Here is a 143392-nt window from a genome sequence, read left to right as displayed (position 1 = left end):
ATTGCCCTGCCTTTGTTCCACGGCACCTAATATAATAGGCATGCTCCTCTGATCCTGGAGAGAATAGATATGCATCATGACTAGCATCCATTTTTACTAATAGCCATGAATAGCCCTCTCCTCCATGAACATGTCCACTCCCCTCTTAAAGCCTTCCAAGTTGGCAGCCATCACCACATCCTGGGGCAGGGAGTTCCACAATTTATAACTGCTGTGCTTTTTAAAAATGCTAGTGTTCAGCTTTCATCTCGTAGTCCTTAGCTGCCAAAGCGTTTGGATTGGCATTGCTTTTGCGCATGTGCAGTTTTACAAAAACCTGATGCAACCCTGAACAACAGGCGTTTGAACTATTCAGTGGTGAATCAAAAAGACCCAGTAACGGCTTATGTCTGACTGAAACAGTTGAACAAGGTAAGTTTGAGTGCTGGAACATGTTCCCCATGAAAGTTGAAGCATCTTTATTTGCAATCCCAATAGTTTTTCTCCAGCATAGAAGTTATATTTGCTTTTAGTGCTTTCATTTCAGAAACTGTAGCCCACTATTTTTGACCCCTACTGTAGGACTCCCTGCCATTTGGGGGGGGGGCACATTGATTATTTTCCTGCGGAAAGTCCAGATAGAGAATAAAGATAGGCATAATAAAAAGACCAGGATGTTTGCTCCTACTGGGAAACCAGGAGGAGTCATTTTCAATCTGGGAAATGCACATGGGGGAAGAGTTCATTCCTTCCCTTCCCCAGTTCTACAACCTCAATCTGTATTTCCATCTTGGTGGCAATGTACTGCAGCTAAATGACATGTCAAGAAATGCACACTCATGGATCCCTAGGGTTGCCAGCTCCAGGTTAGGAAATACCTGGAGATTTTGGGGGTAGAGCCTGAGGAGGGCAGGGTTTGGGGAGGGGAGGGGCTTCAGTGCCATAGAGTCCAATTGCCAAAGCGGCCATTTCCTCCAGGGGAACTGATTTCTATCGCCTGGAGATCAGCTGTAATAGCAGGAAATTTCCAGCTCGTCCCTGGAGGTTTTCAACAAATTACAGTCGTGTGGCACTTGCTATATAAACTATAAAACAACTTTTGCATGAGCAAGGCTTATATCTTATAATGTATTTATTTACAATCACTTAAATTTAACTTATACAAGCCCATTTTTTGGCATATTCAATTTGGCATGCAAACTCAATTTAACAACACAAAAATATATTATTTTGCAACTCATACATTGATAGTTGAAATCTCATTTGAGGGTCTCCCGTCAGGCAGAACAAAGTTCCGGTAAGAATGTCTTTGTTTCACTTTTTTTCTTCAGGTGCCCAAAATCACGTGGAGATTTTGATATAATTTGAGAGCTGCAATTCTTTATGACGCTTGCATTTGCAACTTACGCTGTTGGTTTCACTAAAATTATATAACATTCAATAATAACAAATTCAACAACATCTTGCCTAAATATTATCAGCATATTTAAATGCCTTGCAATCTATTCACATACCTATTTTGTAAGGATCCTTCTTTCTGTGTGGTATCCTTCAAGCGTCATAAAGAATTGCAGAGCTCAAATTATATCAAAATCTCCACGTGTTGGTATCACATACGGTAGGTAAATCTTTCAAAATTCTATCTCTTTCTGCTACACTAAATGAAAAGGTTTCTGTTAATTTGTCCATAGTGCCACAACAATAGTTACAATCCAAAATAGGGGGCACCTCCGTGCCTGTACTGATATGGTTCGGAAAACAGCACTGGAGATCAAATGTACAAAGGTAACAAAGTTCTTATATTGATTTGCAGAAGTGATGGCTTATTATGGGGGGTGGGGGCACGACCTGCATAGTATGGTTGAGCAACTGCAGTGTACTAGTAGACCATATGAGCCTGGTGGTATAGTGGTTAAGAGTGGTGGTTTGGAGCAGTGGACTCTAATCTGGAGAACCAGGTTTGATTCCCCACTCTTCTACATGAGTGGCGGAGACTAATCTGGTGAACTGGGTTGGTTTCCCCACTCCTCCACACGAAGCCAGCTGGGTGACCTTGGGCAAGTTACAGCTCTGTTAGAGCTCTCTCAGCCCCACCTACCTCACAGGGTGTCTGTTGTGGGGAGAGGAAGGTGAGGTGATTGTAAGCCGGTCTGATTCTCCCTTAAGTGGTAGAGAAAGTCGGCATATAAAAACCAACTCTTTTTCTTCTTTTTCTTCTTAGAATTGCACAGAGCTTCCTTATCAGTGCCTCTGGCTATTGCTATAGCACAATACCCAACAACATATGGATGCCCAGAAACACTCATAGAAAAGAAGAGATCCACATTAACGGCACAAATATCCTGGCCGCCAGGTAAGAGGCAAGTCCCAGTAACCACAGGATTTGTCAGCAGGGATTCTCAGTCCACGGTCCAGAGCCCGATAACATAATCCAAAGGCAAAGTCAGAAGGCAGTCCAAGGTCTCAGTCCAGGGTCAAGTCGCATATTCCAAAGGCACAGTCCAAAAGCAGTCCAAGGGTCAGGTAACAAGAATGGATACAGATCAGGTAAATGGTGAGGTGTTCACTGGCTGTAGCCTCTCTGCAGCCTTATATAGGGAGTTTTCCTATAGGTGCCGCTGAGTCCCACATAATCCTCTCCCCCACAAGCTGAGTCAGCACCACTATTCATGAGGGGCACTGGGGCCCAGATCCTTGAATGTAAAGGGTTATTGTCTTATAGGCTCAAATTGTTTCTTCTGTTTGATCTGTTTGGCTGCAGAACCCCCCCTCCCACCCCGGTTTTCAAGGCAAGAGATGTTCAGGGGTAGTTTGCCATTCCCTGCCTCTGCGTCGCGATCCAGGTCTTTCTTGGTGGTCTCCAATCCAAATACTAACCAGGGCCAACCCTGCTTAGCTTCTGAGATCTGACGAGATTGGGCCAGCCCAGGCTACCTATCTTCACCTCTGCAGCGAAGTTTCTGGGAGGGAGGAGTTGTATGTGAGGATCAGGATTGAGTTACAATGATGCTTTGTCATGATTGTGCCACTAGGTGACAGTAGTATACCATCCAAGTATATTGGTCCTTGCTGTAGCCTATATTTTTCCTACAAGACCATTCTGCGTAGGCTTACCATGTCTCTGGTTAGAGATCCCAAGGATATACTGAATATAAACACCCCAAGCATATAAATCTATTAACCACAGGAAATGACAGCAGCAGCTTGAACTACATTGTGCTGGTGGTGGGCTACAGGTATGGTTGCCAACTCCGGGTTGGGGAATACCTGCAGATTTTTGGGGCGGAGCATGAGGAGGGCAGGGAGGGGAGAGACTTCAATGCCATAGAGTCCAATTGCCAAAGCAGCCATTTTCTCCAGGTGAACTGATCTCTATCAGCTGTAGATCAGTTGTAATAGCGGGAGATCTCCAGCTAGTACTTGGAGGTTGCTGGAAATCAAACAAAATCACTAGGGCCTTACAAGGAAGTTAAGCAAAGCAAGAGTAGGCACTTATGGCACAAAAAGCACTACAAAAGAATGCTAAACAACATGTTTGTAATGACAAAGTAAACACACAATACAACCAAGAACAGAAGGAAATTCCTGTTACATGTGTAGAAAACTCACCACGTTCCTGCATTGTAGACAGGTAAGTGAAGTGACTAAATATTAAAGTCCGGAATGCCATGAGTAGAGAGAAAATAGGCTTCTGGTAATGAGTCCTATTTCGCTGGTGCTTTGTCAATTCAGGCAATCCTGTGACGTTCCGTCAAGGTTCCACGGAACATATGTTCCAGACAAGAAGGCATATAGCCTGACAGTACTAACAGATGGCGAATCTGCGGTTTGTAACCCTAGCTACAGGGTCCTGCAAGAGGAGACCTACCGGCTGATCTAAAACTCCTGGGCCTTTTATGCAGGGATCTTTCACCACGATCACCCCTGCTGGCTGTTTTGGTGCTTCCTTTTGATTATGCATGCCTTTTCTAACAGTCAGAGGTCGGCTCGCTCTCCCTGCGCGTTTTGCCTGTGTTTCCAGATGCTGTTTTAGCCAGAATCTGGAAAATGCAGGCAGAACGGAAAAGGCCTGCCTAAGAAAAAGGAAGCCCAGAAGTAGTCAGGTGGGGGTGACCGCAGGGAAATATACCTGCTTAAAGGTAGGGTTGCCAATTGACTAAGGAAAAAAATCCTGGCCTGCTCTTGTACCTCTAACTTAGAAGAAGAAAAAGAAGAAGAGTTGGTTTTTATAAGCCAACTTTCTCTACCACTTAAGGAAGAATCAAACTGGCTTACAATCACCTTCCCTTCCCCTCCCCACAACAGACACCTTGTGAGGTAGGTGAGGCTCAGAGAGCTCTAAGAGAATTGTGACTAGCCCAAGGTCACCCAGCTGGCTTCATGTGTAGGAGTGGGGAAACCAACCCGGTTCACCAGATTAGCGTCTGCCACTCATGTGTAGGAGTGGGGAACCGGTTCTCCAGATTAGAGTCCACTGCTTCAAACCATTCTTAACCACTACACCACACTGGCTCACTTATATACTTAATGTATAGAAATCAGCAAGGGAAGCTTTTCATGACATGGAGTTAAAACATGGTCATCCGCTGATGTCTGCTATTACAACTGATCTCCAGCCAATAGAGATCAGTTCACCTAGAGAAAATGGCTGCTTTGGCAATTGGACTCTATGACATTGAAATCCCTCCCCTCCCCAAACCCCGCCCTCCTCAGGCTCCTCCCAAAAAAACCTCCCACTGGTGGTGAAGAGGGACCTGGCAACCCTACCCTGGCTTGGTTTAAGACAGGCGTGGGGAACCTTTTTTCTGCCAAGGGCCATTTGGATATTTATAACATCATTTGCGGGCCATACAAAATTATCAACTTAAAAATTAGCCGACCAAGCCCCAAGCAGGCAGCTGCCCCAGATGACACCTCCATGCGGGCAAGCAGTTGGCATCCAACTGAGGGCACACTCGCCCACCTGGTGGCACAGGATGGTCTGTTGCACCAGCAAGGCGTAGCCGTCCAGCCACATGCCAGAGTTGCTCCTGCTCTGCATGGTTGGGGCCAAATTCTACAGCCGGCTCCTGCTACCTCCGCCGGCAGGGGTGAAATGAGGATACACTGGCTAAGAACTCGCCCCCCACACATTCTGGCCCTGCCCCCTTTAACCCCTTCATTGTTGCCACTTCAGCCCCCAGCCCTCTTGTAGTACAGAGGGAATACGTTTCTCCATTGCCTGGGTGGGAAAGGGTTAACTCAGTTTCTTGGGTGGTCCTAGCAGCTCCATAGCTAACGATTCTTCTGCAAGGGGGGAAAAGGTTCCATTTCTCATCAAAACAAACTCACATCCGCCTTGAACAGAGGCTATTCCTGTCCCCAGGAGGTGGTGGATCGCCAGTCTTAGATCCTTCTGAGCTAGAGATCTGCCAGGACCCACGAAGGGTCAGACCAAATGATTTTGCAGGTCTTTAACGGCCCCCGGGCCTGACATTCCCCACCCCTGGTTTAAGAGAAGGCCAAGGGTTTTTCATCCTCCTCTGACCCTAAGGGGCAGAGTACACCTTTGATATCTTCTCCATCATAAATGCTGCAATTCACTGACTCAGAACAAGGCCATAGGGCCATCCCTGAGGAACCAAACTGGGACGACATGTTTCTCGAATTTCTAGCACCCACTTAAAAAAAAATTCCTGCTTGTTCATGCAGCCCAGTGACACAGTAGCATTGCGAGAACTCCTTCCCCAATCTTCCGGGATGAGCAGTATCTTCAAGGTTGCAGAGAGGGAGCCAAGTTGTCTTCTGCAGGAATTCATTCCTTGGCCAAGACTCAACGTTTCTGTTTGCCAGTGCTGGCAAGATTAATAGGGAAAGGATGTCACCTCCCACTTCAGTGCTTCCAAAGCAGCATGCAAGCATCCCTCCCTAGCCTCCAGGGCAGATTCCCACGCAGAGGCAGAAAGAAGGAAAAGCTGGTTACCTGCATACAAATAGCCACGATGTCAAGTTTCAGACTTCTCTGCTGTGGGAGTTTCTTACATAACTAAATGCGGGCATGATGACCATATGGGTGGGTGGAACGGCTGGCAGGAATGCCTCTGACACACAGGTTAGCAAACTGGGGAATAAATGTTGACCGATCCCTTTTTTTCACAATAACATATTCCTTTTGCAACACCGTAGGAGGGGACGGTAGTATAGGAAGAACAAGAAATGTGCAGCTTACCTTATTCTAATATGCAGCTAGATAACAGTTTGTGCAGTGTGGGGGGAAAACAACCTGTGAGCTGTGAAATAAAGAAATAAAGGCTCATGGGATTTGAATACAAGAAACAAATGAGAAAAAAAGAAATAGAAAATTATTAACTCCCCATGCCCTTTCGACCCTGGCCGCCCCGTTTTAAAGGCTTTTTTCGTCCTGGCGGCGTGAGGGGAAATGGCTTAGGAGGAGGTGCGGCTGAGCCTCTTCCCCGCCGTCCCTGCACGCCGGCATCTCAGGAATGCACCGTTAGTAGGGTTGCGAGGTCCCTCTTGGCAACCGGTGGGAGGTTTTAGGGGTGGAGCCTGAGGAGGGTGGGGTTTGGGGAGGGGAGGGACTTCAATGCCATAGAGTCCAATTGCCCAAGCAGCCACTTTCTCCAGGTGAACTGATCTCTATCGGCTGGAGATCAGTTATAATAGCAGGTGATCTCCTGCTACTACCTGGCAGTTGGCAACCCTAACGGTTAGATTTGAGTGCAGTAGCAGTACAAATCTAACCGTTTTACTTCAGACCAACAAGGCTATGCTCTGAAACTGGTAGCAAGAGTCCAGTTTTGGAGCAGCCATTTTGTAAAGAGCTTCTATCAATCCCAATATAAACAGAACCTTCCACTGACTTTACAGGAAGAAATTATCCTTTTGTCACAGAGGGCAAAATTTAGTACCAGCATTATTAAGGGGGACAGTGCCTCATTGATGCTTTTCCTGAAAGAGAAGAGAGTCTCATGGTGTCATGTCAATGCTCTAGAAATTTTGCAAATCTCTATGGTTTTTACCCAAGAGATTCCGGAAATTCCTATAGCATCAATGCCACGATGTCACTTCTAGGTATGTATTTGGAAGTGACATTGTGCATTGTGGAATAAAAATTCCCCACACCCAAGAGGCTCCTGAAGGTTGCTGGCAGATGGCTGCCAATTTATATCAATATATCTAATTCTCAGTGTGGCCCCATCTGTGGATACTTAAGTCCAGAGGCTGGAGCCATGAACAGCAAGATAGATTTTTCTACAAATCTAAAAAATGCCTGAGGTTTGCAGAAAAATCTGAAATCTAACCCCCCCAAAAAATACACCGGGGGTTAAACCCCTCCAAAATAATAGAAGCTGTGTTTGTGGCTTTTAGAAATGAATTCTATTGCTAGGCAACCATAATAATATTGCCAGACTTCAAGTCTTGGTTTTGGTCAGTAAAAGGCAGGAGGAAGAGGCCAGGACCATTTCCAGGACTGCTTTGGCCTTTGAGACAGAGCCCATCATGGCCAGGTCTGGCAGAAACTACCAGGTGACTTGCTAACACCTGATTTCCATGACTCACCAAGGCCTGGATGCTTGCTACTGTTAGAAAACAGCAGCCACCCCACAAAAGCCTATGTTGTGTAGTTAGGGTTGCCAACCTCCAGGTACTAACTGGAGATCGCCTGTTATTACAACTGATCTCCAGCTGATAGAGATCAATTCACCTGGAGAAAATGGCAGCTTTGGCAATTGGCCTCTATGGCAGTGAAGTCCCCCCCTCCCCAAACCCCGCTCCTCAGGCTCCGCCCTAAAAACCTCCCACTGGAGGCAAAGAGGAACCTGGCAACCCTAGGTGTACTGGTTAGAGTTTCAAATTAGGATCTGAGAGACTCAGGTTTGAAGCCCACTTTGCCATGGATGTTCACTGAGTGACCTTGGGCCAGTTACACATTCTCAACCTAACTAATCTCACAGGTTTGTTGTGAGAATAAAATGCAAGCGAGGAGAATGATGTAAGCTGCTCTGAGTACCCATTGTGTAGAAAGACAAGGTATAAATTAAATAAATAATAAATATAGCTGAAGAGGGGGGGGCTGATAAAACATAAATTGGTTGGTGGGTGGGAAGGAGAGAAGGGATACCCACGGCTCTTCAGCTTCAACCCACCCAAGAACCGCCGAAAGCTACCGGCTCATCGGAGCCGCGGATTACAAACCAAGACTCCTCTTCCTCCAGTGAGGGGGATGAGTGGAGCCCGCTGGCAAAAAACGCCACTGGTCTGCTGTAAAGGGAGCTCCACAGCAGGCCGCTCCGGACCTTGAGCAGGGAGCTCCGGTGATGGTAAGCGATCATGAAGACAATGTGTTCATTAAGGTCGCCCTTGCGTTACCCAGGGGGGGACCCGGCTTACGAGTATCAGCGCTAGGTAGCTTGCCTGCTTTGTACATGCATAGGAACAGAAGCTGTGCCTTCCCCGATAAGTAGGCAGTGGTAGCCCACCCACACACCCTGCAGGTTACTGAAATGTTTTGCTTGTAGTAGGTAGCCAGCAGCCATAGTTATGTGGATTGGAGGTAAGACACAATGAGGAGGCTAGGCTTGGTTAATAGGGTTGCCAACTTCCAGGTTATAGCAGAAGATCTCCAGCTATTACAACTGATCTCCAGCCAATAGAGATCAGCTCACCTGGAGAAAATGGCCGCTTTGGCCATTGGACTCTATGGCATAAGTCCCTCCCCTCCTCAAACCCCACCCTCCTCAGGCTCTGCCCCCAAAATCTTCCGCCGATGGTGAAGAAGAGGGATCTGGCAACCCTAAGAATTTTAACCCAGTTGGGGGTGAATGTGTTGTGGGGGTTTGCAGCTGGATACGTGTTGGCCACTGAACCCAACAGAAAGGGCCATCTGATTTCTTTTATAAAACGACTAACTTTACTTCCGACGAAGAAGAGGAAGAGGAGGAGTTGGAGGAGTTGGGAGGGAGACTCAAACCGGCTTACAATCACCTTCCCCTCCCCACAACAGACACCCTGTGAAGTAGGTGGGGCTGAGAGAGCTCTAACAGAGCTGTAACTTGCCCAAGGTCACCCAGCTGGCTTCGTGTGGAGGAGTGGGGAAACAAATCCAGTTCACCAGATTAGCCTCCGCCACTCATGTGGAGGAGAGGGGAATCAAACCCGGTTCTCCAGGTCAGAGTCCACCGCTCCAAACCACCGCTTTTAACCACTACACCACACTGGCTCTCCAATTCAGGTTATTAAAACAGATGACTCGACTCCATTTCTCTTACTTTCTGTGTTTTGCCCCTGCCCCGGCCACTGAAACCACTCCAGGCAGGCCCACAGATGATGATCTCTAGCTGGCTGAGTCACCGTTTTATCACAAGAGTTTGATCACAGCCCTGATCTCTCAGCAGATATTTACAAAGCTAATAACTGCTGTAGTGAAAGGCTGGCTAAATGCTTATGGCTAGAGTAATACCAGAAGCACGGCAATCCTTTTAGTAAGTAGGAGTGCAAATATCACAGAGGGTAGTAGAAGATACCTGTAGGTGTACTGTCATGGTTATTGTCTCTCTCATACACAGTTGGGCATTTCTTTCTTTTTCCTCTCCCACTAGGATTACCATACCGCCAAGGACAAGCATGTTTACAGCATTCCCATAATGTTTCATAATTAGGGGTGTCATTATTCTGTTGATTGATGGGGCAGTTTCCTTGGTTACAGATACAGGTGGGTTATTGAGCCCCCCCCCCCATTATTGTCGACGTATTCAGTTTTTGGCCTATTCTTCAGCCCTTTGGGCGCCAGAGGCTGCCCTTTCATTCTTTCAGCTTCTCTCTGTCAGTGGAGATTAGCTCCTGCACCGCAGACATATTGGGAGGGGGGACAGGATAGGGAAAAGGGCCTCAAAAATAAGGCAGAGAAGACGGAAAAAGCCCAGAGAGGACCACAAAAACCCAATCTTCTGCTGAGCTGTTTCATTGGTCTGTATAAATTTAGACTGGAGTGACTTTATAGGGGTACACTGTAAACAGATGCTGAAAACGGGGAAAGCTGTTGCATGTGTAAGAAACATACATTTATGCAAAAAGCTGAAAAATGTATACAATTGAATAGGCAACATTGTAAACAATATTGCCAAGTTGAACTTTTTCAAGTTCATCTTGATATCTAAAGTTTCTCAGATTCCAGTCTGAGAACAGCTTCTGTGTGATTTTGCAATATTTTTACACACCCTTATGTTTATATAAACATTTTGTGTTTATGCTCTTGTATTAATGCCTACATTTTTGCACCTGCAATAAGCATCAGCTTCTACTTTTCTTAATGATGAGAAGTTAAACATAGATGAAATTTTCAAACTGCAAGCTGACTTCTGCTCAAATCCTTGCTCAGCAATGACATTTGCTGGGTTGCTGTGGGCAAACTACACCCTCACCCAACCCACCACACAGGATTATGGGAAAACTAAACCACCACGCTATACACCTGGAAGGAAAGGTGGGATACAGAGTTAACTCACCTTTCTAATAAAGAAGCCAGGCAGCATTGCCTGATTGCATAATTTGCATCATTAACTTGGTATAAAATCGTCATCTTATATTCTAATAGCGAAGTCGGCTAAATATGAAGATACTTAAATCTAGAGACTGGAGCTGTGAAAGGGCAAGACTGATCTTTCTACAAACCTGAAAAAAGCTCCAGTTGTTTTTTTAAAGTGAAATCTAAAACAAAACAAAACAATGGGTTTAAAAACCTCAAAAATGATAAAAGGAGCTCCTGTAGCTTTAAGGAATAGATTCCCTCATTGGCGGTTGCTAGGCAACCACAGTGTTCCAAGGGTTCGTTCTGTCAGTAAAAGGCAAGGGGAGGGGCCAGTGCCCTTTCCAGGCCTATTTTGACCTTTGAAAAAGGGCACTTTGGGGCCAGCCCAGGTTGGGAAATTTCTGGAGATTTTGTGGTGAAGTCTGAGGAGAGCAGGGTTTAGGGAGAGGCCTCAGCCATAGGGCCATATAATGCCATAGGGTTCACCCTCCCAAGCAGTAATTCTGGGAGATCTCCAGGTGGAACTTACAGGGCTGTTGCGAGGATAACATGGAGGAATGAATGATGTAAGCTGTTTTGGGTCCCTGTTGTGGGAAAAGATGAGGTATTAATTGAATAAATGAATAATGCTGTCTGCTGCTCAGTTTTTAATCAAACATTGCCCCCTACCATCCAGATGAGAAGGCAGTTCTTGTGAAATAAAGTTGCCCCTCTTGTTAAAAGGGGATCTAGACTATAGATGTGTAGTGCAGTGGTTAGAATGCCTGGTTATGACTGGCCAGAAGATCTAGGTTCATCTTCCCTACTCAGCCTTGAATTTGGCAAAGTGACCTTGGGGCAGCCTCTTTCTCTCAGCCTAACCCAGCGGTTTCCAAACTGTGCTCCAGGGAGCACTTGGTGCTCCGCGAAACATCTAGTGCTCCATGAAGAGATTGGAAAGGAAAATAAATAAAATAAATGTGACAAGATCTCAAAATTCTGAATTTTTGCGGCCATGAACTGTGTGTAGGTAAGTATAGTGTAGAAATTATTTAGCTCCTGCAGTGAGCTGTGAAGGAGTAACTATGAAGGGCTAGTCAGCGTTCATTGTGCCAAACCCAAAGTTTGCTGTCTGTCGCCCATCATATCAGCCCTTTACAATACTTGCTTTGAATTTGTTCTCAAATGTGTTGCCTTACTTTGTTTTTTGTTGTTTTTTGTGTATGGAGAGAAATTTAAATAAAAATTCTGAATGAAATAAAACTTGATGTTTAATATGCCTAAACGCTTAAACTACCTTCCGTCGTCAATACTACGATCATTCGGTTTAGTATGTAGGTGCTAGGTGAAAATTAGTGCTCCATGACGAATTTCTCTCCTGAAAAGTGCTCCATGGAACCGCTGGCCTAACCTCTCTCACAGGTTTGGTTGGGGGAGAGAATCGTGTGTGCAATATCTCACAGTGCAAGGGACATTAGAGCTCATTGCAGGAGGGGAAACAGGTTTGGATTTTTTGAATCCCAATTGCAGCTGGCCATTCCGACTAGGTAATAAGAGTCAAGACAAGCACGGTATAATATTTTTAATCGGCCCAGACGCAAAAATGAACAGCAGCTGCTCCTAAGTCAAGATGACAGAGAATGCAGCCTAACTCTGAATTGACCATATACCTGCATGCAGTTGTGTGTTTTTTTACATTAGCCTTTTCCAAACCCACCCCCGGACTACAGTAGCAGCTTCCCAACAGCCTTCCCCTGGTGAGTGCAAGGAGAGAGCAGCATGGGTGAGGCACTAAACCTGGAAAAGAAATAACAAGTTTCTTAGCTGTGCCACAGATTGGCTTTGTGGCCTTGGAGAAGCCCCACGACATTCCTGGGCCTCGTTCCAAAAGGACACACCTTGCACTGCTTCACAGAGATTTTTGTTTTTTTGCAAAGATGCAAAGGGTTTGTGCTGATGGAATAGGAAAAGATTGTAATCAGACAACAGCTGGATCAGTTCCTATTAATGAGGTTTAAGGAACTGGAGTGATGAAGGGCTTGTCTTGAAAAAGAAGAAAAGAAGTCCCATGAGGTTAGGGATTCCATATGAGATGTTGAAAGGAAGAGCTGACGTTAATCCAAAAATGGTGTTGCCTGCAAGGAACCAGCTCCATTGCTAGGAGGCTGCATCAAGGGAAGGCCTTGGCTTCTCTGTCCTCTTTGTTGACCCTCCATGGCAACTGTTGGCCGCTGTGTACGTCAGGAAACTGGACTAGATGGACCACTGGTCTGATCCAGCAGGGCTCTTTGTATGTTCTCACGAGGCCAGACTTGGTGGCTTCCCGAGTCTCTGCTAGTCCTGTGGCTAAGATTCCAGTGCATTGATGAATATGCTAGAGAAATTCAGGAGATGGAGGAAGCCCGTTTGGAGCAGGAAGTGGCGTGGATCATCTTTCGGAGCTTGCCATGGTGTGTTCATGCCACAACTGGGTATGTGGCATCAGTAGCTACCCCACAGTTGTTATCTTTCATGGACATGAGGATGTAGCCATCGTTACCCCAGTATGTAGACCAGGAATTCTTGATGAGCCAGTAAAGCTCTCCTTGGAGGACTCCATAACCAACGGCAAGGACCGCGTGGTCCAGCTCACCTTTCTTGTTTCCTGAAAGGGAAAGTTAAAAAAAAAAAAATGAAGCTTCAACAAACGAGATTATGCACAGCAATGAACATGCAAGGTGGCCAGATGGCAAGAACACTGAAGCCTCATGTGAGGTGACTCCCCTTCAGAAGTACCTCCTTGGTACTAGAATTCATCCACATTTAATTAAATGGATGGGGCCTCGTCTTTCTAGAGCTTTTTGTTTAGCTAGATTGAATGCTAACCCCTCTATGGTTATGCAGGGCAGAATTTCGAATATACCATATTCAGACAGGACCTGTCCTTGCTCTTCTGGCTCTATCGATTCACTAGCTCATGCCCTTTTGGAATGCCGCTTTTACGAGGAACTTCGATCACATTATATTTCCCCCCTTTTAACATACAAATCTAATGCCTCTGTGTCTGACATAATGCCTTTTCTACTAAGCGGTAGGGATGCCAAGGCTACATTGTCAGTGGCAAGATTTGTTTCAGTCCTTATATCCCTCAAACACTAGATATATGCTGCTCAAGATCAATGGATCAAGGAGCTTCTAAGGGATAAAAGGAAATGGATGGAGCAGGTGAGCTGAAGACTGACTAAAGTACTCCTGCGGGCAATGCATAATTTATCTGTATCGAACTCACTACAACAGAACACAATGGCTCTACCGGTAGCTATCAGCCAGTATCACGAAATGGATACTCCACATTAAGTGGAGGTTAGATGACCATCTGTCAGCAATGCTGATTCTGTGACCTTAGGCAGATGATGAGAGGGAGGGCATCTTGGCCATCTTCTGGTCACTAGGGGTGTGGAGGGGGGAGGTAGTTGTGAATTTCCTGCATTGTGCAGGGGGTTGGACTTGATGGCCCTGGTGGCCCCTTCCAACTCTATGATTCTAAGTAGGAGAATCCGCAGATTTAGCTCATCAGTGGCCATGACCCTTCTTGGGATGGATCCCAGGATATGAACTTGTGTTTACAGTTTTTCAACAGCAGAGCTACCAGCCAGGACTCACCACACTTAGGCTCATAGTAGACCCCATTGGAGTAGAAAGAGAAAGTCCTGTGGGCGGCATCAATGCTGACAGCCACGGGGCCGTGCTTGTAGATGGCAGCCTTCAGAGCGGTGATGTTCCCGGAGGTGACGTTGACATAATGTGAAAGTTTGGCCACAATCTCTGATGCGTTGCTATGACAGTAACCATTCTGACCGGGGGGGGGGGGAAGAGAGAGAGAATGGTTAGCAATAACAGCCGCATGTACAACAGAAAATCAAACAAACCCACCCGCCAACAAACCACCCATCCTAACCATTCTTTGGAAACATTTTGATCCTTTCATACCACCATCCAGCCATAACTGCAGGGGAAGCTTTCTGCCCAGACAAAGGATGATTAAGAGGGACAAGACAGAGGTGCGTTCAATTTTGCATGCGTCGGAGAAAGGGTAGAAAATGTCTTCTTTTCCCATAACGCTAGCTAGAATGTGTGAGCACCCAAAGAAGTTGATGAACAGGTCCAGGTCCAACAAAAGGAAACACTTCTTCACTCAACGAGTAATTAAATTGAAGGATTTGCTGCCAGTGGATGTAGTGATGGACACAAGCATCGATGGTGTCAAAAGGGGATCAGACAGATTCATGGTGGAGAAGTCCTTCAATGGTTATTAGCCATTAGTAGTAGTAGTAGTAGTAGTAGTAGTAGTAGTAGTAGTAGCAGTAGCCCTCTGAATACTGTTCAGTGGGCCTTTGTTTCCATGTCTTGATCAGTAGGAATTCCAAGGACATCTGATTGGTCCCTGTGGGAAACTGGACTAGGTCTAATGGTCTGATTCACAGCTGCTCTTGACATTTTTCTTGTGTTGTGTTAATTTGATCTACTCCACATTACTTTCTTCAGTGGTGCATTGTAATAATGTTAAATCAAAATGTTCTGCCAGAGGTAACCATGCTATAGTCAAGTGTGCGCGGATACTTCATGTCAATCCTTCAACTTGCTAGGCGGCTTTCTAAATGGATTTCAGCGCAACTGCTGATATCTGAATAGCACCTGTTCATGAAGGCCTTTGAAAATAAAACACCTTCAAGGACTTTCAATCTGGAATTCTAAACTGGACTGCATTTAATCTATTTTATTGACATTCGTAACCATTGTGTTTTTACTGGAAGTTGTTTTACGCCTTCACTGAATGCAAAAGCAGGATGTATACTTCATGAAGTAAAATAAAAACCTTATATAATCACATTTATCCCTGTTCCCACCAGGGATTTCTGGATTTTCTGACCCACAACAATCTAATCATTCAAAATAGGCACTGAGGATGTGTTCTGCTCATCAAGAACTTTAAGCGCATGCCACAAATCTCCCATTTTTATCTTGTCCTTTTGCCAAGAGGTTCAAGGGCAATGTACATGGTTTGTCCCTTTCTTTAAATTTATCACTGCAACAGCTCTGTGAGGTAGGTGAGGCAGAGAGAGAGGGACTGGTCCAAGGTCACCCACTGAATCTGATGGCAGAGAGGGGCTTTGCAGTCAGGTTGCAGTCCTAGTCCAACACTCTGGCCAAATCTCATTGCCAGCATTAACCCAACCTTTGTCCACTGACACTCCAAATCCTATTTCTAGGATGTTTACCAAAGGCCATCACTTTTGTTTTCTCATAGTTGAGTGTTAATCGTTTGTTTTCACAGAACACCGCCACTCTTGCAAGCGCTCTCCTTAATCCCACTGGTGTCCTGGATAAGATCATGGCATCATCCGCATAAAGCAAAACAGAGATGTGCCTATTCACCAGTTTAGGTGGATGAAGTTCTGGTGCATTAAGAGAACTAACCAAGGTGAAAAGCATAGGAGCAAGAAGACAGCCCTGTCTAACTCCTCTATAGGTGTTTATAGGATCAGTGAGATGACCAGCATTAACCCAAGTATCAACAGAAACTAGCCTCTGATGTGCAGAGAGTGGCTCACCCAGTCACCCTTGTAGAGCAGACGCTGACCCACCTCAGCCCTGGAAAAAAACAACTCTCACCTGGCCTTTGTATGGCCCATAGGACTCCGTGGTGGCAATGCCTCCATGCTTTAGGACCCATTCGTATGCCTGCCATTCCTCGCCGCCGTCACAGGCGTAGTTCCCAAAGCCCCAAGAGCAGTCGATGAGGACTTGTTGAGAGAGTGGGATGAGCTGGCCAGTCTGGGGAGCAGGAGAAGCAGCGTCAGTCTCTGCGGCAACCCCCAGGCAGCACCGTTCTGCCCTTGGCAGCGGAGACACAGACCAAGTAAAGGGTACGAATTTGGAGTCATGTCAAGCCCCCCAACCCAGTGCTGTTTTCCTGCCCCAAAGCAATCATGTTGGGCTTCAGTTTGCCCCAGTGGACAAAAAGAAACCCAAATATAAAACTCATGCATTTATGCACCACTGGAGCATGTAGTATCCCTAGAGAAGGCTCCCTTGTCCAGAAAAATGATGCAAGGGAAAGGCTTAATGCCTTAGTCTGGATTAGGATTAAAGAGAAAAACGGTTGGGAGTTTAATATACTCTGAATTCGCAGCATCCTGGCCAGTTTAAGCCTACAACAGAACACAGAACTCCCAGCATCTTATCTGCTTTGGATCCCAGGTGCGTAGAGCATCCATGCAGGCAGCTTCTGCCCACAACACTCTCCAAGACAGACAAAAAAGAAGTCTCCCCCCTGAAGAGACAGACAGGCTCACCTTGAGGAAGAGAGATCCTTCCAAAGCTCCTGTGCTCGCAAAGCTCCAGCAAGAGCCACACACCGCCTGATCTTTGACTGGAGTCACGGCACCTGAATGCAACAAAATTAGAGTCCTAAGAGTCCCTGCATTATCCCCAAGCTCTTGTCCAGCAGGTCTCTGGACAGGCAGCATATGAATTCGCTAAAGGAATACTTATTAAGGATGCAGATATGGGGACCTGCACTGAATCAGGGGCATAGCTAGGATTCCCATTTGCCCGCTTATGGCAGGAGACCGCCATGTAATTTCGACCCTTTCCTGCTGATGCTCACCTGATCAGTGGATGGAAACTGGGGGTCAAAATGGGGTGGGGGGCACTCATCCTGGAAAGAAAAATTAAAAAGAAAAATAAGGCCTTATCTACTTACAGGAAGTTCTGACCATAAAGTTCCTGGTGATTCCTAGAGATACCTGGAAATTACAAGGGTAGCTCTAGTAATCACCAGAAACTCTATGGTCAGAACTAACAGTAAGCAGACAAGGCCTTATTTCTTTTTAATTTTTCTCCTGGGATGCACTGCCTAGAAACCATAGCCATGGCTCAAGGGAAGAGGCTAACCCTTTGCATCAATGGGATCTCTCTGCCTCCCAGCTGTTATCATAATACAACTAATAAATACATGAGGGAAGGAAGAGACGGGTGCCTGTCTTTTTGGCCTCTGTTACATCCGGAGTCATTTTGGTGTGTGTGATTTCAATCAAGGTGCAAGGGAAAGGGTTAACCCCCTCCCAACAACCTTGCCCGACCCAACATACCCCGCACCCCATCCCATAGCTACTTTCAACTATTGAAAAGGCACTGGAAGATCCAGTTATGGACCTCCAAAATAAGTGTTCAGTTTTGGGCCTCCTAGCAAGGAAAACTGGCCCAAGATATACAGTGAGGGAAAAAAGTATTTGATCCCCTGCTAAATTTGCCCGTTTGCTCTCTGACGAAGAAATGACCAGTCCATAATTTTAATGGTAGGTTTATTGTAGCTGTGAGAGAAAAAACTGTGTGGGAAAACCCCCAGAAACCCAGAAGACAAAAGTCAGAGATTGATGTGCATTATAATGAGTGAAATAAGTATTTGATCCCCTATCAACCAGCCAGATTTGGGTTAGAGTTAGGATTCTGCTGTCGACAGAAGCAATCAATCCATCAGATTCCAAACTAGCCACCATGACCAAGACCAAAGAGCTGTCCAAGAATGTCAGGACAAGATTGTAGACCTGCACAAGGCTGGACTGGGCTACAAGACTATTGCCAAGCAGCTTGGTGAGAAGGTGACATCCCTAACCCTAACCCTGTCAACCTCCCTCGGTCTGGGGCTCCATGCAAGATCTCATCTCGTGGAGTTGCAATGATCATGAGAACAGTGATGAAGCAGCCCAGAACTACACGGGGGGAACTTGTCAATGATCTCAGGGCAGCTGGTACCATAGTCACCATGAAAACAGTTGGTAACACACTACGCCGTGAAGGACTGAGATCTTGCAGAGCCCGCAAGGCCCCCTTGCTCAAGACAGCACATGTACAGGCCCGTCTGCAGTTTGCCAATGCACATTTGAATGACCCAGAGGGGAACTGGGTGAAAGTGTTGTGGTCAAATGAGACTAAAATCGAGCTCTTTGGTATCAACTCAACTCACCGTGTTTGGAGGAGAAGGAATGCTGCCTACGACCCCAAGAACACCATCCCCACCGTCAAACATGGAGGGGGACATATTATGCTTTGGGGGTGTTTTTCTGCTAAGGGGACAGGACACCTTCACCGCATCGAAGGGACGATGGACGGGACCATGTATCGTCAAATCTTGGGTGAGCACCTCCTTCCCTCAGCCAGGGCATTGAAAATGGGTTGAGGATGGGTATTCCAGCATGACAATGACCCAAAACACACGGCCAAGGCAACAAAGGAATGGCTCAAGAAGAAGCACATTAAGGTCCTGGAGTGGCCTAGCCTTAATCTCCAGACCTTAATCCCATCGAAAACCTGTGGAGGGAGCTGAAGGTTCGAGTAGCTACACATCAGCCTCGAAATCTTACTGACTTGGAGAGGATCTGCAAAGAGGAGTGGGACCAAATACCTCCTGAGATGTGTGCAAACCTGGTGGCCACCTACAAGAAACGTCTGACCTCTGTAATTGTCAACAAGGGTTTTGCCATCAAGTACTAAGTCATCTTTTGCAAAGGGATCAAATACTTATTTCATTCATTATAATGCACATCAATCTCTGGCTTTTGTCTTCTGGGTTTCTGGGGGTTTTCCTGTTGTTATTCTGTCTCTCACAGCTACAATAAATCTACCATTAAAATTATGGACTGGTCATTTCTTCGTCAGAGGGCAAACGGGCAAATTCAGCAGGGGATCAAATACTTTTTCCCCTCACTGTAGGAATGATCACCAGTGGTCTGAAAAATGGGGCACAGGAGAGATTTCCTTCTGCTCTAAGCTGCAGTCCCAGCTCTACCTAAAAGGCCGCCTCTTAACCTCAACTCACCATAGAGCCTCCAGTCCATGCTCTCTGGCAGGATGAGGCCAATGTACTGCTCATGAGGGAAAGGACGCCCATTGTTGGGTGTTGTGCTTTTGAGTTTCCCCCTCATTGCAGCCATCTCATCCAGGGTGAGGTCTGCCAAGTGGTTCAGAGCCAGCTTGAAGGAGAGGTTAGCACGGTTCTTGGAGTGGACAAACCTGGAAAGGGAAGGTGCCAGCAAAGGTCAGCTTCTGCTGATGGGCCTTCACGGTCAACATTATAACCAAAGCACACATGGAACCAGACAGAAAAAAGCAAATACACCCAGTCCCAATATGGATAGGGACCACAGTGCTGTGGAAGGGAGGCTTCACTCTTTCCTCTGCACTACGGCCCCAATCATAAACACCCCTCTTGGTTTAAGCCCTGGGAGGTTAAAAAAACAAGGCAGCCATTTTTTCCAGGAGAACTTATCTCTATAGCCTGAAGATCAGTTTGAATTCCAGGAGATCTCCAAGCCCCACCTGGAGGGTGGCCGTCCTACCCAAAAGAAATCCATCCCTCTCGAGGAAGGCAACAAGAGCAGGGCTGCTATGACATACAGAACCAAAGTTTAACCAAAGGTGTGAAGAAGCAACCTAGCTGAATCATTACAACTCAATTGCAGATAGGGTAGCCAGCTCCAGGTTGGGAAATACCTGGAGATTTTGGGGGCAGAGCCTGAGGAGGGCGGGATTTGGAGAGGGGAGGGGACTTCAATGCCATAGAGTCCAATTGCCAAAGCAGCGAGGGACTTCCATGGGGTATAATGCCACAAATGTGGCCATTTTCTCCAGGGTTGCTGATCTCTGTTGCCTGGAGCTCAGTTGTAATAGCAGGAGATCTCCAGCCACCAACTGGAGGTTGGCAACCCTACCTGGTCATCATGATGCCTCTTTCTCCTCCTGCCTTCCCTTTCTCTGCTTACACACCTCATGTTGTGGGTGAAGGTATGTTTCCTGTGTTCCATCTCCGTCTCATTGTCGTACGTTTTTCCAAATCGTTTCCGGTAGTGGTGGAACAGCTGGTGGGCCCGGTCCTCTTCCCCCCCAACAAAGTCCGCCATGGGGTTTGCCAGGATGCGGTGTTCCATTGACTCACCAGGCAATTGACTGCATAGCTTTGTTTCTAAGGTAAAAGAATCAGCAAATCACAAAGAGGCAGAGAAGAACTTAGCCTCCCCGAAAAAAAGCATAATGGACGGCCTCATCCCATGCATACCTTTGGGATGTTGTGCCCCGTGTCTCCCAGTGCCTCGATTCAGATGGAAGGCAAAACCCTGGTTTATTTTAATTACGGTTAATTTGCAGGGTTGCTGTGCAGAGGAAGGCACTGGCAAACCACCTCTGTTAGTCTCTTGCCATGAAAACCCCAAAAGGGGTAGCCATAAGTCAGCTGCGACTTGAAGGCACTTTACACACACAATTTGTAAAACAAGGATTCAGCCCAATGTGCCTCCACAAACAGTGGCTTCATTACTATTCCTGTGGTCAGGGGGACCAAGCCAGAATTTCCATGTTTGTACATCATGCGAACGAAACTCAAATTTAGTTAGCAAACAAGCTTCACAGCAAGGTACCCGATCCTGATTTGATGGATTCTAACTAACCATAGTCAACAGGACACCAGGGGCCTGCGTTCAGCTTAACTAAACTATGATTCCATGCGGCACCAGAATTAAGCCAGAAAGATCCCTCTGTCTCCAGGGAAAGACCAGCCTGGCCCCAACCAGAGGCTGAGCAGCCACAAGGCATTTGAATCACCTTCGCTAGGAGAAAGAACTCTGCTCATCCAGCAGTGCTCCATCACCAGCTAGGAGACTAGTAAAGCCTCCCCACCACCTCCACCCCGGCAAAGGAAGATCAGTCTCTCTCTAGCTGGATAGAAATCCCTGTTAGGAAATCATCACTTCCACCATTGGTCTCCTTCCTCGCCCCTTTCCACTCCTCTGCCCTGTCTTTTTAGCTTGCAAGCCTGCGGGCAGGGCCTGCATCTTGAATTAACTTAGAGACAAAGAACTTGCTCTGAGGCACTCAGAGAGTCTTTTTTTTCTTTTGTCTTTTTGCCGAACAGCAGAACAATTAAGAAGATCCCACTGAATTCAGTGGGACTTCCTCCCAAATAAGCATGAAATAGCGTTGAAGCCTTGACAGTGCTGTCCCATGACACGCTAGCACACACCTTTGACTCTTACATGTAAAAGGGAGTAATATGAACACAAGAGCCTTATGAGAGTGAATTACAGGCAAACTGCACTAAAAAGATTTAAAGTTCTGCCCCAGGCAATCCAATTTCTGTGCTTTGCATACATTACCCATCTTCCTGTTGTTTTTGCATTATTTATTTTAAATTCAGTATTTTGCAGAGCTTTGCTAGTTGTGAAGAGGCACCAGAAGTTTGTCTTTTTTGTTTAAATTAGAGTGAACAAGCTGGGAGCCCACAAGGAATATGGGGGAAGGGAAACAAATATAGAGATTTTCTGTTCTCCCCATCTACAATCTGTCATGTATTTCAGCAGGCAAAAAGCCCCCAGTCTCCATTTCCTTGGCTCCTGGAGCATGCTCAGTCCACACTGGACCATTTTTTAAATATGTATTTTTCTGTATACCTGGGGAGTCCCCAGAGCTTGAAGAAACCCCTGTGTTGTCATAAGAACATAAGAAAGGCCCTACTGGATCAGCAGTCTGTTCACACAGCGGCCAACCAGGTGCCTCCAGGAAGCCCACAAACAAGACGGCTGCAGCAGCACCATCCTGCCCGTGTTCCACAGCACCTAATGCAGCACTCTAACCACAATACCAGACACACACACACACACCCCGAGACATTTTGGAACTCAAGGCAGTACTACCTTGACCCACAGAGTTAGGAGCATATCTCCTGTGCAAACTTCATTGCAATTAATACACACTAACGGGATTTGCCCCGAGGGCAAGATCCATCACCCTTCCATTCCAACACCCCCACAACCATTTCTAAATCTCCTCTTGCCAGCAATAACCACCTGCCTTGGTTTCTTGGGAGACTGCCAACCCCCCCCCCCCAATCCTTCTGCTAGTGATGGGAGGAGAGGCGAAAGACCCCTTCCCATGCTGGAAACTCTGCCTCCCCTCTGGCCTGGTGGTGGTGGAAAGTGCCGTCAAGTCACGGCTGATTTATGTCAAACCCCCCCCCCCTGGGTTTTCAAGGCAAGAATGTATGTATGTGTGTGGGAGTGTATCTGATAAAGCCACTTTACCCTTAAGATATGGTAATCAGGACAATAATTATTACCAAGATGCCACATCTTTTCCTCTGTGTTCTCTAAAGAAAGCAAAACTCCACCATACTGTCGTCAGGAAATTCTCAAGGTTTGGGGAAATGCATAACGTGCTTAGGGGTTGGGTTACTACAACGTTAATCAGCAAAACAATCATACTGGTTGTTTTAAATGCGAAGGTGGCATCATCCCTTCTGATCCTGAAGTTGCTGAGGTCATAACTTGCCAGAAGATGCACTGATTTTCCCTGGTGCCTACTTTCCTTTCTTTTAAGTTACCAAAAAGTTTCTCTTCACCAAGGCGCTTAATTAAGGTGTTGATTTTTTTAACACTGTTTTAGTCTGGAAACTTATTTTAAGCTGTCAGTGGTCTGTCTCTATGCTTGGGTTTTTAATGACTATCTTTTCAAGTTTTGTTTTTATTATTTTGTAAAATGCCTTGGGGCAGGTTCCTGAAGCGGTAAACTTTCTAAACAAACATTTCTGGTAACAGCTTCATCCAGATAGCTCATCAAATGCAGCAGTATGTGAAGTATAAAGTGTGATTGGTTACAAATATCACAGCCACCTATTGGCTAGTGCCTGTAACATCATCAGGAATGTACCACACTTTCCTCCCTCCCGCTCTGAAAACATTGCCGCTGTGTGTTTCATAAAGCCAAACAAGATGTTAGAAGTGATACAAGCTATGACACGGGTGCCATAACCAACTTGCTGTTGCACGTAACAACTCATATAAAGTGGGTGTTCTCACCTAAAAAGTGCTCCATTGGAGGTTTGCGAAAGAGGAGGAGGAGGAGTGTCCAGCTTCCCTACTGTGCCTTTATTGCCAGTGGAAATGGCCAAGGTGGGAGGGGGACGGTTTGTGCTTTTCCTGGCCTTTTATGCAAGGATGTTTCCCCCGCTGACTGCTTCGGGGCTTCGTTTTGATTATGCATGCCTTATCCACCCATCAGAGGTCGCCTCACTCTCCCCGTGTGTTTTGCCTGTGTTTTCCAGATGCTGTTTTAGCCAGAATCTGGAAAATGTGGGTAAAACACGTGGGGAGAGTGAGGCAACCTCTGACAGGCGGACAAGGCATGCATAATCAAAATGAAGCCCCAAGGCAGTCGGCGGGGGGGACCGCGGGGAAACGTCTCTGCACAAAAGGCCTAGATGAGTAAAACCCCCTTATACCATTCATTATGTGCGACAATGAGGGCTTGGGTATCTGCGTCCTGACTCGTGTCACACATAATGTCTAGTTTGGCTCTGCTTTCCCTGAAGCTTAAGTGAGTGGATGAGCTAAACATAAGAATGGAGTGGGCCAGTTTATCTCCTTCCCCCCTCTTTGTTCACACACTGATTTTCCAGGAGAATCATGAGGACTACTTGCACAGGAAAACCAACTATAAGACTGAAGTACTGATTCAATGCAACTGAGCTCCTGCCAGAAACCCCATTTGGATGTGGCCTTAGGCAGAGTTGGTCCCTCCTGAATGTGGATGTAACATTCTTAGCTTACACAATGCAAGCTGCAAAAGAACGATGTGAGGTAGGCAAAGGCTAGGTACAGTAAAGCTAGCATTTCCCTGAAGGGCAATGAGGTTCACCTGGTACAACATGCGGCTGTATACAGAGTCAGCACAATCCGTGAAAGGAAGCACTGCCCAGTCACAACGGAGCCTCAATGCAATATCTCTGCAAGTTGGCTTGTCCCTATTCCATCAGCATGCAACAGCTAACCGAAGGTGGCAGAGAGAGAGGAAGAGAGACCCTTTCTACTGGAGACCACAACAATTATTTTAGAGGAAAGCTGGGACTTGCACTGAGAGGGCCAGCTTCCACAGTCCCAAGAAGTTGGGAAAAGGCAGCCAGAACCCATTTGCATGGAAACAAGCAACATAAAAAGCATAGAGGTTAGCTATATTAATCCATTAGAAGTCCAGTAGAACTCTAAACCTAACAAAATTTGTTCTACCTTTAAATTTCTGTGAGTCAAATATCACATACAGTATATTCTCCATGCATCTGATGAGGCGAGCTCTGACCCATGAAAGCTTACTTTGGAATAAGTTTCTGGAGCCTTTAAGGTGCCTTTTATAAAAAAGGTAAGGGCTTAAAGCAGAGTCAGATCCAGGTTTTGGAATGCCCTGGGCAAGCTGTTTTCTGGTGGCCCCTTCTCCAAAGTGGCTATCTTCACATCAATTTCCCTTATTTAATTGGTTCCCTCCTCACAGAGGCCGTTGCCGCACTAATTATTTGTAACAATTAAAGAATCGTTCTATCTTTTTGTGTCCACACTATTTTCCCTCCGTTTGGGATTGGAAACGGTTTCCAAATGTTTTACCTTCACGTCTTGTGCAACCGCTTGTATGATGATGTATTCCTTTTCTCCGTTTCCAAAAAGACTTCTCTTGAGGTGTGGACATGCGGAAGACACTATTCATGTCTCACCCACTGTGCAGCCCATCTCCCTCCCCTCTCATCCCAGCAGCCATTTCCCAGTGTCATTTTTAAAAAAAAATATGCAATGGGACTAACAACGTAGGAGCTTGAATAAGCCTCCACATTGACTTGTGTGGGGCAGTTCTCAGCTCATGGAGGAGGAACGCAGCCAGCAGGAGGAGGTTGCCAAAGCCCCGGAGAGCCAGTCCGAGCCCTGACTGGGCTTGCGGAGTTGAGCGGGCAGGCACCCTCCGAGGTGGAGGCATTCACAAGAGGGCAGGCAGGCATTCCACTGCAGAGGAAAAGCTATTTGTGAACATTTAAAATGGTGTGTGTGCCACAAATCACCCTACGCGCCCCAGGAAAACAAATAGAGGGAAGTGCGGACAGAGCGAAACGTTCTGGAAGAGGAGATGTGGGGACAAAAAAAAGAGAGAATGTGTTTCCACGCCTCATTGAATGACCAAGAGGTTACTCTAGAGTAAGTTATTGGTGAGGAAACTGCCAGAGACAGAAAGCAGGGGCTGTTGATACACAGCCCTGCCATCGGCCCATCCTTCTTCACTAAGCAAACAGAACAGCTGCAAGGAGAAGCAGCAGGATTCCCGTCCCAGAGAAAGAATACCACCTCCATCAATTGTTCACCCAGGCAAGTTAAGAGCCCCCTCCCCACTTCCTTACCACTAACCACAAGAAGCTGTGACTGCTGAGTCAAACAATAACAATATTTTGCTAACAGAAACCAATAAGGTTAAATATATATCTTTAGGTTATATGATTCTCTTGTGACTATTGACTTTTAAAAATATATCTCCATTTTTAAATGCAAGAATAAAACTGTTATATGTTTTATATCTAATCTATTCAAATAGTAGATCAGCCACAGCCAGTTGATGTTTCTGATCAATTAAGTGCCCTGGCTAGGCTGCTGCTTCTTTTTTAAAGCAGCCACTAATGCAGATACCTACAAACCCATGGGTGGCAGGCGCATTCAGAGAGACATTCCTCCCCCTCCTTCGCAAAGGAGGGAATGTGCCTCTTTGGAGATGTTGTCTGTTTGTAGAGAAATGTGCCATCATTGGAAAACGAAGCAAGAACAATTCCTCCCTTTTGAATTGTTTTCATCGAAGTCACACAACTTAACAAGTGTAAGATTTAAGAAAGATGGACTCCCCTCCCCACATTATAAGCCCATGGAGCCATTATGTTGGTACAGCAGCATCTTTTGCCTGTGGCCCCCACCCACTCCACTAATAAGGGATCAGCCATCCTTGGCTTTCAGTGGCTGCCCCACTGTGTGAAGTGGCCTCCCAAATAGGGTTGCCAGCTCTGGTTTGGGAAATACCTGGAGATTTTGGGGTGAAGCCTGAGATGGGTTTCTGACCGTCAGGGGTTGCCTCGCTCTCCCCCTATGTTTCTGCACGTTTTGCCTGTGTTTTCAGGGACCTGTTTTATCTTGAATTTGAAAACATTGGAAAATGTAGGGGGAGAGCAAGGTGACCTCTGACGGTGGGAAACGGCATGCATAATCAAAACAAAGACCTGAAGTCATCAAAGGGGTGACTGCGAGGGAAATAGCCATGCATAAAAGGCCTTAGTTGTTTGGAGCGAGGTCAGAGTATAATAATTCTTTCTTTACCGTTAGGTTTCAGCACAAAAACAGAAGTTGGGAAACTGTTAGAGTAGTCAGTGTAATCGATTTCATATTTGTCATAGTGGGATCCCAGCAAACTGTTGTAGCCCTTCATCTCGTAATGCACAGGTGATACACCACAGCTGGAGTTGGTGACCCACATGGTGTAGATGTTTTTCTTCTTGCCCCAGTAAGATACGTTCTGCCACACGGTGCAGTATATTCCTTTGAAGTACTCTTCCCTTATTGGCTAGGGAGAGAGGGCACAAAGAGTGGACAATCATGTAAAGTAACTGGCCCTCCACAATAACAGAAAATCAGCAAAAATCAGGCCAGCGCCACAGACAAGGGAGAGGTCTCTCTCTCTATTTTTTTTTGGGGGGGGGATTTATCAGCAATGATGAAAAGTATGACTTTGTAATTCAATGGGGGAGGGGGAGACAAAAACATTCCCAAAGACAGTGTGATAAGGACTAAATATGTTGTATCAGTCAGGGAATGTTGAGGGTATGGAATGCTGAGTCAGTTGACCACAGTCTTTCCAGTAAAGTTATGCCATGGTTTAGGAAAGTTTGCAGCAGGGTGGGGGGAAGCTGGAAGGTGGACAGATATACCATGCACATAGTGTGCAATAAGATTGCTGCATTTTAAGATCCAAGCCAGACTAAGATATTTGCTTGGAAGCTACCAAATTCCAATGGGGACCGTCTGGCCTGTTTCTTTGCTGTGCAGCAGCCAAGCAACAGTCGCTTACCTTGTAGCCCTTCATCTTGGGAAAGACAGTTTGTGGCTGTACACGGCCTTCTTTGGTGCCATTCAGTTGAAAGCACTTCTTTGTGTTCACTTCCTTCTCAGTGGTTTCTGGCGTCAACTTGAACAGGGTGCCATACGGCTCCATACATCCGAACTGCAAAGTCACAACTTGGCCTACAGAATGGCAAGGGAAAGGAAGTGAGGCGGTGGCATGTGAGCGCACAGCTGCTCTGGAACACTTCTCCCTGGTCATCCCAAAGCCATCAGCTACAGGATAGTGCAGCAGGCAGACATTTAGAAAAGCAAAGAGGCAAGCCGGGACAGGCACATAAACATTCCAGGCAGTAGCCTCCTGTAATAGCTTATTAGGCTCTTCCATTAGAGACGTTTACAACTGATCTCCAGCCGATAGAGATCAGTTCACCTGGAGAAAATGGCCGCTTTGGCAATTGGATTCTATGGCATTGAAGTCCCTCCACTCCCTAAACCCCGCCCTCCTCAGGCTCCACCCCAAAAACCTCCTGTCGGTGGGGAAGAGTGACCTGGCAACCCTAGTACCTGGTGATCTCCCACTATTACAATTGATCTCCAGACAACCCAGTTCAGTTACCCTGGAGAAAAGGGCTGCTTTGGAGAGTGGACCCTGCCATTCCCAGGCTCCATCTCCCAAATCTCCAGGTATTTCCCAACCCAGAGCTGGCAACTCTACCAAGTACGCACAGCCTTGTCAAGAGGACCCAAGCATTCTCCTTTTGCACAAGCACACGGTCATGCTCGCTCATCCACACTGCGGCCTTGCCTGCGCCTTCTCTAGCACATTGGATTTCTTACCGTCATAATACTCAATGCGACTCTTGTTTCCAGTAAGGTTGTACCAGGCCTCAAAGGGCTCCTCAATTTCAGCGTAAGGCAGGCTGATGACTCCTGCAAGACAGCAGAGAAGGTTTTAAGTTGGTCGGCAGGTTTGACATAGGAGAGACCAATCAAGGTTACGATGTGAAAACCACTCCAGGCTTGTTGCCCCTTGAGTGCTAGCTTTCCAACCGACATCAGCATCCAAGGCAACTAATTTTTAATGCGAGCAGCAATGCAAAAAGTAAACTAATAAGAGCCACATCACCAGACATAGAGTCAGTGGCCACTTTGGGCCAGTTGTGCAAGACAGAGGAAGGAACAAAACACAATACAAACAGAGGCTGACGGAAGAACTGCTCAGTTTCGGCAGTACCTTCTTTTTCCTCCTCAGAGCAATTTCACTCTCACCAGATCCCTATGAGGTAAGTTAGGCCAAGTGGCAAGGCATGCCCGAGGCCTGCCAATGAGCTATAGAACTAGGGTTGCCAACCTCCAGGTTTACAGCTGACTGCAGCTGATCTCCAGCCGATAGAGATCAGTTCACCTGGAGAAAATGGCTGCTTTGGCAATTGGACTCTATGGCATTGAAGTCCCTCCCCTCCCCAAACCCCACCTTCCTCAGGCTCCGCCCCAAAAACCTCCTGCCGGTGGCAAAGAGGGACCTGGCAACCTTATGTAGAACACAGCCCTAACCATTTCAGGCCAAAAATAGGGACCCCATTGCAACATCCCTGTTTTCTTGTCAAGGATTACTGCCCCAGCTCCCCCACTGCTGACAGCTCTACTGAAGGCAGCCTTTAGAACACAGTAAGTAGAGAGGGGCATATGCCCCCCCATCTACAGTTGCCAACCTCCAGGTATGAGATGGAGAACTCCTGGGATTACATCTGGTCTCCAGGTGATAGCTGCTTTGGAAGGTGGACTCTATGACATTATACCCTGCTGAAGTCCCTCCCCATACCCTGCCCTCCTCAGGCTCCACCCTGAAAACCTCCAGGTATTTCCCAACCCGGAGCTGGCAACCATACCCCTATAGCACCCCCCCAACTTAAAAATGACAAAAACCAATCAGTTACTATTTTTATTCTAGTACAAAATCAGCTGCCAGAGTTGCTTATACCTCTGGTTCAGCGCAGTGGATTGGTTTTCAGGGTCGAACAGTAAGCCTTATACCAGCAATTTATTGTTCAGGCTGACAACCACCAGCCTTCCTCGGAGGGCCAGTAATTTGCTTCTGTGTGCTGTGCAAGCAAGAACTTTAGTTGTCCATAAACTTGGGACTCTCTCTTATCTGCTTGAAATCTGGTAGCAAATATCCCTTGGGTGAGAGCTGGAGCCCTGGAGAATTCAATCCCAGCCAGAAGTATATTTCTCATTGAAGCCAGTGGAAAAATAATACAAACAGCAAAACGAAAGAGACAGTTTTTAAAATGGCACACTCCTGCTTGGTGTGCAAGCAATACCATTTCTTTATGGTAAGGCGCCCTAGGAATTTAGCGATTCCTCCTATCTCTAGATGTTGCCCTTAATCAGATTTGTTCTATGGCACATAATGATCCACCACAATAAAGCATCAGGTCTGGGTTCAAAATTGCACTGCTACAGATAGGCCATTGCTGTCTTGGCTCCCTTTTGCAAAATGGGACTGCCAGCTCATGCACACAGGGTTGAGCAAAACGAGAATGCTGGCCAAGATGTAGGGCAAGCTTCCTAGTGATATAACAAAGCACAGCAACATCATCCTGTGAATTTCCATGTTAGGTCAATAATGCTCTGCGATATTCTTTTTCTTCCAACAACCACTCAGGAGAATGCCATAATGGGAAGTTCTGTAACAAGAGTAACCCATTCACCCATCGCTAATTCCTAGCAACTGATATACTAGCACTGAACATGGAAGTTCTAGCATGGTGCAGTGTTTAGAGTGTTGGACTAGGATCCGGGAGACCCAGGTTCGAATCCCTACTCCACCATAGAAGCTCACGGAGTGCTCTCGGGGCAGTCATTCTGTCACAGCCTAACCTACCACACACAGTTGTGGTTGAAAGGACAAAATGAAGGGGAGAACGACAGAAGTCACTTTGGGTTCCACTGGGGAGAAAAATAAGAGATAACATATCAATAAATGTTGATGTGGCGTTTTGGAATTCACTGTAATATCCTGCCAGTATGCAGTGCTTTCAGAGTGCTCAAGCATTTCACAAGTTGTAGTCACCAAAATAACTCTATGAGGAAGGCCAGTGTTATTCTAGTATTGGAGATTCTGGGGCATAGGCTGACAGAGAGAGTCTGGGCCCACTGAGATTTCAGAACATCATGGGAAACTTGAAGAGACATTGCAAAAGTCCAAAATGCTGATGGAAATCTACCGTTTCAGCTGTCAGCAGTTGCACGCATACTCGTGTCTGCCTGTATGAAATGCTGACTGTAAAGGAATTTCTTCCAAAAGTGAAATTGGTTTCTCTCTCAGCCTGAGGAACAGAGTTTCCATCCAGAATGTTGCGAGAGTCATTCAGCATAACACAAAGGGTTGAAATATGAATTCCGGTACCTAGTGTTCAGGCTACAACCAGTCAGATGGAATTATACTGGTTCCACAGGTACAGGCAGGATTAAAATTTGCTGCCATTCAGTTTTGTTAAGGGGAAAAAAACCTTACAGAACCCCTTTGGAGATTGGCTTCTGCGCTGGGAATGGGCCAAACAAAACTGGTGTTCAGCATTTTCCTTAGTAACACCGAGGGCCAAGCTATGATCTACTTGGATGTCTCTGCCCTGGTATATGAAATGGGGTGGTGATATGGATCACAAATTACTGGATTTAATGGCACCTAACAATGGGGGAGGGACTGTGGTTTAGTGGCAGGGTGTCTACTTTGTGTGTCAAATGTACCAGGTTCAACCCCTATAATTAAGGTTGCCCGCCTCCAGGTGGTGGCTTGCTATTACAACTGATCTCCAGGCAACAGAGGTCAGTTCACCTGGAGAAAATGGCCTCTTTGGAAGGTGGGCTCTATGGCATTATACTCCACTGAAGTCCCTCCGCTCCCCAAACCCCACCCTCCCTCAGGCTCCACCCCCAAAACCTCCAGGAATTTCCCCACCATGAACTGGCAACCCTACCTGGAATATCCCGTTAGACAGATCAGGTGATGTGAACGACCTCTACCCGAGACCCTGGAGAGCTACTGCCAGTAGAAGTAGACAATAATGACCTTGCAGGACCAATGGACTTGTTGGGCGAAAACGCATGGTCGCTTTAGCCTCCTTTATTCCCTTTCAGCCAGGATTGAACGCATGTGTTTCGCCGAACATGCGTTCGATCCTGGCTGAATCCTGGCTGAAACAAGGAATAAAGGAGGCTAAAGCGACCATGCGTTTTCGCCTGTTAAGAACATGCCATGCTAGATCAGACCAAGTCCAGCAGTCTGTTCACACAGTGGCCAACCAGATGCCTCTAGGAAGCCCACAAACAAGACGACTGCAGCAGCATTGTCCTGCCTGCGTTCCAAAGCACCTGATATAATAGGTATGCATCCTGACTAGTATCCATTTTTACTAGTAGCCATGGATAGCTCTCTCCTCCATAAACAGTACTTTATCCCACTCATGGGGGAAATATTACTCTAGAACAGGCACATTGAAACTAAAGAATTTTGTTTGATTGTTCCAAACAATGCATTAACCACTAAATCACAAGGCTATATTGAGATGATTATTCTATCTAATAATCAATCTCTGACAGGTTATTAGCCCTCAGATTGAAGAGAAGTCAGAAGTTTATTTATTTTAAGTGTCAAGTGGTAACCTTATATCCTAGCCAAAAAAACTTTGAGAACTTTATTGAAAATCAGTCTAATCACTCTTGAAATAAATAAAAAGAACCACAGTGATAAAAAGCTAACATATATCAATGAAATTAGAAATAAAAATGCATACATGTCATTCCTTAGCCTAGCTATCTTAAAGTACAATTCCAAAAATTTTCATCAAAGCATTTCATGAAAGATAAAAACTGAGCATGTGTGAAAGCACCTAGACTGATCCTATATAATCTGAAGAGCAGCAGAAATCCACCCTAGCCCTTCTGCTAAAATCTTCTAAACTGAAGATTCCTAGGGTTGCCAACCTCCAGGTACTAGCTGGAGATCTCCCGCTATTACAACTGATCTCCAGCCGACAGCGATCAGTTCACCTGGAGAAAATGGCAGCTTTGGCAATTGGGCTCTATGGCATTGAAGTTTAGGGTTGCCAGGTCCCTCTTCACAACCAGTGGGAGGTTTTTGGAGCAGAGCCTGAGGAGGGCAGGGTTTGGGGAGGGCAGGGACTTCAATGCCATAGAGTCCAATTGCCAAAGTGGTCATTTTCTCCAGGCAAGCTGACAGCTGGAGATCAGTTTAATAGCAAAAGATCTCCAGCTAGTACCCGGAGGTTGGCAACACTATTGAAGTCCCTCCCCTCCCTCCTCAGGCTCTGCCCAAAAAACCTCCCACCACTGGTGAAGAGGGACCTGGCAACCCTAAAGATGCCAGGGACTGAACCTGGGACTTTCTGTGAACAAATTCACCACCCTGTTGTGATCCATCTCAGCCTACAGAGGGAATAATTTTAGTACTCCCACTCATAAGTTGTTATCGGCTCCCAATCAGGAAGCAAGAAAGCAGGGTTAGCTCTGTGTCACAGGTCAGCTGCAAGTGACTCACGCTCTGGTAAAGAGAGTAGGTGGCCCATCGGAGCAAGAGGGGTCCTCCCACTCACCACCACCAGCAGTCTCATTCCACACCCTTGTTTTCTTGGGGTGAACTCAAAACAGCAATTACAACCCCAAGCAGAAGCACCTGCCTAAGGTTTCAGCTGAAGGGCAAATTCTAATGTGTTTCAAAAGACTTAAGCCACGTTGCTCTCTCTCTTTCTCTCTCTGGAGGATAAATCAAAAGGAAGTTGAGACATCATGGCTGAGCACTGTGGAACTGGCGTATCTGCAGGCAACAGCTGAGCAACTAGTTTGTCAATTGTGTGTGTGTGAAGTGCCGTCAAGTCGCAGCCGACTTATGGCGAGCCCTCAATTAGGAAGCCTTTATTGAACTCTTGAGGCCTTGAGATCATGTCTTCCCAGATCATTACCTTAAATGCATGGCCTCGCTGATCAGCATCTCCTTCTCTGGCCTCCTAGGGCTTTCCTGCATCAAGTTTTTGCAGCAGCTTGGCTTTTTAACTGCATCAGTTTCCCCCTTTCCTGGGGGGAAGAGCAATGACTGTCGACCAGTGAACAATACCGTGTGTAACTATACAGGTAAGAAGCCAAAATGCAGAAAAAAACCCAGTGAGGAAAAGCCCCCTTTTAAGACAACACAGAGCACTGATATCATTTGCTGCATGGGTGGGGAAAGTGCTATGAGATTCCATATGCTTGGATTAAAGGCTACCAGAGACACAGGTCAGCGGAGCCAGGCATTTAAGGCAACACGCTATTTGGCCTTCACACCTAAAAAGATCAGCATTCTCTTTCAAATAGTGGCCAGCCCAAGGGTGAATAAGCCCTGGCATGCGTGCCAACAATGGAACACTAGACCATTTTACTCAGCATGTGGGGCTGATCCTCCACCCAAGCGACTGAGTGCCACAGAGATCAGCAGCACAGACAAAGGCAATGGGCACAGCTTTATCTTAGGACGAGAAGCAGAGCTCCCACTAGCAGCCTTGGTCTCTCAGTGCCACTTGGGAGGGGAAAATGTGTGTCGCTTTGATGTGTGACATCACTTCCAGTTTCACCATAGAGTTTTGGTGTGATCCTAGGAGTGCCATCCCAACAGGGTTGTCACTTCCAGTTTTGCACCGGAAGTGATGTCGCACACCAGAATGAGGTACATTTGAATGTCCCTCCCCAGAAATCTCCTGCAGGTTGCCAGTGCTGACCTGGCGAACCCAGCTGCAATACAGCTGTGGGGTAACTAGATTTTAAAAAAACCACAGGGGCCTGACTAGTATCAGGACTGTGGCATGGAGAGGGTAGAAGGGGCTTTCAGCTTCCCCACTGCATGTTTTTCCTGACTCGAACAACCTTGAGGGGCATTATGCGCAGCTCCAAAGTGCTTATAGATGCTTAGAAGTGAATTGAAGACAATTTCTTTCTTCTGTATACCCCCAGCATCCAGTAAGCAAAAAGAAGTCTCAAAGACTTTTTAAAAAAAAATGCAACCTGATGTCAAGTAGTAATTGTTTAATCACTGTCATATCTGCAGTTCTTTTTTGCAAAATCCACTGACTGAAAAACAAGTTCCTCCCCCAACATCACCAAGGAATTAAGCCTCCTACTGATATGCTTTGAAGACAATGCATTTACAGCACATATGCACACAGTCACAAATCCCTCTCCCTCCACCCCCCGTCTTTCCCTTGTATACACTTATCAAGCATTATCTTGAATGCAGTCCCTACAATTATGGACACATGTGGAAAATCTCCATTATACTCATTGAAAAAGAAAGGAAAGCAATAGGCTCTATCCAGAAGACCTTGTGGAATATGCATCTTCTTTACAGTTCCTCATAAGTAACTCATGGATATCTAGTGCACTTAAATTTTGCCTTTCTTCCAAGGAGATCTGGTTTGTCCTCATAGCAAACCTGCAAGGTCGGTTATGCTGAAAGCATTTGACCGGCCCAAGGTCACAGCCAGGTTCCATGGAAGCAGGGATTTCGATCCCAGGTTTCCCAGGTACTGGACTGATACTCTAACCCCTAGACCACACTAGGTCTCTAGTATACCCCAGAGCTTTCTCTGACCTACAGAGCTAAGTTCCCATTCTTCAAGTCTGGTTTTCATGCTGGATCTGTTGAATACCAGAGAGGTTTGCATCTTAAGTACCAGCAAGTTTTAGGATTCCGTTTTGTGTGTGCAGAGAAAATTGGAAGGAGCTACCCCAATTTTAATGAACTCTCTCTTAATGCCCAAACAGAGCAAGCACAAAACCTGAAAGTTGCGAGACAAAGGGGTGGCAGTAAATGTGGCTAGGGTTGCCAGGTCCTTCTTTGCCACCGGTGGGAGGTTTTTGGGGCGGAGCCTGAGGAGGGCGGGGTTTGGGGAGGGACTTCGATGCCGTAGAGTCCAATTGCCAAAGCAGCCATTTTCTCCAGGTGAACTGATCTCTATCGGCTGGAGATCAGTTGTAATAGCAGGAGATCTTCAGCTAGTACCTGGAGGTTGGCAACCCTACATGTGGTATAATGATCGGCCAAGGTCAGGGAAGACCTAGATGCCCTGATATACCTTCCGCATCCTCCTGATGCTCAGCAAGGGCCAAACCAGAGGAGATACCAACAAGACAAACTGTGCCTCTCTGGGACAGTTTCAGACTGACAAAATGGAGGAAGGCTTCAACACCCCCACCTTGCGTTACAGCCCCACTCCGAAAGTAGTCACCACACTCCCAAAAATTGAATTTAAAATTATCACTTGAAGCACCAATCACGGAATTCAAAGGTCTGATTTAATTTGGCCTTCAGTGACCTTCGGGCCAGTCATTTTCTTTCAACCAAACTTACCTCACAGGGACATTTTAAGGATAAAGTGGGGAAAGGAAGGGGGAGAAATCATGTGCAAAGCCCTGAGCTCCTTGGGGAAAAGATGGGACAGTCCAAACAGTCACCTTACTAGCTTTCATCATCAGATACCTGCCCTTCCAGGAACAGATTAAGGATGAAAACTCCCTTTGCATCCCTGTGGTTGTGGAAGATTTATGTAACTGGCTGACGTTAAGAAAGGAGAGACTGAGCTGATTCGTTCACCCAAGACACTTCCAAGAATACAGGCAGGAGAAAGAAAACCAGTCAGATTTCACACAGCTCTCCACCCTGTTTTGGCTAAGGGGAAAGAGACCAGTTACAGTCTCGATTTGCATTTCCTTTGAACAAGTTTGCATCCATAACACCATGAGACCTTCAAGGTGACCTCAAGGGAGGCGTTGGTGAAAAAAGTGCACTCTTAAGTCACAAGAAGAGGCGTGCATTAAAGTACCAGGCCTAAGCATCCTCCTTCCCACTACACCACCATCATTTCCCAGTGGCAATTACATCTCCACTGAGGCCTGGATAATACTGGAATTTCCAACACAGCTACCCCTACTTCTGATTTGGATAGCAGGACTGTGGACCACAAATAACTGGCTTAGTTTGCGGTCCAGCATCCTCCCCTCCTTTGACTCTGTATCTCTTACAAACAAAGGATTATGAGTGATTCTTGGACCCTTTCCTTTGTACAGAGAAATATGAGCAGAACAGGACATCTGCAGTAGTCTGCTTACTGTTTAACTAGGCTTGCCAGCTCCAGGGTGGGAAATACCTGGGGAATTGGGGGTGCAGCCATGAGGAGGGCAGGCTTTGAGGAGGGGAGGGACTTCAATGGGGTATAATGCCATAGAGTCCACCTTTCCAAGAGGCCATTTTCTCCAGGTGAACTGGTTTCTGTCACCTGGAGATCAGTTGTAATAGCGGGAGAGCTCCAGCCACCACCTGGAGGTTGGCAGTCCTAAATTTAACTGTTTTGCAGTGGCCTGTTAATTCACATATTTTGATTAACTCTGATAGAAGTGTTTTAATTTATGAGACCCAGTGGGGCATCAAACAAAATTAAAGTCCAGTAGCACCTTCAAGACCAACAAATTTTTTCAGGGTACAAGCTTTCCTAAGTCAAAGCTCACTTTGTCAAATACTAAGTTGGGTGCACCGGGTACAGTGTCAGAATAGGATCTGGGAGACCGAGCTTCGAATCCCCATCTTGCCACTAAAGCTTTCTGAGTGGGGAGGGGCCGTGGCTCAGTGGTAGAGCCTCTGCTTGGCATGCAGAAGGTCCCAGGTTCAATCCCCGGCATCTCCAGTTAAAGGGACTAGGCAAGTAGGTGATGTGAAAGACCCCTGCCTGAGACCCTGGAGAGCAGCTGCCGGTCTGAGTAGACAATATGGACTTTGATGGACCAGGGGTCTGATTCAGTACAAGGCAGCTTCATGTGTTCATGTGACATCGGGCCAGTCATACACTGACAGCCTAACCCACCTCACAGGGCTATTGCAAGGATAAAGATATGCTAGGAGTCCCCATTGGGAAGAAAGGCAGGGCATATGTGAAGAGAAATAAACAAACTTAGGTATCCCTGATGCAGCTCAGAAATTTAAAAGATGCCATTTGTGATTCATCTTTAAATAAGAAAGCCCACTGAAGGTGAAAGGGAAGATTTTGGGTAGGTGTTTTGGTCGTTTAATAACTTTTTAAAGTAATGTGACATCAATTCTGGTTGTTCACATTGATTCAGATAATGCAATGAAGGGTCAAGTCAAACGTCATAAAATCCACATGTCTCCACCAGAACTCTCATTGTACTTCTGATAAAAAGTCCACATCACATCCACAAGGACTTTTTAACATGTGAACTGGCTCATTGAGATACTGTAGTTAGTTTCTGTACTTGTTGGATCTGTACTTGATGGATCTTGTTAAAGCATCCCATCCTCCCACAAGCGACAGTCAATGTCCAATTTCCAGATTTTGTTCAACTTTTTAAAGAGTGGGTTATATTACACACGAAGGGGCCTTCTACTGAGTCAGACCCTTGGTTTGTCACGGGCAGTCAGTTTTGACTTTAGGGGAGGGGCTGTGGCTCAGTGGTAGAACCTCTGCTTTGCATGCAGAAGGTCCCAGGTTCAATCCCCAGCATCTCCAGTTAAAGGGACTAGGCAAGCAGGTGATGTGAAAGACCTCAGCCTGAGACCCTGGAGAGCTGCTGCCGGTCTGAACATAAGAAAAGCCCTGCTGGATCAGACCAAGGCCCATCAAGTCCAGCAGTCTGTTCACACAGTGGCCAACCAGGTGCCTCTAGGAAGCCGCTAACAAGATGAGTGCAGCAGCACCATCCTGCCTGTGTTCCACCGCAGCCCTTGATGCTGGGCACTACAATAGCATTTCATATGACACCCAGTTCCTGGACTTCACAATTCAGGAAACATGTTTCTATACTCTTTAAATTGGAATTAATCCACAATAAAAACATAGCATAATCAAGGAGTAAGAATGTTTTTAGATAACCATGAAGGGGAATGTGCAAATTCAAATCAGTATTTAATGGAGCACTGAAGTCACCCCATTATTAGTGACGAGTTGCCCTCGTAATCTGATTCTAGCATCTTGGCACTTTACAACCAGCAATTTTCCTACCTTTGCTCACACTTTAATAGTGTGGTATATGTTACGTCTCATCCACATCTTCCCGATAAGAGTTAGGCAGTTTTACTGGTCTTACCACTTCCACCTAGTTAGTACATTTTATCCCACCCATTCTCCAAGGAGCTCAGGGAAGTTTTGCAAAGATAAAGGATAAAGGCTCTCCCTCCATTTTATCAATCCCAACAACTCTGTGAGGTAGGCTAAGCTGACAGGTCTCCCAGCAATTTTCCTGGCCAAGAACTGATTTAAAGCCAGATCTCCCAGGTTGTATACAGATATTCAAAGCACACTGGCTTTCTTCATGACTACTCAGGGGACCAGAAATAGGAAATGTGACCTCTGATTGAGTATATAGCATTTTATGCATGGCCATTTCCCTTGCGGTCACCCCTCTGATGACTTCAGGTCTTTGTTGTGATTATGCATGCCATTTCCAACCATCAGAGGTCGCCTCGCTCTCCCTATGCATTTCCCCAGGTTTTGCCCGCATTATCAAGTTCAAGATAAAACAGGTCTCTGAAAACATGGGCGAAATGCTGGGAAATGCAGAGGGAGAGCGAGGCAACCTCTGATGGTCGGAAATAGCATGCATAATCAAAACAAAGACCCGAAGTCCTCAGAGGGGTGACTGCGAAGGAAACAGCCATGCATAAAAGGCTTATGTCATTGTTCCAAAGGCCCTAAGATTCCATACACACACAAATGTGGTTCATATCACAAGTGAAAAGCTAACAGCGCATTCCTGACTGGAATGCCTGTGCCGGGCTTAGGAGGCAACGCAGTGGCGTTGCCTCCTAAGGAGGTTTCAGCCCAGCCAAAACCTCCGCCCTGGGCATAAAACCGTGCAAGCCAAAAGGTGGCGTATCTCGGGGGGGGGGAAGGGGGCGTTCCCGAGCCGAAACGGCCTAGCAGCAGCCCCGCCTCCTGGCCAGCGCCATAATGCCTCGGGAGCGCCTCCCAGGTCGCCTCCGCCGGCAGGCTCTGCCAGTGTTCGGGCCTGGCGCTACTGCGCCAGTGGCCGGAGACCGAAGCTTGGCCCGGCAAGCTGGGGCTGGGGTCACAAACGCCGGCGTGCACATCCCGGATGCCAGTGCAGTGGGCCCTTGTGCCGGTGTGGGCCTTTGCTGGCCTCCTGAAGACTTTGGTGCGGGCCGCCAGCGCGGCTCAGGAATGGGCTTTAACAATTATTCTTTTGAGGGGGGTACAAACTCATTGTTTAATCATATGAAAAATTCAAATTGAAAACACCACCCGAATCCAAAAGGGGGGGGTTATGACAAGCATACAATTATAAACAATATTCAAGGAGGCAGAAAAGGGGGTCTCTTGCCCCGTTCTCTGTATGTCATCCTGGTGTGACTTTGCATCTTACATAGCACAGATGAGAGGCCCTTTTTGGGCTCCTTGTTATTGAACTGGTAGCTGTCTTTAAAATTACCAGTGGTCTGAATAAACAGGTCAATACTGAACCATTACGATGATTCACCTAAAACAGCGTTTGGCTGGCAGTCCGTCTGATGGTCCTTTTGCCCACTTTTTTTGATGCATTACACTTTTGTGTTGTCAACCTACAGCAGTTTAAAGACACAGGAGTGTGCCCCAAGATCCAGTTTCAGCACCACTAGTCCGGATAAAGACCAGTTTTGACTGGATGGAGGCCATAAAGTATAATTACAGAACCGTTTTGCCTATGGCTGTCACAGAGCTATCTATACCTAGTAGCTCGACTGAAGTTAATGGAGACATCAAGTCTCCAAAAAGGCACATCAAGAAGAAGCTTACCTTTGACATGGTAGATGGCTCCAAAATCAGGAATTTTATTTGAACTTGAAACATTGCACTCTTTTCCTGAAATAAGAAAAAAAGGTATTGTTAGTACATTCACATGTATTCATGCTGGAGAGCCAGCGTGGTGTAGTATTTAAAGTGTTGGACTAGGAACTGGGAGACCCAGGTCCTAATTCCCACTCCGCCATGGAAGCTTGCTGAGTGACCTTGGGACCAGTCTCACATTCTCAGCCTAATCCAACTCACAGGGTTGTTGTGAGGATAAAATAGAGGTGAGGAGAGAAATGTAAGCCTCTTTTGGACCCAAAAATCTCCCACTGGTGGCGAAGAGGGACCTGGCAGCCCTACCAACACCAGTTCCGTACAAGGAACGCTCTCGTAGGATAATGATTTGCAGGTAATATAAAACCAGCCAGAATTGTAAATGCAGAGGGCAAGTGTTGAAAGAGGACCTTGACAAACAGAAAAACTAAATCAACCCATGAAAAGAACATGGCACCTCTTTGGAGTCACTCTTCAGAAAGGCACTCAGTCAATGCTAGGTGGCAGAACATATCAGATATGGACAGTCAAAAGCCCTAGTGAAGTGCTTCATGACTGTGGACTTCTGAATGATGTAATAATAAAACAAGCCCTGACCTGGATAGCCCAGGCTAGTTGAATCTCGTCAGATCTCAGAAGCTAAGCAGGGTCAGCCCTGGCAAGCATTTGGATGGGAGACCTCCAAGGAATATCAGGGTTGTGATGTGGAGGAAGGCAATGGCAAACCACCTCTGTTAGTCTCTTGCCTTGAAACCTTACAGGGTCGCCATAAGTCAGCTGTCACTTGAAGGCATAAACAAACAAGGATTACTTAGTTTTGTTTTTTTATAACTATGAGCCCAACTTGTCAAAATTAAATACACAAAGGTTGGTTAACTTCTCACTGCTTTATCCCACTTGGTTCCACAAGACAACATCCCTTTCTATTGTTAGCCACGATATCAAAATGAAACCCCTCCCTCCAAAGGCAAGGAGCTACAGGGCAAACAGGGTAGGCTGTTGCCTTGATGCCCTGCTGGTGTGCCCCTGGTTGGCCCTTTTCTTGGGTTGCTAGCTCTGGGTTGGGAAAGATCTGGAGATTTGAGGGGGTGGAGCCTGAGAAAAGTGGGGTTTGGGGAGGGGAGAGACTTCAATGGGGTATAATGCCATACAGTCCACCTTTCAAAGCAGCCATTTTCTCCAGGTGAACTGATCTGTGACTCCTGGAGATCAGCTGTAATAGTGGGAGATCTCCAACCATCACCTGGAGGTTGGCAACCCTAGCCACTTCTGAAAATTAGCAACTGGCCCCTGCCTTGTGATCCAACGAGGCTCTTGTTAGGCCTCCTTTCCAGCTGGGACTGGGCAACTAGGGACTCCGAGGCAGGGCTGCCAATGCCAGGTTGGGAAACTCCTAGAGATTTACGGGGGGGGGGGTCTTGGGAGGGTAGAGTCTCAGCAGGGTATGATGCCACAGAGCCCACCATCCAAAACTGCCCACGTCCTCCAGGACAACTGATCTCTGTGGCCTGAAGATCAACTGTAATTCTGGGAGGTTGGTCACCCTACTCCCAGAAATGGTTCGTGTATTGAAAATGTATTGAAAATGCTGGAACTCGACTGCCTTACTCTCTTGTCACTTCCTCCCCTTCACGCAGAATTTCTACAGATCCTCTTACGCATACTTTTACCACCAGTTCCACATTTGCCTAGCATCAACCCAAGCGCTAAGATGTACCATCAGTACCCTGAAACAATTGGCTACTCAGAATGAATCCGAAACTGCATCTTCGGTTGGTTCTCTTCTCACCACTTTGCCCAGTGACTCAGTTTTTCAAAGTCATTTTTGAAACTTCTCTCTTCAATCTTCTCAGTTCTCACTAGCTTTTTAATCACATTCATGACAGATGGTGTGATCCAGTGGGCAGACGTGCTTCAAAGACAACCTGAACGACCCCCTAATCCAGTTCTTCCACAGCTAACTTAAAAGGGTCTTGTGATAACTTTGCAGGATTTGCGCCCAGAGATCAGAAGGTGCCCCCAAGGTAGAAAAAGAAACTGGCACGAGAATTACAGCCCCGAAACAACCTGTCTATACAAGAAGAGCAGCTGTTGACGAGCCATCCCAAGCCCCCCACCCCACCATTTATAGAGCTTTCCGTCTCATTAAGCAGCTCGGTTATATTTAAAATCACTCTGGGACGACAGAGAAGCCAACACACCCTTCAAAACGGACTCGTTGCTTCCTCAATGTCAGCATTTCCTGCGCAGGGGGCAGGCCCCTAATTTGCAGGTGGAACAAAACCGCCTGGCATGAAAGGAAACACGCTGCCACTCTGAAATAGAGTTTCCATTCCCTCGGCTCCTGTGCCACCCCCTTGCAAAGCAAAGCTGCTGGGCAGAGTGAGGGAGAGGAGTGGATCCAGAACAAGCAGACCGGAACGCTACTGGCTCCCGGCTAGGGCTGAAGCCCGAGACAACCTCTAATTTAAAAGCTGGAGGACCTGGGAGGGAATAGGCCCTTTCCCCTCCATGTCAGCATTTCCCCTGCAGACACCAGGGCTGCGTCTCCCTAGCCCACTGGCGCTGTCTGCCCCAGGTGTCCTCTACACAGTAACAAGTCTGAGAAATGTACCACACAGGTCTGCAGTCTTGGGCAAGCACCAGCCAGCCATCTTGCACAGCAAAACACAGCACAGTAATTATAATTCTCAGCCGTTCTATTTTTAATTTTCTGGCCATGTAGCCACAACATCACAGATCTGGCACTACTTAGACAAGGATCCCATATGCACCCGACATCCTCATTTTCCAGAGGAGCCCTTATTTCCCTATCTCTGGTAAGTACAACGTAGCCTACTGGTAGGGTTGCCAGTAGGGTTGCCAACTGCCAGGTAGTAGCAGGAGATCTCCTGCTAATTCAACTGTTCTCCAGCCAATAGAGATCAGTTCACCAGGAGAAAATGGCCGCTTTGGCAATTGGATTCTATGGCATTGAAGTCCCTCCCCACCCCAAACCCCGCCCTCCTCAGGCTCTTCTCCAAAAACCTCCCACCGATGGCGAAGAGGGACCTGACAACCCTAGTTGCCAGGTCCCTCTTCACCACCAGCGGGAGGTTTTGGAGAAGAACCTGAGGAGGGCAGGGTTTGGGGAGGGGAGAGACTTCAATGCCATAGAGTCCAATTGCCAAAGCGGCCATTTTCTCCAGGTGAACTGATCTCTTTTGGCTGGAGAACAGTTGAATTAGCAGGAGATCTCCAACTAGTACCTGGAGGTTGGCAACCCTACCTTCTAGAAATGTCTTACTAAAATTGTATTAACGTGAGGTGCTAGAGTTGCCATTCTTCAGGACTTTATTCTTTTGCTAGGGCCTCTGGAAATTAAATCTCTCTGCATCCTATCTCAAATGCACACACATGTAAACATACACTAATGGGATATGAATAATACCATCTACTTCTGATATGATTGGCTCATTTTAAACAGAAAACAGCAGGTTGGTTTTTATTATTTCATTTATACGCCACTTTTCTCTCTAGTGGAGACCCAAAGCAGCTTACAGCATTCTCTGCTTCTCCATTTTATCCTCACAACAACCCTGTGAGGTAGGTTAGGTCGAGTGTGTAACTGGTCCAATATCATCTGAAAGCTTCCTTAGTAGAGTAGGGATTCAAACTGGGTCTCCCAGATCTGAGTCCAACACTCTTAACTTTATGCCATGAGAGACAATTGAATTTTTAAGGGAACTGTTAACCAAAAAGTGAACACCTTTTTTGGCTTTTTAACAATTCAGGGTCAGCTACTATGGGATAAACAAATACAAGCAATAGAAAGAGTGACTTTAGAGATCTTCAATGAAGGGGGTCAACATGCATGCCCATTTTCATCTGACAGGTGCTAGAGGCTACATGCTCACGAGCACAACCACTCTCCAGTCCTCTCTCACCTTGGACTCCATCCTGGCAGGTATATGACAAAGACACATTTTGTTTGCTGCATCAGTCCATAAGTAGGATGCACTGCGCTCAAAAGCACAAACCCACCATTACAGGCTTCCTACTCCATTAAGGCAAGTCTGTACAGTGGGAAACCCATGCAACTGAACACAGGCTGTTTCCACATGGGGATTCCTCCCCCACACACACTCAGTGTAAACAGGACCATCCACATGACACCATACTCCTTCTGAGAATTACTCATGGGGCCACCTGGGCTTTCCCCTTAAAATAGAAAAACACGAGGCTGAGCCCGTCACCCAGCCCTTCCTATGTCTCCAACTGTGGCATCCTACAAAGCAGCTGGAAAAGAAAACCATCATGGACTTTATAAGATACCATGACATGATTACTAAGCAAGGACAAATCAAAACATGGGAGAAGGAACGAGAAAAAGAGAATAGGTTGGTTAACATATAACCAACTGATTGGGAGACTCAGACAAGATTGTTTTGAACAAGGCAAAATCAGGGACAGCACAGATTTCGAGCGTTTGATAAGTAAAAAAAGGGACCACCTTCTAGGCAAAATATACAAAGTATCTGCGGATTCTTATCAGAGAAGGAGCTTTACATATCTCTTTCGGCAGCCCAGCCCAGATGAGAGCCGCCACCACGGCACGCTCACACAGACACACAAAACAGTTTCTCTCACCAAGACAAAAAAACAACCTCCCAGAAGGAAGGAAACTCCAAATATCCTCCAAAGAATTACTGGACCGAGTAGAGTTGGCAGGCAGGCCTACATGGGGAGAGCCAGTCTTTCAAGTATTTTAAAACCCTCGCTTCCTCTGCATGAGCCAGCCAATGTGAACATTCAACCTTGGAAGCAGACCTAGCAGCAGCTCCAACAGTGCACACCATCTCTCCCCCGACAGGTTTGCAAAACTGGAAAATCCACCAGGCGTTATTACTCTTACATCAAAAGTAAGTGCGTAAAGCCACAAAAAAGGGAGACCGAAGCCCTCGGGTGTACTGCTAGCCTTTTCTATGGCCCAAACACAATTGCGTGTGTGAGTACAAGCTGTTAATACTACCCCACCTGCAAGAATCCCTGTAGGAAAAAAAAAACTGCTTAGTGGTGCACCCCTGCTTAAGATCCTACATGCACTTGCTTGAGGTTTAAATGAGTGAACCTTGAGCAGAGTGAAGCAAATCTGGGAAGCGCCCAATACATTTTTTAAAATGCTGCCGCAGTAAAAAAAACCAGGCTAGCTATTGTATGCAACTGTCATGCAATTGTTGAAGCACATTTTCCAGTTGTTCCCATCAAGGAATTACTGCAGTGATTGCACATGGGAAATCACTAACAAGCAGCTCACTGCTAGCGAGCCTAACTACATGCCCATGAGCGATTATGACTAGGCAGGAGTCAAGCATTTCATGTAGCAGGGGTAAACTGTTATATATATCTTGCAGGACATGTATTTAGTCCCTATAAAGCTGTAAGAGGACAAGGCTTTTACAGGCAGCTGAACTGCAATTAGATACCACAGCTGCAAGAACTCCAGTACGGGGTGGGGGATTGCTCAGCAATGCGCCACTACTTGAGGTATGACACTTTGGTTCCTTCCAGTGACTGGCAGAAGCTGCCATCCTATAACGATTCCAGACAGAAGTCAAATCCAGCAGGGAGTTATCCTGTATGTGGGCTGTCTTGCTTCCAACTACAGAGGCAAGGGGGAGTTCATACCATTGAAGGTCCCCCATAAAAGCCATTTCGTGCACACAGAAAACCAGCACATCAGGAAGAAAGCTCAACCAAACCCTCAATAGGCTAGATTTCCACACGCATGGGACTTTAAGAAATGGAGGCCCATGACCACTGAACCTAGGCAGCATCCACAGATAGGTGGATATTGCACTGCAGAAAGTGCGACTGGATTATCTTGTGTGCAGACAAGCCAGTCGTGTTGCGAATCATAGTTATGGTACAACAATGCTACACTTTTCTTTACCCTACATGGGAATTGCTTACTATCCTGGAATTGTTCCGTGAAGATCATGTAGACATACAATATAAATAACTTTTGAAGGACTGATGAAGAATTTTCAACTAAGAATTTGAAACGGCCGTATCCTTCTTGTGAATTTCGGCATCATTTTCATCACGTTTTGAACTACATTATCTACAAAACGGCGAAAGTACTCTGATAAGAGACTTTTGGAGATATCCATATAACTTAGGTTGACATGCGTGCTGCTGCACCTTGTTATATTCAATAGGATAGTGGATTTGACATGTTGTACATATTGTTGTTGTGTTAAATTAGTAGCATTTATGATAAAATCCTTTTGCACTTTGTTAAGAAATTTAGCTCCTGTACTGATTTTCTAACTTCCAGGTGGTGGCAGGAGATCTGCTATTACAACTGATCTCCAGCCGACAGAGATCAGTTCACCTGGAGAAAATGGCCGCTTTGGCAATTGGACTCTATGGCATTGAAGTCAATATGGCACTGAAGTCAAGGCTCTGTACCTTGAACAGCAGTATGACAGACCGAAATACAACAGGTGCAACATACCCAACTACTGTATCTCTAGGAAGGAACTATGACATCTGACCTGTTAGATTTCTGCCTCACACCCACCATTCAAGACACACAGCTACAACTAAGAAAGGTAACAACCCATAGTGGCGGAAAAAGGCTGTGCCAGGTATGTAAAAACAAACGCAGCTTGCTGGATCAGACTCGTGGTCCCTCTAGACCAGCAGCCCATCTCACTAGGCAGCCAGCCAGTTGTCCTGGAGAACAACAAACAGGTCATAAGAGGCAAAGGCTCTTCCCTGCTACTCTCCCAGAAGTGGTATGCAGAGTTTTGCTTTATCTGAATGATCACTATCGCAGTCACTGGTAGCCATCGACAGAGCTCTCCTCCATGAATCCGTCTAATTCCCTTTTGAAATGAAAGTAAAGGCATCATAACTCCAAGACTAAACACCTTCCAGCTCAGATCTCAAGAACAAGGGTATACTACATGCCTCATGCTAGATTGCCAGACTGTTTCACACGCTGAATAATTTCAACATGGGGAACATTTCTGCTTTTGTGTCAAAATGAGCATATTGCAAATATATGACCTGCTACAAACAAGACTTTCTATTCCTTGGCTCCATCATCAACCCAAAAGGGAGACTGCAGCCAAGAAATCAGAAGGAGACTGAGACTGGGAAGGGCAGCCATGAAGGAGCTAGAAAAGATTCTAAAGTGTAAGGATGTGTCACTGGCCACCAAGATCAAGTTAATTCATATCATAGTATCACGTATTACTGTGTATGGGTGTGAAAGCTGGACATTGAAGAAAGCTGTCTGGAAGAAAGTAGATTCCTTTGAAATGTGGTGGTAGAAGGGAGTGTTATGGATACCGTGGACCATAAACAAACAAATAAGTGGGTTTTAGATCAAATCAAGCATGAATTGTCCCTAGAAGCTAAAATGACTAAACTGAGGTTATTGTACTTTGGTCACATTATGAGAAGACAAGAGTCACTGAAAAGACAATAATGCTAGGAAAAGTTGAGGGCAGCAGGAAAAGAGGAAGACCCAACAAGAGATGGATTGATGCAATAAAGGAAGCCACGGCCCTCAGTTTGCAAGATCTGAGCACAGCTGTTAAGGATAGGACATTCTGGAGGACATTGATTTATAAGGTCGGCTTGTGTCGGAAGCGGCACTTAACACACACAAACATACAATTATTATACACTTGTAATATGCTTGTTTCCAGACAAAAACCAAAAGTGCTTTCCATGCAGGGATTTTTTTTTTAACAGCCATGCATGGACACAAGCACCCCAGTTCATTGTGCATTGCAAGCGACACACGAGTACCCATGATACCTCAGACATAAATGCCATTTGCAACACTCCAGCATGGAAGCATCTTCCATGTGAAGCTGAAATATTATCACTGACAACTTTTTTTACTGCCTTCTGTTCCCATGTCTCTAACAGCAGCACCAGGAATTTATTTAATGTCTTTATACCCCAAGGGCCCCCCCAAAGAAGCTCACATCATTCTCCTCTTATCAGCACAACGACCCTGTGAAGCAGGTTGTGAACCCTACAATTGTAAAATCATAAGGTTACAATACCATAGGCTTGTGGCCCCTAAGCTTGTGAACCCTTACACCAAGTCAGCCTCCGAGCTATCAAGATCAGTGTCGCCTGCTCTGACTGGCAGCAGCCAGAATTTCAAGCAGAGTATTTCAAATCACCTTTTACCTGGTCTTTTTCACTGAAGATGTCAGGGATCGAACCCGCGAACTTCTGCATGCCAAGCAGACGCTCAGCCACTGAGCCACAGCCCCACCCAAATACAGCACCCAACTTCTGCAAGGTGCCAGGTTGCTGGTGTTATTATTATAGCTGTCAACCGGCAGCCCTACATTTCCATTATGCTTCCAACAGCACAGCAGATGGACTGACACACAGCAAACAGATCAGCAGACTGTGGGATTCCACAGCAAGGAACGCAAACACTGCAGCACCAAGTGGGGTTTTTACCTGCCTGCTGCATGTCCTTGCAACAGAAACTTACCAAAAGCCAAGCACCACAAACAGAGAGCCAGAACCCCACCAAACATCTTCATCTTTCTGTTTCTCCCTCCAGCTTGCTGAGCAGGCAAGTTCCACTTCGTCATTTAAAGCAATTCAGACAGCCAATGGGAGCTGAGGAAGCCTCTCTGAGGGGTGGAGCTACATGTATTTTCCCAAGCAGGTTTTTTAAGAGGAAGGCTTGGCTGAGCATGCATAGGAAATTGGCCAACCTTTTCCCCTGGCAGGTCTCCTCTGTCTTTCATAGTAAAGTGACACATAACGTATTAAAAAACAGAACTGAGTTTTGTGGTGCCTGGAAGATTCACCAGTATCTTGTAGCATCAGATGTTCGTTTTTCCTCTCCTGATCTCCTCTGTGCCAAACATACGTGAAAGTGCTTCCATACTGAAATGTTGCAATGACACTTCTGGCTAGGAGTTAATGTCCTACTTAGGTGTAGCTTGTAATGCTGAGTGAACTTCCTGGAAAATGCTAGGAGGGCACGCAGCTCCTGCATCCACACAGCAGTTAGTTTAAGAAGAAGAACGGTTGGTTTTTATATGCCGACTTTCTCTACCACTTAAAGAAGAATCAAACCAGCTTATAATCACCTTCCCTTCCCCTCCCCACAACAGACACCCTGTGAGGTAGGTGGGGCTGAGAGAGTGTGACTGGCCCAAGGTCACCCAGCTGGCTTCCTGTGGAGGAGTGGGGAAATAAATTCAGTTCACCAGATTAGCCTCCACCACTCATGTGGAGGAGTGGGGAATCAAACCCAGTTCTCCAAACCAGAGTCCATTGCTCCAAATCACCGCTCTTAACCACTACACCACGTTGGCTCTCTGTTCTGGCTTCCAAACCAAAGCAGAGTTTTTTCAAAGCATTCCCATGACTCTCTCCTCCAGTGGTCTACTTTCCAGTTTTTCTCCTGCTTTGCTCCAGTCTTTCCCAATCCTGTCTTTCTAGATTGACTGCAGTAGGTGAGCATGCCATACGGGTGGAAAGGGGCACATTTTCAAACTTGCTGCCCACACCGGTTCCCTTTTTACTGCTGTTGCCCCTCACAGCAACCATTTTCACCGCTGTGCCACCCAAGTGCTTTTTGCTGGCTTTAAAAAAAAGTTCCCATATTGCTGTAACTGCCTATTTGGGGTGGGGTGGGGGAGCTAGCAAAAAATCATCCAGTGACACAAGAGGGGGGTATCCTCAAAGAGATGGCCAAAGAAACTGCGTAGGAAACCACACACATGGATGCTCCCTTGCTGCTATGAATGTGTCTGCAATTAATTCATTGTGAATTCAAACAGGTAATGAATTCTCAACAGAAAGTCCCAGGTTCAATCCCTGACATCTTCTTGATGCAGACATGTGGCTAAGGGGGAGGGGGAAAAGGGGGATATTAAGCAAGCTAAACTGTTGAAAGGATTACATGGGAGGGGCCATATCTCAATGGTAGAGTATCTCTTTTGCATGCAGAAGGGCCTAGGTTCAATCTACAGTACCTCCAGCTAAAAAAAAATCAGATAGGAGGTGATGTGGAAGACCTCCACCTAAGACGCTAGAGATAGGGTGGCCAGCTCCAGGTTGGGAAATACCTGGAGATTTTGGGGGTGGAGCCTGAGGAGGGCGGGGTTTGGAGAGGGACTCCAATGCCATAGAGTCCAATTGCCAAAGCAGCCATTGTCTCCAGGGGAACTGATCTCTGTCGCCTGGAGATCAGTTGTAATAGCGGGAGATCTCCAGCCACCAACTGGAGGTTGGCCACCCTACCTGGAGAGCCACTGCCACCCTACCTGGAGAGCCACTAATACCCTAAGTATTAGTGTTTTGTAAGTGGGGTATTCATTTATGGATTTTCCACATAGTTCCAAAGGTGAGCTCCAGAAATTCCTGTGAAACTTACCAGATGAACTTAGGCCAGTCACTAACCTAAATTACCTCTGAGGGTTGTAGTGTATGGAGAAGAATTATCTATCCTAGCCTGATTTCATTGGAAGATGGGGTTTAAAAATATATGAGGTAGACTTCAGGCTTGCTAAATAAATTATTTCAGTATCTGATGAATGAAGAGAGAAATGATTTAACAGATTTTGGGTTGTTAGCTAAATAACGCTACCAGCTGCTTAAGATACACACCAGGTAAGAATGCTTACCTCTCTGCCATCAAAAGCCTCGTGTGCTAATTTCTACAGATCAGGAAGTTTTTTCCTCTGGTCTACTGGCAACCCTTCTACTAAAGAAGAACTTGGAAATGTTCTGCCAGGTTTTTCTGTCTGAGGAAATCAGGCTCCTCAATGCTATCTGCACACTTCATGTTGTTCTGTTCTAGGATGCCACTAGTTTAGGATTGCCAGGTCCCTCTTCGCCATCGGCGGGAGGTTTTTGGGGTGGAGCCTGAGGAGGGCAGGGCTTGGGGAGGGGAGGGACTTCAATGCCATAGAGTCCAATTGCCAAAGAGGCCATTTTCTCCAAGTCCTGGACTGAACTGATCTCTATCGGCTGGAGATCAGCTGTAATAGCAAGAGATCTCCAACTAGTACTTGAAGGTTGGCAACCCTACACAAGCTGTCCCAGCTGTACATTTTTTTTTTAGAAAAACTGACATTTTTCTGGAAAGTAAACCAACAGTTGCACCCCAAGTCCTGCTAAGGTGTCTAATGACACACTCTAGGGCAGGGGTCCCCAACCTTTTCGAGCCTGCGAGCACCTTTGGCATTCTGACATAGCAGGATGGGCACAGGCACAAAACGGCTGCAACAGCTTACCTTCAGTCACACAGTAATGATGCTTGTGTGGAGGTGGCAGCTGCTTTCAAAGCAATGTTTTTAAAAATCAATTTTCAATTGGTCAATCAGAAGCATTGTTGGGCAGAAGCCCTACCTACCTGGCTCCATCTACTTTCTAAAAACACTTGGCAGGCTCCAGGAAAAGGGCTGGGGGTGCCAAGGCACCCATGGGCATCACGTTGGGGACCCCTGCTCTAGAGTAACCTTGATGTGAAAGTGCAAAAAAAAAAAAAAAGGTTTTGGAGGGAAAATAGAAGTTGTGCTGTTTTATAATGGGTATTTAGAAAACAGTTTTCACATTACATACATGGTTACATTTGCTAAGGTTACCCTTCGTGGGATCTGTTATGCATGCAGCACTTTGAAATTGATTACTAAGGATGTGCAATAACAGAGGAATATGCTTGAAAGACTGATGAAGAATCCAAAGAATTTGAAACGGCCGTATCTTCCTTGAAGCAAATCCTCCTTGAACCTATTATTATTGTCAGAACTACTCATTTACCTGTATGATACTTATACAGAAGATTGATGTACATACAGTGAGAGACATTGCACTCTTGTTCAGATATATTCCTGTCTTACTGTCCATGAGATGGGTTGTACAGTTGATGTATAAGATTTCTTGTTAATATGTATGTGTAATTGTTTGTGCGTAATTGTTAGACACAGTAGCTCATAAATATATTTTTTGCACTTCATTATACTGGTTCACTCCTGTACTAGTTTCCTCATCGTTTTATAATGAACAGCAGGGGTCACTGCAGGCCAAGCTTGGAATTAAACTATGCATTTAACATATCCACACCTGGAAACCAGGTTATGCTCTAACTGCTAAATTGCTTTACAATGGTATATATTTGAACACACAAAGCCGTTTTCCATTGTCAGACGATTGGTCTGTCAAGGTTGGTCTTGTCTACTCTGACTAGCAGCAGTAGGGTTGCCAACCTCCAGGTACATATTATGCAAAAGATTTTTACTATTATACACAAACAATGCGCTATTACAAAAACTTATGTGCTGCTAATCCTAACTACCTAAGCTAATATGTGGTAAATATACAAAAGCTTACACAAGCTATAAATTACACCAAGAAAAATGCCTTATATATCAAAACGACCATGGAAACCCTCAGTTGAGGTACAACTTGTTATAACATGAAAAATACTTGTACAGTTCGTTAGATATCAGCAGTGCGTGTAACGGTAGGAACATGCCAGAATTGTCAGGCGCAACCAGGCATTCAGATGCTGTGGACTCCTAAGTAGGGCCGTGGAGTGTAGGAGAGGCTCGTGGAGACCCGGTGGAGCGCTGAAAAGCAAAGAGCCCGGGAGGCGAGGGCTCAAGCCCAGACAATGCACAGTAGGGCTCGATAGCTCAGGCACAATAGCTCCGGCATGAGCAGACACAATCGAAACACGGACAAGGCATGGAAACGCCTTCCGGATTAAGCGCATTTTCACCAAACATTTTTGGCTTCTTCAGCCGATGTTCACCTTCACGGTGTGTGAGTTCATGACATTTTTTTTAATACAAATTTTTATTAATTTTTATAACAAAACATAAAAAATAAACACAATGAAATTAACATAAAAAAGAAATACAAAAAGAAAAAGAAAAATACAGAAGGGTATCTATATATCTTAATTATTACATTCAAGATTGCTTGATTATAAAATTCAAAAAAGATATCCCTTTTGAGTTCATTTCAGATTTGCTCAGACTTTATATGAATCAGACTTTGTATGAAGGCTTCTCTATTTTTTATTATTTTTTTGCAAATCGATCCAGTCCTCGCGGACGCGTAAAATAAGCCCTTGTCTAATGCCCAACTGCAAGCGGAAACCCTTGCATGTAGAAAACTAGCACATCACTAGGCCAGAACCTGTAACGATACCCTTCTATACCCCCTGTAATATGGACACCCTTGGACTCTCATGTCTGTACATTGGGACTGTTGCTGAATGGCAGGGGAGGCATAGAGAGAGACAGCACCACAGTCCAAGACACAGGAGCACCCCAGACACCCCACCGGACATCGCTGTACGGAGCCAGCAGGGACCTGCAAATGGTACACAGCACCTGGACCAGGAGAAGGGAAGGGGACCTGAACTCCATCTTGGATCTGAATGCAGAGCAGAACAGAGAACTCCAAAATCTGCTCCTGAGCCTCTCTCGCCCCTGGAACAGCTGCCTTCCTGGACACCTTTTGCATAACCAAAGAAACGGCCAGCATATCAAGATCTGCCTGACGACTTCAGACTCAGAACAATAGCGTATTCCCCTTCCACACCTTACATTCCTTCTCAGGGCAAGCTAATCCCATCTTCTCCTTCCCCTCCCTGCTCCCAGTTCCTGCTGCTGTCAATAACACAATCACTGAGTGATTGACAGTCATCAATAATCCCCTCATATTCCGATCACCCTGGCTCCCACCTTTTCACCACTCAATCTTTCTCCAATTTTGAAGCAATCTTACCTTTGTGCCCCACTGCTCACATGCCCTGTGAGTCAGTCTGCCCCAAGGGCAGAATTTGACTGTAAAACAGAGAGACCTGACACATGTCAGTGGCTTCTCATTTTGGATCCAGAACACAAGATGTGAGTCCTACACCTGGCATGTAGTCCTTTTTCCCCTTCCCTCGTGCAGCTGCTATTCTGGAACCTCGCTCTGCAGGAAAGGTGACTATGAACCGCTTGGGAATCTCAGTAATAGAAAAGGGCAAGAGTCCAGTAGCACCTTAAAGACTAACAAAAATATTTTCTGGTTGGGAATCTCAGAATCTCTACTTTCTTAGCTCTCTGTGTGTTGGGAATTGTTTGTGTGTGTGTGTGTTGTTACCCTATTTGATTACTTTTAATAAAACCCTTAAAATTCATAAAGGCCTCCTTGTTATTGGGTAGCTCTCCATTTTGGCTTGCTCACCTAGGGGCAGAATTGGTTTAGAAAGATCCCCACGCCAGCCTCTTGCAAAGCTCTATTTAGTCTCCAGCTAATTTCCCCAAATAAAGGAGACCCTCTGTGCTTGGCGTAACAAACCCTCCTGCCTGGCACTTGCATTCCTATGGCGGAACAGTCTTGTGAGTCTGGCACCCTCAGTTGGAGGCCACAAGGGGGCGTGAATGAGGGTTAGGAAGCAAGTTAAAAGTCATAGGCCTTTTATGCAGGGATGTTTCCTGCGGTCACCCCTGCTGACTGCTTCGGGGCTTCCTTTTGATTATGCATGCCTTTCCCACCCGTCAGAGGTCGCCTCCCTCTCTACGCACGTTTTGCCCGCATTTTCCAGATTCTGGCTAAAACAGCATCTGGAAAACACAGGCAAAACCCATGAGGAGAGTGAGGCGATCTCTGACAGGAGGAAAAGGCATACATAATCAATAGGGAGCCCCGAAGCAGTCAGTGGGGGTGACCACGGGGAAATGTCCCTGCATAAAAGGCGATAGTGTTGCTTGAGTAGCAAACCAAGTAACCTGGGTTAGAGGATGCTCTGCATATATTTTTGTCCAACAGTAACTGGCACACACCGATTTCCTGCTTCCAAAGTGCAGTCCTAGACAATGGCAGGGATGCTACCTCAGAGCCTGGAGGCACAGAGCCTGTGCCTGAAACAGGATGGTGTCATGTGTAGCCACTGGCTCCTGATTCAAACTATAAGGTCCATTAGACTTACCTACGGGAGCTAGGGTTGCCAGGTCCCTCTTTGCCACCGGTGGGAGGTTTTTGGGGCGGAGCCTGAGGTGGGTGGGGTTTGGAGAGGGGAGGGACTTCAATGCCATGGGGTACAATTGCAGAAGCGGCCATTTTCTCTAGGTGAACCAATATCTATCAGCTAGAGATCAGTTGTAATAGCAGGAGATCTCCAGCTAGTACCTGGAGGTTGGCAACCCTAACTGAAGCATCAACATAAAAGAACAAGTAGGTTACCTGCTGACGGGGCTCTAACCCTGTATCCCAAGCTGAATCCCCCCAAAAACGATCTTCCGTGCTCTTCGTGTTACTCCTGCTAATGCAGCAGAGGCGTGAGCAGTGGCAAGATAGCCTCCAGGTGGTAGTTTCCCCTGCATTTTCCTTGACCCCCAGACTGCCATCCTTGACTGCTGCTGCCCTCCCCGTCCTGTGTCTCTGGAAGGCTTTTTTTGGACTTTTCTCTTTTAGAGGTAGTTGGCATATTGCTGCAGCATTGAACTGTGTCCATGCAGAGCAAGGAGGGAACGGCAGCAGATGCGGGTGGGACCTACAAAAACACACACCTTCCCATCCATGCAGTGTGCAAAGGTGCTTTGACTGCCCTGTTTCCCAAAAGAGCTTGATTGGGCAAGATCGCAGCCAAAGTGGGGGGAACAAGGACAGCAGAAGGTTAGGGAACAAACATTGCATGGTCGCATGGTTGCAAAACCTCTTTGTGGAAGCAACCCCATTGACTTGAAGAAAACTGAAGCTTGTTTAAGCGAAGAATGCAGGTATCTTCCTGTAAGTGTCACAAGCGTACCGGACACTCACAAACCAGACAGAACTGGGGCTAGTCTGCATCCTTGGGGAGGGGCTGTGACTCAGTGGTAGAGCATCTGCTTGGCATGCAGAAGGTCCCTGGTTCAATCCCCGGCATCTCCAGTTAAAGGGATTAGGCAAGTAGGTGATGTGAAAGACCTCTGCCTGAGACCCTGGAGAGCAGCTGCCAGTCTGAATAGGCAATACTGGCTTTGATGGACCCAGGGTTCCATGCCTCAACAGAACCTCCACACAAAGAGGCAGCATATCTCTGAATAACTGTTTGGGGGGAGCATAATAGAGGAAGACTTTGGCCTCTGTGCCCTTCTTATCGGCTTTCTGGGGCCACCTGGTTGGCACTTCTTAGAATGCTGGGCTGGATAGAATGGGTGTTGCTCTGATCCAGCAAGGGTCTTCTGGAGAACCAGTGTGTTGCAGTGGTTACGAGTGGTGGTTTCGAGCAGTAGACTCTGATCTGGAGAACCGGGTTTGATTCCCCACTCCTCCACATGAGCGGCGGATGCTAATCTGGTGAACCAGGTAGGTTTCCCCACTCCTACACATGAAGCCAGCTGGGTGACCTTGAGCTAGTTACTGCTCTCTTAGAGCTCTCTGAGCCCCACCTACCTCGCAGGGTGTCTGTTGTAGGGAAGGGAAGGTGATTGTATGCCGGTTTGATTCTTCCTTAAGTGGTAGAGAGAGTCGGCATATAAAAACCAACTCTTCTTCTTCTTCTTGATGTTCTCATGAAGTACTTCTCAGTTCTGAGCTTTGCCACCTGAAATCCTTTAGCTGGAGACCCTTTCCACTGTTGACACCTGCAAGCCTGTGCTTTCCCATGAAGCAATTTTAAATACCGTGTTCACACTCTGGTAGCTGCTTTACAGGGGCTGTTCTAGGAAGGGCACCTGAACTTGGTCACACCTTGTGTCAAGTGAGGTGGACTTTAGCCTCACAGAAGCTTATGGTACAATAAGAGTGCAATCCTAAGCAGAGCTACACCCTTCTAAACTCATTGGCGTCTATGGACTTAGAAGGGTGTAACTCTGGCTAGGATTGTGCCGCCAATCGGTTAGTCTTTTAGTTGCTACCAGAACTACTTTCCCATTTTGCTGCCAGCACGGACAACAGCAGCATTTGACCCCAGCTGAGTTTCCTTTGCTAAGACTCATTCTTGCAAAACCTTGGAAAGCAAACGATTCCCCAATATAAGAGGAACCATCATTTCAGTTCTGGGGAATTCCAAACGCAATGAACCAAAGAATTTGACAATGCTTGTTCAAACATAGATTGAGCTCTTAATGTGGCCAACAGGTTACCAGTATTTAACCTTTGAGCAATAAAATATTTCCAAGAAGATTGCCCCCCCCCCTTTATTGGATCCATAAAAACTTGAAGCCAATTGGAATAAAGGGTATAATTGGAGGGAAGGGGCTGTCTTCATAAAATGGAAGAGGTAAGGGAGGAAATGGAAAGGCGATCGGTGCTGTGGAGCTTTGTGCCCCCCCCCCAAAGCACCCTGGCCTCTATAATCCAAGCTAACCAGATCTCATCAGATCTTAGCAGCTAAGCAGAGTCAGCCCTGGTTAATACTTGGATGGGAGACCACCAAGGGAGTCCCAGGGTTGCTACACAGAGGCAGGCAATGGCAAATCTCTGGCCTTGAAAACTTTCTGGGGTCGCCATAAATTGGTTGCAACTTGACCAAAAAAAAACCCTAAGAAGAAGTAAACACTCAGGCTGTTGCTCAGAAGATGAATGGGGAGGTGCGGACATAAGACAACATATGACACACCCAGTGCCTTTTCAAACTGATATGAGAAACAGTAAAACCATAATATATGTTAACAATCTAAGACACCCTGAGTCTGAGGAGACAGAGTGTGGTATAAATATTTTAAACAAATAAAACATAACAAGGGCCTGCTGGACCAGATCAGTGGTCCATTTAGTGTGCTGTTACATATGCTGAATAGTGCACTTTCAGTCCACTTTCACTGCACCTTAACGATAGTTTGCAAGTGGATTTTGCCAATTCCCACAGTAAAATCCAGCTGCAAACTGGATTGAAAGTGCATTATTCAGCATGTGTGAAAGACCGTTAGTTTGGCATCCTGTCTCATACAGCAGCCAATCAGTTGCCCTGGCGGCCCAACAACAAGGCATGGTGGCCAAGGCCTTCCCCTAAAGTTGCTTCCGGGTTCTGGTATTCAGAGGTTGACTGCCCCTGGATGGAGAGGTTCCCTTTGCTCACCATGGGTGGTAGCCATCAGTGAGCCTCTCCTTCAGTTTGACACTATAACCACTACTCCATACTGTCTGTGATGGAGGCTATTGATGGTGGGTGGGGGCTGGATTTTTGTTTTAAATAGAAAGCAAGGAGAGAGGGAGCCCTTTGTTCCCTAGAGGAGCAGAGTGAAAGCTCCTTTCAGTGTCTCCCTTCCCCTCTCCAAAGTTCCTCTATGGCTTTCCCCTTCATTTTGTTCTGCAAAGTGCTGCTAAGCTTCTCTTCTGCTCAGTCTAAACTGGTGACTGGGTGACAGAGCCGGTTTCTGCCTTTGCAGCCATCTTTGGGAATGGGTGGTGAGGACCTGTGGTCCTCCCATCACCAGTGCAGATTTCAGAGGAGCTCCGGCTTCTGCTCAAAGGTCCTGTAAAGGAGATGGAAGTGGAAGCAGCTTAACAGTCCCGGCTTTTTACAGTGATTTTTCAGGCTGTGTTGAGGTCAGGACAAAGGTAACCTCACTTGGATGTCTTATTTTGCTGAAGCACAAGGGGAAATTACACAATTCGGAGTAAAATCAAGTCCTTTGACCTTGGCTATCTCTTGGCTGTGTCATTATTCTTGCAAAACAAAAGCTGTGACTTAAAGGCTTGTTTCATATGTCATGCCGAACCTGGTTGATTTGAACTATGGTTAGTTTATGAGCCAAGGATTCAGCTCACCAATAGTTGCCCATATCCTGTTTTGAACCCATGAACACATGAAGCTGCCTTGTACTGAACCAGACCCTTGGTCCATCAAAGTCAGCAGCGGCTCTCCAGGGTCTCAGGCAGAGGTCTTTCACATCACCTACTCGCCTAGTCCCTTTAACTCAGTGGTTCCCAACCTTTTTTTGACCAGGGACCACTAGGACTTTTTTGTTCGGTGCAGGGACCCCAAGGTTCAAAATTAAAATTCCGAGAATTTTAAAATAAACTTTAATCATAACTGTTAGTTAAACATTAAACTTAGAATAATATTTGAATATATTTTATAATAGAGAAGTTTTAATTGAAAATATTAATTTATTATGGGTCTATAACTTTGTTTCGCGGACCTTAATTTAGTTCTCGCGGACCCCTGGGGGTCCGTGGACCCCCAGTTGGGAACCAGTGCTTTAACTGGAGATGCTGGAGACTGAACCTTCTGCATGCCAAGCAGATGCTCTACCACTGAGCCACAGCTTCTCAACAAATGTTGTATTTTTACCTTTTCTCTGTAGCCTGGAAGGGTGACGTAGAGGAACAAGATGGGGTTAAACCAGGATTAAGCCAGGATGTGTGGGTTCATACATCACACAATCCTGACTAACCACGGGCTGTTTCCATGTGGATGTTTTGGTCCCCCTTTGTCTCCCTAGTTGACAGCTGTTGTTGTTTTTAAAGCATCCACATGATGTGTGGTGTAGTGGTAAAGAGTGTAAAGACTAGTATCTAGCAGACCGAGGTTCAAATCCCCACTTGTGCCATGGAAGCTTGCTGGGTGGCCTTGGGCCAGTCACAGTCTCTCAGCCTAACCTACCTCACACGGTTGCTGTGAGGATAAAATGGAGGCCAGGAGAACAAAGTAAGCTGTTTTGGGTCCCCATTGGGGAGAAAGGTGGGGTTCAAATGAAATGAATACAATACTAAGTCAGTGTTGTCTACTCAGACCAGCAGCATCTCTAGGGTCTCAGGCCGAGGTCTTTCACATCACCTTCTCGCCTAGTCCCTTTAACTGGAGATGCTGGGGATTGAACCCAGGGCCTTCTGCATGCCAAGCAGATGCTCTACCACTAAGCCACAGCCTCTCAACAAATGTTGTATCATCCATATTCCAGGTTTCCCCCTGCTTGGATGCCCCTGAATTAGACACAGTAATTAAAGGAACCTAGAATCATTGGTGTGTGGATGCTGCAAAACTCAACACATGGGTTCCTCCAACAGGCCAGATATGCATGCTTGAAAGGAGCTCTTGTTCCCCTTCCTCCTGATGTTCCTCAGTGTTTCTGGTTGTGGGAGCAGCCCCTTCTCCATGCACTCTGCAGTGCCAATCTGAATCAGGCATCACGAAGACGGGAACTGAGAGGAACCCACAATTCAAGTTTGACTGTAACACAGAACAAGGATCCCGGACCGAATGTGTGAATTTACATTCAGACAACCACTCTAGCGATAATAACTTAAAGTAAGCGGTGGTTCCATGCGTTGTCTAAACTGAACCAAAGATTCTTTGCACCAGGATGCACTTTTACAGAAATGGGGACAGGGTAGTATAAAAAGGAAGGGACATACAATTAGCGCCAATTTGGTCTTCATGCAAGCCCCTTTTGGCCATTCCGTTTCCAGTGCTTCTACGGCACAAACTGGGAGAGCATGCTACACCTGATCCTCTGGAGACATGCAACCGCCATTTGGTCTGAATTGGGCAACAGGCATATATTCCAGCTTCCGTACGTGCAAACACATTTCTTGAACAAGCAGGCTTTCCTATGGTCCATGCAATCAGTATAGCATCACTTGTGAACGGTGTTTGTATTTTTCTCAATTAGATTTGGGTTTTTGCAGAATTCCAGTTTGTCCCGAGTGTCTTGCATTTTATGGCTTCCTCACCTTGCAGGGTCCCCCCCCCCAAACCCCATAATTAAAATGACTGCATACGCATTGTCTCCGAAGAAGTGGGCTTTAGTCTACAAAAGCTGGTAGGAAATCTGGTGGGTTTTTGGTCAGTTCCACACAACGGCGCTTTCTCCGCTGTTGCTGAGGCTACCTATCACAGCGCAGCAGCAACAGGTCTGCCACATGGCAGGTTTCCCCATATTTCCCCTGCCCTATGGCAGCCATTCCCTCTCCCCTGCACCACTCAGTCACTTTTGGGGGTGCTTTTTCAATCAGAAGAAGAAGAAGAGTTGGTTTTTATATGCCAACTTTCTCTACCACTTAAGGGAGAATCAAACCGGCTTATGATCACCTTCCCTTCCCCACAACAGACGCCCTGTGAGGTAGGTGAGGCTGAGAGAGCTGTGACTAGCCCAAGGTCACCCAGCTGGCTTCATGTGTAGGAGCGGGAAACAAATCCAGTTCACCAGATTAGCCTCCTCTGCTCATGTGGAGGTGCTCTTAACCACTACACCACACTGGGTTGAGGGGGGGGGGAGAATGGGGGTGACAGCAAGCAAGACTGGGCAAGGGGGAGAGAGAAAGGGAATTGAAAGCGGGCAGGAATCCCACAGGACATGTTGCTGGTGAGGCTGGAGCGGGCAGAGGGTCAGTCAGTAACTGACATATTGATATACATTTTTATCAACCTGAGACTTTCTGCATGCAAAGCAGATGCTCTGCCACTGAGCTATGTTTATGTGGGAGGGACTGTGGCTCAGTGGTAGAGCATCTGCTTGGCAACCAGAAGGTCCCAGGTTCAATCCCCGGCATCTCCAGTTAAAGGGACTAGGTGAGTAGGTGCCTGAGACCCTGGAGAGCTGCTGCTGGTCTGAGTAGACAATACTGACTTTGTTGGACCAAGGGTCTGATTCCGTATAAGGCAGCTTCACGTGTTCATGAGTTTCCTCTTCTCTTAGTGGTACCCACCAGGTAAGCAGCACGTGGGTGATGTTTGCTGTCTTTTCTGCCATGGCACCAGTCCTCTGGAAGGGGCTCATTAATGAAATTTGTAGGGCTGGCTTTCTGGCTTTTTTAAAAACACTGGCTGTAATTGACGGTTTTACCTTTGGGCAGCAGAATGACCAGTTTCATCTGTGATGTTTACTATGTAACTATTTTTTTCCCTTTAGCAAGTCATTGCCGATTGCTGCAGGCCACCTTAAGCATAAAAGCAAGCAGGATTTTTTTTTAAGTGCCATAAGAACATTAGAATTCATTTTTCAAGGCCAGAACAAAGCTTGGCTTTTGTCCTGTTGATCACAGGAAAAAGAAGGTTGCCTTTCCCCAAGTACACAAAGCCAGTGACTCCTGCAGAAAAAGCTAGGGTTTTTCCAGGGGTTGCTCTAGGAAACACCTTGCATAAGAGGTTTTGCCTTGGATTTGCCACTCTCTAGATGCACATTTTCCCCATCTCAATTCTCAAAACTCTGCATGGGGGCTTATAGTTGGCCATTTATGCATGGGAGGTTTTGCCTTGGATTTGCCGCTTTCTATATGCACATTTTCCTCATCTGAATTCTCGAAACTGCATGGGGGGCTTATTTTTGAGTTCTGAGAATTCGGATGGGGAAAAGGTGCATCTAGAAAGCGGCAAATCCAAGGCAAAACCTCCCATACATAAACGGCCCTAGAGTTCTGAGAATTCGGCTGGGGGAAATGTGCATTTAGAAAGCGGCAAATCCAAGGCAAACCCTCCCATGCATTTGCACCCGTAGGGATTGCCATCGTTGCTTGCCCACCCTGCCTAGGAAAACAAAACAACAACTTCTAAGGCCACACGACAGGCTTTTAAAAATCCTTCCGAGGAGCTCTGGATTGGCTGTTCCGTCCCTCCTTGAGAAAGCGCCCAGCAGCGAGTGGGTGGGTGGGTAGGTGTGCGGGGGTCCTCCCCCGACAGCGAGCGGGGTGTGCCCTGCCATGATCCTGGCAGCGATGCCCCAGCCGTCTCCCCCTGGCGCAGGCGAGGAGTGACGGCTGACCGGGCGAGGGGAGGGCGAGGGGAGGGGTGGACCCAAAAAAAGAGGAGGCGTTTCGACGAAGCGGCGTCCCACCCGCCGGAGAAGGGTCAGCCGGGGGGATCCAGGCGCGCACGCAGGCAGGCAGGCAGAGGCACCCCAGGCCGCTCCAGCGCCCCATCGCCAGCCGCAGCCGGAGGAGGAGGAGGAGAGGCGGGGCGGCGGCCGCCCGAGGACCGGCGAGCCGCGCCAGGCGGCCGGAGGTAGGCTGAGCGGTCCCCGGCGCAGCTTGCGCGGCCGACGCTCGGGGGCCTGCGGCCCGACCCAGGGAGGAGGCTACGCGGTGGGGGCGAGGGAGCGGCGGGGGCTCCGCAGGCGTGCGGTGGGGGGCACAAAGGCGATCGGGAGAGGGGGGGTGGTTTTTTTTGGGGGGGGGTCTTTTCAATTGGGGGGGGGTGCTTTGGTCCAGCAGAGCTCTTGCAACTGCAGCGTTGCAGGACGGGTTTGGTTTTTTTGCTTTTCAATTTTCCCGGAGCCTTTTTGCAACCTGCGAACTGCGTACGACCGAGGGGGCGGGGGGGGGCGTGCATTGGAAGGCACAGGTTGACGTCCCTCCGTCCCTCCGTCCCTCCGGCGCCTGTGGCTTTTTCATGGTGGGGCGTGCATGCCCGAGGAACCCCCCGGCCGCCCGCGCGCGCAGGCCCTGCCACGGCCCTCTCCCCACGCCCCCCCCCCGTTTCCCGGCATCGTTCGCTGCAGCCCGGGGTGGGCTGGAACCGGGAGCCCTTGGAGGCGACCACCCCGCAGGCCACAGCCGGCGGATCGGGTGCAAATGCAACGTTGACCGCTTCCTCTGGGGAGGAAGCGACCTTCGCCCCCCCCCCCCGCCCCCAGCCCTGCTTCCCTAGCCTCCCTAGAGACAGCCGTGCCAGGGCAGGAAAGCTCTCCCTTCGCCGGCTCCTCCGCAGCGGAGACAAAGGGGATCCTGCAGACGCGAGAAGGGAAAGCCGGCGGGCTGGTGGCCGGGCTCCGTCCCCTCCTCTCGCCCCTTGGCCCGCACCTTCACCCCCAGCCTGACACCTGGGCCACCTGTGCCCCCCTCTGCGCGCTCCAGCCTGGCCAGCAGCGTGTCCTGCGGGATTCCTGCCCGCCTTCAATTCCCTTTCACCCCCTCTCCCGGTCTTGCTTGCTGCCACCCCATCCCCCCCCCCCCCAACTAAGAGGATCCCTGCAAAGGCCGGCCTCTTGCAGGTAGGACAGCCCTGCGGGGTGGGGGTGGTCCTCAGCCTTGCGAACCAGACTGCTCCCTCTGCCCCAGCTGGAGAGCCAGCCCCGAACTCGGAAGGCCAGAAAAAAGGGACCCTTTCCCTTCTCTCTGGACAGCCAGGCGCACGTGTCACACGATCGATCGCCCTCCCTTTATACCCGGTCAGACCCTTAGCCTTTAGGGGCCCTGGCTCAGTAGCAGAACATCTGCTTGGCACGCAGGAGGTCCCAGGTTCAATCCCCAGCATCTCCAGTTAAAGGGACCAGGCAAGCAGGTGAAAGACCCCTGCCTGAGGCCCTGGAGAGCCACTGCTGGTCTGAGTAGACAGTACTGACTTTGATGGACCAAGGGTCTGATTCAGTATAAGGCAGCTGCATGTGTGATCAAGGTCAGTACTGTCTGCTCTAGCTGACAGCGGCTGTTAGGCAAAGTACTAATGGCTGTCAGCCGCAATGTTTAATGGAACCTCCGTGTTCAGGTGCAGTGTATCACACACACATTTGCTTTATAGGGAGCCAGACCTTTAGTCTGTCAAGGTCAGTATTGCCTACTGTGATTGGCAGCAGCTCTCCAGGGTCTTGGACAGAGGTATTTTCACGTTGTTCTAGCTGAACCTCATACCTGGGGATGCTGGGGACCGAACCTGGGACCTTCTGCATGGAAAACAGATGCTCTGCCACTCAGGCATGGCTTCTCCCAAAAGCAGGGTCTTTCTCTCTTGTATTAGTTGGGAGTTCGGGCTCGGAAGGTGGGTGCGCAGTGAACACATAAAGCTGCCTTATACTGAATTGGACCTTTGGTCTACCAAGGTCAGTCTTGTGGACTCTTGACTAGTAGCAGCACTGCAAGTGGAGGTTTTTCACTTCACCTCTTACCTGGTTCTTTTAACTAGAGATTGAAACATAGAGCTGGAAGGGACCCCCAACTGTCATTCAGTCCAACCCGCTGTACAATGCAGGAAATTCACAGCTACCTCCCCACACCTCCAGTGACAGATATCAAGAACTGAAGCCGGGACCTTCTGCATGCAAGTTGTACCACTGAGCCCTAAATGAAGGTGCCTTATAAGGAAACAAACATGAGGTTGCCACTGGGCCTGTTGGGGGAGCCCATGTGTATCCCCAGGAGCACATGGGGCTTCTCCACATAGCACCCTGGGATTGCTTCAGATTTTGGAAAATGGCGCAGGGAGGAAGGCTGCAGCCCCTTCCCTGCATGCACCATGACCCTGTTCCTACTTGGCCACTGCACATGTGGGAATTAGATCATAGAATCATAGAGCTGGAAGGAACCACCAGGGTCATCTAGTCCAACCCCCTGCACAATGCAGGAGATTCACAACTACGTCCCCCCACCACTACTCTGATTGGCAGCAGCTCTCCAGGGTCTTGGACAGAGGTATTTTCACGTTGTCTGCTAGCTGAACCTAATACCTGGGGATACTGGGGACCGAACCTGGGACCAGCACCCCCACCACCCCTGTTGACCCCTACTCCATGCCCAGAAGATGGCCAAGGTGCCCTCCTCCCTCTCATGATCTGCCTAAGGTCATAGACTCAGCATTGCTGACAGATGGCCCTCTAGCCTCTGCTTAAAAGCCTCCAGGGAAGGAGAGCTCACCACCTCCCGAGGAAAAGTTGGGGAGAAGTCACAACTCAGGTGTTATTATATTGCGTCTTACACAGGTTAGGGCCCAGACCCGACTCTGTAATGTGTGAAGAGATGACCGGGCTTATCGAGGCAGGTGTTGTCTACTAAGAGAGCTCTCCAGGGTCTCTGGAGGGAGCCTTTCCCATCACCTCCTTCCTGATCCTTGTAAGTGGAGGTGCCAGAGACTGAACCGGGGATCTTCTGCAGGCCAAGGGCCCCTTCTGGTTACTCTTTTGGGGCACTGTCCCAAAAGATAATGGTTCCCGCCTCTCTGTCTCTCCCAGCAGTCACAGATCCGGAAACTGGCCTCTCCCTCCCTCGGAAATCCTGTTTTCCTGAACCAGTGGTTGTGCTGGAAGGAGATGACAAGGCTCTTTGGCAATGGGGGAGGTGGGGAGGGGGTGGGGAAGGGGTTACTATGACTACCCTTGCACGTAGTGTTTCCTCCCTAGCAGTTAGCAGAAGTGGATATTCTTTTTTTCTCTCCCTCCCTGTGTGTAGGTGTCTGTTTTTGGCTCACAGGAAATACAGTTCACAGGTTTCGAAAGGGCTGCCCCCAAAGACATCGGGTTTGCTGGGAGGGAGGTGCACCCCCCCAGTCTCTGCCAATGATTGAGAGAATTTTGGGGTGCGCTTCTTGTGCTATGCTGCTTCCGTAAAGCCCCCCAAAATATTGACCTCCTGCACAACTTAGATTGCTTCCACATGACGATTTTCTGATGTACGTACATCCATTGCCGCTGCAAATGTGGAGATGGTGACGGAGCAGTGGCTGAATTTTTTTTTCAAGAAAAGCTGGCAAAAAAGCTTTGTGGTGGTGCGGGGGGGGCACAGGGGAACGACATCTGTAAAAGAGCATTGTTGTAGGTGTGAGGCTCGACAATATGTACTTTCCCACCCACATGGTGTGCAAAGAGCCAGCGTGGTGTAGTGGTTAAGAGTGGTGGTTTGGAGCGGTGGACTCTGATCTGAAGAACCGGGTTTGATTCCCTGCTCCTCCACATGAGCTGCGGAGGCTAATCTGGTGAATTGGATTTGTTTCCTCACTCCTCCACATGAAGCCAGCTGGTTGATCTTGGGCTAGTCACAGCTCTGTCAGCCCCACCTACCTCACAGGGTGTCTGTTGTGGGGAGGGAAGGTGATTGTAAACTGGTTTGATTTTTCCTTAAGTGGTAGAGAAAGTCGGCATATAAAAACCAACTCTTCTTCTTCAAACCAGCTTGGACTGTCGTCTTTCTGGAAAAATCATAACAGAGCATTTGTGGGAAGATTGCAGCGATTCAGTGGGGAAAAGACAGCAAGTACAGAAATGGAGCATGTTCAGATGCTCAGGAAAAGATGGCTTCCAGTTTGGAAGCCACAGAGGAGTAGAACAGCCATGCGAATCTTGCCTTGATAGTTCTTTAAAGATATGCATTTTGGGGTCAAGAGGCAGCGTGGTGTGGTGGTCAGAGTGTCGGACGAGTGTCGGATCTGGGAGACTCTGGTTTGAATCCCCCACTCCGCCATGGAAGCTTCTGGTTGACCTTGGCCAGTCTCACCTTTTCAACCTAACCTACCTCACAGGATTGTTGCTGTGATCAAACGGAGGAGAGAAGAATGATGTAAACTGGTTTGGGTTGGGGGAAAAAGGCAGGGTATAAAAAAAGGAGCCTTGTGGCGCAGAGTGGTAAAGGTGCAGTGCTGCAGTCCAAGCTCTGCTCACGACCTGAGTTCGATCCCAGCGGAAGTTGGTTTCAGGTAGCCAGGTCAAGGTTGACTCAGACTTTCCATTCTTCCGAGGTTGGTAAAATGAGTACCCAGCTTGCTGGGGGTAAAGGGAAGATGACTGGGGCAGGCACTGGCAAACCACCCCATAAATAAAGTCTGCCTAGGAAATGTCGGGATATGACGTCACCCCATGAGTCAGGAATGACCTGGTGCTTGCACAGGGGACCTTTACCTTTTTATAAATTAAGTAAACACAGCGTGGTGTGGTGGTTAAGAGCAGTTGTTTGGAGTGGACTCTGATCTGTCAGTGAACTCTGATCTGGAGAACCGGGCTTGATTCCCCACTCCTCCACATGAGCGGCGGAGGCTAATCTGGTGAGCTGGGTTGGTTTCCTCAGTCCTACACATGAAGCCAGCTGGGTGACCTTGTGCTGGTCACAGTTCTTTTAGAGCTCTCTCAGCCCCAAATACCTCACAGGGTGTCTGTTGTGGGGAGGGGAAGGTGATTGTAAGCTGGTTTGATTCTTCCTTAAGTGGTAGAGAAAGTTGGCATATAAAAACTAACTCTTCTCCGCCTCCTCTTCCTTCTTCTCCTTTCACTCCTCCTTCTCCTCCTAAATAACTCTGGTGCAGGAGTTAAGCTTGGGTTCAAACCACCAAGCATGACCTTGGGGACCAGTCACTTATCCCTCTGCCTAATTTACCTTGTAGGGCTGTTGCGGAGATAAAAGAACAGTGGGAGCTGCCCTGAGCTCCTTAGTGGAAGGGCACAATTAAAAATGGGACAGAATGAACGTGTGGAGGGAGCAGGCTTGGAAGGTACACGTCTGGACCCTGACTTCCGCACGCTTCTTGTACCACCTGTGTAGAGGCTACACCTATGTCTGTCTTCATGCAATCAGGAACTGAATTTTTCAGTGTTCCCAAATTGTGCAGAGGGAGAGTGCATGTGCAGGCTCTAAGGGATGCTCAAAGATGGCGGTGGAGCTTACTGGGGAGGGGCTGTGGCTCAGTGGCAGAGCCTCTGCTTGGCATGCAGAAGGTCCCAGGTTCAATCCCCGGCATCTCCAGTTAAAGGGATTAGGCAAGTAGGTGATGTGAAAGACCCCTGCCCTGGAGACCCTGGAGAGCCGCTGCCGGTCTGAGTAGACAGTACTGACTGATGGACTGAGGGTCTGATTCAGTATAAGGCAGCTTCATGTGTTCATGCCACGATCCTGCTCCCCACGTGTTCCTTCCATCCACACGGAGAGTTGCCTTGCTATAGTTGCATCCATGGCCCATCTAGTCCACAGCTTATTTTTTTTGATATTTATAGCCTTCTTTTCTTCCCAACTGGGGACCCAAAGCGGCTTATAGCATTGTCCTCCCTTCCTCTATTTTATCCTCACAACAATAGCCCTGTGAGGTAGATTAGGCTGAGAAAGTGATTGGCCCACGATCACCCAGTGAGTTCCATGGCAGAATGGGGATTCGAACCCAGGTGTCCCAGATCCTAGTGCAGTGCTCTGACCACTAATAATACTGGCCTTGGTATTTGGAGGGTTAGATCTTCCTCTAAACATAGAATTTCCATCTAGCTTTCATGGTTAGTAACTACTGAAAAGCCATATCCAAGTTCCATGTTTTATTTCCCCAACAACCATGTGAGATAGGCTAAGGTGACTCCTGGCAAAGGACAGATTTGAACCTTGGCCTTCCAGACCTGATGCATACCACTACACCACACACAAGTATGGGTGTGACCACTGGGGGCGCTGAGAAACCTGTGCTTAGATCATCTGGATTAACTCTATGGGTTTGAGTCCAGACTAAATTTGTCAAACTTCTTGGGATCCAACCCCTCTGACTTTTTTCCACCTCACAACCCTGCACTGATAAAATGTGCCACAACAGAATGTGCAAAAGCAAATGATTAATGGATTTACAATTATTTCATTGGCTGATTGTGCTTTTTTTTTATTTCGGCAGGCTAACTTTGGTGGCAAGGGTTGAGATTCCCAGTTTAGGCAGTTTGATAGAAACTGAGGCTCTGCTAGATTCAGTTCAGAATTTGAGAGCCCGAGGTTCTGGAACGTGTTTGAGAGTATACGATATACGTCTGAGCATACATTGAGTGCATTGCTTTATTGTTTAGTAGCATGTACCTGAGATTAGAGGGACAATGCCTGGTGCTGACCCCATTGAACTTTAGGGACCAGCAAAATACTTCCTTATTTTCAATTACTATGCAGTGGCAAGACACGACCAAGGCAATCGATAATAGGATGATTTGGAGGCCATTAATTCATAGGGTCGCTATAAATTTGAAGTGACGTGACGGCACATAAGACACACTTATTGTCTTTCCTGGTTCTGTTCTCAGTTTGTCAGTGGGCCGGAACGGAACACTGCTGAATTTAAATCATTTTACATTGTTGGCTTTGCTGCTTATTTCTGGCTTATGGTGTGTTTGGTTGCCTCTTCTCTCATGATGACTCTTTTCATTGTTCTTTGGGAGCCTCTTTGAGAATAAGGCTGGGCAAATGACAGTAGCAGATCGTCCTTGCTTGGAGGGCTGCCATGTCTCCAGGTGGGGCATAAAGAGAGCAATCCTGGGCAGGTCTGCTCGGAAGCCTCGGCAGGCCTATTCAGTGGGGCTTAAACTTCCAGGAAAGTGTCCTTCAGATTACACTGAACAGTGAAATCCTGAACAGAGTTACGCTCTTCTAAGCTTCAGTAGAGACAGGTGTAACTCTGTTTAGGATGGCACTGTTAAGGTCTTGCATTTTGCTTGTTGAAATCCCTCAACCCAGTCCCTGGCATCTCTAGTTAAAGGGTCTCAGGGCCAGGAAAGATCTTTTTCAGCATGAGACCCTTGGAGAAAATACCGAGTTGGAGAGTCCCAGTCCCAGTTTTGAACTAGAAATTTTCCATTTAAAAAACAAAACGAGCTTTAAATCTTTAAATAGACACTGGCATGCCACAAATTGAGAATCCTTTTGTGTGTGTGTGTGTTTAAATTATATGGGAAGGATCAGGCTCCGGGTAGGGTACTCCACCCACTGGCTTATCACAGGAGTGTGTGTGTGGTACATAAGAACATATGAAGAGCTCTGCCAGATCAGATCACCCATCTAGTCCAACATCCTGTTTCATTTCAGTGGCCCTGGAGGGCCATCAAGTCAGGTACCAAGGCCAAGATTGACTTCTATGGGTATAAATGTATTTAATTAATCTTCCATTTGACTTTTTCCGGGCCCAGTTCAAACCTTGGGCAATGACCTTGAAAGGACCCAAATAGCTTGGGGCCAGTCTGTCCAAGGCATCTCCTCTGCCTATATGAGCCTACAGGTAATCTGCCCCTGGATCCCTGTCCTGCATGGAACATGAAGTACAAGACAGGGCTATTTTGCCCATTGCCCCCTATTAACGACTCTTGGGTTGCTGATTCCCGTTTGGGAAATACCTGAAAATTTGAGGGTGGAGCCTGAGGAGGGCAGGATTTGGGGAGGGGAGGGTCCTCTGTGGGGCAGAATGCCATAGAATTCACCCTCCAAAGAAGCCATTTTCTCCAGGGGAACTGATCTCTATTGTCTGGGGATCCATTGTAGTCCCAGGAGATCTCCAGCTGCCAACCTGCAACCCTAGGGATTCCCCAGCACAAGATGGCTACTATCTAGCTGATTTTAAAAGACTTCAAACAAATTGTATCAAGGATTACTGGCCATGAGGGATAAATGGACTCTCCATGCCCAGGAGCAGCGTCCACTGGCCTTCCAAAATTTTGTTCCTTTATTTGGAGGGTATGTGGGGGTGGTTAAACCTTTTGCTTCTCAGGTACGATTATTTGAGTTCCAGATGGGAGAAAATATTATTCTGTAGCAGCAAAAAAATTTGTAAAAAAAATATTGTGGCGATTTAAGGATTAACAAAAAATATTCCAGCATCACCTTTGGTGAGTCAGAGCTAATCTCATGAGATGCGCTGGAGTGTTCATCCACTAGGCAGATACATTCGTCTAGGAGTCCCCAGTGTGCTGCCTGTAGGTGCCCATGGCGCCGCTGACACCTTTCCTGGCTCCCACCAAGTGTTTTTAGAAAGTGGGCGGGCGTAGGTGGGACTTGTGCCCTACAAGGGTTCTGATTGGCTGTGCAGATCTTTTTCAAATGTTGCTTAGCAGCAGCTGCCACCCCAGCACAAGGGTGTTCACCGTGTGACATTTTGTGGCTGCGCCCACCACGCTGGGTCAGAATTCCAGAGGTGCCCACAGGCTCAAACAGGTATCTCTTGAATGGATGAATACTTCATGCATCTGATGAAGCGAGCTTTGACTCGCAAAAACGTATGCTGGAATGCATTTTAAAGTGCTCCAAAACTCCTTTTTTTAATGTGACTGTTTTAGTTTACACCGTTCTTGGATGTTTACAAGTTTTTGTTGTGATCTGTCGTTATTTACTGTTGCTTTTAGTTTGTACTGGGTTTGATAGTTGGTATTTTTAGACTCTGTTTGTCACTTCATGTGAGAGCTATCATAGAAAAGTAGAATTAAAAAAATACCCTAAATAAAGAAATGGTACTGAAGATACTTTCAAATGGCTGAAAAACAAATTGGAGTTGCTTATTCCTTGCAAAAAGCATCACACAAATCTATCGACGGCATTTTTATACAACCCCTGCTCCAAGGAGCTCAGAATGAGATGGTTCTGCCTGCTACATTTTATCACCACAACAACCCTATGAGGTAAACTGGGTGGAGGGAAAGTAGCTGGCTCCCAACAGAATTGAACCCATTTCTTCCTGTGCTTAGTCTGCTTTGCTAACCATTGCACCGTTTTAATTGTCTGAAGGGGACAAAGTGGATTTTCTTAATGCAAAGTAGTTTGGAATTGTCCCAGAACAAGGCTTCCAGGTCCCTCTTCGCCACCGGTGGGTGGTTGGGGGGGCGGAGCCTGAGGAGGGCGGGGTTTGGGGAGGGGAGGGACTTCAGTGCCATAGTGTCCAATTGCCAAAGCTGCCATTTTCTCCAGGTGAACTGATCTCTATCGGCTGGAGATCAGTTGTAGTAGCAGGAGATCTCCAGCTAGTACCTGGAGGTTGGCAACCCTATCCCAGATACCACACCCCAATCTCAAATAAATGCCATTAAATGATAAGGCAGTGGACGCTGCCTGTGCTCAGAGCTATGCTTTTAAAATTTCCCTTCAAGAACTCACTGCAGTGAAGGAGAGCACATGGACAGCATGCATGTGCAGTTGTGTCCCATACCAGGAGGCGCAGTCTTACTTTCTCTGTGGAATAGGGTTGCCAACTGACCAGAAAGAAATGTGGAATAGGGTTGCCAACTGAGCAGAAAGAAATGTACTGTTGTGCTCTTGTTCCTGTAACAGGTGCTTGCTGCTCAGAAATTAGCAGGTGACACTAATATCTGTACATGAAGCCGTTGTCAAAGGCAAAGCTAGAAGGGTCTGTTGGCAGCTCTGCCGAGGAAAACATTCACATGGAGATCTGGGAAGCAGGAACACCTGGGCACATAATGAGGCTCTGTGAATTGGAAGTGGTAGGTAGGGAAGAGCGTGGCTCACAGGTAGAGAAGGTCCTAGGTTCTATCCATGGCATCATCACTTAAAAAGAGATGTGAAAGGCCTTACACCTGAGGCCCTTGACAGCTGCCACCAGTCTGAGTAGAGAATACTGATCTTGAAAGACCAAGAGTCTGGCTCAGTATCAGCTTTATGTATCCATGTGATGAAATGAAGGGTCTGGCTGAAAAGAGCTACTCCACAATTTCCATTTTGGAATGCAGTTCCTGTGCACAAAACAACATGGGCCTGCACAATGTTACTGATTCATGGCATCCACGTATCTAAACTGTTTGTTTTTATGTGTTTGATATAGATCTATAGGCATTTTTAATATTGCTTTAATGTTTTTATTGTTTGCCAGGACCCTAAGCTGTGTGGAAAGGTGGCTTAAAATGTTTCAAATAAATAAATAAGTGGAGACTTTTGTCTGGCAATACATATGCCTGGCAACCCCCTTTTGCATGTATTTTGCAGGCAAGCGCCTGAACTGAAACATATGTGCACCATTCAGAAATGCTGTTCTGTACCTGCTGCTTGTACTCAGGAAATCGGTCCCTGAGTACAGAATGTAGCATTTGAAGCATCCCCCGCATTCCCTGCCAAGACATCCCTCTGAGTATTCAAGGATTTTAATGGCATCTGGGAAGTGTGGGCTACTAGACTGTTGAATGGATCCATGGGGGGTAGGGGTTCACCTCCTCTGCAACTCAACGTAGATCCTCTTGTGAAAGGAATCTCGATGCATGGAGTTAATGTAATCTTAACCCTCTTTAGCACTTGTCAAGCCTTAACAACAAACCTTGTAACAATCAGATATTTCAAATGTATGCCTGCATTTATGATTGTGATGCCCCGAATGTTTTTTGGGATGAGGTTTTCCAGAAGTTCGGGCAGGCAGGGGGAACACCGGAAGGCAATCCAGTTGCCAAAACCCTCCGTTTCTGCAGCACTGAGCAATACTGTGTTGATTTTGATATAGCAATTAGCCCTTTTCAAACATTCTGATTTGTTCAGGGTTTTTGGTCAGGCTGACCGATCTGTCTGTCCATTCCAATGAATTAGAAGCCCTTTTCACATGTTACAGTGAACACTTGTATGTCCTGCGTGTACGTGAGCCTATGCATGTTCACTTAACAAATGAAACTAGCGACCACTCTCTGGATAAATGTGGGGTTTCAGTTACAAGCTATACTTGTGTTGAAGGTAACATGAGAATTACTCATCACATGTATAAAGAAAAATCAAGTGTCCACTGTACACGGATTGTATGTGCATTTCAGCAATAGTAAACTTCACTCCAGACGTTACAGAGAGTTTAAAGTTTTATTAAGAAAGCAAACAGGTTCAGTAGGTCTATACAAACTTAAGGTCAGAATACAGATGGGGGAAATACTGGCTGTCTTTATAGGGGACATACAATAGGATTGATTACAGTAATGTCAGAACACCAAAGGCTGAGGTGCAGCGGAGCTGTCTTGGAAGGGAAGGATAGGGCTCGACTGGATGCCCTCGCTGACAGAAGCTCCACTCTTTTTGCATTCCAAACCACGTTGGGGGTAAGGACTTGATGGGACCCAGTACGGCTGGGCGTTCTTCTGCTCTCGTTTGCCTCAGCAAGTGCTCTAGCTTTGCAGTTTGGCGGCATCCCAGAAGGCAGGGGGTGATCAGTCATCTGCCGGTTACAGTCCATTCGCGAGTTGCAACCAGCAGTCAGATGTTTGACAAACTGTGTGCATCTGCAGTCTCACATGACTGTACTGCAGGTTTCCCATCCAGTGATGGCTGCTGCTCCTGCTCCCATCCTCACCTGTAGTATATTAAAATAATTCACAGTGGTTTACAGATCTCCAATGTCTCTGCGTCCCCTAAGACTGCCTGGTTTGATATTTGTTAATGCCAAAGACAAGCAAACTGTTTGAATGTGTGTATTCCTGCACCGCTTCATGGGAACTGTAGTTTCCCTTCCTTTTTGTTCACCAAATTCTTGTTAGAAGTTTGTTCCAGTACCAAAAGAATTCTCTTGGGGAAGCACCGCTGTGTTCTTGGCCTATCATGTCTTCATGATCCAGCATTATTTTTAAATGGAAAACGTTCAGATAGGAATATTTTGTACATGTACTTTCTCGCATGGTGGTTGTGGTGATGATCTATAATTCCTTAGGCAATCATGTGAGAAAACCATCAAAAGCTATGACAAGGACCTTCTCTGATTGGCTGCCCTCATGGCATGGATCCACAGTGGTGTAATAGTTAGTGTGTCAGACTAGGGTCTGGGAAACCAAGGTTCAGATTCTCACTCTATGGAAATTTGCTGGGTGACTTTGGGCCAATCACACAGGCCTTTTATGCATGGCTGTTTCCCTCGCGGTCATCCCTCCAAGAACTTTGGGGCATTGTTTTGATTTTGCATGCTGTTTCCGACCGTCAGAAGTTGCCTTGTTCTCCCCCTGCGTTTCCCCGTGTTTGCAAAATTGAGATAAAACCAGTCCCTCAAAACGTGGGGAAACGCAGGGGGAGAGCGAGGCACCCTCTGATGGTCCGAAACGGCATGCATAATCGAAACAAAGACCCGAAGTCCTCAGAGGGGTGACTGCGAGGGAAGCAGCCATGCATAAAAGACCACAGTCTCGGCCTAGCCTAACCTCATAGGATTGTTTTAAGGATAAAATGGAGAAGAATAATGTGATCCGCTTTGGGTCCTCTTGGGAAACAGGAGGGGCATAAGTGAAGTAAATAAATGACCTTGTAGCATATAAAGCAACGTATGCAGCAAGGCCTGATGGAATGGCTGCTGCGCATGCGTGATGCTGCTCACCCTGGCTTTTTAGTGAAATGTCAAACAAAACATACACGCAGTCCAGTAAAGGGTTCGACTCGCAATGTAGATGATTACTTTGACCTTGGAAAGTTTGAACATTGATCATGATCATTTTAAAGTTGACAGTATCCCTGCCAGAAATTAAACTGAAGAAACCTTTGAGTGAAATGGGCTATTAGCTGCCTGCCTGTCTCGCCAGTCACAATCTCTACTTTGAGTTCCACTGCTTTGTGGCAGTTTTTGTACTGGGATATTGTATAGATGCATACTGGATATTGGCATGTATAAATTATATGTTATATAACAACAACAAAAGTTATGCAATGGTTGTATGTGACAGCAACCTGAAAAATTATTTGCAACAATATAGTGGCACAGAAAATTTACTATTGGTGGATTCTTTAAAGTGTAATGATATTCATATATGTATGGAAACATTGTGATACTTACCGTTATTTAGCCACAGTGTTAATGCTTTTGCTAACTTCCTACGTTCTTAGCACAAGGTTTATCTTTTGTAAGAAATTAAAAGGGATCAGAGAGCAAGCTTGAGCATGCCACAATGTTAGAAGCTATAGGTGTGGGAAGCCCATGCGCCCACTGAATGTATTCCATAGGGGCTATTCCTACTTTCTACCACCCATCCCTGGTAAATCACCATGTTTTGTCCTATTTTTGCCTTTGAGGGATGTCAGGTTAAAATATTAATTGTGATTTGTTATACTTTGAGGTGCAGTGCCTTCCGCAGGATGTGGAAATGTATAGCTTGGGGGAGGGATGGATTCATCATCCCTAGCATCATTGCGTGTGCATGAACTCTAAGGCCCTGTGCAAAGGTGTATCTTGAGCACTTCGTAACCTACTCAAGGGCAAAGTGGTTTCCTAGAATGTTTTTTTCAAAGTTTTATTTGTGACCTCAGTTAAAAATGCCGGTGGCAGCTTCCCACCCAAATTAAATGGACACAGAAAATACCTTTTTACAATGAAACAATAACCCATAAAACTCATCAAACAGCAGCAGTAAGACGAAAATACCCGTGCTATCGAAACAACAGAATTAAAGTACTGGCAAGGTTTAAAATAGCAGCAGCATGCATAGAGAGAAATGTGGCAAAATGGTTTAAGCACCACAGTAAGCACAAATCCTGCAATAAAAAGAACTTGAGGAAATTTGGCAGAGTGACAGAAAGCACAATAAAACAAACTTCTGCAAAGGCCATCTAGACACCGCGAACAATAACAACAGGTCTTGACAATAAAACTATCCAATTGGCTCCTGAGATGTAAAATATTAGTTACCAGGGCAAATCTGTGCATGGAGGCCATTCCACAGCCAGTGTGCCATCACAAACAAGGCCATGCCTCTGGTCACCACCCATCTCACTTCAGACGGGGCATTAAATTTTGGGCAATAGGCAGCTTGATATTTAACCAAAAGAACAAATATTTATGTGGTTTCTAAATAGGTAGAGAGCCAGAGTGGTAAGTTGCAGTACTGCAGTCAAAAACTCTGCTCACGACCTGAGTTCGATTCCGACGGGAGTCAGTTTCAGGTAGCCGGCTCAAGGTTGACTCAGTCTTCCATCCCTCAGAGGTCGGTAAAATGAGTACCCAGCTTGCTGGGGGTAAAGGGAATATGACTGGGGAAGGCACTGGCAAACCACCCCATAAACATAGTCTGCCTAGTAAACGTCGGGATGTGATGTCACCCCATGGGTCAGGAATGACCCGGTGCTTGCACAGGGGACTACCTTTACCTTTAAATGGGTAGACAAGACAATTGCAGAGTGAAAGTATACATACAGAAGGCAGAGCAGAACTTTTAGCAATGTGAGGTTGGAGGTGGGCTAGACAATAGTGTTGCCAGCCTCCAGATACTAGCTGGATATCTTCTATTATAGCTGATCTTCAGCTGATATAGATAAGTTCACCTTGGGAAAGTGGCTGCTTTGGCAATTGGACTCTATGGCATTGAAGTCCTTCCCCTCCCCAAACCCCACCCTCCTCAGGCTCCGCCCCAAAAACCTCCCGCCGGTGGCAAAGATGAACCTGGTAACCCTAGTAGGCAATGATCCTTGATATGAATCAGGATGTTCTAAGCCTGCCCCTATATTCATCTTTTTGGAGGTGGGGTATAGGCTAGATAGAGTTTCAAGTCTTTCTTCACCCTTGACAAAAACATTGGCAGTGGTAGCTGTAGATTTTTTTAAAGTCAAAATAATGTCCCTTGTTTTGGACTGCAGTTGTTGTTAAAGACGTTGTTAAAGAGATTATAGCAGTGGTCCCACCAATGTGATTCCTGGTGCCACAGACCTTCAGTGGGGTATAATGCCATAGGATCCACCTTCCAAAGTGACCATTTTCTCCAGGTGAACTGACCTCTGTCACCTGGAGATCAGTTGTTACAGCGGGAGATCTCCAGCCACCACCTGGAGGTTGGCAACCCTACTCCACACCCATATGGTCGAGGCACCCATTCCCTGCTCTCAAAATTCCAGTAGCTCCCGCAAACACAAGAAGTTTAGGAGAAAGAGAATGGTGTTCCTTTTGGAATCTGCTGCTCTGAAAAGCAGCGTTCCTTTGCTTTGTGGTGAGGCTGGCCTGTACATATGCCACAGTTTTCTGGTGGATACATCATTCTCCTCTGGTGACTCCCAAGCACACTGTTGCACAGGAAGCCATGGAGAGAGGCAAAATTTGCTAGAACATCACTGACTCATACCGGAACCCGGGGCAAGATGTTTCCTCTTCCTTAGGCCCTGCTGCCTCACCCTTCCCTTGGGAAACGCATATGCTAGTTCGGTGTCTCCTCCTGCAGACAGCCCTGGTGACGGCTGACGCATCAGCGATGGGGCAATCCATGGCAGAAAACGGCTGGGAAATGCCAGAGTCAGAAATACCACATGAGTTAAGCCTTCATTATGGGGGAGGATGTGGTAGACATCAGCATTTGCGGCGTCTGCTTAATCTGGGCCTTGTGGTGGGAATACAACTTCTGCACAAATAACAGTAAAAGGGCAGTGACCCAACATGCACACTTATTGATTAGCTGAAAGAAGGCGGTGTACAACCCCCCTCACGATTAAATCGCGTTAAATGATAGTGTAGCATTTTCAGTGAACAACGCAGCTTGCATTTTCCTATCATTCTAACAACAGGCTTGAAAAGTAGGCCAGTACCATGATCCTCATATTACAGCGTTGGGGGCCCGTAACCTGTGTTCTTTTATGCGTGCTTGTGCACTGGCTGGCATATATAGCGATAGTAATATATTGAATGTGTATAGCATTTTCACTGTATACTTTATAATTATTGGCAAACTATTTTTTGAAGTAAAATCCGAAGTGAGGCTGTTTTGTTGTTTTTTAAAGTATAAGCCTACCGTTCTCCTGGAAAGATGGATGACAAAATAAAACCAAAGCATCAGTAAAAGGGACTTAAAACATTAAAACTAGCTATTAGTGTTGCCAGCCTCCAGGCGGGGCCTGGAGTTCTCTCAGAATTACAACTAATCTCCAGCCAATAGAGATCATTTCCCCTGGAGGAAATGGCTGTGGCTGAGGTCCCTCCCCTCTAGGGTTGCCAAGTGCCAGGTGGTGGCGGGCAACCCCCCGCCAATCTACCTGGCTGCTCGCCGACCAGCTGAGGGTCAGCGGGCAACACATGCATGTGTGTCTGCCTGCCACACCATGTCACTTCTGGTTTACACCTGGAAGCACTGCATTGCAATTGGCCTTTTACCACTCAAACTCCCAGTTTGAATGGTAAAAGGCCCCTTGTGATGCGGCACTTCCGGGTGTTAACCAGAAGTCATGCGATTGCGTTGGTGCAGCCGCAAGCGTGCAATCTTTGCCTCACCTCCGCCCCAAAAACCTCCCGCCGGAGGAGAGAGGGGGACCTGGCAACCCTACTCCCCACCTCAAACTTTGCCCTCTTCAGGCACCAACCCCAAATCTCCAGGAATTTCCCAAACTAGAGCTGGAAATCTTAACTGCAATTCCCATGGGTAGTAGGTGAGGTGAAAGATATCGCTGTGCACCAGATCACCACCTCCAGCTCTGCCCCTACGAAGCTCTGCCAGTGGCCTAGGAAGACCTGGCAACCCTAGGTAGAGAGGTTGTGAATGACCTCTGCTTGAGACCATGGAGAACTGCTGCCAGTCAGAGTAGATGATGCTGAACCAGTATAAGGCCCTCCTTAGGCCGCACCCCCAAAGTCTCCAGGTATTTCCCAACCCGGAGCTGGCAACCCTAGTGATCTGTGAAGGCTGCCTTCTTATGGGAACTGACTTTATCCAAAGTGCTGTGGATTAGGATCTGTGGGAGGTAGGGTTGCTAACCTCCAGGAACTAGCTGGAGATCTCCTGCTATTACAACTGATTTCCAGCCGATAGAGATCAGCTCACCTGGAGAAAATGGCCGCTTTGGCCATTGGACTCTATGACATTGAAGTCCCTCCCCTCCCCGAACCCTGCCTACCTCAGGCTCCACCCCCAAAACCTTCCCCCGGTAGCGAAGTGGGACCTGGCAACCCTAGTGGGAGAGCTGCGCTCCCAAACTCTGGATTTCCTCCCTCAGGAGGTGGGAAGTGTCTTCATCCCTTTTGGACCTTCTTTTTTCTGGGAGGGCCGTTGTGCTAAAACCAATGCAAGGTTGACCGGCTTTTGTCATGACGTTTTGGGTAGCTGATGATCTTAACTGATGCGGGTTTTAATTTTATTGCTTTGATTGTTTGGATTTTAAAGCATTCGTCGCCGCGGAGGCCCTTCCAAGCTAAGCGTTTGCCTACGAGCTCGCAAAACAGTGCACCGAACCCTCATTTGAGGGACATTCCAAGCAGCACGGTCAGCTTTACACCAAGTTTGGCTCCTTTGTTGATTTATTATCTGTCTTAATGAGGGAGATGTCTTTTGCTTAATATTTATTTATTTAGCTGAGATATTCCTATCCCGCCTCTCATTATAAATACTTGCGAAAGAGCTTCCTCTGTAAAAGCAAAATAAAACAAAAAAAATCACCCAATAAAACTATCCACAAAAATAACAATTGTCTACTAAACTTACAAAAGCATCCTAAAACAGCAAGAAGAGTATAAAACCAAACAGATTTGTGTCATAATATTTCTTTAGAAGCCATCAAGAAAATCATGACTTTCAAAATCATTTTTTTTTTAAATGAAACCCCTTATGGAACTATTTTTGCCACAGGATTGGAGGACAAAACGGTACCACAAAAAACTTGTGGTAAAGAATGGTTTTCACCTGGCACCTGTGGTACCGGCTGGGCAAACCACTGCAGGGAAGCAGTGGTTTGCCCAGGTAGGGTTGCCAGGTGCCCGCTGGTGGCAGGCAACCCCCCGGCCATTTACCCCTCTGCCCGCTGACCACCTGAGGTCCAGGTAAAAGCAGAAGATCTCCTGCTATTACAACTGATCTCCAGCCGATAGAGATCAGCTCACCTGGAGAAAATGGCCGCTTTGGCAATTGGACTGTGGCATTGAAGTCCCTCCCCTCCCAAACCTCGCCCTCCTCAGACTCCGCCTCCAAAATCTCCCGCTGATGGTGAAGAGGGGCCTGGCAACCCTAAGTGGGCCCCGTGCTGAGTGAGTTTTCCTTTCTACTTACACTTTGCTGAATTCAACCCATATTCTGCATGGAAAGTGTACTTGGTTATGAAAAATACAGCATTGTGAGAATCTCACATTTTGGATGGTTTTAATGCTGGATTTTTTTAAAGGAAACATTTAGTCTTTACAATGGTAGCAGAAAAATTGAAGTAGATAAGGCTAATGTATTGTTGTTGCTGTAATTGAAAACTCTGGGGCTCAATCAACACAATTCCCAGAAGTCATGGTTGCAAAGCTGGATGACTCAAGGTGTTGCCCCAGGTTCCTTTCACCCTTCTGATGGGTCCTTATCTTTTTAAAGTTCTAGTCCTTGCAAAACGCATACGTGCAAAACTATTGTTAATCCAGGTTTTTTCCATTTGGCTGAATTATGCAAATGATGTTTTAATGTGGGGGGGGGGGATTTTGGAGTACAGAATTTGCTTTTCTTCCAGCATAGAGCATTGCCCGGAAGCACAAGGAATGTTTTACTTAATTCGCTTTCTCACACCTTCCAGATTCACTCTGATCATATGTGTGTGTGTGTGTTAAGTGCTGTCAAGTCGCTTCTGACTCATGGCGACCCTATGAATCAATGTCCTCCAAAATGTCCTATCTTTGAAGCCTTGCTCATCTCTTGCAAATTGTGGCTTCCTTTACAGAGTCAATCCATCTCTTATTGGGTCTTCCTCTTTTCCTGCTGCCCTCATCTTTTCCTAGCATGAATGTCTTTTCTAGTGACTCTTGCCTTCTCATAATGTGACCAAAATACATGCTGCATGCTGATCATATAGTCCTCTTCAGATGTTGCGTTCATGTAAATTTAGGGTTGCCAGTTCCCTCTTCACCACCAGCGAGAGGTTTTGGGGGCAGAGCCTGAGGAGGGCGGGGTTTGGGGAGGGGAGGGACTTCAATGCCATAGAGTCCAATTGCCAAAGCAGCCATTTGCTCCAGGTGAACTGATCTCTGTCAGCTGGAGATCAGTTGTAATAGCAGGAGATCTCCAGCTAGTACCTGGAGGTTGGCAACCCTATGCAAACTGGGAGTATGCAGGTCTTGCAATGCACTTTAGGTACGATCAATCGCTGTATTGTGAACTGGACAATGCATGGATTTGCCTTTGGCAAATCCATGGGCTGCCTCCACTACATGCATGGAAAATCCACGCTTTCCCCAGTGAATACAATATTGCGATTGTACACATCAGGTGGGGCTCCCAGTTCGTGTGGACAGAATGTCTGCAGAGGGCTGACCAACCAGGGTTGATAGTAAGAAGGAGGCTGCAAAAGAACAGAGGTGTGCCTCTTCTCTAATCCTGTTCCCGAAGAGAAGCTTCTCTGGCCAGCAGAGAATACTGCTCTGCAGCCTCTCCCCCACACCCCCCTGCCCAGCTTCCTCTCTGCAGTTGCTTTGAGCCGGACCGGAATGTTTTGGCTTCCTGTATCCGTCCTGTTTCCCTCCAACGCAGGCCCTGAGCTCCCCTCCACCACATCCTCCCTTGCTTGTGGGTCAGACCTTCCTTCGCCTTTGAGGTCTCTTTGTGCTAGAGCCCCCTCTGCTTGCAAGAACCTTATTCAAGGCTCTTTATGATCCGCACACAGTGACCTGACCTGTAAGCTCCTTTGTCAATCCCAAGCAGCCTTCTGCAAGGTAGGTCAAAATTGCAAACCAGAACGGACAAAAAGCAGTACGGGTTCTCTGAAGAAATGAGGGGATGCTCCTTTATCCAGCCCTGTTTAGGGTTGCCAGCTCTGGGTTGGGAAAGATCTGGAGATTTTGGTGGTGAAGCCTGAGGAGGGCGGGGTTTGGGGAGGGGAGGGACTTCAATTGGGTATAATGCCATATAGTACACCTTCCAAAATAGCCAATTTCTCCAGGTGAACCATGTTCTCCGGATGAACTACAATACACTGGAGAGCTGGCGTGGTGTAGTGGTTAAGAGCAGTGGTTTGGAATGGTGGACTCTGATCTGGAGAACCGGGTTTGATTCCCCACTCCTCCACATGAGCTGCGGAGGGTAGTCTGGTGAACTGGATTTGTTTCCTCACTCCTCCACATGAAGCCAGCTGGGTGACCTTTGGCAAGTTACAGTTCTATTAAGAGCTCTCTCAGCCCCACCTACCTCACAGGGTGACTGTTGTAGGGAGGGGAAGGGAAGGAGATTGTAAGCTGGTTTGAGTCTCCCTTAAGTGGTAGAGAAAGTCGGCATCTAAAAAAACCAATTCTTCTTCTTCTCTGTCACCTGGAGATCAGTTGTAGATGTCAGATAGGCTCTCTGTCGGCCCTGGATATGAAACAAGATGGTTCCCCCCACGGACAAAATGGAGTTTTTTGTGCACTCCGTTCCTCCCCGTTTGCACCCGGTCTCCTGCCTTAGATCTGCACCTCAATGGAGACCTGCCCGAGTAATCGGTGATCTGATACCGGGTCCTGCAAAACAATGCTGGAAGCCCGGGAAGATCAGCCAGTTAACGCACGCATTTATTTCCTATATGTGTTGTCTTAAGTCTTTACTGGTAGTTAACTTCTGTATTGTTTCTTTGTCTTCAAAACCTAATCAACCCCATTGTATTTACCCTATATATGTACCGATGCTTCCCCATGCCTGTATTCTAGCCTTAAGTTTCTATGATCTGCTGAACTCGCTGACTTTCTGAAATAAAACTTTTAACTCACTGTACCGTCTGGAGAGAAGTCTTTATTACCAGGAACGCAACGTGTTGCTGAGACCTGACAGTAATAAAGGGAGATCTCCCGCCAACACCTGGAGGGTGGCAACTCTAGGGAGCAAACTGAGCCCTGCTGTGCTGCCAACACCTCAGGGGCTCTCCTTGGTCCCTTGGGCTGAGAACTAGCCCTGCGTGCTGAGCAAAATGTTCTGGGGAGCCTGAGCACAGTCTGAAAGACACCCCCCCCCCAGTTGGTTGAGTAGATCAGACCAATGTAGGTTTTCTAGGCCTCCTGCTGTGGTTGGAGACACTGGCTGTCCCTGCTGCTGCTTGGCAGGATGGCAGGGGGGAATGGGGGGGATTTTTTTTTTTTTTTGCACTGTTTCACTTCTGGCATAAACCTGGGAGTGATGTCACCATGTTGGCGTGATGCTCTAGGGATATAGAGCTTCGTGCCAACACGATGATGCAACTTACAGGTGTGTGCCAAAAGTGGCACTGTGTTGACAGTGTGACATCATTTCCCTCCATCCTTGACCCCTCCCTCTCTTGCCAGTTGCAATGGCTAGCAACCCTAGACCAGGGGTCCGCAAACTGCGGCTCCTGAGCCGCATGCGGCTCTTTGGCCCATTGAGTGCGGCTCTCTGAACTTGGTTCGGAGCCCCTGCTCTCGCGCCCGCTTGCGCCGGCAGCCGGGCTGCGGAGCCGGCGTGCCTGAGAGAGAGAGAGAGAGAGAGAGCGTGAGAGAGCAGGTGAGCGGGCACGCTGTCTCTCCTCCCCCCCATCGTGGAGAATGGCCAGGCCCCCTTTCCCTTTCCCTCAATGGTTGGGAGGCTAAAGCCTCCCCTCCCCTCTAGCCGTGCGATTGCTGGGAGGGTGGCTCGGCGGTTCCTGCCCCCCCGCCTATCAGCTGTTGGGCGGGGCGGGCTTCCTTTGGTAGACCTGGCCTCCGGCTGAGTCCCATTGGGAGGCCATGTCTACCCACTGGCTTTCTTGGCGGTAGACCTGGACTCCGAGGAGGGGAAAAAGTCCCCCTTCAGAGGCCGGGTCTACCAATTGGCTTCTATGGGTCTCCAGAGGCCAGGTCTACTGCCAAGAAAGCCAGTGGGTAGACCTGGCCTCCCAATGGGACTCAGCCGGAGGCCAGGTCTACCAATAGGCTTTTATGGCGGTAGACCAGGCCTCCAGATGAGGACTCCAGATGGGGAGGGGGAAATGGCAGGGACTTATAATTTAATTTTTATCAATAAATAAGATCACTATTAAGTATGATATCAAGTTTTATTCAGTGTACCTATAGTTTAATTAAGACTTAAAACTTTAATTAAAGTTTATTAAGTTAATAAACAGTGTACCTACCTATATAGTTTAAGTTTAAGAAATTTGGCTCTCAAAAGAAATCTCAATCGTTGTACTGTTGATATTTGGCTCTTTTGACTAATGAGTTTGCCGACCCCTGCCCTAGACCAATATCCCAACTGCACAACATGGTATTTGATTGGCCACTGCAACTAGCAGCCAATGAAAACACAGAACGCTGTGATGTTGGGTCAAGGGTCTATTTGACTAGTAGTTGAGGAGCAGCTAGCTACATTGCCCTTTTTGATAGTAGCCAAGAGTTAGTCTAATTTGGCCCTGGGAGTTGGCGGTTTGAACCTCAAAGATTTGCAAATCAGAGTCCAGCATTTTGACCCAACACCCTGGCTGCTGCTCCACATTTACTCAACAAAGGGAACTTAGTCTTTGCCCCCCCCCCCCCCGCAATTAAGGCTGTCAACCTCCAGGTACTAGCTGGAGATCTCCTGTTATTACAACTGATCTCCAGCCAGTGGAGATTAGTTCACCTGGAGAAAATGGCCGCTTTGGCAATTGGACTCTATGGCATTGTAGTCCCTCCCCCCTACAAACCCCGCCCTCCTCAGATTCTATCCCAAAACCTCCCGCCGGTGGCAAAGAGGGACCTGGCAACCTTACCCCCAATCCCCATCCAATTCTTTCACTTTGGCTGAATTATGCGAATGGTGTTTTGCAGAGGGGGAAAAACCCCACTTGCCTTTCTTCCAACATAATGCATTGTCCAGAAGTACAAGAAACGCTTGACCTCAACCCCATCCTGACTTCTTCTTATTTATTTGTTTACTTCATTTATACCCCACCATTCTCCCCAGTGGGAACCAAAGCAGTTTACGTTGTTCTCCTCTCCTCCATTTTAGCCTCAGATCAATCCTGTGAGGTAGGCTGAGACTGTGAGGCTGGGCCCAACATCACTCAGCAGACTTCCATGACAGAGTGGCGATTCAAACCTGTGTCTCCCAGATCCTAGCCTGTCACTCTAACCACTACATCTTCCAGATTCCCTCTAATCATTCAGCCTTTTGCAGACATTTGTGTGTGTGTGCTTGAAGGGGGAAAACTAGCATGTTTTGTCCTGTCTTTTACCATTCGGGTCCCTGCCTTCATGGTCACATTTGGCAACCTGTGCAGAATGCCAGCATCTCTGCCTGCCTCTTCATCTCCATCTGCCTCGGCCCGCAAGCTGTGGTCTCATTGCCAGCATCTTGGGATGCTGGATGGTGGCCAAGAACCACTCCTTGGCAAGCTGCTGCCTCTTTCCTCAGAGGAGACCACGTCTTACACAAACAGTCCCCCTGGTAGTCTTTGGCCACAAGTACGCCTGGTGTGGAAAATCAGATCTCCACTCCAGATGTCTTTCATTTTTTTCAAAAGCAGCCATCGCTGGGAAAGGAAGGATTTGGATTGGAGTGGTGGCAAACCCTTAAAATCGATTCCATCTGGTGATCTGATCACAGACCTCACAGATCACAGATTCACACCTTACGGAGGGCAAAGGTTTGGCCTGATGTCCCCACGTGTGGGTTGCAGGCTCTCCATTCCCATGTGTATGGTGCCCAATTAGGATCGGGACCATGGCATGCACGGAGAAGGGGCTTCAGCCTCCCCTCCCACACACACACCATTTTCCCAACCTGAAACAATCTCTGTGACGGAGAAAGTTACTAGGTTTGTTGGGGAGACCTACATATGTCCCAGGCAACATGAAGGTTTCTTCAAATACTTGGCAGAGCTTAGCCCGGAGGAACCCCACTTTGGAATCTGCCAGGGATCCAGCTTGCTAGAAGAATGAAACTGAAGTCCAGGGGCACCTTAAAGACTAATGTTTATTCCTTCATGAGCCAGAGCTCACTTCTTCTTCACAACATCGAACTCAGTCAAGTAAGAAGAAGAAGAAGAGCCAGCATGGTGTAGTGATTAAGAGCAGTGGTTTGGAGCGGTGGACTCTGATCTGGAGAACCGGGTTTGATTCCCCACTCCTACACACGAAGGCGACTGTAAGCCAATTTGAGACTCCCTTAATTGGTAGAGAAAGTCGGCATATAATAACCAACTCTTCCTCTTCCTCCTCTTCTTCGTAAGTTTTCACAAAAAGCTCACACTGGAATAAGTGTTAGTATATAAGGTGCCCCTGGACCTCTGTTTTGTTTTGCTACAGTAGACTAACACGGCTAACCCACCCTTCTGCAACTGTCACAGTTAGACGCTCCAGCCTGCCTCCTTGTGGTTCTTATTTTTCTTCCCTTTCCCTTGTCCTTGTGCAAGGGCAGAGCCTGTGAAATCCTATGAAATCCTGTAGTTTTGCTTTGCTCCTTGTGGACAGTGCTGGCAGATTCCTCTGGGAATAAGAGGCCAAAGGGGAACGTGCTGTGGGGTGGGGGCAGTCAGGCCCTCCTCCCCTCAAGGCTCCAGCCCTAGCAAGAGGTTGTTGGGTTCAGCTATTTTAAACTGGCCATGGGATTCCAGTGACTACTGTTTTTAGTTATTCCAGGACCAAACCCAGTTTTGGATTTGGGGCAAAGCAGAGGAGAGCCTTTCCTAGAGGAGATGTCTTTGCTTTGGATACAGGATGTGGCATTTGTAAGCATCCTCCCACAATCTAAACAGGCCGGCTATGTGCCTGCCAAAGAGAACCGGAGCCCAGTGGCATCTTAGAGCCACACAATTTATTCCGCCATAAGAGTTTATCACTTCATCAGGTGCGTGAAGTGGACATCCATAGCAGAAATACTATACCAGCATGGTGTAGTGGATAAGAGTGGTGGTTTGGAGCGGTGGACTCTGATCTGGAGAAACGGGTTTGATTCCTCACTCCTCCACATGAGCGGTGGAGGCTAATCTGGTGAACTGGATTTGTTTCCCCACTCCTACACATGAAGCCAGCTGGGTGTCCTTGGGCTAGTCACATGCTTTCAGCCCCACCTACCTCACAGGGTGTCTGTTGTGGGGAGGGGAAGGGAAGGTGATTGTAAGCCGGTTTGAGTCTCCCTTAAGTGGCAGAGAAAGTCGGCATATAAAAACCAACTCTTCTTCTTCTACACTTACAAGCGTGCCCCAATTTTACCTGTGAATCTTTGAGCACATTCTCTAGTACATATTTGTTTCGGGATTGCTTCTTACAAGACAGTGCATCCAGGGCTATGGGCTCCTAAGTATGCCACATAAACAGCCAAGCTACATATTACACTTTCTAATGTGCAATATCAGAGTTCCTCCCACCTGACTCTGACAGTCAGATCAGGAATGAGGGTACTTGTTTTTGGAGGTTGTAGGGCTCTATCTCGTATTGGAACCATGGTGTAGGGGAAATGGGCTTCAGTCTCTCTCAATGCTGTTTTCATGATCAAAAGCAGCATGGGGGTACTTTTTTGCTCCATTAAAGGACTGTACATATGCTGATAGTCTATGCAGTCAGCCCCACAGTGTGGCAGATAATGCCCCCCTAGGGCTGTTTCAGATCAGGAAAACAGTGCTGGGGGAGGAGGATGAAGCCCCTTCCCTCTCCACACTGCAGTTCCAATCTGAATTGGGGCCTGGCATGCTTGGGAAGCTGGTTTTTTTCATTCCTGACATTTGGCTGTTTAAGTCAGTGTCAGGTCAGGAGAACCAGACACTACAAGCTGGGAAATCGTAATGTATAGTTTGGGCCGAAGGGCACCCAGGCCAAAGACATTGCTGTCCCCAGGGGAAGAAAACGTTCATCTTTAAAGAGACACAAGAATCCTGTTTTATTTTTCCTGCAGCACATAAATATGGTTACCCTTCTGGAATTATTTCTTTTTAATCCAGCCTCAGTTTTGCAGGGTCCAAAAAAATGCACTATTTGGTAGCACAGTGTGGACAGCGTCCTTTAAAACAGGAGGCTGTGTTTTCAAAGGGGGGGAAGAAAGGTAGATTTTAAGGTTTTCCTGATTCAGAAATAGGTTGTGCCACAGTTGCTAGAACTCATGAAGGTAGGGCTCTAACTAGATAAAACCTCTTACATGGGTCAGGGCACGGGTGCCTTTCCTGACATGCTGTCACACACAAGAAAAGGGTATCTTACCTGAACAGCACTCTGCGAGACTCCAGAATGCTGCAAGTGAAGAGTAGGGGCACCTGGCTTCCCTCTTGCACTGTTGTTGCCAGTGGAAATAGTGGGGGGGGGGGCTGGGAAAGACAAGTGAAGCCAGAGAAAGGGACAAACAGCCCAACCCCTGGCCATTTCAGCTGGAGAAAGCCATGCGGGAGGGAAGCTGGAAGCCTCCCCTCCCCACTTGTAGGTCTCCGGAGTCTCACGAAGTGCTGTTCAGGTATGACACCCTGTTCTGCTTGGCAGTGAGTTGGGACAGGACCTATGTAAGATGTAACATTTAGTTTGAGCCAAGGTTACCCCTAAACCGCTCCTTTGAAACTGTGAACTGTTTTCTCATGTAATGTCAAAGAAGTGTGATATTTTAATCTAGGCGTAACGGGGATTTCTGAGCTTTCAGCCTGCTCAGTTCCTGGAGGATAGGTTGCCTGGAGGGGAATGCCATGTGTTGTTTTCCTAAGAACAAGAACAAGTCTGATCAGTAAATAAATACTGATGAATGTCAGAGAGAGAGAGAGAGAGAGAGAGAGAGAGAGAGAGAGAGAGAGAGAGAGAGAGAGAGGTCTTTGCAGCTGGGCCATGATGTAGTTCCAGCTGTTTTCTAAACATTCCTTTGGCTGCATCCACCCAGTGAGGATTCTCTGTTCTCTGCAATCATCGCCACCGCAAATGCAGAGACACATCAGTAATGGAGCATCCACGCAGGAGCTTTCTGCACACTTGCTTCCCTCATCTGCTATTCCCTTGCATTTTCTTCTCTGCCGTGTCACCAGAAGGCTTTAGAGGGCTTTTAAAAAACAACAGTTGTAATTCCTACAGCATGATCATGATTCCTAATTTTTTTAAATCTGCAGAAAGCCCTCTGGTGGCGTGGAGTGTGTGTGTGTGTGTAGGGGAGGAATAGCAGCCACAAGAAGCAGCCACAAGAATAGCAGCCACAAGAAGCTGGCAGAAGGAGGGGGAGGGACTGTGGCTCAGTGGTAGAGCATCTGCTTAGCATGCAGAAGGTCTCAGGTTCAATCCCCAGCATCTCCAGTTAAAGGGACTAGGCAGGTGGGTGATGTGAAAGACCCCTGCTTGAGACCCTGGAGAGCTGCTGCCGGTCTGAGTAGACAAGACTGACTCTGATGGACCCAGGGTCTGATTCAGTATAAGGCAGCTTCATGTTTTCATGTGTGAGAATGACACCAAAGAGGGCAGGGCCCTCAAAAATATGCACCTTCCCATCCAGACGAATGTGCTCAGGCTGCATTCTTTCAGAGAAGATCATATTGTAGCATATATGAGGCAGAGAGTGCCGAGGACCAGGGAACATCTGGAACGTGGACAGTTAGAGGATGCTGATATTCCCAAGAAACAACCCTCCTGGTTGGAGAGAGAGGAGTAGAAAAACACCCTTGGGGAAGCAGCCTGTGTGTGTAAGAAGGGTGTGTATGTGTGGGGGGTGGAGATCTTGGATCAGTGACGCTGATAAAGTCAACGCTGGGAGGATGATACAAGTAAAGGAGATGATCAAGACAGTTTGGAAGCTCCACAGAGAACCCAAGTAAGGAAGAATAAACTGGAGTCTGGTGGTGCCGTAAAGACCATCAGCGTTTCATTGGAGCATAAGATTTCTTTCAAGTTTTTTTTTTTTTTTTAAAGATAGAAAGAAATAGGAAAGGGGAAAATCAGGAAAAGGTAATAAGGAATTACATACAATCCACTCTTCTCTTCTTTCTTCCTTGGCACCCAGAACATGTTGCGATAAACTCACTAATACATCAAAAACTACCCACTAAAAACATTTCTTGTCTTCTTTCTTTCTCTTCTTGTCTTCCTTTCTTCAAACTTAGTTATAACCCAAATTGGACTGTAATAAACATAATGACATAGTAAGACATGCCTATATATGTAAAGTTGCAAATAGATATTTACGATATAATTTAAAATATGGAGCATAAGATTTTGTGGAAGGGAGCCCACTTCATCCAGTGTTGGGATTAAATTTAGTAAAATCTTTATGCCCAAGATTCCTGCTTGCAACAGACTAACAAGAACAAAACAGGCTTATTTATCAAGGAAGTAAGGAAGCTCCAGCAGCATATTTTTCCAGCAGCATATATTATAGCTCCAGCAGCATATTTTTATCTAACAGGAATGGTAATGTCAGAAGTTGGCAAAGAAGGGAATAGCAGTGGGTTCTTCTGGCAGTGGGAATGGGGAAGCAAATTAGAAAGGATACTCCAGTGTGTTTTGTTAGGGTTGTCTAGAGAAAATGTTCTGTCTCTCTATAGAGGCTTAATGGTAAAGGGCAGCTAATGCTTTTGGGGGCATGGAGGAAAATAACATCACCAGGTACATGTGTGTGTAAAGTGCTGCCAAGTCACAGCCGACTTGTGGTGACCCCTTAGGGTTTTCAAGGCAAGAGGCTTACAGAGGTGGTTTGCCATTGCCTTCCTCTGCATAGCTACCCTGGTATTCTTTGGTGGTCTCCTATCCAATGAATAACCAGGGCCAACCCTGCTTAGCTTCTGAGATCTGACAAGGTCAGGTTAGCCTGGGCCATCCAGGTCAGGGCACCAGGTACATTGTGTGTGTTAAGTGCTGTCAAGTCATGGCGACTCTATGAATCAATGCCCTCCAAAATGTCCTATCTTTGACATCCTTGCTCAGATCTTGCAAATTGAGGGCTGTGGCTTCCTTTATTGAGTCAATCCATCCAGGTACATTAGTAACCTGTTAAACATCTCTTAAAGGGACAGAATATTTTTTTCTCCAGGCAGTTGGCAATCCAGTTTTGGATGTTGACGGTTGCACAACACTGAACCAGCACCATTCATTTAGAAACCTCAGTGAATAAATGTTTTGTAACACTTCAGATGAAAGGGATCAGAGCAGAAGCAAACAGGGTAAACCTTGCAAGAGGTCAGCTGCTGGAGGAAAAGCACTGTTACTTGATAGGGACTCATCTTGGTGATGAATAAGATTCCCTTGAGGTGTACTGCTAGCTGAAAAGCAGACGTTCTTGTTATGGAAGTCAACTGTGCCAAAGGAAATTGAACACAGCGCGTTAACACAAGTGACTTAACACTAATATAAAAATTACAGATGAATTAACACAAGAAGAAAACTGCTACTTTTGCAAAATATGCCAATATACAGTATGTTAGTTGGTCCCCCACCCTTGTTCTAAAATAGAGTACTGTTAGGAAAGTAATTTTGAAGGACTTAGAGTATTTGAATGATTGAACTTTTTTCTAACTTCAGCTTCATATACCCTGCAGGGCAGAGCCTAGATCCTTCATTATTTTTTTGAGGGGTGTGTGCGCTATTTAAATATTGGCAGATATGCAAACCCTTTTCTCTTTGATCATAAAGTCTCTCTTCCTGTCTCAAATGTTGGCTCCTCCTCCTAGTGTAGCTGTTGTGATAGATCACTTTGTGTGAGTGTTTGTGTGTGTGTGTGAGAGAGAGAGAGATGGGTGGACTTCCACAACAATGATCTCTACGTGAGCCCCCAGTGATACTAGGACTGTGCCAACCGCTCGTGTGCCCAACTGGAACAGGGCATGGGAGGACAGAGAAAATCTTCATGGTGCATTAGCTAACTTAATAGCAGCTCTTGTATATATCTCAAGTCTGGGATGCCTCTTTCATATTCATGGCAGTCCCCAAGGAATGGGACAGGGCATCTCCCCTTCTGACGCACGTGGTGCTGTGGTGGTGCTTTTGACCCTTGGGGTCAGTAGCTGGATCACCCAGACGGTAAGATGGGTCTTCCTCTGCCCTGAAGCACAAGCAGCCTTTAAAACAGCCACGTGGAGCTATTGGTTGTTACTGAGAGGTCCGAGACAGATGGAGAGAAGTAGTTCTCCACCCAACGCTCAATTATTTTTTAAAAATAAATACACATCTAATAATCAAGGGGTATCTCCCGCAGGGATCAATAAGTCTCCAGTTTTGTGGGATAATATGAAAAAAGGGGGTGGAATAAAATAAGAAAGAATAAAAAAAGATCTCGCAAGGCTACCTTGTGAGGTAGGAAACAGAAAGAGAGTAATTAGCCAAAGGTTGCCCAGTACGCTTCCAGGGCAGAGTAAGGATTTGAACTCGGGATCTGTCAGATTGTAGTCTGACGCTGTAACCACAGGGCCACTCTGGTTGTGGGTGTCAAACTGTCCTTTGAAAAGGTCTGGAATGAGAGACGTGCCACTGGGGATGCCAGCTACTCTTCTTGCAAAGTTCCTGTGCTTTTAACACCTGCCTGTTGGGCTGAAATTCAGTCAGTAGAATCTGCTCATGGTCTGAGGCTGAGAAACCTCTGTGCTCCCTATGCTGCCCTCTTATGCCGCTGTTAACAGGTCCAGGAAGCCTGCTGGTTGGTGCAGGAGTTTTGTTTTGGATGTTCAGTGTCGGTTTTATTAGATGGTTTATGTTGGTTACGTAGAGATTTTAAATAAACCTGGCCAGAAAAAAAAGGGGGTTGGCAATCCTAACACATCAGGAATATCCCCATGATAAATGTGTCATTTCTTTTTTTTTTAGCTCAGTATTTTAGCTCAGTATTTTAAACTCCACCTCTTACCCTTCTTGGTTCCTCATTGCTGTCGTGAGAACCGCTAGATTCGAATCCAGTAGCACCTCAGAGACCATTTTCGGGGTATGGGTTTTCAAGAGAGTTTGTGAGAAGGGATTTCTTTTCCTGTTACTTTCAGTTTAGGAGGTGAAACTATTGAGGGGGCTACTCCAGGGCTTTAGAAGAAGAAGGGCTTTAGAAGAAGAAGAGTTGGTATTTATATGCCGACTTTCTCTACCACTTAAGGAAGACTCAAACCGGCTGACAATCACCTTCCCTTCCCCTCCCCACAACAGACACCCTGTGAGGTCGGTGGGGCTGAGAGAGCTCTAAGAGAGTTGTGACTAGCCCAAGGTCAAACAGCTGGCTTCGTGTGGAGGAGTGGGGAAACCAACCCAGTTCACCAGATTAGCCTCCGCCACTCATGCGGAGGAGCGGGGATTCAAACCCGGTTCTCCAGATCAGAATCCACCACTTCAGCTGGAGGGGCCATTGACTGCTCTGTTTTGCCCTAGTTAAGTATCCCCCCCCCCAAAGAACCATACTTTTAGTTGGCAGTTTCCATTGGAAGAATGTTTTTCCTGGGTTTTGAAAAAATAACCCTCTTTTAGCTACGTATCTTTGACTTTGCTGGGTATAATAGCCTGCTCTCTCATTTTGCTTGGGCTGTTTCATCTCAGCCATAACATCACTAGTCCTCCCCCACTGTACTAGTTGGCTGTGTAGGCCGTGGTCTGACTTGATGAGGTTGTTGTCCCACCAAATTAGGAAAACATGGCCCTGGATCAAGTAAAGCATTTGGTGGCCAGTTGGCAGCCATGCCTTTAGGTATTCACAGGGCTCACCCTGCCTTTCTCCACCTCTGACACCCTTCGTTAGTGTCTACCAGTAAAGATGTGGGATCCCATTCCCCTTGGATGCTTTTGGTGGTGGCAACCAAGTACTCCCTACTATTTCACATCATCAGCTACATCTCCCAAATTAAAGGTGAAAAAGATCTAAGGGTTGTGTGTCTTTTAAAGCAGGGTGTCCAGTGACACAGGTGTGTGAGTTTGCGGCAATTCCTAGATGGCACACTGGTGGTGGCTGAAGGCCTTGACCCCAATGTTCTTCTCCCATGGTGTACTAGTACAATATAAAATGGTGTTATCTCACTCATTAGTAGAGTTGACAGCTCTGGGTTGGGAAATATCTGGAGAATTTGGGGGTGGAACCCGGGGAGGGGGGGCTTGGGGAGGGGGGGAACCTCAGCAGGGAATGATACCATACAGTCCACCTTCCAAAGCAGCCATTTTCTCCAGGAGAACTGATCTCTGTCATCTGGAGACCACTTGTAATTCTTTGAGATCTCCAGCCACCACCTGGAGGTTGGCAACGCTACTGATTGGACTGGACTTGGGCACCCATGCCAAAACACTGTGGCCATTGCTCCTTTACGGACATAATTATTTCATGTATAGATCACCTCTCCGTACTTATTGTTTGCATGAGGAATTCTCTATACATTTTACTAAAACTAAAATTATTAAGCTTGCTCCTCGCTTTTCCACCAAAAGAGAGATGTGGATAATTAATGGGCGGAACATTTCCCAGGTTTCCTTGGTAAGGTATTTGGGTGTCCTTTTTCATTCCACCTTGTCCTGGAGATGTCATAAACAGTTGGCCACTCAGAAGTCTACGGCTACTCTGAAGGCAATTATGCGATTTCCCCCTTCTAATGAGGCACATTAAATCCCAGCAGCTACTAGAGTCTTTAACTCAATAGTGATGTCACAACTTTTGTACTGTGCCCTTATATGGATTTCTGCTGTAGACAATTCCATAAATAGAGTGCAGTCCTCATTCCGTTGAGCAATAGACGGGATCCCCAGGTGCATTTCAACATCAGCCCTTCATTATGAGTTTGGTCTTAGCTCAATAGAAGCTTGTGCCTCGGTTCGTGCTTTTAATTATTGGTTTCATTTATTTTTTGAGGACAGCTTGGTAAGCTTAACCCTCAAGGGCTCTTATAAGGTTCCCTGGCGCCAGCATTTTGAACATAAGCTATCACTTGTAAATTTGAAGGTGGAAGACCTTTACTCTTCTTCTGTATATCAATGTAAAAAACATGTGGCCAAATTGATCTATGCAAGAGATAAGAGTTACACTCATTTTGATGCTCGGAGGACATGTTCTCCACTTGCTCTGGGCCTGTTATCTAAGGGTAATCTTCCTATATGGTTTCTCTGGTTAGTCCAAAGTTATGTAGAAACTTTATGTGTTCAAGATTTTATTGCCCTTTTTCAATGGTTTTGCTGGCCTGTATGCTAAAGATCCCTTTTTTCAAACCGGCCATGTGCCTGCCCTCTTCAGTCAGTGGACTCAGTGGTACATATCCTTTTGCACTGTCCTTCCATATACCAACTTAGGCTAAAATGGGTTATACCATGTTTTAACAAATGGTCCACATCTTCTCGAGCAACTTTGGAGCTAGGGTTGTCAACCTTCAGGTACTAGCTGGAGATCTCCTGATATTACAACCTGATCCTGAGCTGAATTGGGACCACACGTGCCTGGGAGTTAAGTTCCAAGCGAGGAACCCGCTGCATTGCATCTGATCAAAACTCTTAATAGCTGGTGATCTGTTTGGATCATCAGTGTTTTCATGCATGCATCATTTTGCAAAAACCTGATGGAACTCTATTCAGCAGACACGTGTGTCGTTTGGTACCAAACTGAACAGTGACTGGGTCACGTCTGATCATTAGTCAGACAGGTTAAGTTTGACCATTGAACACATTCATGGAGAAATTCACAGCATCTCTGGGGGTTACCGCACTTTGTATTCCCAGCGATGTATTAAGAATTTGAAAACGTTATAAAAAACATCGCTTTAAAAGAGTTTTTGGATACCACGGCTTATAAATGGTTGGAAGATGTCTTCACAGCTAAAGGGGCCAAACAAAGTGCGAACAGTTTTTTTATAACGTTTTCAAACTCTTAATACATCGGTGGGAATACATAGAAAGTGCGAACAGTATTTTTAATAACATTTTCAAACCCTTAATACATTGCTGGGAATACAAGTGCGATAACCCCTTCTGTTTACAACTGGGTTTTCCTGTGTGGTCAAAACATTCCAGTTGCAATTGGTTACTCTAACACATAGGGTTGCCAACTTCCAGGTGGCAGCTGGAGATCTCCCACTACTACAAATGATCTCCAGGTGACAGAGATCAGTTCACCTGGGGGGGGGGGAGATGGCTGTTTTGGAGGGTGGACTCTATGGTATTATATCCCATTGGTGTCCCGCCCCTCTCCAAACCTCGCCCTCCCCAGGCTCCACCCCCAAAATCTCCAGATATTTCCCAACCCAGAGCTGGCAACCCTACTAACATAGTATCCAGTGATGTATGAATGCAGCCTGTAAGCCCTATTGAATGCAGTAAGGTTTGCTGCTGAGTGAGCAGCCAGAGGATCAGGCTGCAAGCGCTGCAAATTTATGCTGCTTCAGATTCTTAGATCCGCAGTTTCAAGGTTTTCTCAAGCTGTAGTGAACAGAAGAGGAAGAAACAGGGCTGCTTTCAGTTTCCCCAAAGCCCCTTGCAACATCTCTGTCAGAGTCCAGCATGCTCTGGAGAAGCCCCGCGCTTCAGAATATACAGCATTGTCACGGCCCTCCTTCCTCTTCCTTTCCGAGAAATGCAAGCCTCTGCCTACTGCAGCCTGCGACCATATAGAAGTGAAAGTCAGATTGTGATTCAAAGCAAGAGACCCAACCAGTAGGGTTGCCAGGTCCCTCTTCACCACCGGCAAGAGATTTTTGGGGTGGAGTCTGAGGAGGGCATGGTTTGGAGAGGGGAGGCACTTCAATGCCATAGAGTCCAATGGCCCAAGTGGCCATTTTCTGAACTGATCTCTATCGGCTGGAGATCAGTTGTAATAGCAGGAGATCTCCTCCCACCATCTGAAGGTTGGCAACCCTACCAGCCAGGCCGGCATCTTCCTTGTGTCTGAAAGGATGAAAAGCCCTAGCCAGGGCCAGATCTAGGGGGGCAGGTGCCCCAGGCGGCGGTCAGAGAGGGGGCAGCCCCAGGAGGTGCTGCTATGGGGGGAGGCTCAATTGCCTGGAAGAGATGGCTTATTCTGCAGCATACCCGCTTGTTCCCCTGATTAGGCTGCTGCTAGGAGGTGGGGGAGGCTCAATTGCCCAGCAGAGAGGGCTCATTCTGCAGCGCGTCCCCTTCCCCCATTAGGCTGCTGCTAGGAGGTGAGGGAGGCTCAGTTGCTCGTTCTGCAGTGCGCATGGCCGGTTCCCCCATTAGGCTGCTGCTAGGAGGTGGGGGAGGCTCAGTTGCACAGAAGATATGGCTTGTTCTGCAGCGCACCATCCCCTTCCCTCAATTAGGCTGCTGCTATGGGCGGGGAAGGGAGAGAGACTCCGGGCCTCAGAGGGGAGCCGCAGCCCTTGGTGAGGCAGAAGCGATGGCTGTTAGGCGAGACTGTGATGAGTGAAGAGGAAGGGGAGATATGTTCAAAGATGTCATGGAACTTGACATCTCCTGTCTTCAGGAGGTGGGGGAGACCAAACCTGGGACCTTCTGCGTGCCAAGCAGGTGCTCGGCCACTGAGCCACAGCCCCTTTCCAGAGAAGGGTATTGATTGAAAGATGCTTGTTTGAACATCCTGGGAAGGGAAGTCTTTCTCAGATCGCTTTCAACGCTTAAAACTCCTGGGTGACTCAAGCCTCTAAGCAACCATCTGTGGGCACAGTGAGAATTACTGAATATTCTAAAAATTGGCAGAAATCCAGAGTGGTAATTTTGGAAAGTGTAAATTCATCTTGCCTTTTACTGAGATGAACTTTCCATTCTTTGTCAATTAAACTTCTTACGAATAATAAATGGAGTAATATGTGGCAGGAAGAGCCCCATGGCGCAGAGTGGTAAAGCTGCAGTACTGCAGTCAAAAGTTCTGCTCATGACCTGAGTTCGATCTTGACGGAAGTCGGTTTCAGGTAGCCGGCTCAAGGTTGACTCAGCCTTCCATCCTTCCGAGTTCAGTAAAATGAGTACCCAGCTTGCTGGGGGTAAAGGGAAGATGACTGGGGAAGGCACTGGCAAACCACCCCATAAACAGAAAGTCTGCCTAGTAAATGTCGGGATGTGACGTCACCCCATGGGTCAGGAATGACCTGGTGCTTGCACAGGGGACCTTTACCTTTTTAATATATGGCAAATGTGTGCTAAGCGGATGTATGGTGGACTTTTTGCACGTGTGGGAGCTTTTAATGTGATGCTGGCTGGCAAGAAGAGTTTATCCGTGGGGAAGGGCTGAGGCTCAGTGGCAGAGCACCGGCTTTTGCATGCAGAAGATGCCAGGTTCAGTCCCTGGCATCTGCAGTCAGAAGGATCAGGTACTCCAGTGATGTGAAAGACCTTGACCTGAGATCCCAGAGAACCACTGCCAGCCAGAGTAGGCAAGACTGATCTTATTAGACCAAGAGTCTGATTCTGTATAGGGCAGCTTTATGTGATGTCATAACGTCTTGCTTAGACTGAACTCTCAGCTGCTACGCGGCGCACCAGCAGGCGAACTTGGATTGGCCATTGCACTAACGTGCTAACATCGCACGCATAACGTTTGAGAGCCCCGCTATAAACGCGATCCTGGGCACATACAGGATTGCAAACAGAGGCACCTCCTGGAATCATGTTGAAACAGTGCTTCTGTGGTCATTTATGCATGGCTGTTTCACTTGTGGTCACCCCTTTTGACGACGTCGGGTCTTTGTTGTGATTACGCATGCCGTTTCTTACCGTCAGAGGTTGCCTCGGTCTCCCCTGGCATCTCCCCGCGTTTCCCCCGCGTTTTCCGGGACCTGTTTTACCTCAAATTTGGAAACGCAGGGGGACAGCAAGGTGACCTCTGATGGTCGGAAACTGCATGCATAATCACAAGAAAGACCCGAAATCGTCAGAGGGGTGACCACGAGGGAAACAGCCAGGCATAAAAGTCCTGTGTCTATACCAATGAGTGATAAACTGTAACAAGTGGGGGTATGCATATATTCCAGTACAGCCCAACACATATGAAAAAAACAGAACCGAATTATAGTATAACTGAATGGCTCAGGAAGGTGCTTTTATAAAAGGGAACAGGACTGAGTGGTCTGTACCACTGTGTATAGAATGCATTGTATGTATTATGCTGCTCCTACTGCTTGGTTTTCTCATTCTGTAATTCCATTCTCTGAGTTGTGAGACACATTAAAATCTGATACTTTCTGCATTTTTCTAACTTTTAGAATCCTAGTCCTATTGCACTGCTTATTAGACATCTCATGCAATCATGGTGTCTGATTGCATTGTTTTATACTGCTTTGAGTCGCAGTGAGAAAGGTGGGCCATCAGTGAAGTAATGTGGAAGGGTATTAAGAAAAGGGTTTATATCGGTTCTGTGTATTGCAGGGGTCCACCTACTTTGGCTTGGTTTATCAGCCAGGCTGCTGTTTGTGATCACTGCCAATCCTCCCCCCCCCCCAAATGTCATCTTTGCATGTAGGAGAATTCAGGCGGGCAGGGTGTACCATGTTGAACCCGAGACTGCCACGGGGACTGACAGTCACACTTGCAGCTGCAAGTTCCCCGTGGAAGCTCCATTCTGAAGCACCGGAGGGGCCTGATTTGGATCAGGACCACAGGGTGGAGGGACTTCAGCCTTCCCCCCCATACAATCTTCCTGACCCAAAATGGCCCTGGGGGTGTTGTTTGCCCTGGTGGGGAGGCTACACATGCAGTATTCAGTACACTTGCAGCTCACCAAGAGGGTAGATAGCATCCTCCCCCCCCCCACATGCCATGGTCCTATCCAAATCAGAATAAAGTTGCCACAAGGAAACTCGCAGCTGCAGTGTGACTGTCAGTCCCTGTGACTGAGCCAGCGTGGTGTAGCGGTTAAGAGCGGTGGTTTGGAGTGGTGAACTCTGATCTGGAGAACTGGGTTTGATTCCCCGCTCCTCCACATGAGCGGCGGAGGCTAATCTGGTGAACTGGATTTGTTTCCCCACTCCTACACACGAAGCCAGCTGGGTGACCTTGGGCAAGTTACAGTTCTGTTAGAGCTCTCTCAGCCCCACCTACCTCACAGGGTGTCTGTTGTGGGGAGGGGAAGGGAAGGTGATTGTAAGCCAGTTTGAGTCTCCCTTAAGTGGTAGAGAAAGTCAGCATATAAAAACCAACTCTTCTTCTTCTTCTTCTTAGTCACAAAAAAAGCAAGTCTCTCCAATACAGCTGTGGCAAAACTCACCTGGGAGAGGGAAGGAGGCTTTTTGCAGATGGACTGGCATTTTGACCCCCCAAGTTTAGCCATGTAACGTGAGGATTCCTTCCTCTGATCTGACAGAAGGTACGAGGGAGGTGAAGCTTTAGACTCTCCCTCATGCTCCACTTTCCTCCCAGCTATGTTTCATCAAAAATGCAACAGCAAGCATTTATATCTCCTTTGGATGCAGTTATCTGTTGGCTTCCAATCTGAAGTCCAGCCGTTATTAAATTCACCCCCTATACCCCTGAGGAATGATATGAGTTGAAATAAGAAAATGGGCTGGCTCTTATTCAGGAGGTGAATTTTATCAGAGCAAGATGGTTTAGAATAGGTGATACTTATTATCACTGGATTTGCTTATTGTGTGTATGTTGGGGGGGTGTCCTCTTAGAGAGACACTTGGGAATTGCATGTGAAAGAGTGGAAATATTAAAAAAACTTGACTTTCTGTTAAAAAATAATTATCCAATGTGTCTTATAGAATAAAAACAATACCATTTTTATCCTACTATTCGAAGGAGTTCAGGGCACTTCAAACAGTTCTACCTTTCTCCTCCTCTCAACAACCCTGCGGGGTAGGTTAAGGCTGAGAGAAAGTGAGAAGGCCAAGGTCACCCAATGACCTTCCATGGTAGAATGGGGATTCGAACCTGGGTCCCCGGATCCTAGTCTGGCACTCTAACCACTACACCACACTGGCTCTCAAGTGATGTTGTAGGGGCCACTTGGCTCAACTTCCTCCAGAGCCGTCTGGACATCCCAGTCTTCCCCTGCCTGAGATGTCTGGGCCTTCGAGTCTGAGCACCTGATTTTGTAAGCTGAAACATGCAGGACAAAACTCTGAAGTGTTTGTGTCTGGACTGATTATAGACATGGCCATCCACAGCAGAGGTCGAGAAGCATTGTTCTGTTTCCAGCCTGGTGCTCACTGACAGGAAACAGGGACGGTGTGCGCTATGATGCAAATTGCAGGCAGTACTCCTGCGGATGAAGCCACAGGGTTTATTTTTGTGTCGTTGTATTGGATGTGGTCCCAGGCGGTTTCTACTGAAAAAAACTCACTGCGGTGCATCGGTTTTGCGAGGGTTTCCAACTTTTCAGAACCGTGGCTTTTCTCAAGGGCAGTTGGGGGCAGCTCATTCCGCTGTAATAAGACCAAATAGAAAGCGGTGGCTTTTCCGTTCTGACTTCCCCTGCTGAGGCCGCAGACTGTGATAGCAGTGACAGAAATGAAGATGTTGTCACATAAACACATGAACCCATGAAGCTGCCTTATACTGAATCAGACCCTTGGTCCATCAAAGTCAGTATTGTCTACTCAGACTGGCAGCAGCTCTCCAGGGTCTCAGGCAGAGGTCTTTCACATCACCTGCCTGCCTGGTCCCTTTAACTGGAGATGCCGGGGATTGAACCTGGGACCTTCTGCATGCCAAGCAGAGGCTCTACCACTGAGCCACGGCCCCTCCCCCAGGTAGGGACTTGAGGAACCTCAGTTAGGGAAGTCAGTAAAGTTCCTGAGAGGTTGCTGCACTTACTAAACAGGCCTGGACCACCCTGTGGGCAGCTAGGGGAGACCATGAGTGGTCAACTATCTGACATTGAATGAAGAAGATGCCAGGCTCAGGGCCCAACTGCTCCAGCTACAAGGGTCTTGGGTAGCAGGGCTGAGAAGGATGACTACCAGTCAGAGGACACAGCCCTGGACCAATGACCTGTCCCTGTATAAAGCCGCTCCTGGAGTATTATGGCATTGGCAGGACCAGAAACACCACATGCATCTTAGGAAGTTCATGGGCACAAGCACCATCAAAAAGATTGACAGATATGCAAGGACACAAACATGCTTTCCCATGTTTATAGGTAGCATGGTGTAGTGGCTAAGAGCGGTGGACGCTAATCTGGTGCACCGGGTTTGTTTCCCCACTCCTACACAGGAAGCCTGCTGGGTGACCTTGGGCTAGTCACAGTTCTCTCAGAACTCTCTCAGCCCCACCTGCCTCACAAGATGTCTGTTGTGAGAAGAGGAAGGAGATTGTAAGCAGGTTTGATTCTCCTTGAAAGGTAGAAAAAAATTACATATAAAAACCAACTCTTCTTCTTCCTCCTCCTCTTCTTCTTCATCCTAAGACAGAGATGTGCTAGAGGGTCCGTGTGTCAGTGGTAAAGCATCTGCTTTGTGTGCAGAAGGTCCCAAGTTCAGTCCCTGGCATGTCCAGTTAAAAGGGTCAGGTAGGACGTGATGGGAAGGTCCTCTGCTTGAGATCCTGAACAGCCACTGCTTTGCATGCAGAAGATCCCAGATTCAATCTTACATTTCCAGTTAAAAGGATCAGGTAGTACGTGATGTGGAGAGACCTTGACCAAAGAGTTGGTGCCAGTCAGAGTAGACAAGGCTGTCCTTGATGAACAAATGGCCTTATTCGATATAAGGCATACTGATGTGTTCTCAGCTCCAATTAATTTCAATGGAGATTGGACAGGAGAACTTTAGTCACGTCCGCTTTTAGGGATAAGGGTGGTTGTCCCATTTGACCATAAGGAGGATCATTCTGAATCAGACCTGTGGTCCACTGAGTCCAGCTTCCTGTTTCCCACAGTGGCCAACCAGAAGGGTCACAATGTTCAGCAAGGAAGCTAAAGCTTGTTTCTGTTGTTACCACATCCCGATTCAGTTGTTACCTCAGCTAGCATTCACAATGCCTTTTAAAATAGATGCTCCCTTTAGTTATTCTGGCTCATAGCCTTTGATGGGCATATTACCCATGAATTTGTCTCTTCTCCCTTTAAAAGCAGCGGAGTGGCCATCACTTTATCCCATTGGAGTGAGTTCCACAAGTTAAAAATGCATTGTTGGGGGTGGGTATTTCTTTTCATTCTATCCTAGGGTTGCCAAGCTCCAGGTACTAGCTGGAGATCTCCTGCTATTACAACAGATCTCCAGCCGATAGAGATCAGTTCACCTGGCTGCTTTGGCAATTGGACTCTATGGCATTGAAGTCCCTCCCCTCCCCAAACCCTGCCCTCCTCAGGCTCCGCCCCAAAAACCTCCTGCCGATGGTGAAGAGGGACCTGACAACCCTATTCTGTCCCCTAATTCTTTGGGGTGCCAACAAAATGTAGATCAGGCATGCCAATAGGACCTTGCCAGTTCAGCTTTGGCATGCAGAAATTCTGTCGTGATTGACAGTTACAGCAAAACTTCAGCGCTGCTGTGGTCGTGAAAATCACTGCCAAGTAAGAACTGTGCATTTTTGTCCCATCTGGGGCCTGCTTACACAGAGCCAAGAAAGTCTGCATGCACCGGATCTTGGAATCATATCAACCCATAGTGAAGATACAAAAAACAAAAACAACCCCACAAAAATTGCAAGAATCTGACAGAACTACAGACAGATGCATTGGCAGAAACAGGAATGAAACCAGACGTGCATCATGGCACATGTCGATCTCTAGCCACAAAGCCTTGCTTGCCGCTCAGCAAAGGGTTAAGGAGCTGTGGTGGGCTTGGCTGGTTCTGGCTTCCCTGAAGGGGGCCACATGCTCCCCGACCCCCAGCTCTTGCCTTCTAGGCTGCTGTGAAGGGCACTCCATGCCCTCGAGCCAGGACACGTCAGATTGTGTTGGGTCCCTCCTTCTGTGCTCCCTTTGTGTTCGGGCACCCACCGTGGAAAATCATTTCACAGCCCAGCCGTCAGGAGATGAAGATCTGGACTGACAACGGCATGGTCAGAATTTGGGCCTGACGGCAAAACAAACACAGTGGGCCCAAATCAGGGGGTCTAGCTTTGCTCCTTCACCTGGGGGGATGCACTTATTTAACGTATTTTAAATCTACCTTTCCCGTAAAGAACCTATCAGCCAAAGGCCCAAGCCTAATTTCTCTGTTTTTGGTGCAAGCATGCAACAGGGGGGGCTCCCTAAATTAAAAAAAAAAAGTTTGATTTCAGATATGTCATTAGTACACCACATTGTGGTAATGGGCTTGCAGCCTGGCCTGACCAGACACCCACAGCTAAGTGTTCTCAGATTCTTCCACATGCTTGGGCTAGGGTTGCCAACTCCAGCTTGGGCAGTTCCTGTAGATTTAGAGGTAATGTCACATGAACACATGAAGCTGCCTTCTACTGAATCAGACCCTTGGTCCATCAAAGTCAGTATTGTCTACTCAGACTGGCAGCGGCTCTCCAGGGTCTCAGGCAGAGGTCTTTCACACCACCTACTTGCCCAGTCCCTTTGACTGGAGATGCCGGGGATTGAACCTGGGACCTTCTGCATGCCAAGCAGATGCTCTGCCACTGAGACATGGCCCCTCCCAATGTCTGGGAAGGCTGGAGTTTGGGGGAGGAAGGGAGCTCAGCAGGGCTGTGATGTCGAAGAGTTCAACCATCTTTGCCACCATGCCAGGGACAGTCACGTAACTAGTGCTTTGAAGCCTGCCTTGCCATGTCTCGGTAGAAGAAGAAGAGTTGGTTTGTATATGCCGACTTTCTCTACCACTTAAGGAAGAATCAAACCAGCTTACAATCACCTTCCCCTCCCCACGACAGACACCCTGTGAGGTAGGTGAGGCTGAGAGAGCTGTGACTAGCCCAAGGTTACCTAGCTGGCTTCATGTGCAGGAGTGGGGAAACAAATCCAGTTCACCAGATTAGCCTCCGGCCCTCATGTGGAGGAGTGGGGGATCAAACCTGGTTCTCCAGATCAAACTCCACTGCTCCAAACCACCACTCTTAACCACTATACCACGCTGGCTCCCAGACTGCTCAAACCCTATGGCAAGAAGGCTGGTGGGTCCCAGCAATTAATTCTTTCACATAAGAGCCATCTGGGCTCCCTGCTCTAAGAGCCAGCATGGAGTAGTGGTTCATGTATCAGTAGGGTTGCCAGGTCCCTGTTTGCCACTGGCGGGAGGTTTTTTGGGCGGAGCCTGAGGAGGGCAGGGTTTGGGGAGGGGAAGGACTTCAATGCCATAGAGTCCAATTGCCATTTTCTGCAGGGGAACCAATCTCTATCGGCTGGAGATAAGTTGTAATAGCAGATCTCCAGCTAGTACCTGGAGGATGGCAACCCTAAGTATCAGACTAGGAGCTGGGAGACCTGCGCCAAGGAATGCGGCACGCTGCAGGTCTTTTCCCCCTTTCCATTCGAGACGTAAAATCTCAACACAACTTTGGCATTAAATTCAGGTGTTAAATACAGATGCTTTTTGAAAAGATTTTATGTATGTCGCATTCTTTCCCTAGCTGAGGAAATAAGGCAAATTGAGACAGCTGCGGCAAGAAGGATGTGTCCCTCTCAAATGAGCAGCAGGTCCCCAGACCACTCGGGGTCTTAAAAAGGAACAGACTGAAAACCAGAGCTGTCCCTGTTAAACAGGGACCGTTGGGAGCGTATGTGCGCTTACCAGTAGGGCACGACAGTTTAGAAGATGTGCCCACTGGTAACTACCTCCTCAACTGTGCTCCTTTCTGTGTCTCCTCTAGGTGCTTGTTCACAGCCAACGAAAAGCCATGGCACAGCAGCGCTGACCTGAAGTGCAGTTTTGGTAAGTACCAAAATAATCAGTGGGTAGGAATTTCCTTTACTGCGTTGCTTCAGTTGCTGTCAAATGGCAGGCAAAGAGGATGATGTGTGTAAATGATCATGAATAGACTAGGGAACCTCAGGGAATTACGGGCAGTGGGGGGGGGGACAGTTTGGAAATCTCTCCCAGATGTCCCTCTCTAGGATTCAGTAAGCTTCAAGAAGTTAATATCCTCCTCCCTTCTTTCCCCCATAACAGACTGTCGGCTGCTTTCAACTTTCAGTGCCTTCTGGAGAATATTCTGTCCTCAGTATACCAGGAGTTTTCGGGGGGGGTGTGTGTGTGTGCGTGTGTGTTAATTTGCAAAGCCATATTTTTCTGGGAAGGCACTGTATGTAGAAATCCCTACTTTGGCTGTGGCTGGCCCAGCATCGTTGCTTTTGTTATCATGACACAGGCCAGTCATTTTACTACTAATGACAGTGACAGGCTGGGGATCCACAGGATTTTCAGGGGACCATAAAGAAAATCTGAAAATCCCACCCCACCCTTCAAAATATCCCTATCTACGATTCTCTAAGCGCCCAGGAGTTTAAGCTCACTGACTTCTCCTCTCCTCATTTCTAAATAAATTCTCAGCTGCTCTCAACACTCTATCCCTTCTGGGAAATATTTATTCCTCATCAGACCAATCGTTAAATGTTTTTTCTTCCCTTTGTAACCCGAAGGTTGCAAAATCTTTTTTTTATTATTTATTTCTGTGGAGTTCGCTGAGGAGATAGAGATTCCTGCCTTATCTGTGGTCATTTGCTGCTTAGGTCATCTGTACGGGGCCTGGCCAATTTGCCGTTACTTATAGGGAAGAAGTCCCATTGTAAGCAGAGTGGAGAAAGAGCCGGGAATGTTGGCTGACGATACACCTCCGAAAGCGTCCATGTCGGAGGCAAAAATGACATATTTGTCAGGAGACCCCCGTTTAGCGATCCAGGTCTTTTTGGAGCAGCTGCAAGGGGGGGGGAAGTGAGGGGTGGGCTGCCTTGCAGCAGAGTGGCAGCAGACAGATGTTTAACCTTTTCCCCACTGCTTGTTTCCCCCCACAAATATACAGTCAGAACCCAACCAGGGAGCAGCTGGAAGGAACAGCAGGAAGGAAGTCTTCCTGTCTTCTCCTTGAACAAAGGGACATTATCATCCCCAAATTATGACCCTTACATTGCAGGAAGTGAACTTGATTCACGAGATGTGCGACGCACGTGCAGAACTGCAGACATGGCCTCCCTGTGAGCTTGCTATGGAGGTCCCTTGAGACTTTGAATGCGTGTCCCAGTCTCCGGTTTGCAAGCAACATCCCTTGACATAGTCGAGGATTTTCAGTGCATGTCTCGGAGGGACCAATGGCAGCTCTCTCCTCTCTGCTCTCCCCCTTCCCCGCCTATTCTGCGCTGGCTCTCAGCTGGCCCACTAACCCAGGGCTGTCAGTGGCAGGTAGCTCGGAGGTCTCTTGTCAGTACGAATTAAGAGACGCGCCCCCCCCTTCTGCTCATACGCTCTTCCCTTCTACCGATTTCCTCCCTCTGTTTCTTGCAGCGCCAGACTCTGCCTAAGGCCCCGTCTGGGTGTAGCCTGACTCTGGTCGCTTTCTTTTGTCAAGATGGGAAGTCGGCCTACGAGGATAGCGGGAGAAGCCCAGTGATTTTTCTTCCTGTCCTCTTTCAGTGGGTTCAGGGCCTCAACTGCAACCGCCGTTTCCACTCCTGGAAGTTTCCATGGTAGCAACATCAGGCCTTGGCATACCCATGTGGGCGGCAGCACTTCCATGCCCTGAGTGTGTGTGTGTGTGTGGGGGGGGAACCCTCCTCCCTCACTTCTCCCCACGCAGAGGGCATTCTTAGAGCATGCCACATTGGCCGGGTCTTGGGGAAAGGTTCACTTTCTACCCTGCACCTTTGCTAGGATATCTGGTAAGGCTACCCTGCTCATCGTTTGGAGGCCCCGGTCCCTTCTGCCCCATAAAAACAGGAGTCACGGTGGGGCAGAGGGGAAGGTTGTTGTTGCATACCCTAAATCTTGGCAAGCCACCTCCATACATGATCTGCTGGTCTTTAGGTTTCTACTGTTCCTCCTGTTACATATGGCTTTCTTTGGCTGATCCACCGAACGTGTTGCCATGCAACCAGCATGTGGCAGGAAGAAAGAGAGTGAAAAACTAACAGTCCTTGAGAAGAACAAAGCTGGCAGATGCCCTTTATCCTCCCTTCCTTCATGTTGAGTCATGCATATTCCCTCCTTCCTTGCGCATGCACCGCTGCAGAGCATCAGTGCTCCACATGCTCCCCAGGCCTCACCTTTCCTCATAGGCAGCAGAGTGAAATTAAAGTGCCTTTATGACCAGCGTCACAGTCTGGAATGCCATTTGGGGGAGAGTGACAGCTCCCATTTTTCAGACGCCATGTCTGAAAAACTCTTCAGAACATATATATTGTGTAGTCACCAGCCAAAATACTCTTAAAATTCTTTCTTTTTCTTTCTTTCCAATGCACTCTTGAACAAAAATGTGTACTTGAAAAGTAAATAATAGCATTCCAAGCTAAGCGAACCATGTTCACTGTGCTTGGAAGGGTAACTAGTCCAAATGAAGTGACGTCTGACCTTCAGACGTGAACCAACTAGGTTAGTTCTTGTCATTTTTCTGGTGCCACTGCAATGTCTGCAGCAATACTCTGCTTTCGGTGTACACTTTCCCACACTATCGCTATGTTTCAGTGTCCCTGGGGTGGCAAGTAACTCAGCAGATAAGTACCTGACAGTGAACTTGTCCAATCGTATTACTTAGCCCATATTCACACCATACAATGTTGTTCCCTGACTGCTATTTCAGCACCTAGTGCTTCCAGAGAGCCAGCGTAGTGTAGTGGTTAAGAGCGGTTGTTTGGAGCAGTGAACTCTGATCTGGAGAACCGGGTTTGATTCCCCACTCCTCCACATGAGCAGCGGACGCTAATCTGGTGAACCGAGTTGGTTTCCCCACTCCTACACATGAAGCCAGCTGGGTGAACTTGGGCTAGTCACAGCTCTCTTAGAGCTCTCTCAGCCCTACCTACCTCATAAAGTGTCTGTTGTGGAGAGAGGAAGGGAAGGTGATTGTAAACTGATTTGATTCTTCCTTAAGTGGTAGAGAAAGTCGGCATATAAAAACCAGTTCTTATTCTTCCCCTAATGTGGCTCGCTGGCTGGCTTAGGGAGGGGTCTTGTTCTGTATAAATTAGGACTTGCCTGAGTCATTCCAGAAATCTGGTTCAGGCTGGGGTCTCAAGTATGAGAAGAAATAGTAATACTTGTTTAGGCCTAGATTGACAGTCCAATTTCTCAATACAGTTCTGTTCCACCACTCCATTCATCCACCGGATGGCTACTCTGAGGACTTTGATGAGATGAACAGGGTGGTTAAAATGTTCAGCCATGGGCTTTTCCAGAACTTCAGGAAAAAAATCCTACAACTGCCAAAGCTAAATACAGCAAACAACAATAACAGTCATTCTCCAAATGTCTTCCAAAACGGGAAAGATTGACTGAGATATTTATACCCCGCATTTCTCAACAATGGTGACCTAAAGTGACTTACAATGTTGTTTTCCCTTTCCCCAATTTAATCTGCTGAAGCTGGAGGGGGACAGATTCAAAACAGATAAAAGGAAGTATTTCTTCACCCAACTCATAGTCAAATTGTGGAACTCCCTGCCCCAGGATGTGTTGATGGCTGCCAACTTGGAAGGCTTTAAGAGGGGTGTGGACATGTTCATGGAGGATAGGGCTATTCAGGGCTACTAGTCAAAATGATTACTAGTCATGATGCATACCTATTCTCTCTAGTATCAGAGGAGCATGCCTGTTATCTTAGGTGCTGTGGAACACAGGCAGGTGCTGCTGCAGTCATCTTGTTTATGGGCTTCCTGGAGGCGCCTGGTCGGCCACTGTGTGAAGAGACTGCTGGACTTGATGGACCTTGGTCTGATCCAGCAGGGCCTTTCTTATGTTCTTAATCCTCACAATAATCACCCTGTGAGGTGGGTAATGCTGAAACAGAGTGACTGGCCCTGGCCATCCAAGAAGCTTTCATGGCAGAGTGGGGAACATGGGTCTCCCAGAACCTTTGAGGAAGGCTATAAGTGAGGGTGCTCTAACAGTTACAGCGGTTCCTCAGTGGAACAGGCTTCCTCGGGAGGTGGTAAGCGCTCCTTCCCTGGAGGCTTTTAAGCAGAGGCTACATGGGCATCTGTCAGCAATGCTGATTCTATGACCTTAAGTGGCCGATGAGAGGGAGGGCATCTTGGCCATCTTCTGGGCATGGAGTAGGGGTCACTGGGTGTGTGTGTGGGGAGGTAGTTGTGAATTTCCTGCAGTGTGCAGGGGGTTGGACTAGATGACCCTGGTGGTCCCTTCCAACTCTATGATTCTATGACTGACCAAAAGATGGAGTGATCAGACACAGTTTGTGTGCAGATTTGAGTTGGCAGGTGGGGAGACCGGAAAGTTAAAATGTCCCAGAAGCAAGCCGAGCTGAGCCTAAACAGTGGGCAACATATCCCGCACAGTCTCGCTCATCACATCCTCCTGCAATGTCTGCAGCTGGACACAGTACAGGAGGTGGTAGTGGTGAGCCTTTGCCTGTCATGGCTGACACCAGCAAGGTCACCATGGCATTGCAAGGTTACCCGCCATTGCTGGGGCTCAGCTCAGAACGCCGCAGACTACCAGTAGCCCCTTGGGAAGCTTCCTGGTAAAGGATCCCCTCCCTGACTCTGCCCCTCTTTCTCTCCTCACGTCTCCCCTCTACTTGCTCTCTCCTCTTCCCACAGGTGCCACCCAGCGATGGGTTGTGTGCAATGCAAAAAGAAGGGGGTAAGCAAGAATCAGAGCAATGGCAGCGACGGGGCAGCCAACCAGCCCCCCAACTCCTGCTACGACCCCAATTCCACCCAGCAGAACCCCTCCAACAACTTCCCACGCATCCCCGATTTCAACAACTTCCCAGGGACACCGGGGCCCTCCACACCAGCCTTCCTTCCAGGCTCTGGCTTCTACCCCACCCCTTCCCTGCATACGCATGGAGTCGGGGTTGCAGGTCAGTCTCCCAAGCTGGTCTGGGGGTGGGTGGGGTGAGGTTTGGAGACGGAGAGCTGGCCTTCTGCTTCTCCCCGCCCCCTTCCCCTGGGACTTCACGCCCATTTTCTGTGGTGGGATGGTGGTTGAGGTGTGTGCCCACAGTAGGGTTGCCAGGGCCCTCTTTGCCACCGGTGGGAGGTTTTTGGGGTGGAGCCTGAGGAGGGTGGGGTGTGAGAAGGGGAGGGATTTCAATGTCATAGAGTCCAATTGCCAAAGCGGCCATTTTCTCCAGGCGAACTGATCTCTGTCGGCTGGAGATCAATTGTAATAGCAGGAGATCGCCTGCTAATACCTGGAGGTTGGCAACCCTAGCCCACAGTGTAGTCTTCAATTGCAGATGGATGCAGTTTGGGGGCTGTGAAACAAAGTATGTAGTGGGAGCTGAGTTTTTGTGCAGTTGGGCACACAGGGTTTAATAAGGAGCAAGTCTTCTTTAAGTAGATGAGAGAATGAAGGTGAATACTGCCTCTCTTTTTCTGTTACCTTTCTTCTTGTCCTCTTTGTCTTTCTTTTTATTTCAATTAGGAAAAAAAAATACTTGCGTGTGCTTGAAGATTGTGGCAGTGGGGGTATTGGTACACCTGCTGTTTGTGCGTTGGGGGCGGGGGTTAAACAAGCTTAGAATAAACCCTGCATCCCTCTAGTTTCCTTTTTCTGTGCATGCTTAAATTATTCCTTTCAATCCAGCCGAATGGAAACCTGGGTGGGTGGTATGGACTGTGATTCAATTAATCAGGGGCACAGTGGTGGGCAGGCGCCTCGGAGCAGAATTCAGGTGTGCCTGAGTTCTGTGTGCCGCCTTCCGCTGGACTCTCACCGCCCTCCTGCTGATGCCGCCCTGCAGGTGGGGGAGTGACCCTTTTTGTCGCCTTGTACGACTACGAAGCCAGGACGGAGGACGATCTCACATTTATGAAAGGAGAGAAGTTCCACATCATCAACAACACGTGAGTTTTATCTTCACTCAGAATGGGAGGGGAAGCTAACACGGTAGATCTTCAAGCTTTCCAGACCCAGGACCTGCTCAGCTGCAAGGATGCGACTTCAGAGTCCTGACAGGAAGAAAGAGAGCCAGATTGTGACCTCACCAATGTCAAGGCCAGGACAGTGAGCAACAAATGGAGAGAATCAGGGAAAGGAAACAGAGTCAGGGAAAGTGCCAAGAAGTGGATCATAGTGTGGAATTACCTGAGAGTTGGCACCAGGGAGGAATCCTGTCTGCTGGTGAGAGCCAACGTGGTGTAGTGGTTAAGTGCAGCAGACTCCAATCTGGAGAACCGGGTTGGGTTCCCCACTCCTCCACATGAAGCCTGCTGGGTGACCTTGGGCTAGTCACAGTTCTCTCAGAACTCTCTCAGCCCCCACCTGCCTCACAAGGTGCCTGTTGTGTGGGGCGAGGGGAAAGGAAGGTGATTGTAAGCCACTTTGAGAACAGTGGGGTATAAAAACCAACTCTCCTTGCTGAGGGACCTCCTCTTGCCATCTTGCCTCTCCTCTCAGCATGCATGCAAAGAGAGGCAGGAAGTGTGTGGCGTCCTTATGCGCACTACCAGCAGGCCCTCCCAAAAGGCGGCAAACAAGGCAACTCTAGAGGGGTTTGAGAACCAGCAGTTAGGGCCCTGTGACCCACTTGAATGTCCTGACCCATGGGTTTAAAGACCACTGTGCTAACACTTGTCTGTGTGGCCACACATGTGAGATTATCTAATAGATGGATTGCAGCGTTGGGCCTTCAAGCAAATGTTGGCAAAAGTGTGAAGGACTTCCCCTTTGTGGCCAGATGCACGCACTCATCCCGAACTTGTGCATTTCACTCTTGTGGATGAGGTGGGATGGGTAGCCACTGATGGAGAAAACATAATTTCAGCTGAGTTCAAAGAAGGGGTCCAACCACTGCTAACAACTGGGGCGGGGGGGGAGAAACTCTTTCCTTTATTGATCAATCATGATCAAGGAAAGTATCTATTCCTAAGAAAATTAAAGATGCCGACAACTTTACAGACAAAAGCATAAGCATACGTAGGCAAACTGACATCAAGACCTTGCCGAACTTTAACACCAATTACACCATGATAACTCAATACCGCACCAATCTTTCAACTTATCAACACACTGTACTTCAACTTACGTATCCTTATTGCACCATGCGTTCAGGAAGGACACCGGCTTATTTACCTTTTTACCCATCTAGCTTTATTCTGACTGACTCATGGATGTTTCAGGAGATGTTCTGTTCTTTGGAACATTTCACACCGTATCTAAACTTAATAGCATTAAGCTAGCTGATAAGAGACTGCCGTCAGCCAGCACTTTCCCATCACCCTTAACACAATTCTCCTTCACCATAGTCGGCACTTTTCTCAGGAAGCATGAATAAGTTGCATGTAACTTCCCAAGATTAGGTTAATTCATGCCAATGTATTCCCTATTACTATGTATGGGTGTGAAAGCTGGACAATGAAGAAAGCTGACAGGAAGAAAGTAGACTCCTTTGAAATGTGGTGTTGGAGGAGAGAGTTACGGATTCCATGGATGGCCAAAAAAACAAATCAGTGGGTTCTAGATCAAATCAAGCCTGAACTGACGCTAGAAGCTAAAATGACTAAACAGAGGCTATCGTATTTTGGTCACATTATGAGAAGACAAGAGTCACTGGAAAAGACAGTCATGCGAGGGAAAGTTGAGGGCAGCAGGAAAAGAGGAAGACTCAACAAGAGATGGATTGACTTAATAAAGGAAGCCACAGCCCTCAATTTGCAAGATCTGGGCAAGTCTGTCAAAGATAGGACATTTTGGAGGACTTTGATTCATAGGGTCGCCATGAGTCGGAAGCGATTTGACAGCACTTAACACACACACAACATGGCTCTATATAATAATGGATTTAAAAAACAACAACACTTCGAGGTAGACTAGGTTTAGAGAGAGTAATTGGCTCAAGGCCACCCAATGAGCTTGGTGGCTGATTTGAATCTGGTCTCCTGAATCCTTGTTCAGCACTGCAACCCCTGTACTGCGCTGGCCGTCTTGTTTCCCGTTCACGTCCCTTACCGAGAGAGACACCATTGTTGCCAGAGTTACGGTTTTTTAAGAGGGCGCTCTGATACAGAAGCAAGGTGCTGTTCGGCTGCCTGCAACGTTAGCTAACTTCGTGTGGGAGTGGACATGTTCGTGGAGGAAAGGGGTATTCATGGCTACTACGGTAGTTAAAATAAATACTAGCCATGATGCATACCTATTCTCTCCAGGATCAGAGGAGCATGCTGAATATATTGGGTGCTGTGGGACACAGGCAGGATGGTGCTGCTGCAGTCGTCTTGTTTGTGGGCTTCCTAGAGACACCTGGTTGGCCACTGTGTGAACAGACGGGTGAACTTGATGGGCCTTGTCTGATCCAGCAGGGCTTTCCTTACGTTCTTATGTGGGTTTCTCCTGTTTTTTCAGAGAGGGAGACTGGTGGGAGGCCCGGTCTCTGAGCACGGGAGCAACGGGCTACATTCCTAGCAATTACGTGGCACCTGTGGACTCCATCCAAGCAGAAGAGTAAGTAGGGTAGCCCCTGGGTATGGCTGTGTTTCCCAAGAACATGCATGTATTTCTGCAGGGGTTCTCCCCTCTGTACATCCAAGCAAGAGGTCCTGGTGCTCTAAGAGTCCTGATCCTGGGCCCTGGGGTTTTAGTCTAGAGCAGTGGTTCCCAAAGTGGGCAGTACCACCCCCTGGGGGGCGGTGGGATTACCTAGGGGGGCACTAAGAGGCAAGGGGGCAGCAGGGGGGACGCTAGAGGTGGGCCCCTTCAACTGTGGTGTTCACTAATTTACAATAGATCAAGCTATGGCACCATGCTGGCAAATTTGTTGGAAACGATCAGACTTTTTTTCCAGACTTTGAAGAGCTGGTACCACCGTATCAAGTTCATCAGTTTTGTTGAATACATTTCAACTAAAAGGTTTTAATTTTATTTTGAATAGATGGGCAATTAATTGTTACTGTTTTGAAATTGTATTGTTATTATCTTCTTTAGTGAGTCACACAAACCCCTATTTTGAACCATGCTTTTTATAGAGTAGGGGGCGCTGGAGTTGAGTTTGTGCAACCAAGACGGGGGGGTGGCCCGAAAAGTTTGGGAACCACTGGTCTAGAGTCACGTTGATAAACCTGCCTTATGCAAAGCCAGATCATTGATCCATCTAGCTAGTCCAGTACCGCCTGACCTGCTCTCTGGGATCACAGGTGGAGAACAGTCTTTCCCAACACTTATATTCTACTTATATTGTAACTGGAGGTGCCAGGGATCTAAACGGCAAAGCTCTACTCCAACCTCTTGACGCCCTCCCCATACTGTATGACTTCAAATTGCAGGTGGATGATTCCAGCTTTGATTGTTCCTTCACATTAAAAAACAAAAAACCCTGCATGTAGAAAACTAGCTCACCAAGGAAAGTGGTTCTTTCCCCCTCTTTTTGCTCTCTGCCCTAGTTTTCTGTTTGCGGGGAGTTTTTTAAGATGGGGGAGCCTTCCAAAAAAGGTTACCCTCCACATTCAGTCTTGTGCAGTCCATTCTTCCACCTCAACTTCCCGCTTATGTGAACCTGGCCTTTCTTAACTCTTGTTTCACAGACTCCCTTCTGCACTCAGTGCTGCAGTTCCTCCTGTGACAGCGTCAAAGTTACTGTTCAGCAAAGGCCTCTGTTAAACAGCTGTGCTACACTGCAGTCCTAAGTAGGGTCACTCCAGTCTGAGCTGCTTGATTTCAACGTGCTTCAACTGGAGTACCTTTGCAGAGGATTTCAAAGTCTACCACTGTGGTACCTAAGGAGGTGGTCTTTACCCTTGCTCTCCTGGCTTTAAAATCCCGTGGTGTGGCACACCACATACATGGGGCTGTGGCTCACTGGCAGAGCATCTGCTTTGCTCGCGGAAGGTCCCAGGTTCAACCCCCTGCGTCTGCATTTAAAGGGACCAGTTAGTAGATGACATGAGAGACCTCTGAGACCTTGGAAGGCACTTACTAGTCAGGGGAGCCGATGCTGACCTCGGTAGACCAGTGGTCCGACTCAGTAGAAGGCAATTTCACGTGTTCAATATTTGACTCATTTTATGGGAGGGGGGCCTTGGCTCAGTAGCAGGCAGTCTGCTTTGCATGCAGGAGCTTCCCAGATTTGAACTCCATCAGACATCTCTAGTTAAAAGGGTCAGGTAGAAGGTGATGTGAAACATCCCCCCCCCCCCGAGATCCCGGAGAGCTGCTGCCTGTCAGAGGTCTTAGTGCTGAGCCAGGTGGGCAAACAATCTGACTCTAATTCATAATGCAACTTCATGAATTTTAATAACCTGATTCCTTGCATTCCATCACATGTTAGACACGGAACCTAGGGTGATGCCACCCCAATTAGAGCTGACATGGGGGGGCCGTGGCTCAGTGGTAGAGCATCTGCTTGGCATGCAGAAGGTCCCAGGTTCAATCCCCGGCATCTCCAGTTACAGGGACTAGGCAAGTAGGTGATGTGAAAGACCTCTGCCCTGGAGAGCCGCTGCCTGTCTGAGTAGACAAAACTGACTTTGATAGACCAAGGGTCTGATTCAGTATAAAGCAGCTTCTTGTGTATGTGGGCATGTGACGTAATTGCTGAGGTCCTGTTCTGGAGACTAAGGGACTAAAAGTCCGAGAGGAAGGCAACAAAGATGGTCTGGAGACCAAGTCCTATGAGGAAAGGTTGAAGAACCTGGGTATGTTTAGCCTGGAGAGGAGAAGACTGAGAGGGGATATGATAACCATCTTCAAGTACTCAAAGGGCTGTCATATGGAGGATGGTGCCGAGTTGTTTTCTGTTGCCCCAGAAGGTCGGACCAGAACCAACGGGTTGGAATTAAATCAAAAGAGTTTCTGTCTAGACATTAGGAAGAATTTTCTTACAATTAGAGCGGTTCCTCAGTGGAACAGGCTTTTTCGGGAGGTGGTAAGCTCTCCTTCCCTGGAGGTTTTTAAGCAGAGGCTAGATGGCCATCTGTCAGCAATACCGATTCTATGACCTTAGGCAGATCACGAGAGGGAGGGCACCTGGGCAATCTTCTGGGCATGGAGTAGGGGTCACTGGGGGCGTGGGGTGAGGTAGTTGTGAATTTCCTGCATTGTGCAGGGGGTTGGACTAGATGACCCTGGTGATCCCTTCCAACTCTATGATTCTATTATTCTAATTCATAATGCAACTTCATGAATTTTAATAACCTAATTCCTGGCATTCCATCACATGTTAGACACGGAGCCTAGGGCGATGCCACATCAATTAGAGCCAACATGAGGAACTGTGGCTCAGTGGTAGAGCATCTGCTAAGCATGTAGAAGGTCCCAGGTTCAATCCCCGGCATCTCCAGTTAAAAGGCACTAGGCAAGTAGGTGATGTGAAAGACCTCTGCCTGAGACCCTGGAGAGCCGCTGCCGGTCTGAGTAAACAATACTGACTTTGATGGACCAAGGGTCTGATTCAGTATAAGGCAGCTTCTTGTGTTCGTGTGACATAATCCCGGGGTCCTGTTCCAAAGACAAAGGGACCCACAGTCCTGGTCATTGTAAGGCAGTTTCATGCATTCATGTGCACGTCTCCTTCCCCAGGTGGTACTTCGGGAAAATCGGCCGTAAGGATGCAGAGAGGCAGCTCTTGTGCCATGGCAGCCCCCGGGGGACCTTCCTCATCCGCGAGAGCGAGACCACCAAAGGTAAACTGCACTCCCTCCTCCCTCACCTCCGGGACGAGCTTCTGGATTCTGCTGTGTCGGCAACATCTTAGGGGGCAGACTCCTAGGCAAACTCCCTTAGGTGGGACAATCCTGTGTTGTCCCTGAAATATGTCATGATTTGCATCTTGAACTGGGTGGGTTTAGAAGTCTTTCCATCCTAGGCAAAGTTACACTCTTCTAAGTCAACTGAAGGCAATGGGTTTAGAAGGGTGTATGTCTCTGTTAAGATTACACTAGCTGGGTTCACAAGTTAAAGTGAAAGCACATACAATCCATGCACAGTGTACACTTGATTTTTCTTTGTACATGTTTCTAGTAATGCATGTACAGTACATCTGAACATGTGATGGAAACCACACAGTTATCGAGGCACTGGTTCCCAGTTTCATTCGGTGAAGTGGACACGAATTGGCTGTTTCTTACAATCATAGAATTAGCTGTAGAAAGTCTTTGTGTGGTTGATCAGATGGCGGTGAATGTTGAACTGGCTGTTGCGGAAAACAGTAGTTTCTGGGTTCATAACAGAGGTGACTTTGAAATTCTCACGCCTTTCATTTCAACTCCAAAATCCCCATTCTGATTTCACTTCTCCCTTGTGTGAGCTAAACCTCACACCAATTTGCACACCAATTCCTGTTTCCATGCACCAAATTTCCCCCTCAGGTTGTAAGCTTTTTCCAGTGTTTTGTGTCCATCAGCACATCAATCTGATATGTTATCCATGTACATAGAGCATTGCTGTTGTGTTTATATGCAAAGTGTACAGTGTTTATTCATAAAAGTCCATACAATATGGGTACATAACACAAACAGATATACGAAACCACCCGTGAAAAGGGAGCTTTAAAATAATCTTATTTATTTATTTGGTTTTGCGTTTTATCTTGGCTTTTTAAAAATTGTGCATACTTTTTAATTTTCACACATCCTTATAGCAAGCAAAAAAAACCCCGAAATTCAAGCATATGGCAGAACTAAATGTTCATTTGCAGCTCAGAGAAGATTAAAAACAGAGTGGAAAAAAAAGGCTGCAATACAAACCACACTTTTCTGGGGGTAAGATCCATTGAATAAAATGGGACATACTTCTGAGTAAACACAATTAAGATTGCCCCTTTGCAGTACTACCCTATGCGGAGTTACTCCAGTAAGCATGTTGACATCAGTGGGGGCTTACTCTCAGGATGGTAGCCATAGCTTTTCCCTCCCCAGGAATGTTTTTTAAAGCCCACAACCAGCCAAAGTCGTGAGGGTAGATTCTGGACAAACATTATGAGAAACTTACTAAGAATGAGAGAAGACCACCAATGGATAGGGTTGCCAACCTCCAGGTGGTAGCTGGATATATCCTTCTGTTACAGTTGATCTCCAGGCGACAGAGATCAGTTTACCTGGAGAAAATAGCCACTTTGGAAGGAGGACTCTAGGGCATGATACCCCACTGAAATCCCTCTCCTACCCAAACCCTGCCTTCCTCAGGCTCCAACTCCACCCTCAAAATCTTCAGGTATTGGAGCTGGCAAGCCTGCCAATGGAAGCAATTACCTAAGGGGGTGGTGGACTCTACCTGGCTGGAGAATTTCTAGTAGAGAGTGGGAAGCCATCTGTCAAGGGGTGGTCTACTTTTAGATTACCTGCAAGGACCAGGGGATTTGACTAGATGGCCTCTAGAACCCTTCCAGTTCTAGGACTGGTTAGTTTGGATCAATATGTGAAGTTAAGGCTGCCAGCTGCCTGGAGAAGAAATGTGAGTATACCGGTTAGAGGGCTGGGGAGGCCCACGTTCAACGTTCCACTCAGCCAGGAATCTCAGGGGGCCACTTTGGGTCAGTCACTCCCTTTTTCCTTAATCTGCTTCACAAGTAGATAAAGCACAGGAGGGGAATTGGAGGAAAGGCACAATGAAAAGACAATAGGTAGATAAGCTCTGCAGAGAGAGCTCCTCTGTTCCCTTTCAGCTCCTTCCCTTGCCTGCTTACAGCACAAACCCTCAAGTCCCCCGGGGCCTGAGTGGCATCCCGCACCCCCAGTCCTCCACCCTTCATGACTTTTCATCAACTCCACCGCCTGCTTTTCAGATGGTTACTTATTTAATTCCTTGGCCAGTTCTCAGCTTAGCGAAACCAGGGAGGCTGGTTTATCATCACCTGACTCCTGTTGCAAACGCTTTTCTTTACTATACTGAAATGTTTCATAACTACCTTTCACCCTCTACTTCCTGTATTTCACAGTCTTTGGACAATGTAGTTTACAAATTTTTGTCCTTTATAACCTCTCTGTGTGTCTAGTGAGAACCCACCACATATATTTGATATCAGAGTGGAATTCTCTGATATATTTGATATCAGAGGGCGTGGGCTGGCCCTCCCTAGGTGCTTTAGATGGTGGGTCCAGTCTGCTAGTGATTATCTTAGGGTCTCATTTAACCTTTTAGTTGTCCCAGGTTCTCAGGTCCAAAGTACATAATAAATTTGGACACCAGTTCATATTCCCCACAGGCAGGCTTATCTCCCAGGTACAGGGGTTCATCCTCCTCCCAGTGCCGTTTTCCTGACCCAAAATGGCCCCAGGGGCATTGCTTGCTCCTCCAGTGGGGGATGCAGTTATACTAACTACCCCAAGCTGATTCATGTCTGAATGCATCATGCAGGTTGGATCTCAGTATGTAACGTTTTCCTTGTGCTAGGTTAGTAGAAATGCAATACAGCAAAAGTCACATTTTTTAAATACAGCGGGTGTGAGAACTAACGAAGGCGCAAAGCCACGTTGGACAGGGAAGATCTCAAGAACATCGCCCTGTACCTAGACTTTGACTTTCACTATTGCACCCTCTGCTGGTTTCCTGGGTCACTACATCTCAAGAATGTTTCCAGCAGGATGGTGGGTTTTAAATCAGGAGGCCTACCAGAGTGGTCATTAAAACGGCCTCAGTGTGTGGCTCAGTGGCAGAGAATCTGCTTTTGCATGCAAAGGGTCCTAAGTCCAATCCCCAGCATCTCCAGTTAAAACAACTAGGTATGAGGTGATGTGAAAGACCAAAACGCTGACTTTAAAAAAACAAACATTTTTATTGATTTTTTAAATGTGGGATACAAAAACTTAAAAAGAGATATTGAAGGGAAGAGAAAAAAATCATAAACATAAGCAAGGTAAAACAACCACCTGAAGCATTATTATTAGAATCCCTGCTATATTTACTAAGGTACAAGGTAAAGGTCCCCTGTGCAAGCACTGGGTCATTCCTGTCCCATGGGGTGATGTCACATCCCGACGTTTACTAGGCAGACTTTATTTATGGGGTGGTTTGCCAGTGCCTTCCCCAGTATCTTCCCTTTACCCCCAGCAAGCTGGGTACTCATTTTACTGACCTCGGAAGGATGGAAGGCTGAGTCAACCTTGAGCCGGCTACCTGAAACCGACTTCCATTGGGATCAAACTCAGGTCATGAGCAGAACTTGGATTGCAGTACTGCAGCTTACCACTCTGTGCCACAGGGCTATATTTACTACTAGGATATTATCTATCAATAGGAAAAATTATTACTAAACAAAAATATAAATTCCACCATTTTATACCAGTTACTGTATTAGTTTAAACTTTAAATACAATATCATGTTATCATTATTTTTAAAACAGTTCTACCTTTCAACATCTGTATTTATACTTATCTATAACAAGAAGCTACTGTTAAATGTGTCTCATACGTTATTTCAATTCAATTACATATCTTTGCTTAATTCATATATCCCCTTTACCACTTAATAGATTCTCATTTTCATATGATATGCATGTTATAATATTATATTTCCCTGTTTTACCTCTATATATTACTAGTGCCATAATTCTTAATATTATTCTCATATTAATTATCTTAAATTATCAGTCTATTCACTCATTCAACTGTAAGTTAAATAATGCTGACTTGATGGAATAAGGGATTGACTTGGTAGAAGTCAGCTTCACGTGATCCTTAAAACTGGGACATGACCAACAGCAATTGGACTTGGATTTGGAAGACCCAGGTTCAAATCCCCACTCTGCCATGGAAGCTTGCTGGGTGTCTTTGGGCCAGTCACACTCTCTCAACCTAATGTACCTCACTGGGTTATGCAGGAGAGGAGAATATAATGTGCTTTGGGTCCCCGTTGGGCGGAAAGTAGGTATCCAGGTAGTAAATTAAACTAAATCCCTCTAGGCTAAATGGCATGTGATCTACGAATGGACCATTAAGTACATAATTTGGCTGAATAAAGCAAATCTAGCAGGGCACACAAAATAGCTAGGCTAGAACCTCTCTCCTCGCTGAATTAATTTTGCACGAACAGGGAGTTGTTAACCTGGGGGAACATGCAAACTGGACTCTTCCTACCTGCCCCTTCCATTTTAACCATCTCATTCCGCTTCGTGAGTAGATGGGTGCCTGAGTCCTGTTCCTATACCGGATGACGCGGGCTGTTGCAGATTAAAGCTCCTTCTGTACGATGCCGATTTTGTCTCCTGGAACTCCCCCAAGCATGACCCTCCCTCCACTCCCCCTTCCGGCAGGTGCCTACTCTCTGTCTATCCGCGACTGGGACGAGATGAAAGGTGACCACGTCAAGCACTATAAGATCCGGAAGCTGGACAACGGAGGCTATTACATCACCACGCGGGCTCAGTTTGAGACTGTGCAGCAGCTGGTCCAGCATTACATAGGTAAGGGGGGCAGTCGGGGGGACAGCAAGAGGATTGGCAACTAGAGGCCTGGCTTTAGGAAGTTCCTTCAGGCCTCTTGGGGGAGGATTAACTGTGTGTGTTGGGTCAAAGAAATGATGGACTGGTAGTTACGTCCCAGAAGCTCATCACTTAGTCTACAACTTGCTTCCTTGGCTACTGCCCTTCTGTTGCACTGTAGTGGTCATTTGACGCTGAGTTATCATGGGTGGACGAGCCAAGCCACAAGGTGAGCAGTTGCTGTAACACAATGATTCCCATCGTGGTGCCCACCAGTTTGTTTCCTGGCACCTGCTTGCTTCTTCCCTAAAGCAAAGAGCCAATCCTGGGTTTTCTCTTCCTCCTTGGAGCAGGATGGGCTTTGGCTCAGTGGCAGAGCATCTGCTTGGCATGCAGAAGGTCCCAGGTTCAATCCCCGGCATCTCCAGTTAAAGGGACTAGGCAAGTAGGTGATGTGAAAGACCTCTGCCTGAGACCCTGGAGAGCCGCTGCCGGTCTGAGTAGACAATACTGACTTTGATGGACCAAGGGTCTGATTCAGTATAAGGCAGGGTCATGTGTTTGTGTGAAAGAGCCCGAGAGGAATCACTTCTGGGTCTGCAGATGAGAACCTGTTTGGAAACAGCCGTCTCCATTGTAGGATGACGCTTGGCTTGGAACCTCCCAACATTTTGTAACAGCCCTACTGATGGCAGCCATTTTGTGAATGGCCTCCCAGCTCCCATGGCAGCCATTTTGTGGTGGCACCCAGTACCCTTTTCTCAACAGGGTTTACTTATTGATTTCGGAGTTTTTAAGAGTCCTGTCAAGGCAGCTTATGTGTGGTGTTTGTGCCTGCTCTCTCACCATTTCCTCTCTTTCTGTTGATGTCTCTCTCTCTCTCTTTCCTTCCTTTTCCTTTGGCAAGAGAGAGCTGCGGGGCTCTGCTGCCGCCTGGCCGTGCCCTGCCACAAGGGGATGCCCAAGCTGGCAGACCTTTCCGTCAAAACCAAAGATGTTTGGGAGATCCCGCGCGAATCGCTGCAGCTCATCAAGAAACTGGGCAACGGGCAATTCGGGGAAGTGTGGATGGGTAGGGCTGGCCTCAAGAGGCTGGGAGGCTCAGCGGAAAGAGGAGGAAGAGGAGGAGGAAGAGGCACCAGGTCTCTGACCAGTCATTGGTGGGTGGGGTTGATTTGGGATTTGCCACGCTAAGAAGCTGCTCCCACTACAGAGATCAGCGAACTTCTGCAACATTTGCACTTCTAGGGCAGAGAATTACTATCCAGTTTCAGTTTGCTTTTCCCCCCACATGGTTAATTCATAGAATCACAGAATCATAGAGTTGGAAGGGACCACCAGGGACATCTAGTCCAACCTCCTGCACAATGCAGGAAATTCACAACTACCTCCCCACCCCCACCTCCAGTGACCCCTACTCCATGTCCAGAAGATGGCCCAGGTGCCCTCCCTCTCGTGATCTGCCTAAGGTCATAGAATCAGCATTGCTGACAGATGGCCATCTACCCTCTGCTTAAAAACCTCCAGGGAAGGAGAGCTTACCACCTCCCGAGGAAGCCTGTCCCACTGAGGAACTGCTCTAACTGTTAGAAAATTCTTCCTAATGTCTAGACAGAAACTCTTAACGTTTAGACGGAAATTAGGGCATAACTATACCCAACACATGTGTGACTGGACTGGCAAACAGGCATACATTGGGGGAACTCACCTTAAAAAGTGCTTGGAGTTGTTGAGGGAGTTCTGCGAGAGGCAGGAAGGAGCTTTCTGTTTTCCTCCCCCACCACCTTTGCCAGCTCTGAGTAAATGAGTGTTTTTTAAGGTGAGTTCTCCCGATGTATGTCTGTGAGTCAGGTCGCAAAGGTGCATCCGTGACCCGGCGCATGTTGGACGTATAGCTTGGTCACATCTTCAGGAGCTCAAGTGGAATCTTTCATTTCAATGCGCCCTCCAGTGGCAAGAGGCAGCATTTACCACATCAGAGAAAATGCTTGAAATAGGCATTTTGCTCCTCGCCTTTCAGCTCTTCTCTTTATTTGCCTTTCTGTATTTTGTCCATGCATATCAGCAAGGGGAGAAGGGCTGAAAATGTTTCAAGCTGCATTTATGAATTTGCTGTTTGTAGGCTGTCGACAATATCTGAGCTGCCGAATATCTGACCGTATAGCCTCGGGACCGGCTGCTGGAAAGAACTGGCAACACTACTTTACAATTCTCCTTCTACAGCAACCTGCACATTTGTTAGGTTTTCTTTAATGGCTCCGTCACCTTTTTTGGAGCTGGGCATTCCAGACCAGTTCTATAATTGCAGTTTTTAGCTTTTCGTTCTAGTTACCCGAAACTATACAAAGCCGATCCTCTGGAAATCTAAGAGGGATCTTAGAAGGGAATGGATCCTTTATGCCATTCTATAATGGAAAGAATTTCAGGAAATGGTGCAGAAATGAAAAAGAGTTGAAAAGCCCTTTCCAAATTCCATTTTTTCCATAACTGTGAAAGGTTGTCACTATTCTAAATATAAGCCGAGGGCTCCATCTGGTGGTCAAAGCAGATATTGCAGATATCTGGCAATACATGGCCCTGTATTCTCCTCCTCCTCCTCTTCCTCCTCCTGGGCTCCAGCCGTTGCGCGGGCGCATGCCAAACTCATCATTCCATTTTCCACCTCATTCTCTCCCCCTCATCCATCCCATCCCCATCCCACCCTTTGCAGAATTCAATGATGGTCTCTGCCACCTACTAACCAAGGTCTGCCCCAATATGAAACCCCAGACAATGGGACTGTCCAAAGACGCGTGGGAAATCGTGCGCGAGTCCATATACTTGGACAAGAAACTTGGCATGGGATGTTTCGGAGATGTGTGGATGGGTAAGGTAGGGTATGTGTCGTACTGTCAGCCTGGGCAGAGCTGGGAATGTTAATGGGGCTGACCTCGTGGTGGAGGGTACCTTTTTAGTATCCCCCGACTTCTTTAGGGAGGCTGGTGGTTATACCAGTTGGAGCAGGAACGATCACCATTGTGCCTTTTTTTAATATAAATTTTTATTATTTTTTGTTAAAGTAAAAAAAATTATATAAAACATAAATCATAAAAAAATAATCTGTCACCCCATTGATTGCCAGGGTTGATTTGGCTGATCTGGCTGGCTAGGCGGGTGTCCCCTACCTCCCTCACTGCTCCATGTGCATCCCTCCCGAAGCTGTGCACTCGGTGGAAGAGGACGACCATCCCAGATAGACAGAGTGTACTGAGCTTCGGTCAAGGGTATACGATAGCTGCGCTCCCCTGCTAGAACCTCCAAACAAGAACAAGGTCCACCATTGTGCCTTAACAGAGCCGGAGAACATGCTTCGCAGGGGCAAGTTCATCTCTCTTATCTCCAGATGAAAGGAGCTTGGGTGGAAAGGCCAGGAATGACTTCTGCCTGAATCCTTGGACAGCTTCTGAGTGGTTCTCTTAGGTAGGGCTGGCCGAGGTGAGCCAGGACTTTCTTGGCTTAAGGTAATTCCTTGCAGCTTTTAAGAGGATTTTATGGGTTTGTTGCACTGCACTCTGAACCAGTGTGGTTCAGAGCAGTGATTTGGAGTGGTGATTTGGAGCGGTGATCTGGAGAACCGAATTTGATTCCCCACTCCTCCACATGAGCGGTGGAGGTTAATCTGGTGAACTGGATTTGTTTCCCCACTCCTACACATGAAGGCAGCTGGGTGACCTTGGGCTAGTCACACTCTCTCAGCCCCACATACCTCACAGGGTGTCTGTTGTGGGGAAGGGAAGGTCATTGTGAACCGGTTTGAGTCTTCCGTAAGTGGTAGAGAAAGTCGGCATATAAAAACCAACTCTTCTTCTTCATCATCTCACTTTGCAAGCACAAAATGTGGTACATTTCTCAGGTGACATCTTGAGAAGATGAGGGTTTTAAAAAAAGAAAAGAAAAGAAAAGTATGTTTCTAGTCCCTGTGGAAGTCCAGCTAGCATTGAAAGGGTGCGGATAAAATACTCAGGAGTTAAGATGGAATTCTGCTGGTCAAAAAGACGGGCCCTTCAGCATTCTGTGTAGCTTTTGGAACCCTTCTTAAGACTAGCAGGAGCAAAAGGAATGGTGCAAAAGGAGGGTTGAAGGAGAGGAGGAGCTGCAAGATCTAATACTGCCTCTTCCTTGTGTCCTTTAAAGCTGTATTGCAGCTGTTTGGGGCCCTGATTTGAATTGGGGCTTGGTAGGGAGGGTAGAGGAGGTTTAACCATTCCACCCCTGCATCATTTTGCAAATTGAAAGTAGTCTCTTTTTGCTGTTGTAGCCCTTTAAGGGAGGGGGAGATGGATGCCTTTGGTTTCATTTAAAGGGCAGGGTTGGTGGTTTTGGTCTGCAAAACTGTGTGGGTACAGAAGGGTTAACTCTTCCCTCCCCATGTGGCCCCAGTCTGAATTGGGGTCACAAAATATTATTTATTTGTTTATAGTCCACCTTTCTCATTGGGATTCAAGACAGATTACACAGTATGAGCTGATTTGATCAGTAGGATGAGACATCTGGACTAGGACTAGGATTAAGTAAACCTGAAACAAGCACAGAATATTAGACATGATTCAGAATGCAAGATACACAGCAGAAAAAATGGGATTACTGGGTAGAAAATAGATACAGCAAGACAATACATACAGAAAACAGATAAGATGTCCTATACACAGGTATAGTCCGCAGTCCCTTCTCTTTATAAACACCTTTGTGAACTAATGACCATCAAAGATCAATGATCTCTGTCTGCTCCAGCTTGCCTGTAAGCAATTGCACCCCTTCCTCTTCAAGGACCACAGGCATCCTTCTCTCTACCATCTGGAAGTGGAGCTCAAAGTTGTGTTCTAGCATGTCTATAGCTCCCTGCAGTGCAGGACAGTCTGTCCCGTCCCGTCCCCCCGATCCTCCCCAAGAAGGGCTTGCATGAGGCCACCCACCCACTACCCTTGCATCCTGCGAGGGGGTTTTCCCAGCAAGCCTACATGCTGCTGTGATGTAGGGCTGCCGACTTCTAAGGAGGTCCATTTAACAGGATCTTGATCTCCGGCGATGTTTTTTCTTTTCTTTTTCTGTAACCCATATAGAGGCCACATTCTCACTCTGTCGATTCCCAAGGTACCCAGCCATAGTCCCACGGGAACAGTACAAAGCCCCTAAAGTAACAATGTCTAAAGCATTAAGACATCAACATGGTAGCAGCGGTGGGCCTGAAAGAGGCCAAACAAAGGCCGGTTTTCTTAACACCTGGTTGGTGGCATCGTCCTGAAAAGCCGATGAGCAACGTCAACCCATAAAAGCAAAATTTTGCTCTGAGTATCAGCATAAAATTGCTATAAAGATGCCAAAACAATAAAAGCAGTCTTGTGGCACTTTAAAGATTAACAGCATATTAATCTGTTAATTAATCTATAATTAATATTATGCTGTAATTTGTTGCAGCATAAACTTATGTTGGCTACAACCCACTTTGGCAGGTGCTGGAAACAAAACCTCAGTACACAGATCCATATACACACTCAAAGGGAGAAAAACGTAGGTTTAATTATTGCAATCCAGTGCACTGTCTGGCACTGAAAATTCAGCAGACTTGGTTCTGGGGGCATGGCTGTTGTGAGGGAGTTCTGCAGTCCAGGTGCTACCACTGATAAAGCCCTGTCCCTTGAAGATGTCAATTCCCAACCAGAAGGAAAAATCAGTTAGCAGCTTGTACTCTTGTGAAGTAGCATTAAGCCCTTGCATAGTTTTACTTGTTGATATCTTGCAAATCAAGCATCCATTCAATGGACAGAAGACAGCCAGTGGCGGGTAGTTTCTGTACAGCATCATAGAACGTTACAAAAGAGACAAAACTCAAGAAGGTCTCAGAGAGGGAGGGAGAGTGCTTATTTCCCTGGCTGATCCCAGCTTAAAGAGATCTGCCTTGGGAAGTAGACAGATTTACGGAGGAAATGATCCCGCAATGGCTACTAGCCTAAAGCGAACCTCCACATCAAGAAGCAGTCAGCCTCTGAATACCGGTGCAAAGGGTCAGCACTGGGGGAAGGCCTTGGCCTCTGTGCCCTCTTTATTGGCTCTCCAGGTCATTGTCTATTGTTTGAGACAGGATGCTGGCTTGGATAGACCAGTTGCCTGATCTAGCAGGGCACCTCTGGTATTCTTACTAAATGGGTGGTGATAGGTGCATGGGAAAACTGTTCTCTTCAGCTAGAAGGATGGGGAGGACTCACCCCACATTCTTTGGTTCTTTATTCTGGAGGCTTTATTCCCATTGCTGTGCATTTTCTCACCATTCATGCAGCGAGCACCATTTCCCCATCCATCTCCATTTTCCATTTGGGTTTGGGCGGGGGGAGGTGAGGTGAGGTGTACAGGGCGTCCTGTCCTTTCTCTGCCTCCGTGGCCCTGACACCCCTTTGCTTGCTCAGGCACGTGGAACGGAACCACCAAAGTGGCGGTGAAGACCCTGAAACCAGGGACCATGTCTCCAGAAGCCTTCCTGGAAGAGGCCCAGATCATGAAGCGCTTGCGGCATGACAAGCTGGTGCAGCTCTACGCTGTGGTGTCCGAGGAGCCCATCTACATCGTCACCGAGTTCATGAGCCAAGGTCCAAAACTGGGGGTTGAGTTCGAGAGCATTGCTGCTCAGACAGAAATGAGCCTCAGGGCTTGTGAGTGGCAGGCAGGCAGTGAGTGTGGGGGGAAGGGTTGCAAAGAAGTGTCTGGATTATACATACCCCAGATGAATCTGGGGGGGGGGGCACCTTATAGCACCTCTATTTGTGCCCTTGGTGAGATCTCTGGCCCTGCAGTTATATACTGCAGAGGGTTTTTCTTTGTATGGTGGAGGAATATATCACGTTTTTACCCTTCCTCTAAGGAATACATAATCCACCTCTTCTCCAACAACCCGGTGCGGAAGTTTAGGACTCAGGCTGAGAATGATTAGCTCAAGGCTGCCAAATGAACTGGGGGGGCGGTTGAACCCCGGTCTCCCCAGTCCTGTTTCAGAACTATGCCACACCGCATTGGTTGGCCAATATATCTTGCCATGGAAATGTTTTAAAAGTAAAAGCAGCTCAAAATAGACAACGTGCGTCCCTGAGTAGGGCAGCCATGGTTCAAAATGACATCTGCAGCAGCAGCTTTAGAAATGTCCATTTGGGCATCTTATAGCCCATGTGAATGCATTTCTTTGCGTGTGTACTAGGAGCAGAATGCAGCCTCCCCCCCGCCCCCGCTCTTAGGTTTAATTTCTGGAGATCAAGGAGGAAGGAAATCCTACAAGAGAGAACTCAGACATCTCAGACATTTTTGAAAAGTGTCCCAGAAACCCCCTGCCTCTAGGGGACGAAGATTTATGTGAGACAGTCTGGAAAACAGGGCCTGTCCCAGACAAACCAAGGCAGTCCGTTGAGCGGCTGGTGGAAAATGCTGAGCTCTTCAAAATGGGAGATTGTGGGAGCTGAGCAGCGCTGGTTGCTGGCAAGCTCAGAGCTTTGCTTTCTAACCCAGAATAAAGCTGGGAAGGAGGGCCCGGTTGCTTGGGTTGGGTCCATCATACTCTGCTTGCCTCAGTAATGAGAGAGGAGCAGAAACTGAGAGCAGGAAACAAGAGTGTAGTAGAGGAACGTGGGATGTTGTGGGAAGGAGCAGTTAGGGGGTGGCTTCCCACCAGCAGCTGACCTCCTTCCCCTCCCCTCCACAGGGAGCTTGCTGGATTTTTTAAAAGATGGAGACGGGCGATTCCTGAAGCTACCGCAGCTGGTGGATATGGCGGCCCAGGTAAGCTGGAGGTGCTTTGATTTTGGAATCAGACTCCCTGCAGGCTTCCAACGAATAAATAAAGCCTGCCCCCCTGGTCCCTGATTAAATGTCTCCTCTCCATTTGTTCGCCCCAACAGATTAATCAACTGGCAAGGCTCGGTTTGAGCAGTCTAGCAATTACATTGACGAAAGCGTCAAGCCTTAGCTAGGAAGGCGTCCCTTGGCTGCTGGGTCACCGGGCCGCAGTGTGAGGAATATGCCTGCCGCTTTAAATCCCCCACTGCAGAAGGAGAAACAGTTTTCTTTCTGCCCTCTCTCTTCTTCCTCCATCCACACTGGGTGGTCCACCCAGAATCCTGTTTGTTGCAGTAGATGTATGTGTGTGGGTGGATGGGGGGGGGAGGTAAAGGCTGGATGTGACAAAGGCAGGCGGCATCCCCTAGTTCTGTTGTTGGATTTCAAGCTACACCCCATGGCTAGGGTTTCCAGGTCCCTCTTCACCACTGGCAGGAGGTTTTTGGGGCAGAGCCTGAGAAGGGCGGGGTTTGGGGAGGGGAAGGACTTCAGTGCTATAGAGTCCAATTGCCAAAGCAGCCATTTTCTGCTGGTGAACTGATCTCTACCGGCTAGAGATCAGTTGTAATAGCAGGAGATCTCCAGCTGCGACCTGGAGGTTGGCAACCCTACCCGTGATACCCTTTCCAACTTTCCCTATTGGGTTGGTGTTTTATTCTTTGGGGCTTGGCTTTCCCCACTTCGGGAGTGTGGGTTGAACCTGGGGACATTATTGTATTGCAAACATTATAATTTGGGAACTGAGATGTTCTATGACTAACAAAAATTAAACCATGGCATCTCTAGGTGAAAAAAGGCATGCAGTTGGAAGGGGGAGATGCGATTTGTGGCATTGGAGGAATGGAATCAGAGGGCGGTACTGAGTAGGCATGAAGAAATGCCCAGGAAGGGGCCGTGGCTCAATGGTAGAGCATCTGCTTGGCATGCAGAAGGTCCCAGGTTCAATCCCCAGTATCTCCAGTTAAAAGGATCAGCTAGTAGGTGATGTGAGAGACCTCCACCTGAGACCCTGGAGAGCCACTGGCAGTCTTAGACAGCACTTGATGGAGCAACTGTCTGATTCAGTAGAAGGCAGCTTCATGTGTTCATGCCTCGCCATGTTCAGTACAAAAATGTATTCCATTGTACATTTTCATGAGTCAGAGCTCACTTCATCAAATGCATACGGGTGCACATCCTATAATGTTGAATTTATTTTCACTAAAGAAAGGGAGTAGGGAGGGAGAATGCTAACAAAGATGTTTTCTGGGTCATTTTTAGGAGATTCAAAACAGCTTTTCTAAAAGTACCAAATTTATACAAGCAAACAACAAAAAAGCAAACAAATCTCTGTTGGCCCTGGCCTGCCAAGCTGTGTCTTGCAAGTCTATCAACAGGGGCATAATAACATCCAGATTGCAAGATGTTATAGTCCCTCTGTACACCGTATCGGTCAGGCCGCACCTGGAGTACTGTGTGCAGTTCTGGAGGCCTGATTTTAAAAAGGATGCGGACAGAATGGAGTGGGTACCAAGGAGAGTGACGAGAATGATCAGGACCCTGGAGACCAAACTCTACGAGGAAAGGCTGAGGAAGTTGGGAAGGTTTACTCTGGAGAAGAGGAGGTTGAAAGGGGACATGGTTGTTCTCTAAGTATCTGAAAGGCTGTCACCTAGAGGAGGGTAGGGAGCTGTTCCTGTTGGTAGCAGAGGATAGAACTCACAAAGATGGGTTTAAATTACGGGCGGAAAGGTACTGTCTGGATATTAGGAAAAATCTTTTACAGTAAGAATGATTAAGCAGTGGAATTGGCTGCCTAGGGAGGTAGTGAGCTCCCCATCACTGGCAGTCTTCAAGCAGCAGCTGGACGAACACTTGTCAGGGATTCTTTAGGCTGATCCTGCATTGAGCAGGGAGTTGGACTAGATGGCCTGTATGGCCTCTTCTAACTCTAGTTCCAGGCTTCAAGCTCAGGCTAGATACCTGCAGGAAGAGGAGGAAAGAACATTCAGTTAGATGGAGTTCAGCTGCTGATCTCTGCCAATGGGATCTCTCTGCCAGGGAGAGATATGTTGATCATAGGAGAAGGATTTTCTTGGACTTAATGTGCTGTCCTACCATGCCAAGGGGAGTTTGGGTGGAAGTTCTTCCAGGAGAGAGCAGTAACAGACAGATGAGGATGAACCCCTGGACAGCTGAGAATGGTGGAGATACATTATCCCTCGGATTGCTGTCTTCTCTCGTCCTGCTCAGATTGCAGCTGGAATGGCCTACATCGAACGGATGAACTACATTCATCGAGACCTGCGGGCAGCCAACATCCTGGTGGGAGACAATTTGGTGTGTAAGATCGCCGACTTTGGCCTGGCCCGCCTCATTGAGGACAACGAATACACAGCACGCCAAGGTAAGCTGCCAGGCACACCCTGCCAGCAGTGTGACATCGACAAAGTGAACCTAGAGAGAGATGTGATTTGAGGCATTGGAGGAGCGGAATCAGATGGTGCTACTGAAGGCTTGAAGTTGACGAGAGAAATATCAGGCATCCAATTCCATCTATGAAATTTAAATAGCTCACTCCTGCGCCTTCAGATTGTTTTGGGTACAAGCAAGGAAGTGAGAGGAGGTTGAACCCTTCAAGCTTCACTTGGTTTGTTGTGCAAAACCAGGCTCCCCACTTTGTCACCTGGTTGCAAATTGTGTTTGATGGACAACGCAAGACCTCTGATTTTCACCTCACCTGTTTGAGCCCGAGGCAGGCAGGCATAGGCCACTGGTTCATCCATAAGGGCTGTGTCGAAAGCATGACTTCAGCCTAAAGTTCTACTTTAGGACGTAATCCCAGGATAAACAGGGATGTACTTTTATATATTTTTATTTCCGCCTCTAACACGATTTGTGTCTTGAACTTGTAGTTTTATGTTGACACAGTGTGCACTGAGGGAAATGATTTCTGCTGATTGGTTGAAACATTTGTACCACCACCTCACCACAATGTGGCTCAAAGCAGCTTACCCCCAGCCTATTAATGCAGAAGATTTAAACAACCGCATTGAAATCCAGATGAATAACTCTCCAAACCTCCCATTCACGGTAAAATAACTCAGCAGTCAGACATCTCCGAGAAGGAACGATAATGCCATCCAAAGAGAAGACCTACAAAGCTCCTTGGACAGCCTTTTCCAAAAGAAAGAGGCTCTAAGCAGAAAGTCCCTTGGTCTCATATCGATAGAGAAAAATTAAATATAGTATAGTTCCTGGGAGGAGCCAAGAATTAGGCAAGTAGTAGAAGAAGAGTTGGTTTTTATATGCCGATTTTCTCTACCTTTTAAGGAGAATCAAACTAGCTTACAATCTCCTTCCTTTCCTCTCCTCACAATAGACACCTTGTGAGGTAGGTGGTGCTGAGAGAGTTCAGAACTGTGACTGGCCCAAGGTCACCCAGCAGGCTTCATGTGTAGGAGTGGGGAAACCACCCCGGTTCACCAGATTAGAGTCAGCTGCTCATGTGGAGGAGTGGGGAATCAAACCTGGTTCTCCAGATTAGAGTCCACTGCTCCTAACTACTACACCACGCATGTACCACCCACCTTTTCCCACCTTTGGGGCCTGAGCAGAATGAGAGAAGGCCAAGACTGAGAGAACCCTGTAAATAATTGTTACCATAAAGTTTAACGTTTGTGCAAAGACTGAGAGTGTTTTAATATAAATATAAGAAATATCTGACAGACCGATAGGACAGCCATCAGAAACTGCCGTTTGCAGATTATACAGGGAAGGGGGCTGTTTTCAGATGTCTGCTTTGAACTTCCTACCCCCACCCCCTCCACAGTGGCGAAAGCTTCCCAGTGGTGGGCAAGCAGGTCAATGGACTAACGCACAATTCCCTAGACACGCTTTTATCCTGCAGTCTCAACATCTTCCCCTTCTCCTTCCTGGCAGGTGCCAAATTCCCCATCAAGTGGACAGCCCCTGAAGCGGCTCTTTACGGCAAGTTCACCATCAAGTCAGATGTGTGGTCCTTCGGCATCCTCCTGACTGAGCTCGTGACCAAGGGCCGAGTACCATACCCAGGTAAAGCCCTCTTAGTGGTATAGCCCTCCCCTGGGGCCGCTTCTCCCTTTGACTGGGTTTACTTTTGAGGAATGGGTTTTGTGTTCTTTTGTCCAAATTGAGGGTTCAGGAGATGCAGCAGTTCAAACGGGAATGACAGAAGGCACGTCTATCTTTTAAAGTTACATTGGTTTTTATACAAGCTGAATTGTCACCATTTCCCCACAAAGGATCCTGGGATTTGTAGTTTGGTAAATGTGCTGAAAATTTGTTTCCTTCCCAGGGTTCTAAAGTCACCACTCTTTTGTAATGTAGCTGCAACCTGAGGCAGGCGTCTTGAAGTCTATTCAACAGATAAAGTTTATTTTATTGTATTTATTTCATTTATAGTACTCGTTTCTCACTGAGGCTCGAAACGGATTACATTTTTTTAAAAAAGTTGAGTCAGAGAGAAAGGACCTCCCATAAATTATGCAGCGTGGTGGTGGAAAGGGCCGTCAAGTCACAGCTGACTTATGGCCACCCCGTAGGGTTTTCAAGGCAAGAGATGTTCAGAAGTGGTTTGCCATCACCTGCCTTCATGTGGGCTGAGGGAGAGAACTGTGACTGGCCCAAGGTCACCCAGCGGGCTTCATGAGGAGGAGTGGGGAATCGAACCCGGTTCTCCAGATTAGAGTCTACCACTCTTAACCACTACACCACACAGGCTCTCAAATTATGCAGTAGGAACAGGATTTAGGGTCGCCAGCTTTGGGTTGGGACATAGCTGGCGATTTTGGGGTGGTGCGTGTGAAAGGCGGAGTTTGGGAAAGGAGGGACCTCAGCAGGGTATAATGCCGTTGACTCCGCCCTCCAGAGCAGCCATTTTCTCCAGGGGAACTGATCTCTGTAGTCTGCAGATCAGTGGTAATTCTAAGAGATCTTCAGGCCCCAGCTGAAGGTCGGCAACCCTGCCAGGATTGCAGAATTGGAAAACAACAAAACTGTCTAGATATGCTATGCCATAATGTTGAAAGCGGATTACAAAGGCAGAATACCATGCCGAAGTTGCCTTCTACTAAGTCAGAGCCTTGGTCTAGCAATGTCAGTATTGCCTACTCTGTCTGGCAGTGGCTCTCCAAGGTCTCAGGTAGCAGCCTTTCACATTACTTGCGGGGTTTGAGGAGGGACTTCAGTGCCATAGAGTCCAATTGCCAAAGCGGCCATTTTCTCCAGGTGAACTGATCTATATCGGCTGGAGATCAGTTGCAATAGCAGGAGATCTCCAGCTAGTACCTGGAGGTTGGCAACCCTAAGTCACAGGGGGCAACCATTTTGGCATGTGATAAGATCCAGGGGAACAAGAGCGATTCAGAATGCTCCCCATCGGCCCACTGGGGAGGGGCTGTGGCTCAGTTTGTAGAGCATCTGCTTGGCATGCAGAAGGTCCCAGGTTCAATCCCCAGCATCTCCAGTTAAAGGGACTAGGCAGGTAGGTGATGCAAAAGACCTCTGCATGAGACCCTGGAGAGCCGCTGCATGTCTGAGTAGACAATACTGACTTTGATGGACCACGGGTCTGATTTGGTATAAGGCAGCTTCATGTGTTCCTGGTGGCCTTAATGATCAATCTGCCCCTGCCACTGATGCCAACCCTATTTCTTTTCCACAGGCATGAATAACCGGGAGGTGCTGGAGCAGGTGGAGCGAGGGTACCGCATGCAGTGCCCAGGTAACTGCCCGCTCTCGTTGCACGAGCTGATGGTGCAGTGCTGGAAGAAGGAGCCCGAGGAGCGGCCCACCTTTGAATACCTCCAGTCCTTTCTCGAAGACTATTTTACTGCCACAGAGCCTCAGTATCAGCCGGGTGACAACCAATAATAGTTGCCAAGGGTGTCAGCTGGGACTCTCGACCACAGACAGCCCACCGTGGCCCCTGGCGGGGCTGCGGCATCCTGGGACTGTCTATACAAAGAAACGGCTCCTCCCCTCTCCAGAGTGGGGGGCAAAGCTCTCTTTTTGTACAATTGGGGTTGAACTCCGAGGTTTTTTAAATAATTCTACTTTGGGGAGGGTTTTGGGGGGGTTGTGAATTTGTGTTTTAAATTCTGCCTCTTCCTGGGTGTCTGCCATGCCTATTTTGGGAGAATGACAAGCCAAGTTTAGGATTGGCTGAGGGAGTAAGCGGGTTTTGTATAGTGTACCCCTTCCTTTACATCTCCTCCACCTTTTCCCTACCCCGCCCAGCGCCTGTCATTCTGGAAGGTGGTGATGAGGACTCAACAGGGACTGCGGTTTTCCTGTCCCTTCAGGTCACCCCTGATGCTTCCACCTCCCTGCTTACAGCTACCTCCTCTGCCACATGTGTGGGGCCATCTCATGTGGCCCTTTGGCTTGCTGACATTGTGGCTTCAGGACATCCATGCAGGCACAGTTCAGCTCCTAGCATAGTGGTCACTAGGGTTGCCAACCTCCAGGAGGTGGCTGGAGATCTCCCAGAATTATAACTGATCTCCAGGCGATAGAGATCAGTTCCCCTGGAGAAAATGGCTGCTTTGGAGGGTGGACTGTATGGCATTATACCCTGCTGAGGTCCCCTCTCCCCAACCCCCCCCTGCTCAGGCGCCACACCCAAAAATCTCCAGGAATTTCCCAACCTAGAGCTGGCAACCCTAGCAGTTGTCCGACTGGACAGCAACATGCCTTCCATGTGTGTTGGCGGATAAACCTTCCCTTGATGCCGGGAGTTGAACCTGGGGCCTTCGGCATGCATGGCAGCTTCTCTCAACCCTGAGCCACAGCTCCAGCCCTCCACAATTTGCAGAAATGTCATAGCTAGACATTTCAGCACACTGAGCAAACTTGAAAATCAAGGCACGGGGCCGCTTACATTTTTAAACAAAAATGAACATTGCAATTCTGGAATCCTCCTCTTTTCCATGTTTTGTAGCCCTTGCTGACCCCTCCTGTCCCAGCTCTACCTGGAGTATTCATTTGTTAATTACCACTCATCAGAACCCACCACTGGCTCAAGAAATTGTCTATCTGATTGTCACATTTTGTATCCCGCTCTTGCTGTGAGGAGCTCAGGGCAGCGCGTGTGATTCTCCCTTCTTCCTCCATCGTATCTTTGCAACCACCCTGTGTGTCTACTGAGGCTGATCACCCACTGAGCATCCAGGCAGGGGACGGATTCAAACCCAGGTCTCCCCAGTCCTGTGTACTGGGTAGTTTGCCTTGCGTGGATCTGTGAAGCAAGTTCTGAGCTAGGCCCTGAACTGTTCAACTCATGTGCGCAGCATGCTCCATCCGACATTGACAAGCTTGCTCTTAAAACCAAGGTGGGGGGGGGTGATACACTGACACAGTCAGCATAATTATCTCCCTTCCATAAGTAGGGTTGCCAACCTCTGGGTGGTAGCTGGAGAGCTCCCGCTGTTACAGCTGATTTCCAGGCGATAGACATCAGTTCACCTGGAGAAAATGGCCACTTTGGAAGGTGGACTCTATGGCATTATACCCCATTGCAGTCTCTCCCCGAACCCTGCCCCCTCCAGGCTCCACCCCCAAAATCTCCAGGTATTTCCCAACCCGGTGCTGGCAACCCTATCCATCAGACTAACCTGGTTTCCTGAAGATGCCATGGTAAGCAGGGGTAGAGCGCCCCCTTTAGCTTACCAGGAAGGCTCCTGGTAGGTCACTGGGCTGGAGAGCCTCAGGCAGGGTCAGGAGCAAACTGAGCCCAATAACTCTGCTAGGGACACCAGGGCTGCTTAGCTAGGACCCCTCTTCCTCCCCTACAACTGCTGGGTTGCAGGATGACGCCGTGGGCTGGCGAACTCCCAGTTGGGTCAGAGCTGAGTAGGGCATGCAGCTCCGCCTTGGAGCATCATGGGGGCCCTCTGACACATCGATGGGAGGCCGTCTGAATCGATTTGGAGACCTCCTTCAGCATAGCAAGTGGACATGAGGCCTGGTGTTCCCACTGGGGCGGTTCGAAGTGGGGCTGCGCTCCAGTCTTGGGGCTGCATCAGGCACAGCACCAAAGTTCTGTGATTAGCATCTTCCATGTTTTTTTAAGGGTAATTATCAGGTCCAGGTCGTGGCCAGGAAGACCACAGAAGTGTCGCTAGGGTGACAAGGTAGTTAACCCTTTCATCCCACGAAACATCCATGATTTAACATGCCTCCCTTACATGCACACACCTCTGCAAAGCTGCAGCAAAGGATAGATATTTAACCCCCTGAACTTCTCTCCAGCTTAACCCAACATCCAGTTAGCAGCAGCTTGGGAGGGGTGTTTTAAATCTTGGAAAGGGCGTGAAAACAAAGGGTTAAACCCCCTTTTGATGCAGCTGCCTTTTAAAAATCCTGCAGAATATCCTAATTGCCTATCGTTTTTGGCTCTTTGGCTGTATTTAGAACTCATGTTTGAGCTGTTCTGAACATCTCTACAGTGCAGATTGAAGCTGCTTGGCCCTCGGGGGTGCTGCCTGCATCACAAGGGCCATTGGGTTCAGCTAGCTCCTGGCCCCCAATAACCCCTCCCCCCAGAGTGGCTTCCTGCCAGGAACTTTCCCAGTAAGTTAAAGGGCCAGTCTGCCCCTGATTCAAACCACCTTTGCCTCCCTGCCTCAACCAATGAGCCTGACAAGGGGCCTCAGTATTTTGCCACAGGTCATTTTGTGTTGCATGACTTCCTCCCCAATCATTCCCTCCCCCCACACACACATACATGCCTCTATGTTGCTTAACCAGAGCCAGTACTATTAAAGCCTTAATATGCTGGAGGCATGTTGCGAGAGTGAACAGTGGTGCAAAAAGAACAGCTTAAACTGGGGGAGGGAGCTCTGGATAACTCACAGAAGGACCAGGGCAGGAGATTTCAGGTGAAAACGCCTGGGAGGTTTTGCCTTGGATTTGCCGCTCTCTAGATGCACATCTCCCCCATCTGAATTCTCAGAACTCTGCATGGGGGCTTATTGTTGAGTTTTGAGAATTTGGCTGGGGGAAATGTGCATTTAGAGAGCGGCAAATCCAAGGCAAAACCTCCCATGTGTTTTTGCTGTTTGAGAGGGGATGGGAGCTACAGTGTATCTGTTGTACAGTCATGTCTTGATAATGATGTCCCTTAATAGATGGGACATGCAGATTCCTCACATGTCCTCCATCTGATGAAAGGAAGGAAGCCAAGTCTACATTAGGATCCCCCGGCTCTGTATTTTGTTATTCTGGTGATTATTTGGGAGAGAAGTGTCTTACTTTTGTTTACACATGCTTAAGTCCAGTGGCCATCAGTCCATGGTCAGGTGGGTTGCAAAAGCCCACCTCCTGGATTATGAGCTCCTATACAGCTGTTGGTTTTTGTTGCTTTGTGGAAGAACATGCTGTTAGTACACGTGCACAAAGCAGTGCCTGCACATGGTGGCGTGTGGGGAGGCTGTTCCATCACTTCCAGGTGGCAATCTAGGAATTTCCCCCAAATCTCTATGAAGAAGACCATAAAGACAGGAAAATTCGTAGAGTGTCATTATGAAGACCATTTTCAGGCATTTTTTCTCCTCCGTTTTCAAGGGTGGGAGATTGGGGTTGAGGGCAGGGGTTTACTTGCTTCAGGCGAATGGCAAGCCTGCTTTCTGCTGTGCCCTTGCAGCTCATGGGGTCCTGTACTGCCACCTGGAGTTAAAGGTAGGTCTTGAAAGGTGGACAACCAGAGCCATTGGCCTAACCAGTATAGTTGGTTTGCTTTGATCCATCAAGGCATTGCTTCTGCCTTGATGATATTGGGGGGGGGGGTTTCTTTTGTTCACACATATTTAGTCCAGTGGTCTTTTAGCCCAACCTTTTTGACCCTGAGGGCATATTAGAAATTCTGACACGGCATGGTGGGCGCAGCAACAAATGGCTGGTCCTTTCAACTGGTGATGCCAGGGCTTGAACCTGGGACCTTATTCAGGCAAGGCAGAGGCTCTTCCACTGAGCCACAGCCCCTCACCTGGGTCCAGATTGAACCCTAGATATAATGTCCTCCAGTGTCCAGAGCGCTAGGTACAAGACCTCCTTACGCACACATGCACACACATGGAGGAGGAAGTGATGCATAATTCTTTTACTCTCGTGTAAGCCCTGTTGGCACTGGCAAGGTTGTGCTCCACTCTCTCCAAGTCCCTCTGCCAGCATAAAATGAGATATCGCCCCAGAAGTTTCTGGTGCAACCTCCTTTCCTTGGTAGTATAGGATGTTCCAGTATGCCCTCTGCTGAGCCTTGAGTCCTTGGCACCTGTCCCATTAGTGCCACCAGCCCTGATACTGGCCTTCCTTAAACAGAATGCTGTAAGCATGTTTTCCCATTTGGGAGACAAGCAGTTTTATTCCCCAAGTTTCCCCCATTTTTTTCCAGACTGTGTTTGCACTGGTCTTAAAAAACACAAGAAAAATTTGGGGAGAGGGGTGGGAGAGCAAAGACCCGCAAATGGTATGTTAGGGAGGGGAACAAACAATGCAGTTCAGAAGCCAAGCTGGGACAAGAAAGCCTAATATCTGAACACTAGAGATGCAACTAGTGGGGTTACCCATTTTGTACATGGCCGATTTCTCAGCACCTTACCTAAGCCCTAGGAGGGCCTAGCAAGCCACTAGCAATGTGCTGAAGACCTCACCTTGTCTGAGATCGTGGTGGCAATTGCACCCCTGTAATAACTGATGAATCAGGCCTCCTGGGGAAAAAATGCAAAGTGTTGAAGAGTTACAGCAACTGAAGATGTGAATGTTGCTATACAGCAAAAGATTTGGCGCGAGAGTGCTAGGTTCTCTTTCCCCAGGACTTTGAAAGCAGAGGGAGAAGTTCAGCAGAAAACTGGGTCTCCTTGGAACCTAAAGTGTTACACCATGAGATAGCAACTAGAGACCTCTGGGCCAAATCTGTCGCGTGAAAGATGCTAACTGGCTCTTCAGGGACCAACCTGGAGGGGAAAGACCTGTGCAGAAAGTGGCATCGGCTCCTAAAGAACATCCACACACTCTACTAAAGAGTGGGGGTGGGGAGATGGTTGATTGTGCCGGCTCACCACCCATCTTGTGCTTCTTAGAATCTCTCCCCCGGCCCCAAAAACTAGTTGCTAAACAGAGCACTAGATATGGGCACCCAGGCACTGCCATATAAACACACTATCCCTTTTTGATCTAGGTCTTTCCCCCCCCTTCATCTTTTTCTGTACTGCCCCCACCTTTCCTGCTGTAGGCCTTCTCTCTCTCCCCCTGTTCTGTGCTGAGTCCATCCCACCCCATATTCCAGCTACAACCCTTTCCCTCGCTGGAAAAAAAGTATATTCGAGATGATGGTAGCCACCAAAGCAATTGCTTCCCTAAAGTGCAGAGGCGTTTTCGAAAACCCTGAATTCTGCACCCAAATAAAAATGGCCCTGTGCAGTGTGATTGCTAGGCAGGTGGTTGAGTGCAAAGCAAAACAAAGCCCCTGTATTTTTTCTGGTTGTATAGGAGATTTTGACTGCAGCATTTCTAATCCTCGCATAACTAGATTACCTGCCAAGCAACACTTTGTCTACACAAATGAACTGAGAAACCCTAATCTCCTTGGGTAACCCTACAAATGCAACATCTTGTGACCGGCAACTGAGGGATGTGTTTAGGGTTGCCAGGTCCCTCTTTGCTTCCAGCGGGAAGTTTTGAGGGCAGATCTTGAGGAGGACGGGGTTTGGGGAGGGGAGGAACTTCAGTGCCATAGAGTCCAATTGCCAAATCAGCCATTTTCTGCAGGTGAACTGATCTCTATTGGCTGAAGATCTGTTGTAATAGCAGGAGATTTCCAGCTAGTACCTG

The 143392-nt window shown here is 47.4% G+C and overlaps 2 protein-coding genes across 3 annotated transcripts; one reads left to right on the top strand and one right to left on the bottom strand.

Annotated features, from left to right (window-relative positions):
- Positions 1-12589: 12589 nt before the first annotated feature.
- LOC130475108 (digestive cysteine proteinase 2-like) lies at positions 12590-48898 on the bottom strand. Its single transcript, XM_056846836.1, has 11 exons — positions 48847-48898; positions 40284-40349; positions 28264-28356; positions 27434-27606; positions 26686-26929; positions 20294-20489; positions 19347-19540; positions 16822-16913; positions 16139-16300; positions 14129-14318; positions 12590-13130 (listed from the first exon to the last, which is right to left on the bottom strand). Exons 1-11 carry the CDS (start codon positions 48896-48898, stop codon positions 12943-12945), a joined length of 1650 nt encoding a protein of 549 aa, XP_056702814.1. The 3' UTR covers positions 12590-12942.
- Positions 48899-63226: 14328 nt separating this feature from the next.
- On the top strand, positions 63227-137500 carry FGR (FGR proto-oncogene, Src family tyrosine kinase). 2 transcript variants are annotated; one of them, XM_056846837.1, is made up of 13 exons: positions 63227-63243; positions 107035-107096; positions 111932-112197; positions 113083-113185; positions 115683-115781; positions 118851-118954; positions 123521-123670; positions 124596-124760; positions 130129-130308; positions 131409-131485; positions 133775-133928; positions 135464-135595; positions 137226-137500. In XM_056846837.1, exons 3-13 carry the CDS (start codon positions 111945-111947, stop codon positions 137432-137434), a joined length of 1626 nt encoding a protein of 541 aa, XP_056702815.1. In that variant the 5' UTR covers positions 63227-63243; positions 107035-107096; positions 111932-111944; the 3' UTR covers positions 137435-137500. The 2 variants fall into 2 exon arrangements, with proteins under 2 accessions (XP_056702815.1, XP_056702816.1); XM_056846838.1 differs by lacking the exon at positions 124596-124760 and adding an exon at positions 126399-126554 and having other exon boundaries at positions 63228-63243.
- Positions 137501-143392: the final 5892 nt, after the last annotated feature.

Source organism: Euleptes europaea, chromosome 3 (assembly GCF_029931775.1).
Source record: "Euleptes europaea isolate rEulEur1 chromosome 3, rEulEur1.hap1, whole genome shotgun sequence".
NCBI classification, from domain to species: domain Eukaryota; kingdom Metazoa; phylum Chordata; class Lepidosauria; order Squamata; family Sphaerodactylidae; genus Euleptes; species Euleptes europaea.
Note: the sequence above shows the minus strand (reverse complement) of the source record. Positions and strands in the feature narration are given on the sequence as shown.

Bases quoted from the DNA above. Each gene is read 5' to 3' on its own strand.
- LOC130475108 (XM_056846836.1), bottom strand. From the start codon at position 48,898: ATGAAGATGTTTGGTGGGGTTCTGGCTCTCTGTTTGTGGTGCTTGGCT. The intron at 19,541-20,293 runs GTGTGTAAGCAG...TTCCCTTTCCAG, and splicing joins ACCTTCACCCACAACATGAG to GTTTGTCCACTCCAAGAACC. The intron at 13,131-14,128 runs GTGAGTCCTGGC...TTTCCCTTTCAG, and splicing joins CTACTATGAGCCTAAGTGTG to GAAACAAGAAAGGTGAGCTG.
- FGR (XM_056846837.1), top strand. From the start codon at position 111,945: ATGGGTTGTGTGCAATGCAAAAAGAAGGGGGTAAGCAAGAATCAGAGC. The intron at 118,955-123,520 runs GTAAACTGCACT...CCCTTCCGGCAG, and splicing joins CGAGAGCGAGACCACCAAAG to GTGCCTACTCTCTGTCTATC. The intron at 130,309-131,408 runs GTCCAAAACTGG...TCCCCTCCACAG, and splicing joins CACCGAGTTCATGAGCCAAG to GGAGCTTGCTGGATTTTTTA.